This window comes from Gouania willdenowi, chromosome 14 (genome assembly GCF_900634775.1).
Source record: "Gouania willdenowi chromosome 14, fGouWil2.1, whole genome shotgun sequence".
Classification (NCBI taxonomy): domain Eukaryota; kingdom Metazoa; phylum Chordata; class Actinopteri; order Blenniiformes; family Gobiesocidae; genus Gouania; species Gouania willdenowi.
Genome location: NC_041057.1, coordinates 17,783,761 through 17,927,199, shown reverse-complemented (window position 1 = coordinate 17,927,199; position 143,439 = coordinate 17,783,761). Strand labels below are relative to the sequence as shown.

General features: G+C 38.5%; 9 protein-coding genes across 22 annotated transcripts in view; 6 read left to right on the top strand and 3 right to left on the bottom strand.

The window, feature by feature from the left end:
- The window catches only part of gria3a (glutamate receptor, ionotropic, AMPA 3a), a 100,810-nt gene extending 82,913 nt beyond the window's left edge, over window positions 1-17,897 (bottom strand). For 5 of the 7 annotated variants that reach the window (XR_003675516.1, XR_003675517.1, XM_028467133.1 and 2 more), the window contains exons 1-2: window positions 17,438-17,897; window positions 17,021-17,179 (exon numbers count right to left, since the gene is read on the bottom strand). Coding sequence is in view for 5 of the 7 variants with exons in the window: in XM_028467133.1 (XP_028322934.1) it covers window positions 17,021-17,179; window positions 17,438-17,525 (247 nt within the window). In the remaining 2 variants the exon portion in view is untranslated. The remainder of the gene's footprint in view (window positions 1-17,020; window positions 17,180-17,437) is intronic. The other 2 variants (XM_028467130.1, XM_028467129.1) reach the window with 2 other exon arrangements.
- A 19,369-nt stretch (window positions 17,898-37,266) lies between these two features.
- Window positions 37,267-48,659, bottom strand: cchcr1 (coiled-coil alpha-helical rod protein 1). Of its 4 annotated transcripts, none has more exons than XM_028466799.1 (20): window positions 48,289-48,659; window positions 45,699-45,811; window positions 45,541-45,629; window positions 45,274-45,441; window positions 44,230-44,347; window positions 43,874-44,056; window positions 43,582-43,745; window positions 43,362-43,476; window positions 43,050-43,160; window positions 42,759-42,905; window positions 42,555-42,665; window positions 41,724-41,830; window positions 41,531-41,643; window positions 41,364-41,448; window positions 41,039-41,151; window positions 40,757-40,945; window positions 38,856-38,957; window positions 38,569-38,714; window positions 38,372-38,495; window positions 37,267-37,598 (listed from the first exon to the last, which is right to left on the bottom strand). In XM_028466799.1, the coding sequence occupies exons 1-20, from the start codon at window positions 48,356-48,358 to the stop codon at window positions 37,462-37,464; spliced, it is 2,505 nt and encodes an 834-aa protein (XP_028322600.1). In that variant the 5' UTR covers window positions 48,359-48,659; the 3' UTR covers window positions 37,267-37,461. The 4 variants fall into 4 exon arrangements, with proteins under 4 accessions (XP_028322600.1, XP_028322598.1, XP_028322596.1 ...); XM_028466797.1 differs by having other exon boundaries at window positions 45,541-45,811; window positions 48,289-48,360; window positions 48,549-48,659; XM_028466795.1 differs by having other exon boundaries at window positions 45,541-45,811.
- Window positions 48,660-61,256: 12,597 nt separating this feature from the next.
- Window positions 61,257-81,934, top strand: LOC114475584 (neuroligin-3-like). Of its 2 annotated transcripts, XM_028466531.1 has the most exons (7): window positions 61,257-61,504; window positions 68,593-69,223; window positions 70,818-70,877; window positions 71,567-71,716; window positions 72,236-72,421; window positions 75,333-76,122; window positions 79,949-81,934. In XM_028466531.1, exons 2-7 carry the CDS (start codon window positions 68,743-68,745, stop codon window positions 80,745-80,747), a joined length of 2,466 nt encoding a protein of 821 aa, XP_028322332.1. In that variant the 5' UTR covers window positions 61,257-61,504; window positions 68,593-68,742; the 3' UTR covers window positions 80,748-81,934. The 2 variants fall into 2 exon arrangements, with proteins under 2 accessions (XP_028322332.1, XP_028322333.1); XM_028466532.1 differs by lacking the exon at window positions 70,818-70,877 and having other exon boundaries at window positions 79,949-80,747.
- A 3,211-nt stretch (window positions 81,935-85,145) lies between these two features.
- Window positions 85,146-90,419, top strand: plp1b (proteolipid protein 1b). 2 transcript variants are annotated; one of them, XM_028466519.1, is made up of 7 exons: window positions 85,146-85,269; window positions 87,448-87,634; window positions 87,722-87,878; window positions 88,091-88,268; window positions 88,541-88,614; window positions 88,845-88,910; window positions 89,635-90,419. In XM_028466519.1, exons 1-7 carry the CDS (start codon window positions 85,266-85,268, stop codon window positions 89,704-89,706), a joined length of 738 nt encoding a protein of 245 aa, XP_028322320.1. In that variant the 5' UTR covers window positions 85,146-85,265; the 3' UTR covers window positions 89,707-90,419. The 2 variants fall into 2 exon arrangements, with proteins under 2 accessions (XP_028322320.1, XP_028322318.1); XM_028466517.1 differs by lacking the exon at window positions 85,146-85,269 and adding an exon at window positions 86,452-87,102.
- Window positions 90,416-103,802, bottom strand: LOC114475578 (titin homolog). The gene is made up of 8 exons (XM_028466515.1): window positions 103,724-103,802; window positions 102,940-102,968; window positions 102,742-102,853; window positions 102,267-102,344; window positions 93,232-93,291; window positions 91,458-92,813; window positions 90,834-90,936; window positions 90,416-90,742 (listed from the first exon to the last, which is right to left on the bottom strand). The coding sequence occupies exons 2-8, from the start codon at window positions 102,947-102,949 to the stop codon at window positions 90,638-90,640; spliced, it is 1,824 nt and encodes a 607-aa protein (XP_028322316.1). The 5' UTR covers window positions 102,950-102,968; window positions 103,724-103,802; the 3' UTR covers window positions 90,416-90,637.
- Window positions 95,357-99,390, top strand: LOC114475579 (uncharacterized). The gene is made up of 2 exons (XM_028466516.1): window positions 95,357-95,593; window positions 97,641-99,390. The coding sequence occupies exon 2, from the start codon at window positions 97,652-97,654 to the stop codon at window positions 98,951-98,953; it is 1,302 nt and encodes a 433-aa protein (XP_028322317.1). The 5' UTR covers window positions 95,357-95,593; window positions 97,641-97,651; the 3' UTR covers window positions 98,954-99,390.
- Window positions 103,803-106,980: 3,178 nt separating the features above from the next.
- Window positions 106,981-110,736, top strand: cwc15 (CWC15 spliceosome associated protein homolog). 3 transcript variants are annotated; one of them, XM_028466840.1, is made up of 7 exons: window positions 106,981-107,096; window positions 107,538-107,679; window positions 107,789-107,901; window positions 109,843-109,943; window positions 110,026-110,136; window positions 110,248-110,384; window positions 110,504-110,736. In XM_028466840.1, exons 2-7 carry the CDS (start codon window positions 107,549-107,551, stop codon window positions 110,631-110,633), a joined length of 723 nt encoding a protein of 240 aa, XP_028322641.1. In that variant the 5' UTR covers window positions 106,981-107,096; window positions 107,538-107,548; the 3' UTR covers window positions 110,634-110,736. The 3 variants fall into 3 exon arrangements, with proteins under 3 accessions (XP_028322641.1, XP_028322642.1, XP_028322643.1); XM_028466841.1 differs by having other exon boundaries at window positions 107,015-107,096; window positions 107,535-107,679; XM_028466842.1 differs by lacking the exon at window positions 106,981-107,096 and adding an exon at window positions 107,130-107,153.
- A 2,304-nt stretch (window positions 110,737-113,040) lies between these two features.
- Window positions 113,041-124,084, top strand: mtmr2 (myotubularin related protein 2). The gene is made up of 16 exons (XM_028466386.1): window positions 113,041-113,268; window positions 115,503-115,602; window positions 115,695-115,718; window positions 115,838-115,904; window positions 115,988-116,082; window positions 116,156-116,254; window positions 117,863-117,967; window positions 118,048-118,131; window positions 118,215-118,364; window positions 119,649-119,837; window positions 119,911-120,096; window positions 121,235-121,441; window positions 121,531-121,623; window positions 121,715-121,828; window positions 122,525-122,701; window positions 122,805-124,084. The coding sequence occupies exons 1-16, from the start codon at window positions 113,189-113,191 to the stop codon at window positions 122,967-122,969; spliced, it is 1,935 nt and encodes a 644-aa protein (XP_028322187.1). The 5' UTR covers window positions 113,041-113,188; the 3' UTR covers window positions 122,970-124,084.
- An 8,201-nt stretch (window positions 124,085-132,285) lies between these two features.
- fam76b (family with sequence similarity 76 member B) lies at window positions 132,286-139,599 on the top strand. The gene is made up of 10 exons (XM_028467475.1): window positions 132,286-132,788; window positions 134,050-134,114; window positions 134,218-134,272; window positions 134,354-134,509; window positions 134,589-134,782; window positions 134,876-134,926; window positions 134,999-135,076; window positions 136,384-136,519; window positions 136,609-136,710; window positions 138,506-139,599. Exons 1-10 carry the CDS (start codon window positions 132,702-132,704, stop codon window positions 138,593-138,595), a joined length of 1,014 nt encoding a protein of 337 aa, XP_028323276.1. The 5' UTR covers window positions 132,286-132,701; the 3' UTR covers window positions 138,596-139,599.
- Window positions 139,600-143,439: the final 3,840 nt, after the last annotated feature.

Genomic DNA, 143,439 nt, shown 5'->3' with positions numbered 1-143,439 from the left:
TGTTTGCAGGCAGTAGACGGAGCCGACAAACTGCAATTTGAAGGTTTTATAGCTGGATAGAAAAGTAAACATGAAGCTTAACTGGTAAGATAATCATATTTTGAGCTATAAAAAGTGAAAAAGGAGCCTTTATATGTGAACATTAAGATTATTTGAATCTTTACTTACAAAAACCAATCATAACTATTTTAGAAGTTTCACAAATGGCATCAATTCATTACCTTTTGGAATGATGATTCCACCTTAAGCTAAAGCAATGTGTTTGCAGCAATGTTAGAGGACAAAAGGAGAGCAGGGCATCTGTTTAATTTCATATTGTAGCTTCATCCGTTTCCTCCTGGGAATACCTGTCCTGCTGTCTGCCAGGGTCAGAGAAGAAGGAAAGACACAGGCCAACATGCAGCTGCTGACACTCATAAAGGACACGACCAAACAAAAATTAAAGCAGATAAATTTAAAAAAAAATGAGTGAAGTTTGGTGTTTCATAAATTGTCAAAATTATGATATGTTTTCCTTGGGAACCAGTAGCGTCGGCCCTGATTCACTCAGAAGGCTGAGATATTTCACAATGAGGAGGGAATCTCTGACCTTCTGGTGGCAGAAAAGTCATGGGATCAACAAAGGCTGACAGCTCAGTCCTCAGGGAAATATGAACGTCTGCACACTTAACCACAGTGAGTGTTGTTGACAGACATTACCCAACTCTGAGCATTGCTCATAATGAGGACTCCTTTCTACAACCCACACAGTCCATTGGTGAGTTACAATGGTAGCAACCTAGTATTACTGCAGCAAGAAAGCATTGTGTAAAACTAACTACAAGTCACATTCTCTTGACGCTTCCATACTAGGTTACGAACACACTTAAAGGGCCAATGTTACACTAAATCAACTTTTCTGTGCTTTAAACATCATCAAAGTGCTATTAGGACTTCATACACAAGTGTTTTTTTCATTGATTCCCTCAATCTTTAGTTAGAGGGTGATTTGCTCCTTTCTTACTGCAGGGTGAGCCCAAACACCTCGCTCCAATTTGATGACGCGTTCCCACTTTGATGACAAATTTGACGCGGCACTGAGCTGGAGAAGCCGCGCCTCCAGGAAGCTCTGCCATGATTGACATGTAAACAGACACGCCCACAAAGGTGAGCATTTCAAGCGTCCTTCGCGCAGTGCTATGTATGTATTTTCTACAGTCTATGTATGTACCGGTGAACAGGGTCAGCATTACAAAACTCATTACACACACACTTTCACTCTATTTGTGGTTTGTGACTCGAAGGTGAATTGTTCGTGCCACTGTAGTCATGCCTACGTTTTCTGTGGGATTGCTTTAGTTTCGTCTTTTTCTCTTTAAAACAAAATGCGGGTGATGCCCAGACAGGCACTGATGTGGTTAAAGATTGGGTAGGGGATTTTTGAAAGCTAGCATGATTTTTGAATGTAGCTTTCCGGTTGGCTCCGCCTTCATCCTCCTTCCCCCTCCCCTCTGTGCTCCGTCCTTCACTCACGTGCACAAACAGGGCTGCTGCTGCGCATCTAAGCTCATCGTTTGTATTGTGTAATTTGTGTAAGAACTTTATCGTCTCATTTCTCATTCAGCAGTAAGTAAACACTAAACTTTCTCATTATATATGTTGTAAAACGTGACTAAAAACTCTGTTTTAAGTCCGTCACCAGTGACGCGCTTTGAGTGTGGGCTCGTGCACGGGAAGTGTTGAGAATGAGCAGGGAGACGGGGAGTCGTGACTGGTTTCAAAAAAAAAAAACCGGTTTGTTTTTTTTTCCATTGGTTGAAGTTAATACAAGTTTACAGCTGCTACAGATGATGGATTTTCCTCGTTCCTTTTTCAGAGCACATAAGATCTCATTTCCTATCAGGACATTAAGAAAATTTCAACTAAAAACTTAAAAAGTGTATCTGGACAAAATTGCCTACCCTAGCTTTAAGGTGCAGCCTTTGCCATTCAGCCAATCACACCCTCATTCCATCTACACAAAATCCTCCAACGGGTGCTGTCCACGCAGACACAGTAGTGATAGTTTTAGTTCATCCCCCATTCCTGACCCCTGTTGTATATCCACCCCATACTCATTCTCATTCCACTCACACATAGTCTAGCACCAGGGGCCTCATGTACAAAGCCTTGCGTGAAAAATGGCGTAAAAAAAAGCATACGTCTCAATCCAGAGACAGGCGTACGCTTGTAAAAATCCTGATGTTTAAATCTGTGCGTGGCACTAGATCCTTTGAACATCTGAATCACCATGGATGTGAGCGCACACATGTCACCTCTCTGTCTACGCCCACATTTACATACGTCAATCATATTAAAATTAGATCAGCACTAGGATTCCCCTCAGCGTCATCAGAAAAGGCTGCGGCTCTTACCACCAGTAACATAGAAAATAAATAATTTTTTAACACAATTAGACTGACAGCAACATGTATCGTGGAGCTGATTCAACAGCGAAGATACTGGAATTAATATAGACACAGTTCACTGAATGCTTGACTGTGGATGTGTTAAGAAGTGGGAAGTGGATTAAGGAAGAGACGTAAAATGCTACACTACTACTACTACTACTAATAATAATAATCGCAAAATGTGACATTCTGATCACGCACATCAGGCTTAATGTTTGTCTCGCTGTCCTTCATCTGAGCATCAAACAGGCTGTGAATGTGTAACAGCTAAATGTGACTCAGAGGCTTTAGTACCAAATTAATTTAGTGAAGTCTGTTTACCTATACGTGAATCACCAACCCCACCGGCCCCGCCCAATACGATCCATTTTTATCCCCATTAATAACGATACTGTAGGTCTAAATGTATGGACACTCCCATTTTTGGGGGAAAATTTGCAATGAAATTCGAACTCAGTGGGTTAACTGAGGAACTAACCTGACATCATATTTTAAAAGGTCAGTAATTTTTAAAATATTCTATTGGAAAAAGTGATCCAGGATCAGTATTCAGATACTGATTCAGATCTCCTCCAAAATGTAATGGAGTCTACCTTTGGTTAAAATGTTGTGAGAGTCCATTAAAGTCCGAGTAAAGCAGAAATAAATTTGAGTTTGTCACAGAAACTTGTGTCATTGACCATTGAGCCAAATTTAGTGCTTCTCAACTAAAATTAGGTTTCAAAATCATGGAAAAGCAAGCGCTTCTCTCTGCTCTGAAACACTGGGGGCGTGTCAGTTAGAAGCGCTGGAACCATGCCAACGAGCAGGAAGGGCGCCGTCTCCGTGTACTGTGTCTATGCGAGAGAGCAGTGTGAAAGCAGCTCTCCATAGTGCTTCTCACCTTGGTTTTGGACCAAACGTGTATATACAGTATATGTGCATCCCTCCTGGGTAGAGTCAGAACTGCGCCCACGAAACACACAATCGCAGTGCAAAAAAAGTGCTCACTTCATGGACAATGTGGCACCAGCGGACGCGTTATTCCGAATACGTGGTTTGTTTTTGGCTAGGGGCCAAATTGCACCCACTGGAGGCCGTGGAAGTTTGGTGTGCTTCAGCAGCAGGGTCGGGTTTATGCTAGTGATGGCTCCGTTACGTAACGCGGCTGTGATTTCTGACCCGCCCATTAAATCCTGAACAGAGAAATTTGAATCAGTTTGTGAAGCCTAGCTCCATAATTAAATTATAAATAGTTGGATGGCTTTTTACATGTTTTAAGGAATACATTTATGACCTACATAATGTGTTCAGAAGAAAATGGTTGAATTTGCTTTACACGAACTTTAACTACTTTTGACATAATCCTGCTCATAAACAAATGGATGCCTCATTGCCTCCTGAGAGTTGGAGATGTAAAATATGTGTTTGAGTGACGCTACGCCATTAATCCAGGCCACAGAGCACTTCCTTTATTCTATTTGGAATTAGGATTGTCTTTTGGAGAATCAAACTGATGGTACTAAATAGTGCACCATTTCAATGATTTCTATATTATGACAATTCACCGTTTTATCATTTTATCCACATTACAAACATGCGCTGCTGTGCAATACCTCACAGTTGACCAGCTTCACAGAGAGCACAGGGCGTATCAGGACTGAACGCTGAGCCTTTGTTTCTCCTCGGGCTGTGTGTTTGCATGTTGGCTACATTTTCCTTCACTGTACTGAGTATCAGTGCATGAGCCCATATACTCTTCCAGCAGATTACCCCCAGCAGAGGCTCATTATACACAAAGAGCCACGCAGCACTTGTTGGTTTAGCCCATATCTGAGAGACACGACACGAATTGGCCCACATGCAAAAAACCTGACATGAAGACATCTACAGCAGCAATACACTGACCTGGCCTGTGGCTACTGGAGTGTTAGACACAAGAATAGGCTTGAATACTTTGCTGTACCACAGTAAAAGTGCTGATAGCATTCCACCTACGCATTCTTTACATGCACTCCACTGCAACAGCATCATCCAAGGACCACTATTACAAGAGAGCGAGTGGTACAACACACTCAGTTTGGAAAGGTCAGTGAAAAGGCTGCACAGGACAGGAGAATTTTATGAGAAATAAATGTATTTTATATCCAAAGACAGTGATACACAGGACTTTATCTCCTCTAACCATCTGATCTGTGTAGTAAAACAGTGTTTCTCAAATGGGGGTATGTGGTAAATTACCAAATAAAGCTAGTGTCCCCAGGTGTGAGATGACCAGAAATGATAAAATATAGAGATAAACCTTTTCAGGAGCCACTAAACCAATGTTTTTCAACCTTGGGGTTGAGGCCCCATGTGGGGCCGCCTAAAATTTCTGAAAAATTTCAATAGGTTTTTGAATTGAATTAAAACAACACACAATCTTAAATAACTGTATTACTATACTTTCATTTTGTGAAATATACATCTGGGTCAACTAAAATGCAGTAAAAATAAATATCTGAGCTCGAACACTATCAAAAACTAATTCTAGTGTCGTTGGGTCAACAGAAATTCGTGATATTAAAGCGGTTGGGAGCCACTGCACTAAATGCTGATTCTTTCCACTTACAGTGGGGCAAAAAGTCAGCCACCAACTGTGCAAGTACTCCCACTTAAAAAGATGAGAAAGGCGTGTAATTTTCATCATAGGAATACCTCAACTATGAGAAAATGAGAAAAAAAATCCAGAAAATCACATTGTACACTGCAACATCACTGTAGCTTGTCAGTAGTGATCACATCACACTCACTACAGCACGTTCTGATGCGCAGGATGAAAAACCAACTGCTCTTCTTCAGTGTCCTGGCTCAAAATATCATGACCAGCCAGGGTCGAACAGCAGAGTGAGGAAAATAAAGAATGGATTTTGAGGTCTGTGAAGCGTTGGGTTATCACGTGCAGCTTTTGTTGTTTTGGTCTCACACTTCACATTTTGCAGCCAAAAAAAGCACTTTCTTTGTAGTTAGAGCCATTTTATTTAGCATTGCTACTCCCTTGTTCAAAGAATCCTAATGCATTTTTGCTGCGTGATGGCCTATGAGTAATGTCTTGGCCCAGAGCGATGAACCTTAAGAGCTCCTTTTAGAATAACAGTCAAATCATCTATTTATGTCAGTGAAAGTATTGCTTGTAAAACAGTTCATTGTGCGCCTGAAATGAATTCTCACGGAGAATAAATCATTTCACTGACTTTATAAAAGCTATTACAGATTTTTTCCGGCTTCCCAATAAAAACTGTGACAAATCTAGGGGATGAGTGCTTGTCAGTTTGGCACGGGTCATATGAACTGACAGGACTCCGGCTGTGGAAGCACCGACTCATATTTTTCTTCACTACAGGGTGATTGAAAGACACGGTTTTGGGTAATTGTGTTTCTCTTTTCAAGGGTTCCAAAATCTAAGAGCATCTATTTTAGCTATCTGACGTCGAGACAAAACATCCAAACACACAGTGTGCTGCTGAAAAAGCAATTGTTGTTCCAATTATTCCAAAGGGGGGAAGAAAAAAGAAGCTATTTTCCCTTGAAAGCCCCAATGAATAGTTTGTCCTCTGACTTCCTGTGACCTCAGAGAAAACGAGGCACAGCAATCATTTAATATAAGTGCAAGAAGCTATTACACTGGTCTGGAAGAGAGCTATGATTAAAAACCATCATAAACAATTTTATTGCTCAGGAAACAATTTGACGCCTCCGCTCATTTATCATTCATGAATTCCCGATTCAAGTGAGTTCTCAAAGTTGTTTTTGGTTCCCGCAGCGTGGCTGTTTTCCCACGTCACAAACTATCAACAACAAGCGGAAAACATAGATAGAAAAAAGCGTTCTCTGAAATTACCTTTTTTTTTTTTTTTTCTAAAACAGCATTTACAACGAAATTAAGGCTGACTATAATTGGTGTAATAAAAGTAGATTTTTAGGAGCATGAGTGTGATTGTAATCGCTCAGTTAACACAATAATCATTTTCATTTAAACTACACTGTGTTGCTTCTTGACACAGAGCAATCAGAATTTGAACAAGGCCCACAGACCACAGGGAGAACATGCAAACCCCACTGAGATTTCCACTCATTTCCAGTCATTTTTAAGCCTATTTCAGACACTGTACATGCTCATACAACATCTTTTCCACCCGTTGACAATAAACTGCATTCATGAAATAAACACTATTTTAGCCTTAATATCCTACTAAATTGTTACCAACGTGTTCTGCACATTACTAAAAATTGAGGTAAATATATTCTCTGCTATACAATCATTGTAATACACAAAATTGATATTTAGCGTGTGTTAAATGTACAGGTTGACATTTTCAAGCTATTAACGTGTAAATAAAACTAGAAAGGTTACTAGATTGGAGAGACGAAGGAGTTCCTCTAATCTGAAGAGAGGCCCCAGGGGGTACATGAGACAGAAAAGGTTGGGAGACACTGGTTTGGATGATAGATTAAAGATGCTCAGCGCGACCTCTCTACAGCTTATATTAACCTTTATTTAGCTCGGATCAATCAATTAGTATAAATAGCTCCAAATCCATAGTCGAGTATTTACTTAAATCTGATAGGAATATGGCAATATCACAGCAACAACAACAAAAAACAATATAGTACCACTAAATAGCTTATTATGTGTGGACAAAATAAAGAGAGACACAGTTCATGATCATAAATGTATTTCCAGCAGCAAAGCCAAAAGAACCCCAGCACAAAAACAGCTTCATGGAAGTGATATTTTACAGTTCTACAGTTTTATAAGTGGTATCAGCAAATTGGGGGGAAAAAACACACAAAATGATGCATTAGGAGTAGAATGCGGGACGCATGATCTGAGGCTGACATCGGCGAGACGTATGTGTGCTATCTGGGTAGAGACTGAGAAGCCAAATTTTACTCAACATAACAAATAATTATTGTTATTATACACATAACGATGGGAGAAGGGGTTTAAATACGATACGATGTAGTAGGGCTGGGCGAGAAAAATTCACAAATCTATATTCATCAATAACACAACGTTTAATCAGAAAGTATATTCTGGGTTAAATTTGCCGATGTAAAACGCCACACAGGCACACCTGCACAATATGTGCCACTTTTGGCTTTTTCTCCAATAAGGGACAGCACGTGTGAGTGAGTTCTGGAGTGTGGCTTGTTTAGGGGAAGCTCTGGGTTAGGATGCACTCAGAAATCTATCAAACTGTGCTTTTCATATTGTTCTGAGAAGTAGCAAAAGCAGCAGCTCCTGAAGCTAGTATTTTAATACAAAATAAGCTATAAAATAAAAATATCAATATAGGCAATATTGTAATTTTCTTTATTGCCATAATAGAAAACTCAAGATATCTTGACTATCAATATATTGCCCAGGCCTACAATATACATTAATAAATATATTTTGCTATAGATCTTGAGAATTCTAAAGCTTAAATTCAAAGAAAGGCCTCACTGTGATTATTTTTAAATCTTTATATAACATCCAACTTGTGCAAACAATGTTTCATACATTTAAGTAGCAAACCAACTGCAGGCTGTAGGTTTATACAGGGAAGTACACATCTGCTCACGCATCTGGTAGAGACATATGTATCATATCATTATACATTTATTATTTAATTAAGAAAAATGACACAAAGAAGTTCCAACTACGACAAAGCCTGAGGAGCCACAGCCAACTGTGAATAAAATGACTTTCACAGCAGCTGAAGGTGATCCTTTGTCTTACAAAACGGATCAGCTTTATAACTGAACTTTATTTATTTATTCAGTTCATTTCCGACATGGTCTTTACACACAGTAAGTAAAAATCTACCTTGAAAGTTCATTCTATTCTCCTTTGGTTGATTTTATTCTGCGTTTATTTTATTTATTTATTTTTATCGAATCAATGCAAAGAAATGAACGCTCTAGCACTGTCAGATTCTGATCATCTGTCAATATTTACCACGTTTACAATAAATAGAGAGAAGATGGAGTATGGAGGAGATCTGGCTACATGCGCGCACACACACACATCGGTCTGTGCTGCATTTTTAGGGCTGCTCGATGCCTCCACACACTGAACTTCTCTAACATTAGCCTCCGTCTGAGCAGCATCGCAGCAGTTGAGTCATAGCAGAGGGAGGATGGGTGGGTGTAATACATGTGAAAATGAAAGAAGATGTAATACTAACAATGTAAACAGCTCATCTTTAATTCATCTGCCACATTTTGGCCTTTAATGATTTGCTTTATCGTGATGTGATGTTTTTAGAAAAGATTTCATTCCATCATTCTTTATACCAACTAGGTTAATGGCCATATCTAAGAAGGGTCTTATATGGGGAGATACCACTCCCCACATTAAAACAAAACACAACTGTATTTTATATTTTCAAAGTATGATATGTAAGAAGTATGCCTGGGCAATGTATCAAGATTTTTATTTTGGAGATATAGTTAACTACAATATCGCCTATATTTTTTATTTTATAGCTTATTTTGTATTAAAGAACTGGTTTTACGAATTGCTGCTTTCACTACTTCTCAGAACAGCATGAAAAGCACAGTTATAGGGATTGCTGAGTGCGTCCTAACCCAGACCATACTCTAAACAAACCACACAACAGAACTCACTCACACGTGCTGTCCTTTATTGGGGAAAAAGACAAAATTGGCACATTTTGTGCAGCTGGTTGTTAATAAATGTGATTGTGTGGCATTTTACATCAGCAAAATTTACTGTAATGTAGAATTGTCTTTGTGGTAGGACTATTGAGTTACAAATATCTAGATTTATATCATATATCGCCACTTTGAGTTTTGGTCCGTATCACATAGACGGAATTGGGGTCGGGGGTGTTTTTGAGCTTATTTTAGTGATCTACCCTGTGGAAGATTTTCTAAATTTATCAAAAACACATAATTGTCAAATAAATTTACTTTAAAAAAATATTTGTTTGTCATATTTGTGTCAACAATGATGAGGCACATGTTCAACAACACAATTTGGGTCGCTTCTAAATCTAATTTGGCCATCAGATGATAAAAAGAAAAAAAAAACAGTCAAATATTTTGACTTTGGGAATAATTTTGTGCAAGATTGTCCGTAACATCATTAATATACACGGCAGAGTGAATACAGTTGTGTTTTCTATCATGGGGGTGGGGAGTTAATACTGATGTAGTGATCCTACATGTCTTACGTTTATCCAGCCGCATTTTTATCATTCACCGTCACTTTCTGCCCCTGACCTCAGACTTAATGACTGAAGCTTTCCCACTTCTGCACTGACACATAAAATACGTCTAGCCTGCAGCAAAGTGTCACATCAGCAGATCCTGGAGTTTCACTCGCTGGTCAGACACATAAAGCATCAGCACGCTGAGGATCTTTAGAGGAATAGCTGAGAAATGAGAGGCAACTTCAAAAATCTACTATGTTTTACTGACAGATTGCTTTCATTGAACACACAAAAAGACTTTGGACGGATAAAGTTTGGAGCGTTATTTGTAAGTTAGCAAAGAGGTGGAAGGACAGAGAGAAAAAAAGGCTTGATGTCATTGATTTTTCCATAGAGCAAAACAAACCGGAGCCACGCACACACTCCCTGCTGCTGGACTACAGCCGTCCACACATTGATCAACACTGCCAACAGCACAGCCATTTGCCCTCAGGCTCTTCTAACAATCATTATATAGTGACTGACCCAGTGGGAGGACAGCAGTGTTGTCCCGCTTTGTTCCAGTTACAATCTATAACAACCAACACAACAAATGAGCTCATAGTGAAAAGTAATTACTCTAATCTGCTTACATTTTGTCTTCTATTTTAGTTTCATTCAAAAAAGGAAGTTATCAGGACGATTTTGAAGATCCCCAGCACTAAGCAGATTTCAAATCTCATGTCATCATGACCCGCGCTAATAGCATCTTCAACTGATAATAACAGCTGTGGAAAACCAATGACTGAGCTGAGAATCTCACCACAGTAGAAATTAGTCAATTCATATTAATCACATGCATCCGTTGTGTCGACACCTGCCATGTCAACAAGACATTGTGCAATCCATGCTACTATAACAAGAATGATGTGGTTTGGGTTGGTAGTTGCATGCACATGCACACACACACACCTTCCTGGATTCTCTGCATGATGAGTGTTTTACTGGTCTTTATTAAAAGCCCCATGTTAACTTTTCTGTGCTTTAAACATCATAAAAGTGCTATGTGGGCTTCATAAACATGCCCAAAGTGTTTTTTTCATTGATTCCCTCAATCGTTAGTTAGAGGATGATTTGCTCCATTCTTACTGCAGGGTGAGCACAAACACCTCGCTCCAATTTGATGATGCGTTCCCACTTTGATGACGAATTTGACACGGCACTGAGCTGGAGAAGCCACGCCTCCAGGAAGCTCTCTGCCGTGATTGACATGTAAACAGACACGCCCACGAAGGTGAGCATTGCAGCGTCCTTCGCGCAGTGCTATGTATGTATTTTCTACAGTCTATGTACTGTATGTACCGGTGAACGCCCCGCCCCCACGCTCTCTCGGGTTTATAAAGCAACATGAGCTCAGCTACGGAGTGGGCGGGAGGAGGGCGGGCCGTCCTCTGGCCCTACGTCACCGTGCCGTGAGGAGGAGGAAGTCAGTGTCCCGTCTATAGACACGCCCACTCATGAATATGCATAAGAAGGCTGCAAATCAGCCTGTTTGTGTAGAGTTACTCAGAAAACAGGTGAGTTTGGGAAAATAAACCTCAAATACTATGTTTTTGTTGTTCTTAGAACTAATGGAGATGGGTGAAAAATAGCATAATATGGGACCTTTAAGGCCTAAACAGAAGGCTTAACGTGCATCAGATTATCAGACTGAAATTAATCTTGCTGATGATCCTGTTTCCTTTTATCCTTCACAGAATTCTTCAAGCTTCTTACCAAAACAATAGCTTTATTTATCCTCTTTTTTTTTTTTTTTTTTTTTTTTTTTTTTTTTTAGCTCTGATCCCAACAAAACAAGCATGTAACATACATCTCTTCTCCAGCTGCAGCAGCTGCTTTAGGGCCTTTGAGCTTTGCACTAACCCAACCAGCTGCATTGGTGTAATTACTCAACAGCCACAGTGAGAACGTGTGAAAACTCCCATCACCTAATTAGCATGTTTTCATCTGAACAAGGTATCCTGTTAGGATACCTCCTTTCTTTTTTTTAGCCCTAATCTCACTTCATCAGGTTACACAGACGTCTCCACAGCAGCTGATGGAGTTTGAAAAGCTGCAGCTGATCCTGAACCATAAAGTGCAGTTGGGAGAAAGAAAGATGACAAATTAATTCTCCAGACAGAACTCTATGTGCCCTATGTAGGTGGAAGAAAAGACTGGTAGACCAATTACCCATCAGCCACTGCTATTCAAATGTAACTATAGTGAGATTTTCATCAGTCAGAGGTACTGTATATACAACATACGCTAGCAAATCATGAGCAAAAACCAACGCGCCTGGTTTTTTCTTTCCTTCTTATTTTATTAAAAAATGTGCCTTAAAGTATAATCATTTCCAGAGACATTTTGCAGTCCATCATTCTAATTAATGTAATAATTGTATATTATTTTTATATATTTTTAGTAATAGTCTAAAGACACAGGAAGACGTACGTAATAAAAATGGAAGAATTTGAAACATCTGTTTACACAAAGCAGAACATTTATTCTGGTGTACAGAAACAATAGTTTGACTTTTATTGCATATGATCCAGTTTTCTTTTCAAATTTTACATTTTAAATTATAACATGACCAGCATAATGAATAGACGACAAGGATAGTTAATATAGTCGTGTGTTTAAAAGCAGGCAATATTTGCCCTTCATTCCATACATACTGCACCTGGAACGCACTAATAATGGTAAATGGTAAATGGACTTGATTTTATACAGCGCTTTATCACCACACTGAAGCAGTTTCAAAGCGCTTTACATATCAGCTCATTCACCCAATCACTCTCACATTCACATACCAGTGGGACAGGACTGCCATGCAAGGCGCTAGTCGACCACTGGGAGCAACTTAGGGTTCAGTGTCTTGCCCAAGGACACTTCGACACATAGTCAGGTACTGGGATCGAACCCCCAACCTTTCGAACAGAAGTCGACCCACTACCACCTGAGCTACGGTCGCCCTAATGGTCCTTGGATGTTTGTTGTCACCTCACCACTCAAATAAATAAATTTACACAAACTTTAATTTATTTTTGAAATAACTATTTATTTCTACAACCACAGCTCTGTTTTTTTTTATTAGAGGAAACAACATTCACAGAAGAAACGTCTGAGTGCAGCACATGAGCTTATGTTGAACACTGAAAACTGTGTTTACAAAATCCCTTTGAGTGGCCCCATCATCCAGCTGCTAATGTTTGGATCAATGACTTAGTGTTTTTATACCTTTAGGTTGGTGTGTTCTTCAGTCCTATCCACTTTAGCATAAGTGTGTTTTAGCAAACATGAGTTGGTCAGGGCAAATCAGCAGCAAAAATCATGTTCCATGATCAAAAGAAGTGTTTACTAGCTCAGAAATGTGGCATATTTGGGAGAAAAAAAGAATCAAACATATTCAAATATCATTGTGCAAAACAGCGTAACAGCAACATTGCTCACAGCAAGATGACAAAGATCTTATTCTGGGCAGATGTAATATTTCCTGCCTACGTTTTCCAGGGTTAAAAACATGTTATTCCTTCTACAGACTGTACATATCTGGTACAGTTCATCATTAGCGAAGCCCTACTTAAGTTCATTTCCTGTGTAAATGCACATAATGTGACTGTACACTGTTGGGTTTGTGTGTTTTAGAAATAAACACACAGGTTTAAAGGTGCAGTCTGCAACTCTTATAAAAGTAACTTTTTGTCATATTTACTAAAGCTGTCACTATGTAAGGACAGCTTTACATGAAACAAAAACAGACTCATTGAGTCCCTCCTGCTGCTCCTGCAGCCGTTGGCAGATTGCCAGAATGCACCGCGACCGAGCAATAAGAACCAATTAGAGCCAGGATTGTGTTTGATGGACTGTCTGACAGCTGTTGCTCACAGGCCCCGCCCCTTTCCCGGAGCTAGAGTGCCATCTTTTTTACAGTGTATGGTCTGGAGGAGTAGAAGATGGAATTGGTGACTTTTCTGCTTGAAAGGTAATTACTGCTGCTTGATTTACATTATGTTTGATTTGTAATTGTTACACTAGAACTCTGTAGTGCACGTGTTGTTCATGTGCACGCAGCAGCCTCCATGTGGCTGCTGTAAGTGACACTGTGTTGTTGCTGCTGCTGAGGTGTGTGCACATTGAGAGAGAGAAGCGCTGCAGTATTATATTTTTAACAGAGCATGTTATGTTACTGTGATGTTTCTGTCTGGCTAAGATTAGCTTGTTAGCTCCTCTGAGGGAGGGACTTTGGAAAGTTTGGAGGCAGGGCAAGAGAGCAGCGGGGAGGGAGGGGGAGAGAGGGATCTGAAAGTCGCAGACTGCACCTTTAACACGTGTTATAAAGGCTATTTTGCACAATAGGTGTGCCTTCAGATTTTTACTTGTTCTTTGGTGTCCTTTGGGCACAAAATGTTTGGGAACCACTGCTGTAGATAACAGGGTCTATTTTTATTTCTCCAGTAAAATTGATAGAATATTTCATTTAGGATTATTATTTTTCCACCATAACCAGTCTAGTTGTGTTGGTAAATAAACAGTTCAGTGTTCTGCATTTGCTTCATTCTAACACACGTTAAGTCCCAGGAATCGTTGCCACTGTCTGTGATCTTTTATGGGTTGAGTGCGCATGAAGCCCTTTAGCCTGATAATCCACTGACATTTCTCTGTTAGCCACTGCTCACTGTTTAGAGCAGTGGTTAAAGACAAAGATAATCATAAATCTATGCAGTAAATGTTCTTGCTTTTACATAAATTCAAGAGAAAAGGCAGAACAAAATAATCACATTTTGCTATGTTTACTTTTGGTTCTATTTTAAATGGTTAGCGAGATAATGTGGGTGGAAACAGCTGCATTTGGTCTACATGAACCTTGCTACGTGATAAATTAATGGCATGTTTAGAACAGGGTTTCTCAAACTTCTTGGATCCAGGGGAGAACAATTTTCAAGGCCTACCTCATAATCCTCACGTCAAATGAAATAAACACAAAATACTGCCATTTGTAGCCCTAAATGCCATAGGAATGATCCAATCTTTGAATGTTTTAATTTCAATATTTAAAATCTTTGTAGTATAAATTAAGTTCTGGGATACCTGTGTTAGTCTTGTATATAACATTAAAGGAGCATAGGGCAAGATTTGAGAAAAAAATAAACATTAATTTGAAGTTTTTTTTTTTTTTTGTTTAATGCTAATGGGTGATGAAGCGCTCTGAACCAAAGAGAATGAGTCCCCACATTTCTACCTATTGCCTTGAAAAGATTGTGTGATACATTTTGTACTGCATTTCGGAGTCTGATTTTCCCACCCAGTTCTGTGAACGTGGAGTCAAATGACGCTGATGGTGACGTCAAATGACCCTGGTGCGCGTTCACGACGGCTTGAAGAGCCGTCACAATAACTCAGAAATACATTAAAAAAAAATGCAAAAAAGACGACTTGGAGACAAGCACAGTGGACTAAACTACTGTTTGGTTCCACAGATGTACGCAGAGGCATGTGCAGGGGTCTTGCAGTAAACAGTCACATGAACTGAGAGTAAATAAATAACCGTGTCACAGTTGGAGTGCGGATCGGGCCGCATTTTCTCATCCGGGTCTGACCAAACAGTGAAAAACTAATTTTTTTTTTCAAAGAAATGACATATTAACATTTGTTTTAGTGGTAAGCACCAATTTTATTAACAAACAACTATTAATGTCAACATCAGACCAGCGCATAGGAAACAAGAGAAAATGAAACACAAACAAGAGACACGCAAGAGACCCATTGGATCTATTTACATAATCCATGTTATTGTGCAGTAAAAGGAATGTTTCAACGGTGTATTCCTTTATACAGTAATTGTCCTCCTCTGCTCCATTCTCCTTGCTTCGCGGATCAATACTCATCAGCTGTGGCTACTACTGCACTCACTTCAGACGTTATATGCAAACAACACTATGTAACCGAACCCGGCCACCAGTTCTTAATATCTGTTCAAACCCGACCCGTCCGGTGCCGTCAGGGTTCGGCAGGGTGTCCATCCTCTGTCCACAGCATCGGCTCCGTTGATAAACAAACATTAGATGCTCATTCCCGCGGTGGCTAGGCTAATGGCTGCAGTTACACCAAGCACTGTGGTGTCACTATGGAGTCTGATTTGTAAATCCTGCCCTATGCTTCTTTAAAAGTGATTAATGTATTACCAATAAACAAAAAATGCGTAATTTGCTATGAATAAAACAATTTGAGGTACTTGAGATGACATCACGTGTCATGTCCAGTATCATAGACTGTACATGTAAAATGTTTGTTTTATTAGTGCATTGGTTCCCATTTGTACTGATACACTTTTGTAATGATACAACATGAAAAATTGTTTTACAGACCCCCGAGCCACGGCTCGAGGGCCCCTGGGTGTCTTTGGACCCCAAATTGAGAACCAATAGTAGGCCTGGGCAACGTATTGAAATTCAAAATATCTTGAGATTTCTATTTTGGCGATATGGAAAATTACAATATCAATTATCACAATTTTTTTTTATTTTATAGCTTATTCTGTATTAAAATACTTGTTTTAGGAGTTTCTACCTCTCAGAACAGCATGAAAAGCACAGTTAGATGGATTTCTGAGGGTGTCCTAACCCAGACCTTTCCCTAAACAAGCCACACTACTGAACACACTCACATGTGCTGTCCCTTAGAGGAGAAAAAGTCAAAAGTGGAACATGTTCTGCTGTTTTATAAATGAGCCTCTGAAGCATTTTGCATCAGCAAATTTAAAGGTGATAAACCCGGAGACATAGTAAATTCTGCCTCGTCTTGCATGCACAGGCTGTAATATCACCAAGCTTATCATTGTACTAGTTGTTAGAGCTACTATCTTTACCATGGAGCAAATACGTATTCCTGGTTATTGTTTTCCAGAGTTTTATTGGGCTTTATTTACCGGTGATTAGTTCCTACTGCTCGGAAACACATGGAAACCAGTTGTATTTTTATTATCATAATTTTTAATTATTATTATTTAAAAGGTTACCTAATTCAGATGTAGCCTATGTACTGTATATGTTCATAACAGGAGCTATGCACAATAATTAAATAATATTTATAAACTTGTAACTATGCAGTAGGAACTACTCACCAATAAATAAAACCCAGGTATTAATATTTGCTCCTTGGTAAAAAAAAAAAAAATAGTTGCTCTAATAACCCAGAATTGTCTTTCTGGTAAGATTATATTGAGTTAAAAATATTGAGATTCATATCGTATATCGCCATTTTAAGAAAAAATAATTGAGATGTGAGTTGTGGTCCATATCGCCCAGGCCTAATCACTGGTTTAGAAAATATGGATGGATCAATGGATGGATGGATGGATGGATGAAGCACTGCCTTGAGTAGCCTACTTACAGGCATGTGTGACAGAGAAGCTGTTGGAGGACTCCAGGTTGTCCACGTTGTAGCTGAGATGAAAAGGTTTCTCAGTCACATTCTGGTTGGTGTTGTACAGCTGGACCGCGAACCTGAAGGCGCTGTGCTCCTGCACCGTGGAGCGCATGAACAGTCCACCTGCAGGACACACACATATATGTCACACCACAACACTCCGTACTGTTGCACCACTTTCAAACACCAAATCACCCATCATGATGCTGCAGATACTGGACTGGCTGTGGTGACATTGTGAATAACTGGATTTTTCAGCATCAACGCGCAAAATCCCACAGTTTGAAGTGAAGCTCATCATTAAAAAAAACCCTTGTTACTTGCGTCCTGCCTGGACTGTGTGAACAAAGACATGCTGACTGAGCATCCCGTTCAACTTACCGATGTTGATCTGGTTCGGAAACCCTGACAGCGAGTCCCTCCACAAAGTGCCCAGAACCAGGACTGTGGCTACTGCGCGGTGCCACATCTTCCTCCGAGGACTGAGAGAACCGCTCCAGGTGTGACAGTGGAGAGGTGGGGTGGAGGAGCATGTACGGGCTGGGACGCAAAGAAATCCACAAGATATCTCTCTCTCTCTCTCTCTCTCTCTCTCTATCTCTCTCTCTCTCTCTCTCTCTCTCTCTCTCTCTCTCTCTCTCTCTCTCTCTCTCTCTCTCTCTCTCTCTCTCTCTCTCTCTCTCTCTCTCTCTCTCTCTCTCTCTCTCTCTCTCTGTGCGTCCTGTGTGCCAGTCCAACTGCAGCACCGCCGCTGCTGCTGCTGGAGCCAATGTTTGATCTCAAAGATGGTGGTGAAGAAGCAGCTAAGAAGGCAGATCTCTTTAGTGTGAGGAAAAATATAAAAAACACTAAAATGGAGCAAAGACAGAACGAGTAAGGGGGGATGGGGGACATGAAACTTGGTCTGACTCTGAATTATAAGCAGCGCAGCCTCCCCGTCCTCCTCCTCCTCGTGTGTGTGTGTGTGCGTGTGCGTGTGTGTGTGTGTGGTGCGCAGACATATGTAGGACATGTAAGTGTACATGTAAACAGTGCATAATCCAAGGCTGTCCCCTGCAGGTGTTGGAGAGCAGGGCTTGTAGATGCACTAAAGCCCCTCATTTAGCCCAGTTCAGGGGCCAACGTTCCCCAAGTTTAAAATAAATCTCACTGCACCATAAATAGCACTGCAAAATTACCATTACCTGGAGGTAGAGTCTGCAATCCTGTTCAGAAATACTTTTCTGGGTGAAATGGTCCTGCCATCCTGAGAGTATCAATACATTACGGGCAGTGGCTATCCGTGCAGTTGCCGTATTAATATACTGACATTCTGTCTGTACACAGCGCCTATATTTGGCCAGTTTACATCACGTGATAGGTCAGTCATTGGCCAGTTTAGGTCATGTAACTTAGACTAAACCTAATCGTAAACCTAACCCTAAAAATTGTTGCGATATCGGGTTATAACCTAACCCTAATCTTAAAACGCTACTTACCTATACTTCGGTAACCGTACCAATAGCACCGGGGATTGTCTCTATGGCAGCCTTCCTACATTATGTATTCAGAAAAAGAAGCCAGAAGAATCAGACCTTAGTAGCAGCTGCAATTCTGTAAAAACTCTGACCAATCCCTGCCATTCGGTCCGAATGGAAAGAACCAATCAGATGCCTTCATGTCATATCTTGCCCAGGGCGGACGCCCTCTGTCCCTCCCTTCTCCTGCGTGCACACTTGTCACGTGACACCATTCTCGGGAATGGTTCCCATTAAAGTCAATGTGCCAATTTCCATCGCATGTGCGTAGCTGCGGTAGCATGCTGGAGCCCTATGCAACAGATTTGCAGCCCTTCTATTTTTCCCAAATGCCGAAGCTGTGCTACATAGATTTAGCAAAGATAAGCCTGTGTTGGACAAATAAAATACTAGACTGTGTTCAAGAAGGATCATTTTCCGACCCACTTGCTCCTTTTCAGGGTGGCCGGGGTCTGCTGGTGCCCATCTCCAACTTTCTTTATGAGCTAAGCAGGGGTACACCCTGGACAGGGCAGCAGTGGATTGTTTTTCACATGTAAATATTGACTTTATTTATGGTTGGATCACAATTCTTCAGGGCAGAACCAAGTCGATTCCTTCAGCTCCTCTCGAATGAACAAAGAACTGTTTGTATGGCTTTGTGGTTTTTAAGAGGGGTATGCTTTTGCTTGACAACCGCCATTGACCGTTGAGAACTTTTATCGTAGAATACCCATGTCCTGCGGAGTATTTGGCTGTCAAAACCACACCTGGCTGAATGAAAATATATCATTTTACAGAATACCAACAGAAAAAGGCCAGAAACAGAAATTATGGATTTAAGCACTGTGGCGAACGAACGACATGGAGCCCAAAATCAATGTGGTTGCATGTTTGCAGTAGACATTTTGTTTATGGTAGGTTGTGTATTTTGGGGATCTAATTTCTTCCTGACTGATTTAATGACACTGATTATGAATTAGCCTACATTTAAATTGTAATTTACTCATTAATGACTGAAATGTCCATGGCTAGTTAGCTAGCGAGGGCTAGGCCTAACTAGAGGGCTTTCATGCCGGGTTTACACCTAACTATGATGCTTTCCGAATATCATTTTTGCCTTCATTCTTGACATTCTTAACGTCACTTAAGGAATCGGAATAAAATTCTGAACAGAGAGTGTTGGTTGTTGGCATTTGCGTGAGTCGTGCCATTAATCTTAACGCATGGTAACAGGCAAAGGCGGACTGGCGTATGGGGATGGACTGGCGTATGGGGATGGACTGGCGTATGGGGATTTCCCCAGTGGGCCACTGGGTCGGGCCATGAGAAAGAAAAAAAAAAAAGGGGGAATAAACATACCTGTCAAGTATCCCGTTTTGGCTGAGAAACTCCCATTTTTTACCCTCTTTCAGAATCAGAAAGGCTTTTATTCGCTAGGTACAGTTTAAAACAAGTACAAGGAATTTAACCCGGTAGTTGGAGCGAAAGACACACATCAACACACCATGGCGCCATTTTCGGCACCCACATATTTAGATGAAAGGTGGGATTAAAACAGGAGGAAAGGTGATGGGGGAAAAAGGCAAGTTTGAAACTGAATTCCCTATTAGAGTAGACAGTTTTAAACTATAGGAAAAACCTCTGTCTGCTGAAACTTACTGGTGATAAGAATGAGACAACCTTGAAGCTGGCTATGGGAGCCAAAGAGGAGATGAGCAATGTGTTTTCGATACAGGCTATGTCCAATTTTGTGTCTCTCTGCATTAATCCAATAAAGTCGCCTTAACTTGTGAGCCGGGCACTCAACTTCTCCAAGTTGGTTTTGATTTCGTATAAACGATTCAAACGTCCCGCTTGGACATGCGGGTTCACCATTCCCCATTCTTTTTGTCGAAAAAATCTTGTCGATTGCATTGAGAGACTAACTGGAAGGATAAGGATGGAAGAAAGCGACCGCCTTCGTCGAGAAGCAGAAGAGAAGCCATCGTCCCGTATTGGTATTTTCCCATAAATATCCCGTATTTGAATGTAACAATAATTAAAAGATAAATAAATAGACGTTTTCCTCTACTACTAAACTGAATGCTGTCACTAGCCTCGCAAGAACTGACATCTGACATGGCTTGAGTGGCAGTTCTTGCGAGATTAGTGCCAACAGCAGGAACAAACCAGGAAACAATTCAGAAGAGAGATGGATGAATGTAAGAAGACGTTCTGGCAAAAAAAAACAAAATAATCTTGTAAACCAACCAGATGTAACTTTTCTTCATATCGGTGCTTGGCCTTTGGCTCTAATCTGCTGAAATCTTCATAAGACATTGAGTAAAACCTTTGTGTTGTCTGCAGTAAATAGTGTATATAGCGGTTGTCAAGCAAAAGGCGGGCGTTGTTAGGTCAAGTGTCCTGGATGCTGATGTCACCGCGAAAAGGTGTATTGACTACAACTCGCTATCCTATATCACGTGATTACGCGTGATTACGCGGGATCTCCTGAGTCCAATTGCTGCAACAGCTACGCGTCACAGACGGAGGCGGTGGGGATTGCCAGACTGCAGATTAAGCTGCAGTTGCGCAGTGGAGATGTTACAGAGTAGTTATGCATCCAGTGGAAATCCGGTGTAAGGCTAGCGCACTACATTTTTGAATACCTAAAATACAAATCATATAATCTTTATTAGCTGCACACACAGTGTCACATTAGCACACCCACACTAATGCTGCTCACTAAAAAACCCTAACTCCTTATTACATAATTCAAAATCCTGCTTAGTGTTATTATGGTATTATAGATTTTAAAAAATGTGTTTAATGAATTAAATTATCATTTTCCAAACTCAGTTAGTTGGTCATTATATTATTGATACCTCTTCTATCACAAAGGAAGTTATGCTCATAATCATAATAACAGTAACTCCTCCAAGTGGACAATTATTGTGACAAGCAAAAGTATTAATTATTGTCCTACTGATATTAACAAAGCAATTTTCCACTTTTGAAATTCATTCATTTTTAATGTTACTGTTAGTTTTTGTTCTTATAATTAAAAACATTTGAACTGCAGGCTGCAAACCTTGCGAGGAAGTGATTATTTATCCACTGAGACATAGTCAGTGTGATAACTTTTCAGGAAGGACTCATTTAATTAATATATCTATTAGAAGACATACAAGTTTAATTGCTTTATACGCTACAGAACTGCTTACTCATGGTGTGAGCCGAGGCTTTTGTTTCCTCTCAGAATAGCTATCTATAAATACATGACTGTGTGTACATGCGTTGTGTGTGTGTGTGTGTGTGTGTGTGTGCGTGTGCATGTCCACAATTGCGCTGAGCAAGAAGAAATCATTAGATTCCTCCTTAGACTACTGCACAACCAGCACAGCAAAGCAGGCAATGGAGCCCGTGCTTATTGATCTAAACATAATGTAATGCTTGGCATGCAGCTATAATGTTTCACAGGACATGCCAAGAACAGCTGCACTATAATTAAGTTCAATTTCATCAGCAAAACAGTCTGGATAACTTGACCTTTCTTGCATTTCTACAGCACAGTAAGCATGTCCTTTGCCGATATGTGTTCCCTGCCACTTGAATAATAATGCAATTAGTGAGAGTACACTTAATTCCCAGATGTGGTGGTATTTCAGTGAAATAAGAAGTATAGGGAAAAGTAGAGATGTTGGTTGCCACACACACAATGCATAATTATACCCTGAAATCCAGATAACAAGACAATAAAGGTTATTAGGAGCTGAGCAACCATCTGCCTATAGCTTCTTATGTAAAGAGACAGATTCATCTGCTTTGCTTTGCTGACATTTCAGATTCTGTGTCTTATTTGAACGTCTACAATGTGCTACCAAGTTATTTTTTTGTACAATGTCAGTTTTTTTCATACCGTCATTTAGTTTGCAATGTACCAGGAGAAATAACGGAGTTCATTTGAAAAAACAGATGACTCATTTTTATAAAAGTTAAACGCCAAATAGGAATGTATCATTTTGTTTTCAGATGAAGTCATCACCTAAAATAATCACCTGCAAAATCTTAATAGTTTAAGAGAAAAATACCAATGGTGACCCCTTTTGGCATTATTTCATAGTGTATGGCCTAATACAGTAAGTTAATGTTTACATTTGGTTTATATTATGAAAATCACCAACACACCCCAGTGATTGTGTGCGAGACAAAGTGGCAGAAGATGAAGAAATGAATGGATATTACAAGCTTCTGTCCAAAAAAGGCATTTTTCCATTCAACCAACAACCAGAACTGGACAAGACAACAAATTAATAGATTTAAAAGTATTTTCAGCAGCAAAAAAAAATCCTGTAAGCAATAAAACAGGATCCTCTTTTCTTTCAATACAACACCAACGTGTTAGCTTCTTGAAACTGGGGTTTAATGTTCCATTTACTTTGTACAAAATAACTGATTCATAAAACTGTACATTAAAATTGTCTAACACCATATAATGTTTTTTACAGTTCTCATACACACGTTCTACCAATCCTGGTTAGAAAAAGACTGTGAACAGAATGAGGCAGTCCAGTGTTGGAGAGAAACATACTGAAGTGTTGTAAACCATAGGGTCGGGACCCTATTTGGGGTCGTGAGGCACTGGGAGGGGGTCACCAGATGCCTTCAAGAAACAGAATATTTTCTGAACAATTTGAGCCAATTTTGGCTTATTTTTACCCTTTTTCTGCAATTACACCAAGTTTGTCATATTTTAACCTATTTTCATCACTTTTTCTTGCCATATTTTTGCTCTTTTTAATGCTTTTTTGCTACATTACTCCAATTTCTGCCACTTCTCCAGCAAATTTCAATGCCTTTTTTGCATATTTTCTCCACTTTCAAGACAATTTCAGCACTTACAAACCCTGTCCACCACTATTCCTACCTAATGGCACATATGTTGACCCATTATTGTCACCTTTAACCTCTTTTTACCACATTTCATGCTTATTTTTGCCAATTTACTTGTCATGCTCATTTTTATAAACTAAATGTTTCTCCTAATTGATCCATCATTGACACTTTGAAGCCTTTTTTTGTTTGTTTTTTTAACCCCTTTTTTTATGTTTTTGGCCACTCTAATATCCACCATTTTTGGTTACCTTTAAGCCAATTTATTTCTGATTAAAACAAGGATTTACATCTTTAAGATGACTATATACTATGGCCCAAATGATAATAAACTTCCTGGATAACAGTGGATACTATTCAGATAAACAAATAAATGTGGTTATCACAGATTCATAGAACAATGGACCATCATTTTTTGTGGACCTTATGGCTGGGCCCCAAAAAGCTCTTCCCTTTATTGCCCCTTATAGATGGCCCTGTCTCTACATGACTGTTCTATAATGTTCATGTTCGTGTTCAACCACCTTCAGCAACAGTTGGGGTCACCGGTCTCTGGCATCTTTTTTGGGGGGGTCGTGGGCTGAAAATGTTGAGAACCACTGCTGTAGACTAGGCTAGTGACGAGTGCTTTCCTTAGCCATTTGATGCCAATGAGCTACTTTGACACTACACTTTGTGTTGATCTGGTACGGAATTGTTTGCAAGTATAAGGATTTTCACACATTGCAGGGAATAAAGTTTTGTCTGAGTTCCCATGATGCTCCCCGGCAAAAAGCTGACAGCATTTAGAGAAGGGGAAGTATTCCAGCGAGCTTTCAGGTGGTCATCGCTGTGGCCTCCATGGAAACCGTTGGCCAGTCTTCACTTTCTTTCACTGCAAATGAGATGTTCTCAGGGAGTCTCTCCCTCTCTGTAGGATGCACAGCCTCATCAGAAAGTTTTAATTAAATGTAAATGTCAGCAGGCATCTATATAGCTGCACTTCTTCTGCAGTTTGTACAACAGCAGTGATAATAATCACCATTGGCAGTGAGAATGGATGGTGGACCTGAAGCTGCGTAACATGTTGACACTGGGGTTCACGTCTAACCAGATATCAAAGAACCAACATGTTTAATCACATCTCATTAATACATAATTAGTATGAAGTCCTTTTTTGTGACATTGGGTAGAAATTGCTTATTATGTGACATGTTTGTATAGCAGAGGTGAAAGTAATTGTGCTTTTTTGAGTAGATTTTACTTGTGCTTTGGTACGTTTTGAAAGAAGTAAAGTAATTCATTACATTTCTACACTCAACCGTTACTGAGTAAATTATAATCTTTTGCTTTATGATGCTCAACGGACATCGTGAAATGACAAATGACAACAATGACCAATCAGATTAAACGTATAATGCACGGCACCAAAACAGCGTTAAATGACGGTTATTTTCTCAGTTTTAAAGTTAATCAATTTAGCTATACTTAGAGCCTGAGAATAGTTTATTTTAAATTGAATTTATTGGTGTTGTTTTCTGGAAAAAAAATGAAAATAAAAAATTGTACATTTTGACAAACCTTTTATTTTATAGAGATGCTTTTATGGAAACTAAATTAAGTTTGAATTGTGCAAGATTTCGTCTCTTCCTTTTTAAGTGTATACAGAAACCGTGGCAAGATTTATTACCAAAAATAAAATTGGGGGGTGAAAGTAACTTTTACTTTGAGTACTATTTAATTGAGCTACTTTTTACTTTTAGTTGAGTATTTTATTTTTATGTATGACTTACTTGTGCTTGAGTACAATTTCAACCAAGTAACAGTACTTCTACTTGAGTAGGATAAATCAGTACTTTTTACACCTCTGTTTTAAGTGCTGAACAAGCAAATAATCCCTGAATGCAGCCACACTCAGCAAACAAGAATAGTCAATCAGACAGATGCAGTTATAACTTCCTAAACTTTTCACCCCGATGTGTAACTTTCCCACAAAGGTGCCTCTATGCAAAGCTAGAAAAATGCTTTGTGCATAGTTAAAATTCATAGGAGTTGACGCCTGACTTACAGCAGAAAGGCCCTTGGTGCTAGGCAACGAATGAATAAAAATCATCATTTAAGCCGCAGAACCGAGCACAATTCTTTCAATGATGTTAATTTAAACTTGACTTCAGTCTTTTCAGTTACTTATTTAGTCCTTGTGTTAATAAATGGCTTCAAGTCAGAGCTTGAAGCTCAAAGGCAAGGCAAATTTATTTGTATCGCGCATTTCATACTCAAGGCAATTCAATGTGCTTTACATGATCAAACATTCAACAGCTTAAAATCAATAAGAACATTTAAAATCATCAGTAAAATCAATTAAAATCATCAACAAACACATGACATCAACAACATGACCATAAATCTCCCTCTCAATCATAAAGCAGTAGAGAAACAAGTGTCTAACTTTGATTTAAAAATATTCACATTGGATGCTGACTTCAGCTCTGATGGCAGTTTGTTCCACTTCTTTGCAGCATAACAACTAAAAGCAGCATCACCATGTTTACTGTGAGCTCTGGTCTCCACTATCTGACCTGTGTCCATAGATCTGAGAGACCTGCTGGGTTCATACCTGACTAACATGTCACTGATGTATTCTGGACCAAACCCATTCACAGATTTATACACCAGCAGCAGAACTTTAAAGTACGTCTCTGCAGTCACATGTGCTGCTCTGACTCACATTTAGGATGGCATTAGGGTCAAGGCTTGCTCAGAGAACAGTGGGTGACAGAAGAGCGCTGATGTGCACACGGCGTAATTTTCCACGGTCAGATCACACAAATGAGAGCAGGCACTGGATGATTACATATGTGATCGATTGTTGGGAAATGCAGAATCAAATCCACTCCTATATTGTGTGTTTATTACTTTAATTTAGTAAAAAATAAAATCTAGCACTTTTGATCTAATATCAGGCTATTATTGGAGATGATGAGCATATATCATCTCTCCACAGAGAGAAAGCCTGCTGTGTGTTGCACAGTGGATGGTAAAATGATGGCTAATTTATCATGCTGTCTTTGATTGTAGAATAATCCAATATACCTAAATACAACCTACACAAAGAGTTGCACATTAATGTATTTGATCTAACAAGGTATGTCATTTTTGGAGATAATTATTAGTTTATCTGACTATATGAATTGGTAGTAATGAGCAGATAAACCACTTAGCATTAAATTGCAACGCCTTGAAATATATTTTCCACTGAAACTCTCACTTTAATTGACAGTAATTTAAGACAAAACATATAAGCACAAAAAAGGTAAATCTAGAAACAAAATCAGATTGTGATGCCAGCTCTTCATGCTTCCACTTTGAAATTAAACGTTGGTCATGTGTTTTGCCTGAGAAAACAAAGACATTACATCCTTGGCCAAATTAAGACTTAGGCCCTGTTTACACGAGAACGCTCACAGGTAAATATTTTCCCAGATGTCCGTATCGTTTAGACGGCGCGGGGGTTTTCATGAGGTAAAAACGCAAGAATCCCAGACCACCTTCCAAAGTGGGAAACCTGGTGACGTTCCGCTGTCTCGCCACCAAGTAAACAGTATAAACGGCAAACTGCGGTTCTCGTCGCAAACAGATGACGTCACAAGCACACGCCGGTGGAGGTAAACAAAAACACCAAAATGACTACCGAGCTCCAACTAGCCTTAGCTGCAGTAAATGCTGTACAAGAGTTGTGTCAGCAAGTGTCACGACACCTATTAGAGGGGGGAGAAAAACAGAGGAAAACACTCCTTCACATCCACAACATTTTTGATGGACCGGAGAAGCAGGAAGTAGAGAAGAAGAAAGGTTCTACGTTGCCACCCGGCGCCCACATTACATGAATAAATAAGGGAGTTTCACACACTTTAGCGTGGTCGTGTGCACGCGGAACACAAACTCGGAAACAACACTCCACCTTTGCGTTTTGGTTTGAGAGCGTCTCCATGTAAACGTGACCTCATACCACTAACCATGTAGTACTGATTACTGGTGCCTCACATTGATCCAGTTAATTATATCAGTTAGAAGTCCAAAAACATTATACATGCCTGAAAAGACATTTTGAAACATTGAAATCATTAGCAAAGGGCTATAAGAATAATTAATGGAGTTGCTCCAAGAGAGCATACCACAGGACTGTTTCTGAGGTCAGGACTACTCAAACTGATGGACTTGGTTGCTTTACAAACTTTATTAGTTGTTCATAAAGCAAAACACTGTCTGTTACCGCATGGACTTCAAACCCTTTTTTACTGTAAACAGTGAGACAAGCAGAAGAAATAATGACTTAAAACAACCTTTTGCAGGAAATACCCTCAAAGAAATGTGTGTCTCAGTATCTGGTGTGATACAATGGAACTCTCTAGAAAATGATCTAAAATGTAGTTCAAATATTCTTCAATTCAAATATAAGTATAAACAGCACATACTTAACTTGTATAAAGATGAATGTGAAAATTGTTAAATTTACAACAACTGTTGTTTTAGCAAAATCATTTATAATAATTGAGAAATAAAATAAAAAAAATAATAAAAAAAAGTGAAAATTGTTAAAATCGAAAGTTGATTACATCTGTTCTGGGCTATTGTTATCTTCTGGCATCGTTGAGGCCATCTAATTTGTAATGTTTTTGTTAAGAATGGGGGAGGAGTTTATAGGATTTTTTCTTCATCCTACACCTGTTCTTCTTTTCATGGAATGTATTATTGTTGTGTTTGCTGGATTGTTGTACCAATTTATGTTGCATTACCATGAAAAAAGAATAAATAAAATGAAATGAAATTTTTTTTTTTTAATAAACCATATGTTTATAGATTTGCTCTCACTGTTACATGGGGAACAAAACAGGAATTTAAAAAAAAAAAACCCAGGGTTCATTCATCCAAATAATTGGATGTCCTGTGTTATGCTCGTCAATATGGCAATAAATTGACCATACGTTTTTAATAACAGATAACCAGAGTATTATATAAACATGAGTTGAAAAAGTCATACCCAGTGGAAGTATGTAAACATGTCCAGAGTTAAAGACAAATTAAACTATTTTTCCAACAGCACCTTTTTTGTCTTTTAATATTCTTCACACATGGCAGAATATCTTCAGCCCATTTATCACTGCTGTTGTCTTCACCCACTGACACGAATCCACCTGATTATAAATTGAATGATTATTTTCCACTAAGGTGAAAAATTCACTTGTCGATCTTGATTTCTTTGTAATCCAGTGACAATCCCGACAAATGGTTGATAAGAAAATAACAGCTTGTGTGCAAATTAATGAATACATGGAAATGAAATGTAGAAAACAGGTAATTACACTCTTGTTGTTTTTTGTTTTTTACAGTGTGTCGGGAGCCAATGTGCAGCGTTACTGATAAATATTAATCAGAATACACATTCAGGTTTTCTCAAATACATTTCAGACTGAGCAAGAACAAATTAGCCAGTCAATTTTAATTATCAGTGCTTGGGTTTTTGTTGGTTTTGGTTTTTTTTTTAAATCGGCCTCTGTACTTTCTGTCAAATGAGGTCCTAACTGCGTGTTTTCTGGCCAGCCCAACATCTGATTTTCTCGGCATGTCTTTGTCATGGTTCACTTTATAAAATATAGAAGAAACTTTCACTGTGGAGTCAAATATTACATTTTATCTACAAAACGATAACCACGAGTTATCCTAACAGAAATGTATTTGTGACAAATGAGGAGCATTTAAAAGAAATTCACAAAAACAGGAGCCATTATAATAAACAAAAGAAGTTATTCAATTTAACTGTTCAAGGTCAGTTTTTTCTAATTGGATCATTTTAAATTTGACTGATATTTCACCTACAACAGCACAGTTTTCACTATGACCCTATGAAATGCTTTGAGCAGATAAATTATATTTTGTCATATGTACCTTAGTAAATGAAAAGGGCTTTTTTAAATGTGTGCCCATGTATATCCTCAGTCCTCATTGACATCTCCCTGCTGAGAACTGTATGTAAAAGAACTCCCCATGGAATGAACAGCAATCACAGCTTCACACAAAGAGCCTGATTGGATCAAATAGAGACCTATCAAATATGGAATCACAGGTGTGCCAAAATGAAAAGGAAATGCATGTGGAAATATAAAGAGAATCAATAATAAAAATGTGGAAATATAAAGAGAATCAATATTGAAAAAATATACAAATGTAGTCATTCTTTTTCCATTTTGTTTTTGCTTTTTCCATTTTGTCATTGCTTTTTCTGTTTTGTCTTTGTCTTTTCGACAGCAAGGGCTGTGGGCGGGTCTTTCTGTCCAGGCTGACTAGTCGATACCCGATCACACGTTTCCTGCTTGTAGTCGCTATGTAGTAGCAGGCTTGGGGAGTACGGATTACAAGTAACAACATTACGTAATCAGTATACAAAAAACATGTAGCTGTCATCCGTGACAGTATATTAAAAAACGTGTAATCATATTACAGGTTTTTTTTATATATATATAAAATGGGGATTATTTTAGTGGGATTACATTTGAAAAGCAAGCAGAATATGCATCAGTGCATCAACACAGTGCGCGCACACGCATTGAGACGCTTCATGGCAGTTCACCACAACAAAAGAACACGTAAAACGAGCTGTAACAATGTTGTGATGACGCGAACAGCGTGGTCACTGTTCGCTTATCTGGAAACGGACCAACGTGTCCGTGGACTCACAGAGCAGCTGGATTTAATACATCTGATCACTGAAGAGTTTTCTAAGCAGAGTTGACGGAGCCGTAAATGTGTTTTATGTTTCTGTCACGTCAACACTGTAGTGCCATGTATATTTGTCATTTTTGATTCTCTTTATATTTCCACATTTTTATTATTGATTCTCTTTATATTTAAAAAAAAAATTTGTATTATTGATTCTCTTTATATTTCTACATGCAGTTTGGCACTCCTGTGATTCCATAATCATACACCCAGTGGAAACTTCCTTGTCTGGGTTGCTATGAAAATAAAGTACACTGTTGTTCCCCACATTTTGTGCCCAATTGTGTAATACACAGCATGTGTAGTGAGGTGATGGGCATATTTTGTAGTGTCCTTGAATGGACCATTGCTGCACGTGCCAGTCCCTGCCCCTCTGTGGACCTTAATGAGTCAATCTAGACCATATGTGCAAACCTTTTGGTTTTGCCATGCCTGTCTGAACTGTTGGCTTGGTTTGGTGAAGCTGGGATGTAAGTAGCTCTTTTATTTAGTGATGGTCAGATGAAGCCTCATGAAGCATCATGACACTTAAAGCCAATAGGTTCGAGTAATGGTTCATTTCTTGATGCTTCATAAACTCATACAACCCCCTACTGGCCACATGTATAATTTCAATATAATAATAATTAATGTCGTTCTATACTTAAATATAATGCTCCCTCCATTACTCGACACACACTTCGTATCCTCGGCACATTTCAGACCATCACTACTTTTGTTGGAATGTCTGTTTTATTTTGACAATTAAAAGATCCGGGAAGGAGGTAGAGTAAACCTTACACCTTTAAGCATCTTGATTAGTTTTGTACAGTTTATTTTGATGTGTTTTTGGTTTGGTTTTGTAACCCCTTCATTATTGAGTAAGCCATTGTTTGTGATGTGGTTTTAAGAAACTATTAGAAATAATAATAAAGTCATTTCGGTCACACTTTATTTGAAGATTTATACACAAGGCTGACATTACGCTGTCATCAGCATGAATATGGTCATGAAGGCTGTCTTTAAGTGTCGTTAGCTAAATTATGACACCTTTGGAGCTATGTTGGCATTTTTTGGGTTAGGTGGGATCTAGTGGGGTTTGGGTAAAAGGTTAGGGTAACGAACGACACTTATGACAGCCTTCATGACACCTTATTCATGCTTTTGACAGAGTAATGTCAGCCTTTTATATAAAACTTCAAGTAAAGTCATTTTTTATTAAAGATTATGATTGTACAATACCATCTCTATGTTCATTGTGGTACTAAAGGCATTCATAACAGGGTACCCTCTGTTTAGTTAACCTTATTTTCCTTTTCCTCATTTTGAGGGGGCATAGGTACCTTAAGTTTCTTTTTGTTACAGACCAGGGGGTCTGCGGTTACACACGAATTTCTTCTGGAATGTTAATATAAACTGTGTGTAACAGACACATTAAGTGTCTACTTCATTTCTTAAAGTGCTGCTGTAGACGTAGCAGTTAGCGAGGAGCTAATACTACCTGTAGTTCTTTCTAAAACAACTCTCTGTGATTATGCTTAATTGCCTGAAACATCTGTTAATCCCAAGAGTGTAGGTTACCATCTCGACTTTAGCTTGTTGTTGTTGTTGTTGTAAAAGGCTGTAGTCTGTAGTCATCCGTTTGATTTTTAAAAGCCTCCTTATTCATTTGTACTGTATTTTCTCAATGGGATTATCATGGGTAAATGAAGGTTAAAAAATATTATTTTATTGATTTATCTGTTTATCGTACTGGGATTAGCACCCATAATAAGAAAGTAGCAGCCCCAGGAATAAGGAGGATTTAATGACAGGATCCACCCCTAAAAGCAGATTATAATGTTGATTATTATGGAACTAAAGACAACTCTGATGCACAAGGTGTATTGTGTTTGTTCATTTTACCACAGCCTGAATGCAACAGTATTATTAGTCCATCTTGTTTTCGTTCTGAGTTCAGAGGTCAGTTTACTGAGCCTGAGGGAAAGTAATACCACAACAAATGCAATCCTTCCTCACTGATAATCACCACATGAAAAATGCACAAGTGGTTGCAAAGAAATAAGTGGACAGTTGAGTCCACTGCATCCACCCCCACATGACCTGCGTCTATTAATCGTGTTAGCTTTGCTGCCTGCTCTGACGCTGCTTCTCTATGGCTGTTGTTCTACCCTGCAGCCTTGCCTAGCTCCTGCTAAAAGCAGCAAAACAGCTCTTCCTGTAGCTCTAATGCAGCTCTGCTGGTCTTACTGGATCACATCAAGCTCGAACACGGCCTCCGGTTCACTCTAACCTCCGGCCTGGTTTTGTGGGCTGAGAAAGAGCATGACCCAGTGTCCACCATGTTCATTAACTACAGTTTAAAACCAAACCTAGACTGTTCAGGACTCGGGAGCAGTGATGTGCTTTGTCATGGTTGTTGACTTTGTAAACTTTGGGGTCCTGAGAAAATTAACATTAGTAAAGATTGTTTTTGGGGTGTTGGTGGTTAATTCTTGTTTCTATCTTAAACAGTCATGAATGAGGGAAGTATAGACAGTACCGGAATTTCACGCAAACAACACTTAACAGTTAAAGTATATGGTTGTTTCAGTACATTTCAGTATGCTTTTATCATTCATAGTAGATTAGATTACATTAGATTAGATTGATTATACTACATTGAATTACATTAGATTAAATGACACTACAACAGATTAGATTATACAAAATTAGACCCACAATGGGGAATCCACTCGTTACAGCAGTTTATGATAAAAAGTAAAAGCAAGAATGTACTGTAAAAAGGACATTTAACAGGAATATGAATAAATAATATTGCCCATGGACACACTGCACCATTGGGCTATAAAACTATGTAAAAAAACAAGTTCTGATGAACTACGGCCGGGCCCTCGGAACATCTCCACGCCTAATAGCATGTACCATGTTTTTGAGAATTTAGTCAAATTAATCTTAATCTATGTTGAATTGCCTTTGAAACGAGTTATTACACGACTATGTTCCGATAAGTTTAGAAATTATCAGAAAAGGGGGTGGGCCCCCGGGCCCCTCATTAAATTATGCTCGGCCCATTTAAAATAAGAAAGGCATCATCTCATCATATTCATTCATAGTGTTCATATCAAACTGCATTCCAATCTAACGAGAACTAAAGGAGTAGTCATTTGAAAAATGGGGTCCCCCTGGCGCCCCCGTGACATGTACGAGGTAATGGGCCCGATCCCTTCGCGAATAACAGAGGAGTAGCGATTTTAACTAGTGCACACAACTACAAGCAGCAGCAGAACAAGAAGAAGAACAAAATGAGTGGCGTTTTGAGTCCGGTTGCCCGGCCTAATAATAATAATAATAACTTTACATAATTTGCAGATGTTTGCTTTATCCTAGTTTCCAATCACAAAAGTCACAACCAGTAATGCTAAAAGTTTTGTGATTTAAAGGAATCTTGACTACGGTCTCGTTCTTGGTTACAAATGAAAGGTGTTGTTATTCCTAAGTAAAAATAAACAATGCATCGTTTAGATTCAATATGAGAATTTTTAACAATTCATCAGTTAAAAACCATTGCAAAAAAACCTGCAACATGTGCACACTTGACAGACTATATGTGCAAAACATTAAACATGATGGAATTATGAATGGCTTCTGAAAGGGATTTTATTTTAATTCTGAAAAAAAAACAAAAAAACATTTAGAACAATAACACAATAAAACAGGGGAGGATCCATCTCATGACAAAACTATGAAAATGTAAATGAATAAAAAAAACATCTTTGCTCTTATGCCCCAATTCTTCATCAGATCTGAAATGATACTATACAGTATTATATAATCAATGTGTTTGCAGCTCATATTTAAGTTTTTGCTAAATCTGGTGACACCAGGTCATAAGGTTATTATTAATTATGTGGTACACAATATCTTTGGTATAAATAAGTCTGTTTATCATTTACTGAAAATAAATCTGCCCTGAATATGATCACAAAGAAAGTCTATCTGATCCAGGCCTGCAGGTTTCTGTTAGCCAGGGAGGAACTGGCACAGAAACTTGATGACAGGCAGGGCCAATGACAGCAGATGTTGTGATTTGACACAAAGTGCACTCTGACAGCACAGCATCAGGCCTGGAGCAGAGGAAGGACGCTCGTACACAAGCACTCAATATGACTTTACACAGCGTCCAAAGCAAAATGTCAAACCAACTAAAGCTCTGTTACACAAGCCAGGGTGCAGTCAATTCTATCAACAATATATACATATATAACACCTGAATCACAGAGTGATACATTTTATGCTATTGATATAAATGTTTGTTTAGAAGATAAAATTGAGTTCTCATCACAGCACTGAAACGGCTCTTATCAAAGTGATCAATGACATAAGGATTAAGGAAAAGTATCTGTTCTCATTCCTTTGGATCTAAGTGCTACATTTGACACTGTGGACCATACAATTTAAAATACAATTTTGTTGTACAGATTCCAAACATGGGTTGAACTAAATGGAAATGTAATGCAATGGTTTAAGTCATACTTGGAGGAGCAAAGTTATTTTGTAATAATGTCCTGTGGGGTTCCTCAGGGCTATGTTCTTGGACACCTTCTGTTTAGCCTTTATATGCTTCCTTTAGGATGAATTTTACAGAACTGTAAGGTTGATTATCAGACACAACTATATCTATCACTGAACCCAGATGACTATGGTCCCACTGAGGTGTTGTGTGACTGCTTAGAAAAAGTAAACTGCTGGATGAGTGATTGTCTTTGGTAACAAGGAAAAAAGGACCGCTGTCAGCAATTATCTTGAGTCTCAATCTTTAAAAGCTAAAGACCAAGTCAAAAACCTTGGTGTTCTGATTGACTCAGATCTTACATTCAGCAGTCAGATCAAATCTATCACAAAAACAGCCTTCTACCACCTAAAGAACATCTCCAGAGTGAAAGGTTTAATGACTCAGAAAGATCAGGAGAAACTGGTCCATGCTTTTATCTCCAGCAGACTGGACGATTGTACTGGTCTTCTGACAGGAATCCCCTAAAAGAGCATTACAACACATTACTCCAGTTTTAAAAACTTTACACTGGCTCCCAGTCAGCCTCAGAATAGACTTTAAAGTTCTGCTGCTGGTGTATAAATCTGTGAATGGGTTTGGTCCAGAATACATCAGTGACATGTTAGTCAGGTATGAACCCAGCAGGTCTCTCAGATCTATGGACACAGGTCAGATAGTGGAGCCCAGAGTTCACAGTAAACATGGTGATGCTGCTTTTAGTTGTTATGCTGCAAAGAAGTGGAACAAACTGCCATCAGAGCTGAAGTCAGCATCTAATGTGAATATTTTTAAATCAAAGTTAAAGGCACTTTTTTTCTCTACTGCGTATGATTGAGAGAGAGATTCATGGTCATGTCGTTGATGTCATGTGTTTATTGATCATTTTAATTGATTTTACTGATGATTTTAAATGTTCTTATTGATTTTAAACAATTGAATGTTTCATCATGTACAGCACATTGAGTTGCCTTGAGTAAGAAATGCGCTATACAAATAAATGTGTCTTGTCTTGCCTGAATGAAAAATATCTCTCCATTATTTTGCTGACTAAATAAGCTGAATAGTTTGGCCCACAAGCTGCAGGTTGCTCACTAATTCATTAAAACTAGTTTTTGAACAATAGGGAAAAAATTATCTTTGCTGCAGTTCCCTGAAAAGACCAAATATAGTGGTTTACATGTTTTAAACCTACTAAGAATAGTCATTTTTGCTTTAATACAGACTATTTTTCATGCTACCCCTGCTGTATCTTATCAGCAATGTAACAGTCCCTAACTCACAAGGTGCAAAACTAAGTGCTTCTGTGATTTCTAGGAATCCTGGTGAGTTGTAATAAAAATATTTTAACATTCCATCTAGATTTGAACAACAATAGAGACGAGGCCCATTCCTTCATTGGACAACGTCTCCCTCTGCTGGTGGCAACATGTATAACATATCACATCATCTGCTTTTGATTCTGAGCATTTGAAAGCTCAAGAACATTCAATGGATGGATTTAAAATCTCTATACAGATCCAACAATTAGTGCCAATGAAAATCTGGTCAGGAAAATTTACCAAATGAGTACAGTGCAATGCAGAGGTTCCCAATCCATTTAATTTTCTAGAATTCGTTTTTAATCATGTTTGTTCTAGTGCTACAAATACAGAGTAGCCAGGATTAGTGCACAGTGACAAGATGTGCCTCATCAGATATTTTTCATACTGCATTTAATTTGAACTATTTTGAGAAAATGTAAAGAACACAGTTGTTTTTGTGATTAAAAAAATATAATTTCAATCAGTAATTTTTGTGTTTTTTACCAACTATTACAGATTTCGGGCGGGCACATTTTAATTCCAGGTGACCCCAGATGGGGTACGACCCCAAGGTTGAAAAACACTGGTGTATGTGTGGAAACGTTCGTGTGTGCAAGATAGGTGCAGCTTTATAAGCATCTCCTCCTTCTGCGTGGTGTGCACACCCACAGACGTAAACTTTAAAGTAGTAAATATTAATTAACATACACAAGACGACTGAAGAATCAATTATGTCATTAACTGCAAAGACGCAGAGGTTTTTTTTCTTCAAATAAATAAATAATACAAATTCTAGAGTCTCTGGTGTGAGGAGGCTTACAAAACACAGTAGTTTGCATTCTTTTATTGAAGGGCAGTGCAGTGGGAACCTCTAGAGTCGTCATTGTCTGCCACCATTTCAATCACAGCCTTTGTTAGACTTTGAACAAAGCCTTAACCTCCAAATGCTGAGTGGCTGCCTACTGCTGCTCAGGAACCAATTTCTCAGAGAAAATTGTGTGCATGTAGACATTAAAATAAAAAATAAGTTATCGAATGAATACCAGACACACAGCACAGAACCATGAACAGATGAAAGTTGATTCTCGTCCCCTTACCAATTATTGCTCATAGGTTTAAAAACACAAGAATTCTTGTTCCTTATTTAAAAAAACCAAAAAAAAAAACAATACAAACTTGGAAAGCTTGTACAAAACGTTTATTTTAATTTATAGTTACAATATAAAACACCAGAGTGAGAGCCGGCCAACTAAATAATGTGACAGAATGTAAATTCAGAGATCAGTTTAGAGTTAACTAGATGTGTGAGAATAGAATCTGGATAGGGATGACTTTTAAGGTGTGAATGAGCCGATGTCTCCTGATTCTGTGGTGACGGCACAACACGTAGTTTGTAGAAATGAAAGGATTGTTTCAAAGGCTTCATAGACTCGTGCTCAGGGATCAGCTGCGTAGACTGGCTGTGGCTCCCACACTCCCACCATTTCCCTCCTCATCCTCTTCCTCCTCCTCCTCCTCCGAGGTGTTAACCACTGCAACGCTGAGTGCCTGAAGCTCTTCCAAAACACACAGCAACCTCTCTAACAGGGTGCAGAAAGATGGGGGTCAGAGGTCAATTTAATGTAAGAGAGCTAATCAAGGATGTTACAAAGAGGTGGGACGAGATCTCACAATATTAAAATGTCATGATAGGCATCGTTGGGGGGAGGGACAGTGGTATCGTGCAGGTAGGAACTTCTAGGTTCAGAATAGCATGAATTATCAGTCTGGCAGTGGCACTTTAGGTTTTTTTACTTTAATGTTTATTTTGTGTTTGAATATATATTTAGTTTAAAACTCAAAAAGCTCATACAGAATTTTTAATTTATTAATTTGATAATGACAATTGATTAAAAAAATAAAGTACTTTTTTTTTTTTGGGGAGTCTAGAGTATCGCGATAAATGCAAGCTAAAAACCTATTTATTCAGTCTGGCTTTTATGTAGTGCATTATAATTTTTAGGGTTTTTAATTTTTTATGTTTTGTGCTAGTTTTAATGTATTATATTTAAAAACGTGTTCCCTTCTCTGCTTTTTTTTTTATCCCTGACTCTTATTTTGTCATCTTTTTAATTCTTTTATTAAATTACTTCTGTGTGCATTGGTCTCTAAAGCTTTTTATCATTTTTAACTTTTGTCAATCATGTTAACACATTTTTGTGAAGCACTTTGATCTACAATTGAATTTGTAAGAAAGGTTGGATTGATTTTCCCCTTTCAAAATATCGCATTGATCTCGTGAACCCAACAACGCGTATCATGAACTATATATGAAACTGTATCGTGCCCCCCCCCAGACTGAAACATTAGTTACCATCAGCAGAGACGCTCCTGTCTGCAGGTTTGAGCTGATCTATCCTGGAAGGCCCAGATATTGGCTGAACTGTAGTTGAAGGTCTAGTCAAGTCTTTTATTCTGCTTCCATCAACATCCGTGACCTAGATCAGAGTTATCTTATTGAGAACAGGGAGAAAAATGATTGCAGCTGCATTGTAAATGAAAAGGTCTCACCAAAGTCAGGTTTGCGTCCCTCCCCGCCTCCTTGGGGAGTGTCTTCAGGTCTTTCTTCTTAAAACTCATCCTCTCTACAGATTGTAGTTCTGTCATTGCATCTCGTTTCCTGGCTGCCTCTCTTTCAAACTGCCTCAAAGTCACAACTAGGAGAAAAGAAACCCATTATCATCAATAACATCACATAAGCTTTTCTAATCACGCCGATCAGTTTGCATTATGAATGTGACTTTGTCTGCAATGTTAAGCTGCTGTAGGCTGAAGCAGTGTATCATTAATCCTTCTACCTGCTTTAGTGTGCCCCCTCCTGGCCATATCGACTTGAACCTCCATCTCTCTCAGCTTCTCAGCACATCGTTCTTCAATCTCAGATACTCTGTCCTGCAGGGCTGAAGGAAAACAAAAACTCACTAGTCCTCAAAGCAGCATTCCTGCTGTAGTGCATCTGATTGTAAATTCATGCACAGAATCCAACACAGCAAGGCAGGAATACTAATCATCACGTTTTTAAATTCAAGGTGATGCAAAAAGCTTCATCTTTAGTTTTGTTAACGATAATAGAACTAAAGCAGGGCAGGAAATTACAATGGGATTAAAATAATCCCAACAGAGAAGAGGTCTCATTTATAAAGCAATGCGTAGGATCAATACTGAAAGTGCGCTGCACCAAGAAATATTCCGATTTATAAAAGGAATTCTGATGGTGTGATTATTATTGTATATTATATTTTTGCTGCTCACATGTAATGCCATTACTATTAAATAAAAAGCAAGTTAGTGACCGCGGTGATGACTGTGGTAAATAGTGCGAGTGACGATGAAGAAAAAGTGTCTGATCTGATGGGGAGGGGCCAGCCAGTGAGAGGCATGGTACCGTACAGGTGATGGCCTGGTGGCCATATGTGGGTTGGTCTTTTATTCTTTTTTTACATTTTCAAAATAAAGAAATTTAATAAATCCCAAACTAAGCATGGAAAGTGTCATGCGCATCATTTAGGGTCAGTTTTGTGCATGTGCAACGTTTATAAATGAGGCCTCAGAAAAAGTATAGTAGTAGTTTTGGAGCTGGTTTCTTAATAAATCCAGCAAGTTCATTATGTCTTTTTTGAAATAATATATTATGGGTTCATTTATCCAGACAACTTTTTTCAGTAAAGTTATTGTGAAATTTACTTTGATCTCCTGACATGTTCATTAGTTCCCACACCCGGGACTCTCTTCTCCAGAGACCCGTGGGTGACGGGGGCGTGGCCAAATCTGAGCCACGCACAGAAATAACTCATAAGCGATCCATAGATGCCTCTGAGGAAGACTGACAAATTACAAAGTAAATTTCCTGAAAAAAGTTGTTTGAATAAATGAAACCCTAACATATCAGCTTGTTTCTTGTTTTCCACTTGTTTGTCCTTGGAAACATAACTTCTAACAGACACAGTGGCAGTAGCTCAGCTCCTTTGGATCCAGGTCCAAAGCGAATCCGGGTTCAACAGAAAGTGATTTCATCAATATCAGGGTGGGAAAAGTTCCCCATCATCCATTTACGTTTCCACAAAAGATGTCATCATTGCTGTGCAACTGCTGAATCAAAGGCCAATCCCTCTGCCAGTGACAAGCTACAAATTATAATCCAAAGGACAGGCTCATACTTGCCTCAGTCCTTTATGTCTGATTTATCCAGATTGGGGTCACAGGAGGCTGGCATCTATCCCAAATACAACAGGACATAAACAACGTGCACAGAGGACAGGGTGCCAATTCATCACAAGGGCCGGTTTCAGGATTTAAAAAAATGATTGAGTGCCTTTCCTTGACCTGTATTTTTGATTCTGTTATCATTCTGCTTGAGGCAGTAACGCCGTCAAATAAAAGCCCTTTCTAGAAGTCTTGATATGGCTGGAATCTACACACAAAAAGCGAGCACACCGTGTGTGTGCGTCTGAGAATCAGATTTATTTTTCCAACCTTTGATGCTGGTTAGAAGCTACAGCTCATCTCTGATCAAATTACATTTCCAAACAAACAGGAATAAGTTGCAGCGATGGTGTTAGTGATGGTGCATTTAATCTTCTGAAGGACTGCGCGGGAGAAGATTCATCACACAAGGACCACATTCAGCCCTGAATGTCAGCATATGAAGGTCATTTCTGGACAAAGCTATCGGTGCGTCCTAAGATATCTAAAGTCTCACCTTGCTCGCTGTGCTGTTGCTGGCTGAGCAGCTCGCAGCGAAGTTTCTCCAGGCTGACCTCGCTCTCCTCCAGCTGAGCACGGGTCTGCTGTAAGCTCTGCTCTGCTTCCTGTCTGACTGCTACTGCCTGTTGGAGCTTCATCCAGCTCTGCTCCAGCTCCTGCTGATGCAACTTGGCTTTGCTTTCATCTGAGGAACGTAAAAACACACACTGAGTAACATTTCCCATAATTCACCTAGAGAAGGTATAACAACACAAATGTGGCATTTGAAGCATCTCACATTGTAGTTTTAGATCTGTAAGGGCTTTTTCAATAAGCTCTGGGGTTCTTTTGAGCTCTTGGGTGAGTCTATCCCGCTCCTCACACACCAACTTGTGTTCTGTCTGGAGGTCACTGATGTTGCACACCAACAATGAGGGAAAAAAAAAGATGAACTGATAAATAACGAGTGAGAAGGGAAAGACATTACACTGATGCTGATTTAGGTCATATTTTATTGAAGAAGTCTATCCCTGTCAACAAATGCTATTGCAATACTAAAATCTCTAATAATATCCTGCATGATTTCCACACCAGCATTTTGTCAGAATTTTTTGTAAACACACCTTAAGCGGCTGGTGTCAGCTGCTTGTTCTGCCCGTTTGCAGACTCGCTCTACTTTCTGTAGTGCCGCCCTCCTCAGGAGCAACCCTGTAGCACAAACCTAATGTTATGATCTTTATTGTTTTTACTGCAGTGAGGAGAAAGTCTAAAGTCTCTAGTTCATCCATACCTTGAATAGTCTCCACTCGTCTTTGAGCAAAAGTTAACCGCTGGGTAAAAGTGTTGAGTCTTGCTTTAGCTGCGTCTAATTCTGCCACCTTGCTTTCAAATGAGTGGCTGAACCTGTGAGAAGGACACAGTGTGTGAGCAGCTAATTTATTTTATTTTCAATTGAAACCTAACAAAATGTCTTTTATTTTCACCTGTAAACCTGTTCAACTAATGTTTTAACTTCAGCCTCTGTGCTCCGACTCTGCAACTTCATCTGTACATTTTTCTCCTGAAACTTTGCAAGGTCTTCTTTTAAAGCCTGTGAAAGGAAATGTACATCTATAGGAGTCTGTTGAACTAGTTTGCTCAGTTGTCACGTTGTCTTTTCACTCTGTTTTTCATCAATTATTAATAGATTTTTGTTTAAAGGTGCAGTCTGCAACTCTTATAAAAGTGACTTTTTGTCATATTTGCTAAAGCTGTCACTATGTCAGGACAGCTTTACACAAAACTAGGAGTTTGTGTGAAAAAAACAGGCTCATTGAGTCCCCCCTGTAGCCTTTGTCAGATTGCCAGAATGCACTGAGACCGAGCAAAAAGAACCAATCAGAGCCAGGATTGTGTTTGATGGACTGTCTGACAGCTGTTGCTCACAGTCCCCGCCCCCTTCCCAGAGCTAGAGCAACATCTTTTGTACAGTGTATGGTCTGGAGGAGTAGAAGATGGAATTAGCAACTTTGCTGCTTGATTTACATTATGTTTGATTTGTAATTGTTACACTAGAACTCTGTAGTGCATGTGTTGTTCAAGTGTGTGCAGCAGCCTCCGTATGGGCTGCTGTAAGTGACAGGGGGAGAGGGATCTTAAAGTTGCGGACTGCACCTTTAACAGCCAAATCTTCTTCTTTCTTGGTTATTGGCGTGTTGCAACCAACTTGAAAGGTGCATATCACCAGTTACTGTACATGTTTTATTTCATTAGAATCCCTCCTTTGATGTGTCCACAACAACCAAATCAAACACATAAGAGGCTTTAATGCTAACCTCCTTTTCCACTCTCTCCAAGTCCAGCTCAGCAGTTTTGTCCTGCAGGCTGTGTTGTAGCACTGCTGCCCGTTGGTGCTCCTGTTCAAGCTGTTGCTCTTTGGATCTGACCTATACAAGCAATAAATACAGCGGGTCATTTCTGACAAAATGTCAGAAACTTAGTAATCGATGTGATAGAAGCCAAAAGGACTGTTATAGTACCGTGGAAAGAAGTTCTTCTTTTTCTCGTCTGAGCTCAATGTCCTTTGTTCGAAGCTGGACGCATAACTTGAACACTTTCTCTCTCCATAGCTGAAGCATGTGAACAGCTTCACATCCATTCTTATTTAGAAGATATGTGGAAGCCTGCTGAAGCACAGGAGAAAAATATAGAAACGAGTAAATATAGTTGATATTATGTTTCAGCAAGGTGCATCATGGTCACGCTCTGCTACATTCGATTGTTTATGATATTGTTTGGTTTAGTGTGTGTGTCGATTGATTAAATCTAACCTTCATATTCAGTTTCTCTTCTTGGAGGGCAAGGATCTCATTCACAGAGTTCAGCCTGACAGTCAATAGCTCTGCAGTCGTCTGAAGAGACACTTTCTCCTTCTTCAGCTTCTAAAAAGTGTAGAAAACAAAGCAATAGTTATTATTTGGATAACAGTCCCACTTTAGTTGGGCAAAAAAGAAAGCAGAATCCAAACCTATACATTTTTTACATTTATTACATTTTATCAAGTTGTTACAAAATAAGTTGATTTTACAGATTAGTCTGTAAAATCAAGAAATGTCTGTTACAATCAATGCATTTTAACTGACCTCAATAGCTTCATTCAATTGTTCCTTCTCTCCTTTCTCTGGGGTAAACTGGCCAATGTAATTCCTGAGGCTTTGCAGTGTTTCAGATTGTGTTTGAAAAGCTTGTCCCATTTGGCTACAAAAAAAACAACACACAAAATCAAACCTTAAAAACCTGTAATTGTGACCACAGAGTAAAAAGAGTGTTCGACTCTCTTGAGTTTTAGATTTAATGTGGCACCTCAAATGTTCTTTCAAGCCATCTTTCTCAGCAGAAGCCTCCATCATTGAGCTTCTTAGCTGCAGCACCTCTGAGGTCACCGACTGCAATCGGCTCTCTAGTTCTGCATTTGTTCTTCTTGCTGCATCCAATTCTGCACAATGGGACGCATTCAACTGTTGCAACTGAAACAACAGAGCAAAGTGATAAAAGCTGAATGCTCTTCCTTTAAAGGCCCATCCTCCTGAACCTTCAGTCATCAGTCAGTATTATTTTACTGGTTTATATTTAGGCTTGAACTTGACGCACACACCTCGACCTCCTGCTTCTTTTGCATGTCCTCCAGCTGTTGTGATAGTTTAAGTGCCTCTTGTTCAGCCTGAAATTTCTCCCTTTCAACCTTCAGAGTGATTTCCTGGGACTCCTTTTTGCTCCTCTCTATATCTCTCTTCAGCTTTGCAATTTCATCGTCCGAATCTGCTTTCAGTCTTTGAAGCTGCGAAGGAATGCAATTCAAACCGAAAGTTATTCTAAGCCGTTATCAGACGACACAGTAGCACTCAGAAATCCTATTAGACAGCCCACTGCCAGGAAGACGCCGGTAACTCTCAGGTGACTGATGTCGACTCGAGTGTAAAAATGAAATGTTTTGTCTGTAAACATCATTACCTGTGATCTTATTTCCTCTGTTAGTGCACTGCTGAGAGCCCGCTCCTCTCTGATCTGAGTGAGTTCAGTCTTAGTGTTCGATAGCTCATCACGCGCTGCTTTCAGCTCACACAGGTTTCTGTTTAATGAAGATGAAGCCACATTAACCTTGATTAAAGATGATTCATTAATAACCACTAAAATGTTTGGTTTGACTGCGAAAACAGTAACATCACAAATAACGGTGTCCTGATCTAACATCAGCAAAAAATTGAACGAGCATCTAATTATATCGCTTGATATATCATTTGTTTTTATTGGATTCATTGAGGTTTATTTTCCAGGGTCTTCTATTTTTTTTTTTTTTTTTTATTATTAATTCTATTCAGTTGTACAATATGCTTATGTTTAAATTAAACTAGGGGTTATTTTGCAGTTGGTTTTTATTTTATTTTATTTTTTTATTGGATTTCTTGAGGTTATTTCTTGGAGTCTTTTGATTAATTTTTTGTTTATTAAATTTTAGAATATTATTTAAGGTTAAAATATATGCAATGTAGCACAATCAAAAAAACACACGCATCCCTTTGAAAGCAGTGTGCTGGATCAAAAAGCCAAAGATGCAATGAAAAAAAAAGTCCGCACAACTGCGTAGTTAGCTCCCAATTTTAATTTAACTGACACCAAAAAACGTGACGTTCCAGCCCACAACGTCGCGTTTTTTTGGTGTAAGTTAAATTAAAATTGGGAGCTAACTATGCAGTTGTGCTGACTTTTTTTTCATTAAAATATATACAACCCATTAAATAACGGTAAGTTTTTCTCATAGCTGCTGTTGCTGACTATTGTTCTCTGTTTGAGTAATATCACTTAATTAAACATTTTCTAACATTCCCCACTATAAAATAAGTAATCAATGTAGGTATGAGTCGTGCTGATATCATTGTGGATCAATATCTGTATTGTGTAACTCTTAAGGCAGCAATATCGGTATTGTATTGAAAGTGAAAAGCTTGTATCGGGACACTCCTAATAATTTACAAGCATGTTCATATCCTACTTTACCTGTTCAGATTCATGTCTTTGTCTCCTACTTCCTTTCTGTAACTCTCTGCAGTTTCCTTCAGAGCTTCCACTTGTCCCTTCAGACGCTCAACTTCAGCTTTGGATTTTTCTGCTTCCAACCACTTCTCAGACTCCCACCGCGACCATTGCTCTGCCTTCTCAGTTGGTCTGCAGATGATAATCAAAAAATATTAGTTTGTCTACAATGCCACCAATGTTGTGAATAACTAAATTGCTGTGGTTTGTTTAGAACAATCATGGATCTACCTCATCCAAAGGTGTAATGGCTGTTCTCCTTTCTGCAGCCTGGTGAGCCTCTGATTTTCTTGCTTTAGCTCACAGATCTCCTTTTGTGCCTGAGAAATAGCATGCCGTGAATTGGAAGTAATATTTCCCGATGACACGGATGTTGCACCAGGGATTACCCAGGAAATAGATGATAGTGTTGCTGGGTAATGAACACTCTGTCTATTTTCTCCACAAGACTGGAGACTTGATGCAAAATGTGAGGGTGGAACAAGGTCCTCTTGGATACTCCCTAAGGAACAAAAAAAAATCTTAAGTCATGGACCTGCTTTAATGTTCAAAGAAAAACAGGAGAAAGTAATGACTGCACAACATAACCAAACCATCACTAAATAGAATATGATGACAAAACCAAATGCAACCAGACTGGATGAATAATGGTCCATCATTGGACAAATGACTGTTAAATGGCATATGTTTTATGTACTAACACTTTACAATCACACGTCTCGGTCTGTCTCTAAAGGTATCTTGGTCAGTATTGAACGCTTTGAAATAATTTTTAAAACTGCAGAAAAACACATTATTTAATCCTCTGCAAAAAAAGGGGGCAAATAGAGTTGAACAACTTTAAGGAAAATAGCGTGAAAAAAATAATGTTTTCAATTGCATAATGCATCTAATAGCCCTAATTTGAATGAGATTCAAACTTTGGAACTTTAGCACCCCATGCTACATGAAAATTAAGCAATGCCTATTAAACATGTTGGATAGAGAACACTCACATATACAGTATGTTTGGATTCCAGAATCTATCTATCTTATTGCTGGGGACTCAACTGTAAACATGAGCATCAGCATGCAGACAAACTGACCATGCGCATGGTTGTCAGATGCAGCTGATGTTTTCTTGTTGAAACATTGTTTAACACATTTTAACCCTCCAATCAGAACCTGATTAACATTATCAATGTAACAGACAAATTATTGTTTCCAAATAATTAACCCCAAAATGAAAAATCCATAAAACTGACCAATCAAGACACTACCCTGATGTGTCTGTAGAAGTGTGGGAGTATAGAATGAAGTAGAATCCGCTGGTGAATAATCACCAATAAAGAAATATTCTACAACAACTGATTTGAGAACTACTGTATATGGAGGACATCATACAAATAAAATTCATGTTGTAAAGCAGTGTTCTTAAAAAATAATGAAAATTATTGGCTGTATAAATTTGGAAACACATGCCGCTGAAGTAGAAAGCAGTGGGATCATGAAAGCTCAGAATAAGGAGAATGGAAGTGTCACTAAAAAAAATACAAACTACTAAATCAGGATGATGTCATATTATATAACAGCCAGACATACCAAAATAGAGTTTATTGCAAATGATCTAATCACACGGTGTTTAATATAGACAGCTTCTGAAGCTTCCCAAATCACACACACACAGTTCTTGAGTGGCTTTTGATTGGTTTTGGTTTTGTTTACTCAGTGTTCATTTTATTTTACAGCACCGTTTGTGTCTTTCGTTTAATTTTGTTGTTCATAACACCAAGGAGGTAATATTTTAACCAGCATTTGTATTTTTGTATGTTTTAACCAAAGTTAGACTTTACACAATTGAACATTCCATTCAATTTTAGAGGGGATCAGGATCACTATACAGATTCTGGATCAGTTCAAAAATTCACATTTTGGTTGATAATTGACAGATCTTTGTGACATTTGTTATGTTGGGTTGATTTCTCAGTTACCTTATCAAATTTCATTGCTATTTTTCCCCCAAATAATGGGGGTGCCCATGCATTAGACTTCCTGAATTGTTATGAATGGGGATAGAAATTTTATACAAGCCTTTAAAGTGTGAACGATCATGGTACCATGATCAGGTTCACTGATCCATATAACTGCCAATATCTGGCAAAAAAAAGTGCTCTTGTTTTGTTTCATTTGGACCTTTTTTGTGACCTATATTTTTTTTCCAATGGGGTGTTTAGATGTTCTCCCTGTGCTTGTATGTTGCCTTAGTCATTGACTTCAAATTGTTGCAACGAACTCAGTCATAGCAGCTCAGATCATTCAAACACTAATGAGCAATTTCATTTTTCAACATCATATAAACCACCTTCCACCTTTCTTCTACATCAGGGGTTCTCATCTGGTCTCACCACGGGACCCACATTTTTCCACGGTCATTAAATCACGACCCATTTTTTTTTTTTTTACAATTCAACCAATTAAATTTAGTTTTTCAAAAATAGCTGTTGAAAATATACACATATATAATGTTTTTTTTTTTTTTTAAACAAATCTATATATTTATCCTTGCAACATGCATTTTAGAGCATGTTTGTCAGAAGAAAAGGTTCTTTCAAAATAAAAGACAAGTCCAACATGAGAAGTATTTGTTAATTTTTGACCAGATGTCCACGACCCACCCAGTACAGTTCTGCGACCCACTTTTCGGTCCCGGCCCACCAGTTGGGAATAACTGTTCTACATGTTTGGTTAGTGTTATAATTTTTTTCTTTGTAATATAGACTATATTATTATATTATATATAAAATAAACCTCTAACCATGATGGAAGAAGGAAATTACATTAGCCCAAAAAAAAAAAAAATAGAATAAAACAGACCCTGCATTGGATGACAGTTCAATATGTAACATCATCATCATCATCATCATTTTAATGTGTGATGACGTAGGTGCGTGTGTTACACTTGAAGTTAGGATAAAACAAGTGACAAATACAGCAACTTACTTGTAATCGCAGGTGAAGTGAAATCCATTGGCGAGATCAGCTTTTCTTTTCTTAGATTAAGTCTCTCCATGTCTATAAACCAAACCAACAACAGTCGTTTTCTGTTATTAGAACTTAGTTTGAACCCCCCGATACACGTTTAACGCTGTTGCCTTAGTTACAAGTAAAGATGGCTAACACGGAAGTCTGATGTAGAGTTAGTTTGGTGGAAACCAGCCAAAATAAAGCCTTAAATTTCACGCAAAGCCACAAATACACACCCTGTCATCTGAAAAATCTGTTTAAAAAAGAAGGAAATCCATGAGCGTTGTTTGACAACAGCGCAGTGCATCACGGGAAACTGTCTAAAACACAAGTGCCGCATTTCTAATGCTGCTTCTTCTTCTATGGTGTTTTCTGGCTGCTTGCACCCTTATAGTCGCACTACCGCCCCCCTCTGGTATTCAGTGCTCAAATGCTCAGTTTTCATTTTGGTTGTCAGCCCAGTGATTGGTAAAAAAAAAAAAAAAATCAGAATCTTCTTTCTTCATCGCCTCTTGTTCTTCCTCTCTGTGCATAGTTTGTAATTAAATGTTCCACTATTTCTAGTTTATGGCAGTAATCACAGAGTCCATTTTCACTTTTCCAAATAATGTGTCCATTTTAGGTTACTTTGTCCAAATCAGCGTCTCCTGTTTCCTAAATCTTTCCCTTTCCTCCTACTGACTTCACCCTGCAGTGCATAAATGTCTCCGTTTCTCCTCCTGCTCCCAGTACTTTTGCCATTTACCATTGATTCTCTTTCTCACTATACTTTTTGACAACTTGATGGGTTTTTTTCTGTCAATGTTTCCTTTCTAGCTCATTTCTCTGCTATGTGATTGACTCCCTCATTACTTAAAATACCCCAATGTGCTGCACCCACACAAACCTGACTAGTATTCCTTGTCTTACTATTCTTAAATGTACAGTGTGTTCAATATTTCAAACACTATGTCATGTCGACTTGCTTTAAACTCTGCAAAGCGGATGCTGAATCACTGCTATCAAATGACTTAATTCTGTTTGCTGCACCCACTCTAATGCCATCACCATTGCAAACAACTTTCCCTGCATTCATGGCTGGGGGATTTTGCTGAACTTCTCTTAGGTTCATCTTAGGTGAACTCTTATCTGATCCCTATACAAAACTATAGGTCATTTACATAAACCTGGTTCTCTGAGTAATATGAGTGAGATGTCTCACTATGGGTTATACGCCTACGGGTCATCTGTCAGAAGCCCTATCTCATTACGCCAATCTGTATTGGCTGGTGAAATGTATTCATCCGCCGCAGGTAGTCCTGCCTACTATAAGTAGAGGGGGCGGAGAATACGGCATCATTCAAGTAAGCAAACCTCTTCTCACTCACCCAGCAAGAAGGGCTGTCTGGTGAGACATCGCACTCATATTACTCAGAGAACCAGAGTTATGTAAATAACCTATAGTTCTCTTTCATAACATTCATTTTGACGTCTCACTATGGGATATGGTAGCTCCCGTATTGCAGACAAGCTTAGCACGCGCCACACCAGCCCGCAGGGCAAGCACTGTTCTTGATCAGGACAGGAGAACCGTCCATGCCACACATGGAGCAAAGACATCCAGTCGGTAAAGCAGACAAAAGTGAGGGATGAGGACCAACTTGCTACAGCACAAATATCCTTAACAGACACTCCCCTGAACAAGGCCCAGGATATGGCTAAACCCAGAGTCGACTGTGCACGCAAGCCAACAGGCGGCTGCAGATCCCAATTTGTATAAGCCAAAGCAATTGCCTCCACCACCCAGTGTGACAGATGTTGCTTAGTAACCCACTTCCCTTCATGGGGCGGAGTCCCAGGAGACAAAGAGCTGATCGCTCCCCGTCATATCCACGTAAGCGCCCACAGCGCGCACTGGACACAACAAATGAGAACACTGCTCAACCTGTGAGGAAGAGAAGGCCGCGAGGTCAATAGGAGAACTAAAGCCCAACACCTTTGGTACAAATGCCAGGTTGGGCTCCAGCACCATCCTCACATCACTCGGGAAGAACAGATGGATGTCACTGACACGTTTAGCTGACGCCAAAGCCAGTAACAACACTGTCTTCAGGGACACAAACTTCAAGTTTGCAAGTCCCATTGGTTCAAAAGGAAGACATTCAAGTCCCTATAGAACCACAGCCAAATACCACAGCGGCACCAGTGGCCTGGACACAGGGAGAAGCCTGCATGCTCTTTTCAAAAAACAAGCAAGACTCACAGTTTTATCCCCAAAGCCCATGTGACAGGCAGCAATAGCTTTCAAACATTTTCACCGTGAAGAAGGCTCTCTATCAATCAGCTCCTGCAGAAATGACAAAATCACTCCCACAGAACACTGAATGGGGGCGTGTCCTGTCCGGTGACACAAGCCCTCAAAACCCTCCACTTACAGTCGCACAGAGATCTAGTAGTGGAAGCCCGAGCGCTCTGTATGGTGGAAATCACAAGCTGTGAGAGTCCCACGGCTGACAGATTGCACCACTCAGGGGCCAAGCCCAAAGCACCAAGCCCCTATCAAGGGGAAGGCATAAAGCAGCACATGCGGTCAATCGTGTGTCAGTGCGTCTAACCCGAGGGGAGCACCCGTGTTGTGAAGGGAATAAAACAGTGTGCACTGCGTGTTGTCTTCCGCGGCAAACAGATCCATTCTGGCCCATGCGTAACGGGCGCAGAACTGTTCCACAACCTCTGGATGCAGCATCTGCTCCCCATAAATTGGCGCCCCCCTAGACAACAGGTCTGCGCCTGCTTTCAGGTCCCCCGGGATGTGTGTCGCCCTCAGTGAGAGGAGGTGCCTACAGCTCCACAGGAACAATCTGTGCGAAAGCAGGTGCAACTGATGGGAGTGCAATCCACCTTGGCGGTATTGCCTGTCCTCACCAAGGCATGGTGGCCCGTGAGGAATGGAAGGAAAAGTCTCTGCGAGAGAAGGCAGCTGAAAGCCCCAATAATTGATGTGAGAGCGCTGGAGGCTCACATTCCAGTGACCCCTCACAGACCATCCCTCGTGCACTCTGCCTCAGCTTGTCCGGTTGGGGCCTGTGATAACTATTTTCCTGGACGGGATGGTGCCCATAGGCTGCCCTTGTGTCAGGAAATCGAGGCACGTCAGCGCCACAGAGCCCCGGCACACTCTGCGATCATTATTCCATGACGCAGACAAGAGAAAAAAAAATAATAATAATTATTCCATGACGCATGGGGTTCTCTGGTGTGACCATCTTCCTACGCTCATAATGACGCACAGAGTTTTCTGGTGTGATCACCATCCTCCATGCGTCATGACGCACAGGGTTCAACCCGCATGAGGTCATCTACAGCTGGAATTCTCCCCTGTGGAGGAGACCGGGCCCAATACAAGGACGGTAGAAGGAAGATAATATCCTGCTGGGGACAACATGCTCCCTTCCGCATTTATCACGAAACACACTGTCAGACAGGTGATGTAATAAAATACGCGTGTGCGCTCTGGGCACATGACCAGGCAGATGTCCCACCAACCCAGCGGGGCTGACATTGCTTATGCACATCGCACAGACACTTTTTTAACCATAACGTATCCACTGGGAAGCGCATACCTCTGGGGAGGATACATCGCGTGAAATACACGCCTTACAGACCGACAGACGTGAACCAAGCGCACTGTCGCACACGGCGTAGCAGGAAGGCATGCTCAAGCATCCTGAACCTGTATTTCCTGTGATATCTGTTCAGAGTACAACAAACCACGATAGGGTGGTGCCGGTGGAGCTGCAGCCAAGGCTGAAGGCTTCCTGGACCGTGTTAAGATGGCAGGGCGGGCCGGAGCACAGACAATTTATACATACTGTATATAAACCGAGAGTGCTGGGAAGCATCCTGCGCAAATGCTCTTCTGTCTTGACGCCACGTAGGTGAGGATGGAGCTGGGATTTTACGAGGGAGACAGAGACGGAGAGCCTTGTCGTCTGTCTTTTCGGCTCCCATCGCTCTCCATGTGGCCAGGGCCGTGCAGCATTGGACATGGCGACTCAGGTTGGGGACAACCCCTCATCTCCATCCCGAGAGGCAGTGATGTAACCGAGCCGCTAACTGGTGTGTTGCGTGCGGTGCTCAACAGTTGCAGTGTGGCGTCGAGTGAAGCAGTGAGCCAAGCCAAAAACAGGTGGTCAGCGGTCGGCCCTCGACAGCCGTGCAGGGCGTCGCAGCGGTGTTACACCGAGCCGTCCGTGTGTGTTTAATTCAGAATTAATTTTGCATTAGGAATTAAGTGTTTACATGGCCAGTTTAAAGAGGATTTAACTTTTTTTCTGAATTAAAGAGGAATTAAAGCTCCCATGTGAACCATCCATGAAAAAGCAACTTAACCTCCCACTTTTCTATTGCAAGACATAGTTCCTTCGGGCACTGCACTAATATTTTTAATAGAGATTTGGCAGCAGATCCATACACTACACTTCTATTGTTAATTCCTAGCCTGATTCTAATTAATGTCATATAGATATATGTAAAGGCTGCTACATTATTAAAAACTCAACTCCCTATTCCCGTTAAATGCAACTTTCTCAAAATTCTTCGTGTTATAACATACATGCTTTTGCAACATCAAAAATAACAGCCGCTACTGTTTCTTTTTTGATGAATGATTTCCATTTTTCATTCTGAAGACACAACCGTCTAATCTTCCATTATGTTTACGGATGTTACAAGGTAAAGATTTAGGTCTGTAACTGGTTGGTGTACTAAAATCTTTCCTTAGTTTTCTTATAGAAACAATGACTGCCTCCTTCCAACTCCCTGGTATTTTAACTTCCTCCCACACTTTGTTATATAACGTTTACAACTTTTCCCATTTAAGTATTTATCATTACATAGCATATCTGGTCCTTCCCTGGAGCAGTCATAACTACTTTATCCAATGCCCTTTTTACCTCTTGCATATGAAATGGTGCGTTCTGCTCATCTCAAGTATCTGTGTAAGATATCTAGATTTTCAATCTCTGTTTTCGCCCCAACCATCCTTCTATCTTCAGAATAATTACTTGAACTGTATAACCTCACAAACATCAGTTCTCTTCTGTTAGCACAGGATAGCTCCCATCCTCCCTCATCTTTCCCATACCTCCCACAGTGGGGTTATGTTTCCCATTGAATCCCAATATGTCCTCCAGTACATTCTGTTTATCCGTCTTATTGTCATCCTTACCACTGCCTGGGCTGTTATGTCTTCTGTAAAGTGTTGATAGTTATGGATCCTAAATTCTTTCTTTCTATATGCAACAGCTTATTTACATTTGTTAACCCATCCCTTTAATCCATCTTTACTCTTGTGAATTGATCTTGTTAGGATTTCACTTACATGTGGCTTTGGTCCGGTCCCGAAGGGTCTACACAGCAAACCAGAGGTGGAATCCCACCTGGTTCTTTAATGCTAGAGGAGGACTTACACTTATAATGAAACTGAAGTCAAGGAATATAGTTGAAGCTATTTATTACAAACGTTTTACAAGTGAGTACAAGACTATGCAGCACTGGCCCTGGGCTCCTTCACGGTGCGTTCCGGAAGCCGAAAGAGACCGACATCCATGTTGCATCCGGCTTTTCCTTCTTTGCCCCTACTGGTTCGTTGGGCCTCCCGCCCCTTGACCTAACCTGTGTCAGTGACCAATGTGATATGCAGCAGTGTATGAGACGTGGTGTTTCAAGAACATATGAGATGCTAAGTGTAAAAAGCATGTGTTTTTGAGTGTGCAAATAATATGCCTCAATTCCACCTACTTTAATACCATTACCTATTTCCTAATTAAAAGTCACTATGTTCATAGGATCATTAAAGGTGCAGTCTGCAATGTTGGAAATCTTACATAAAACTGGATAGTGATCGTTTCCAATTGTTCCTTTACTACACTTTCCAATCATACTTGGGAACAATATTGTTTGCTACCAGTGTACAGTCGAGACTCCATTCCTTTCCTGTGTTTACACCCATCCTTGTATTAGTACCATCATTAAAGCAGATTGGTTCTCTCTCCTTTAACAATTCCTCAATAACCACTCCAGGCCATTAATATCCATGTTTTACTCCCCCATAATGTGTTCTGTGCATTCAAGTCCCCACACTACACAATGCTTACACTGTTTTGTCCTTCTATTACTTCCAACTTATTCAGTTCTAATTTCTTGCTTGAATTAAAATAGTTCACCACCATTACTACCTTTCTTCCCATTTATACTTCCAATACTATGTATTCCAGCTCTTTTCCAATACACAATAAGGTCTACCTTGCATTATGAATGTACACACTGCCTCCCCTGTATCTTTCGTATCCCTTCTTACTGCTACATATCCATAAAAAACAAAATATAAGTTGGGTTTCAGATATGATTCCTGAACACATATAATATCTGGTTTCTCCTCCCTACTTCCAATAAATGGTTTAAAGTCTTGTCCATTAGCGATCAGATTCCTTGCATTCCACTTGATGCTTCTTTATTTGCTTTTCTTATGAGACTCTTTCACTTATTCCCAATTTAGCCCCTTCATCTCAAGCTGATGCACCGCTGCTTTTACAAGTACCATATTTGAATTCTTTCAGTTTTTTTATTTGACCTCCACTGTGGAATTTATCTCTCCTGCTAGAAATGTTATCATTCTTTTCTTTTCCTCCCACATCTTCCTTTATCCTCTTTGTCCATATTCCCTGTCGTTTTACTTTCACTTCATCCATACTCTATGCTCCCCTGTTAATTCTTGCAATTTATTGTTTTTGGGCATGCTTTTAGACCAACTCTGAAGATATTGTATTTTATTAGGCTAAAAGAAAACCATTAAAGCCCAACAAGACTAGTAAAAAAAAGTGTTCATTTATAATGAATATTATCTTTTGTGCAAATGCAGGACAAGAAAGGGGTAAGTTAACAAATCACTTTATTCAAATCTATGAGCAATAAAATGGAATTCTAAAATGTTATGGCTTTTCCAACTCTGTACAAATTTACAACTTAAAAGTTGTGATTATTCTTCTGTAAAGTAGTCAAAGGATTAAGGATCAAACCGTTCACCTTGTTATTTCCACAAACGCTATATAAAGTAAAACTAATGTATATGAAATCTTTTTTTCAAGATAAATAAAGGCATAGTATACATGTTTTGTTAGCATGTGACTACATTTCCCAGATGTGGGTTAATGAAAAGATCATTAAAACAAAAAAAAAAGAAACAGTATTAAAAAGCAGGTAATAATCTGTGTTTTTTAAGCAGATTTGAAAAATTGTGACTGGCAGATCGTTTTTCCGAAATCTGTAATCAAACCTAAATTCTGTAAACAAACAAAAACATAGGGTAACAGATAACGTCATTCATAATAATAAAAGTGAAAAAAAAAAAAAAAACGTATCTAACATGTTTGATTTTATTAAATCTGTCATAAATTGGAATAAGAGATTAGATAGGGATTATATATGCCTAATAAGGAGATAATTAGTCACTACATCACTTCTTCTTTCCTTAGGTCTCACTCACATTTCCCAGAGCTCTCTGATGATCAGATCAATTTTGTAGAAAAAATGCATCAAGAATGGACCCAAAAACACTGCTTAAACATAGTGTATATTTGTATTATTGTATATTCTCATCTGAGAAAGGTAGCCTCTTCTAATGCAGCGAGGCACACACCATGTAGGAGCTTTATGCATCCATCAAATGCAGGTTGTGAAAAGGTGAGTGCATGCATTAGTATCCACTCACCTACACAACATACTGTATATACCCTCCATTTTCTCTTTGTCCTTTTGTATTTTATTCTCCTAGAGTCTTCAACAACCATTTCTGTTTGCACTTGCTGGTTATATATCCTTTTTTCTATTGCTTTTGCTACCATGACCCACTTTCTCCCCGGGGTTCATTAAATTTCATTTAATCTAATCTATTTATGGTGAGGTCAAGGAACAAGGATATAGTTGAGTTGGACTAATTTGCATTAAGAATCATCAACAGGGTGTCAATACAATGAAAATAATTAATGGAGAATATCAGTGAAACAAAGTAGCCTATAGTACCTAGAAAAGAGAGAGCTGAAGAAGCTATTCCAGTAAACAAAGACCATGCCTTTTTCATCCATCTAGCACTGAACAATATAGTACTGTCTGTGCGTGCAAACTGACATGATTTTTAAAATGTGCACCTACTTTTTAAGTAATTACATTAACAATTTCTTGCTTGCTTGTATTGGACCACCCAGGCCATTGTTTGCCTCAAATAAACCAATGAGCCATCCATAGCTCGCCTGACTGGATCGAAATGTTGGTCCCTGGTTGTGCATTTTATTTTCAGAGGGGAACTTTTTGCACTTTAAGTAGAAAAAAATATAATAATTTTTATTAGTTGTTGTTTTATATATATATTCCTATTGAATTGAAAAGGTTACACCCAAAGTATTTGTAAGTATGTGCCTTGAGTTATAAGATTACAATTTCATTTATTAGACTCTTTTATCAAAAGCGACATTCAACGCAAGCAGTAAGGGTTAAGGGACTTGCTCAACATCCCACAGTAATAACCCAGGTTGAATTCGAACCACTGACCCTCCAATTAGTCAAAGAAAATCATGGTTATTTGTCAAACTGATTTTTTTGTATTTTTTCCCTTTCCAAAGATATTGTCTCGTATTGTTATCGTGAGCCGATGCATTTCATATCGTCTTGTGAACTTTACACATTGTCCCGCCCCTAATGTTTACCATTGTTTTGTCACTAGCTACCTTTAATGGATCCTGCTTGGTTTGTATAAACAGTACTTCCTCAAATCTTTACTCTAATGCTAACCCAACACATCAGCGTTGTGGTAAAAAAAAAATCTCCTTACCGATATGTACCGAAGATTATCCATTTAAAGCTCTCTCTCTCTGACCTCTGTCAGGCTATCAATATTATGTGCTCACAATCTTTTAGTCACTACATGTGTCTTCTTACAGTAAGGTGGGAAGATTTTCCCAAACAACCTTGAATGGTTGCCTAATACCAGAAAAAGCACTTCCAACTGTTTTCTCTTTTGGGCACTATACTTGACGCTATTGAAAAGGGAAAAAGATAAAAGCACTTATAGCCATTTCCCATTTGTGTCAGCAATCTTGTGCCAATCCCTTTCCTGGTGTTTGTGAGTAAGTGCAATGTCTTTTGCTTTCTTCTGTGGACTTTTTTTTTTTTAAACTCTAAACTGCACCGCCTTTCTTAAATCTCTCTACCTCTATACAACGAGACAGTGAACATAGCTTTTCAGATTCTCAATGAGGATTGCAAATACTCTCTTTGGCCTTTGTACATGCCACTGTTTGGATTTTTGAGGGATGGTGAAGTGGAGCTGTTTTTTTTTGTAAGCGGTAAAAAAAAAAAGACAACCTCGTCTATTATCTTCAAGACCTGTGGCAAAGAAAGTAGCTTTGTTTTTGTCCTCATTGAAGCTGACTCTACAACAACTCTTTGGAGTCCATGATTTAAAACTGCCAGTGACTGCAAAACTGTAAACCAGAAATGGGCAACTGATGGCCCGGGGGCCACATGCGAGCCCCCAAAGTAAACGTATAAAATGACAGAACAACATTGCAGATACATTAAATACAGTAAAAGACAAGAAAAAAATACTCAAACATACAAAACTACTACAAAAATGAACAAACTGAAAACAGTAATACACAAAATTAATCAAAATTACTCCAAATAACACAAAACGACGACAAAAATACACAAAATTACAGAAAATGACAAAAGTACACAAAAAGACAAGAAAAACACAAAAGAGGACTCCACACACCCACAGTACTAACAAACAAGCAAAACAACAAAAGACATATACAAAAATTACTCAGAAAAATGCAACATGACTACATAAATACACAATATGATTCCAAAAAACATACATTTTACAGGAAAAATACACAAAAGGACAACAGAAATGCACAAAATACAATCATAACAAACAAGACAACAACAAACATACAGAATGACAGAAAAACACACAAAATTACCATAAAAACTCTTTGTTCTTTCCTGTGTTAATGCTCGAATTGGTCATTATTCCAAATGCTGACATGAATGTTGATCATGTGGCCCCTCAATTTAACACATTTTTGTGGCCCCCACTGTGATAGAAGTTGCCCACATCTTTTAATCCTGTTTGTACAAGTGATTTAAGTCCCAAAAAATACAATCATTGCAAATTGAGCAACACAAGGTAGCATATCTTCCAGTAATCAATGTATTAATCAGCTATTAATATCTTCACTTTGCAAAGTGAGTTATACAGCATACCTCCTATACTGAAACTCTATTTGTTTTGCACATAAAGAGAGTGCTGCCCACATAAATGACAATAAATGTAATCTATGTTTTGTTTCAGTCCATAGCTGTCCTTGGTAACTCAGCATGAGGTCGATATTGCAAAGCGTCTTTCTTCCAACTGTGGATGCAATCTTTCAGTTTTGCATTACAGCTATGGCCACTGGGCATTATTAAAAAAAAAGGATATGTGAGGAAAATGCCTGCTATGTCAGCAACTAGATGCTTTTCTCCTCGTTCCTCATGCGGCGTGTTAGAAGTTTGGTGTTGGGGAAAGATTTTTGTTTGTCTTTCTTGTTTTTTCACTCCAAGTTCAACTCCAGAACAACTAAAGAGAGACATGGAAATAAGCTTAGATTGTGACGGTAAAATATCTTAAACAAACACGTCATAAAAAGATGGTCTAACAAATCTAATCAGTGCTTTTTAAATTTAATCCCAAATTCTCACCCTGGATTGTTTTTCTTCCACCTCTGTCATAGTTTATAGTTGTTTGCATTTATAAAGATTGAATTAGAATTTTTTTTAATTTTTTTTTTAAATTATTATCATCGCTCACTGCTCATGTTTTAGTTTTTTTTTTTTTTCTCAAGTTTTTATTTAAATGAATGCCTTGTTTAAAATGTACTTTAGTTATTAGACAAACAGGGTTTGAGTGATACATATATACATTTTACACTTGGATAAAATGAAATTTGAGTTTCTTACAATGTCAAAAAATGTGTCATTATTTTAAACAATTGAATCCATGTAGAAAAGTCATCCCCATGTTGACAATTGTATTAAAACAAGATCATACAAAGCAGATAGTCTCTGCAAAGGCTGTTGCACTAAAGCCAGGAATACAAGCATGATATGGAGGAAATTTCCACCTGTGAAATGAATAATTCTACAAGTTTTCCTCCATATTCTAGAATTTGTTATTAGTGATAGGTTGTGTAAAATCCCAGTGAACCCAGTGGATGTCGAAACATATACGTTGCACAAAAATCATTCATTTTAAATGAAGTCAGTCGATATACACCCAGAACTATTTAAGCTTTTGACCACAGGACCATAGTGCACGGGACATTCACTGCTTCAGCAATACCAAGACATTATAAATCAGTGGTTCCCAAACAGGGGTACACATACCTCTAGGGGTACAGGAGCACATTGCAGGGGGTACTCTGAAAGATTTAACAGATAATTTAAAACTAATAATGAAACACTCCTAGTTCCTTTTTAGGCTATTTTTTTTGGACAAATTTACCACAAACTAACAATACTATTATTCAATAAAATACTATATTTTCTTGTTGTTTATTAAAACAGGATTATTTTATGCTGTAGATTTTATCACACTTCTAAAATAGGAGACAATAACTAACTACATTTTACAAAGGAGACTGTCTTAACTTACTATTGAAATAATCACATAAAAGTTGCATTATTTGGTATTTTCCAAAAAAAAAACTTAAAAAATAAATTTTAAATTCCACTCATTGTTTTGAATTTGTAGATTAAGCCTTAAGGAACCAATGTTTGAGATGCAGTTAGGGGTTCAGGAAAGCCCACTGTTCCACCAATGAAAAAGCATATGAAATTATGGAGAGGGTCTTTTCAATATGCAGGGTGTACACATGATTTGACCAAAATGCAAAGATACATGGAACCAAAAAGATTGGGAACCACTGTTGTAGACCAGTGGTTCTCAAACGTTTTAGGCTCAAATACCCCTTTTCTCTTACTTTTAAATGTAAATACCCCCTTATGTCGGACAACTACATTTTGCTCAGACATCTGTTAAAAACAACCACACATCATAATGATGGAATTAATTAGGGTTAACACACATTTTAACAAATCTATTTTTTTTAATACGTGAAATGAAACCGTATTTAGTGCCTCCTGAATAGATTAATTTCTATTGTTTTTATCATTTCCGGTCATTTCCCTCCTGATGTAGTACCAAGACTTACTGTATCCTTGTATTTTCAGTTCTAGTGCGTGTGTGTGTGTGAGTGCGTGTGTGTGTGTGAGTGTTTTTTTGGTGTCATTTTGTGCATTTTGTTGTTGTTTGTCTGTTCTTTTTATTATTGAGTATATATTTCTTATTTGGTGTGTTTTTGTGAGATGCTGGTGATATTCTGTGATTGTCATTTTTAATGAAAAGTGTTTGTTAATTCTCCTCTCTCTCTCTCAAGTACCCCCTGTAGTGCCATCTCGTACCCCATGAGGAGCACGTGCCCCCATTTGAGAAACACTGTTATAGACAATTTCAGACTCCTACATTTGTAGGAACAATTAGAAGATGGCCTCTTCCTATCCAACATAACTGTCTGCATGTCAACAAAGTAAAAATAACTGTATCATTTGATAGAAAATTAAAAAAAAAAAGCCCAAAACATAAACATAGTCAACAATAAATACCACCTATTCTAAGTATATGTGAGTTGAATATTTAGACTCAAACTAAACATCTTTAAATAAGGGCTTATTTGTATGGATGTGCAGTCCAGCCTCTCCAGGTGAAGGTGGCTGGTTAATGGTTTCTAATCTGGGATGAATTCAGGCGCTTTTTTGGATGCTGGGTTTTAATGCACTGGCGTATCCCGGTGGTTGCCTAGTAACGCGCTGGCAGTGGGCGCCGTACAGAGATCTCTATGGTGGGCGCTCCATTAAAACCGTTGGCGCTCCTGACCTTGGCGTCGTGAATGCGCAAAGCACACAGACTGTGCGAGGCAGGAGATAAGAGTGGAGATCTGCTTGTCTGATAGTGAAATATTCCACACTGGAGCTCATTGTGTTATGAGCGTCACAGACACACGGACATGCGATGAAGAGATGGAGCGCGTTTCTGCTTCTGTGATATTAGGTGAGTTGTTTTAACGGTTATGGATTTTTGCATATACATATTATTATTATTCACACATGTACCTTTGTTAAGGTTGATCACTAAAATATCAGCCTCGCGCCTCATTTAAAGCCATTTCTCCGCATTATGTCGTTGCGTGTGCGTTTTTTTTTTTTTTTTAGCTCGACACGTAGTTTTTACCCATTTTATTCAATATTACACCGTATAGACCTGGATTAAACAAGCAGTGTCAATGTGAGGCTGCACACACACGCACGCACGCACACACACGCACACTACAGCAGCAGTTTGTCGATGCAATGTGGGCTGTGGCTTGGTTTTCTCTCTGTGATTCTGGATCCTTGCATTTATTCCTAAAGCTGTGATCATTAGGCTGAGTGGTGTAGCCTACATGTTGTGTGGAGGGTGTTTGCATCCCCCCCCCCCAACCCCAGTCCTGCATCAATCTGTGCTCTTCTTACTGCACTGCGAGATTAGATGGGATTTGGGCAAGCAGCGTTTGATCCACACCAGCCAAATTACAAGGGCATCAGGAGTGTAGTAGTGTCTGACATATGAGGGTCCTTCTCAAATGCTTTCATGTCAAACCTCCAGGCTATAACTAAACCCAATCAATGTGCTGGTGATTTTTATGAGTGATGAATGGGTGAAGGGGTTTGGTTTTGTCTGTCAGTGATGTAGACATTGTAATGATCACAAGCAATCTTTCTAATAGGTTTGCAACTGGGATCAAGTTGGTCTTACAGGTATTAAAGTGTTTTCTACCAAGGAAAGCCCTCAGAGACAAAAAAAAAAAAAAAAAAAAAAGCATGTCCTCCCTCCAAGCCTCTCTTTGTTACACAAACATGTGGTTGCTGCAACATAGTCCATTAGTCAGATATTAATATTATGCCTGGGAAACATTTTCATTTTGGACATGTCGTTCATTTAGTTACTGGGCTCTGGGCTTGCTGCCAGCACAAATGACCCAATCACATGCAGTATCAAACCAAACTGAGTGAAGGCTCATTTCTTACCATGGTTCATTTAGTGTTAGCTACAGTATAAAGCTCTTATCCACTTCTGTCCCATCACAGTTGGAGAAAGTCGAATCCATCTTATGACCATCTCTAGCCCTGTTCGTAAGACAAAACCAGTATTAGCTTTAGCATCTTTTGGTTTAGTTAGAAAAATGTACCAGTGGCTTTATTTTACAACAACATGATGATAAAGTGGTTTGCATGTTTTCCTAGATTTTCCCCAGATATTTTTATACATCCTCACCATCAGAGTAACAAACATTACTGTAATTCAGTTGCTTTTATGGGTATTTGTACTTTTCTAAATCAGTAATTTTATGTTTTAAAACAAGTAAAGTAATTATTACATTAATTATTTACTTGTACTTCAGTGTTTTTTGTATGACTTACTTGTGCTTAGGGCTGCACAATTAATCACATTTTAGTTGTGATCACAATTTTGGTGTCCATGATTAAATTAACCTGATCGTAGGCAATATTTACATTGAAAATGTGGGCTCTGCTTAATGTCAAATCAGGCACTTTCTCAACCATTAATATGAGTAATTTGGTGGATTTATGAGAGCTGTGAGCTGCAATTGTTTCCAATGAGTTTCGTGAAAGCACTCTAACAGTTTATTTATTCCGTTAACCCTTGGTACATTTACAACTATTGGGTTAGTTTCTTTTTTTACAATACAATTTCAATCCAGCAACAGTACTTCTACTTGAGTCGGATATATAAGTACTATATAAGGACTCTTTACACCTCTGTTCACTGTCAAACCATGAAAATGAGAAGGTATGGAGGTAGCAGCTACTGAAGGGGGAACGTTCGGTAAGACAATCACCACTCAGTTTCTTGTGCTAGTGTCTTGTGCGCAGCTATTGACGTGTGAGTGTGTGCGATATTTGGGCAAGGTTTCAAAAGGTGATACTGCTGTGCCACTGCTTAGTCATATGAGCTCAAGACGCTTTTCTCTTCCTTGTCGTTTAAATTAAACACTGGCTGCTGCATCATGTCAACCTCAGCCAATAATCTTAACTAAACTTTTTTTTTTAAAAAAAGTCAATAATAGATAGTTAGGTCCATGTCCATCCTGACTCTGACTCTCTGAAGCCTGACTTCATATCAAATTTCACACAAAATTCAAGCCAAAACATGAATCAGATCATTTTACATGTAAAAAAACAGCCACATTGTAACATCTGAAGTTGTGTGCACTCTCACCTCTACAGTAGAAAGACAAAGAATAAGGTCAATACCAAGAGCAAAAGCATGTTTCACATTTGCCCCATAAAGTAATATACAACAGTTGACTGAATGTCAGATTACACAATAAGATTGAGCGACTGATAGTATAACTATGGTTGTGTCATTCAATGTGGAACTAAAATGGATTTAACCCAATGTTAAAGAGTTATTCTACTAGTAGTGTCATTTTTTAACTAGAAACAACTGTCTAGTCAGACCAGTGGCGCTTTTCGCCTGTTCCTGTTAATTTCCTAATTGACAGTGATTTCACTACAAGCCGTTTGAATATAGAGGCTTTTTCCACCTTCAAAAGGATTCAAATGATTTATTATCTCTGTCACGTTCCAACAGAAACATGTTCCCTGAGCTACAGTAAAAAAAAAAAAAATCCAGTTCTCTTCTTTCCCATTTGAATGTCTCAGGAGCTGTATATCATTGTCATAGAACAGATAAGAGGGTAGGACAAGTACTGTCCTTTTTTTAGGCTAAGAGGAACATTTGTAACTGTTAAGACAGACAAAGCTACCCTGGAGGACAGATGTAGAACAGTCTCAAATTACCAGCCCGTGGGAGTGGAGAAGGAGAAATGATATGTTCAAGTTGAGCAAACTGTGATAATGTTCATGTTGGTTGTTGGGTTACTTGCTTGTGTAAATAATGCACCATTTAGGCAATTTGTTTCTCTTATCGATTCAAAAAATAGGTTTTGTCTCTCAATATCAAAGTAGTAAAAGGCTGCTGCTGTTCTTTTTTATTAAAACTTCAGTTATAGTCATTTTTTAGTCAACTAAACTACATTATTTTAGTAGACTATATCTGTAATGGATTTAGTCGACTAAAATATAAAGCATAATGGGTTTTTTCATGATTAAATTTCCATTTATCAACCTGATATTGGATGGTATTAATGTTTGTAAATATACACACAGACTGTTTTGATCAGATCAATGTGTCACAAATCATAGTTGACGAAAATATTAATACATTTTGATATAGTTTTTGTCACATGTATTTATTCAGTTAGTCATAGTGTAGTTATTGTCACTTGAAAAATGTAGTCAACGAACACTATGATAAAAAATATTTAGTGAACGAAAAAAATAGTATTTTATTGGCTTTACTTATTGAAAGTTTAATCTGTATACATAACAAATTAGGTGAAGATCGGAAATTGTATTCAAGTGATGTCTGATGGTTGGTGAGACGAGTCTTAATGTATGGCCAACATGACACATAGTGTGACGTGCCTCTCGTTATCCTAGGTGATTAGCTGTGATGACGTGTTTCAGATGTATTATACCAGTGTGACAGCTTCCTCCATGGGAGATGTTTACCCACACTGCACTCAGTATTCAAACATATGTATCTCTTATTCCCAAACAGCATAGTCGCACCTCATTTTACCATGAAGGACATTTTCCACATGCATGGCCTGGTTTTGCAAGTCTTCTAATGAAATCCAACCTAATTTTGAGAGACTAACGCTATGTTCGGACAGCTAGTTTTAATGCACAATCGAGTGTTCTCATTCATATTTCATATTAAATGCATCTTCCATCAGTTTAGAGTAGAAGCTGATTGTGGCTCGCATGCGCAAAAAAGAATACGTGATCACGCAGACACACTGTTCACAGAGGTAAATATGGAGGATTCTCAGTGTGTGTGGCACTGATAATATGTATAATATTTAAATATTTATTAATTCTAATGCTTCACTCTCCTTCCACTTTCCACTCTGTCCTCAGCCATGGTTGTTTCTATTCCCGCCACTTCTCCCAGGATGCAGAATTGTGACATTTATTACATTTCGATGATGTGGAATGTGGGATAAATGCAACCTGGCCGTTGAGACAGCAGTCACATTGCAAAATATCAGCTACATATTGGATTTAGGACCTCATATGAAAATGTCTTGTGTTGGATTGGAAAGAAAATCAGATTTCTGCTGTTCAATCAATCTTTAACAGATTGGACACAGGTTGCATATGGGCAAAAAATGGATTTGGGTTGGTTTTACCTGCAGTCTGAATGTAGCACAACACTTAAAGCAGGATAAGACTTGTTTTCAAAATAAATGTTAGTAAGACATACAGTATAAAGTATACTAATTCCAGAGCTTTTCCACGTTATTTTCCCGATTGAGCACACATAAGAAATACAGAGAGATGATCGCCGTCACTTTTTCACTTTTACACTAACTCCAGTTACCTTAAAGGTTCCATATCATGCAATTTTTCACCCTTCTCCATTTGTTCTAAGAACCCCAAAAACATAATATTTGAGATTTATTTTCCCAAACTCGCCTGTTTTCCAAAGTTTTAGCCTCTGAAAAGTCACTTTCTGAGCAACTCTACGTACACAAACAGGCTGATTTGTGGCCTACTTATGCATATTCATGAGTGGGCGTGTCTATAGGGGGGACACTGACTTCCTCCTCCCCACGCAGTGATGTAGGGCCAGAGGACGGCCCACCTTCCTCCCACCCACTCAGTAGTCAAGCTCATGCTGCTTGATAAAAACATGAGACAGAGCGTGGGGGCGGAGCGTTCGCTGGTACATACATAGACTGTAGAAAATACATACATAGTACTGCGCGAAGGACGCTGAAATGCTCACCTTTGTGGGCGTGTCTGTTTACATGTCAATCACGGCAAAGAGCTTCCTCGAGGCGCGGCTTCTCCAGCTCAGTGCCGCGTCAAATTCGTCATCAAAGCGGGAACGCATCATCAAATTGGAGCGAGATGTTTGGGCTCACCCTGCAGTAAGAAAGGAGCAAATCACCCTCTAACTAATTGAGGGAATTAATGAAAAACACACTTTGGGCATGTGTATGAAGTCCAAATAGCACTTTATCATGTTTAAAGCACAGAAAAGTTTATTTAGTGTAATATTTCTGCCTGTGGAAAAAACCCAATAGCTTGCAATAACCAACATTTACACAAGCAGAACACAGAACCACAGAAAAACAGGGCCACGCACACACACAACCTTTGAGCTATGAGGCAGCACTGGTGTTTTATCAGACAACTGTGATGTGGTGACTGTGAATAAGGTGAATGAAGCATCCACTTTGATGAACCACTAATTATCACTTGTGGCTTTGGTGAATGCATTTGAATGAGGGAACAGATCATGTGCATGTATATCTTTGCATTAAGCAGGTCAGGTGGTCTGGCCTCGCCTAATAAGGCAACCTTGGCAAGATTTTAAAAAGAAGCCCTCCTGTGCACCTTCATTTTTAAACACCTGACCATTACACTCACATTAGTATCAGCAGCATTGTGTCGCAGAATACCAGGGCCACGACTTTTTAGTTTTCTTACCCTTAGTTTTAAAAAATGTTAGAAAACCGATGACTCCTTTTAAAGCTCTTACTTAACTTTTTTGATGACTATAAAAAAATCTTCGGGCTAGAAATACTGAAAAGCGAAGCAAAAATAAACCTCGACAAATTAAATTCTCTCATAGAGGCATTAAAGAATGTCTTTTCTTCCGGTAAACCTTCCCTGAAGTCTATCCCTTGGCTTACAATTGCTGTGTGAAGAGGGTTTCTGTCATGGCAGTGTATCTTAATTTAATTTTTGTGACCAAAATGCTTTTACTTATAATCACAAAATACATGCTTCTGGAATAATAATTACTAAAACATAAGCGCAATCAACTTTGAAGACTCCTTCTTTAAATTCAGAGGATCTTTCGCAGATCACTGAGTGACTGTGACATAAGAAAAGGTGTGCCTAACACCTTTAATGAAGCAGCCTAACACAGACATCACAGCAGATGTACTTTTCACATGTGTTTTTACCTTGTTTTGCTGATATTTAAGGATCAGCACTTAGTGATGTGTCATGCATGTGTGAAATCACTCTTTGAAGACATTTTGTCCAAAAATGTTACCAACAAGGGATTATTTCAAAAGCCTAATCAAACCCTAGACTTCCATCTATATTCCATCAGCAGAGGTGACAAGTAATTAAGTACAAATACATTGTTACTGTACTTAATTAGTTTTTTCTGGTATCTGTACTTTACTTGAGTATTTATTTATTTTGGTGAATTTTTACTTTTACTCCTTACATTTAAAAGATGAGCTTGTAGTTATTACTTTTAAGACATTCGAAGATGACGTTACGACATAAAAAGATGCAAACCGTCAACCACAAAGCTGCTTGTGAAAGTCTTTTCAGCTCAGCAGGACTCATTTTCAGACCACAAAGGGCACGTCTCCATTCCAGAAACACGGAGAACATGATTCTCTTGAGGCTAAATGAAAAATATTGGTAGTTTGAGCTTTTTTTCTGTTAGGCAGATCCCTTAGTTTTATGGTTAATTTCATTTAATTTAATTTAATCTAATTGAGCATTTGCATTTTTTTTTTTCTTGAAACATTTTATTTGCAAATTTGATCTATAATGAGTGCAAAATTATCCAGGTGTTCATAAAAGGTAACATATTTAATTTATTTCCATGTACCAGTTTTCTACAAGTTCTTTAAAAACATAAAAGATATGGAATTTGACTTTTTAAAAACCCTGTCTTATTATTGAAGTGACATTTGTTATACTTTTAACTTTTTTACTGAAGTGCATTTAAGGTAGTAGCATGTACTTTTTTTTTTACTTTTACTCAAGTAAGGGAGCAACTTAATTTTTTCTAATTCAAGAATCTATGGTTTTACTCAAGTATTGAAGACTAGTACTTTTGTCACCTCTGTTCAACAGGGACAGACTCCAGGTGACGCCTGGATAGTAAACCCAAGATAAGAATGGACATATCATTTGTAGATCAGAGGAACAAGATGTTTTTGGTAAAGCTCCTGGCTCTTTCTCTTTCAGGTCTGTTTGCACTGCAATGATACGTTGATGTAAGGGGACTCCATAACTGGTCGATCTGAAGAAGCAGTAAGTGATGACTGTTTGAAAAGGGACCAAGTAGACTCTACATTGTGGATTTGTGTTGTGCCAGGGCACAGTCTTGCCCTCACCATGTGGCTGGCTACATTTAGAGACCATCTGTTGCCTGCACACTCAATTCATCAACGAGAACCCGCAACCATCACCCACTGTGCTCTTCTTTGGTGGATCCTGTGTTCCTGCTGGTCATTAACCAAGGCAACTAGCCAGAAGTTCTATCCAACTGTGACCACCCAGTTTGGGAAACTGCGAGGCCTCAGGGTCCCAGTGCCAAGCGAGGTTCTCAGGCCTGTTGACCAGTACCTTGGGGTCCCTTATGCTGCTCCACCTTTGGGTGAAAAGCGCTTCATGCCTCCCGATCAGCCCTCTTCTTGGTCAGGTGTCAAGAATGCTACACACTTCATGCCGGTGTGTCCTCAGAACATCCACAACACCGTGCCAGAGATCATGATGCCCGTGTGGTTCACCTACAACCTGGACACAGTGGCCACATATATTCAGGATCAGAGTGAGGACTGTTTATATCTGAACATCTACGCCCCCACAGAGGATGGTGAGTCGGTGCGCTAAAACAAATGACTGTGACTTTCCAGGTCCACGGACCGCTGTTAGTGTGACCCTGGTGTTGTTCTGTGATCATCATGAATCATGTTTCTGACCATTGCTCATGCCATTGCTGCCACCAAGGGCTGATATACCATCCAGCACAGCGCAGTCATCATCACTTTATGTATTGTTATTCCTTTGATAAGTAGGGAATTATTTGATACTTGTGGCAATGGATGATGTCCTTATGTCACAAAAGGGATATTTTGTACAAAAGCTTCCTGTCAATAGTCTTTTTTTTTTTTTTTTACAGTGAAAATAAAATGCCTCTGAGGTGCTGAGATAAAGTGCTACATTGTTCCAAAGAGGCAAAGCTTTCATTTAACACTCCTACAGTGAGAAACTTTGGACATTTTTTCCACCATCGCTGTGCATCAATGGTAGTCTTCAGGTTTATTTAAATTATCTAATTAAGCTAGCATGGGCAGACTTTCTTACAAAACAGAAAAGCCATCACAGAATTACTGCTTTGTTCAGACAGTATGTCTGTTGGGGGCCAATTAGTAAGGTACAGCAGTCAACTGTCTACGCTTACTGAATCTTTGCCTATTTTTGTAATGAAGACAACTGTGAAATGAACCAGAGCAGGGTTGTTTTGTTTATCTTTGGTAAATCTGTAGATTAGCAGAACAATGTACAATCACAGGAAAACTCTAAACACTCCAAAATCCGGTGTTGAATTCTCCAATTCACTTTGATCCAAAACACCAATTAAATATGGTTTATATGGATATATTGCCTCCTTTACAAGCATTTAACAAAATGCAAAATGGGATTCAAAGCATTCAAAGTTAAATCATGTTCAGCTGTGTTTGTATCATGCTGCTTGTCGGCTGGTTTCTCTCAGGTTGCTATGCAACCTGAGAGAAACAGCCTGCTGGAGAGGTAATGTGTCCAAAATGGTGCAGCGAACATCAGGCAAGAACTATTTCTGCAAGCCTCCTCACTGATGCACAAACTGGTTCATTAGAGTTCACATTTCCATATTTTTCTCAGAGGACAGTATGTTGCCCTTTGTCCAATTCCCTTTTTGGTCTAATCACTGAGAAAGAACTCAGATTCAACTCTTGCAACTTAGTTAAATCAAAAGCCTTTCTTCCTAGTGGATGTTGTTTTTTAAAAGTTAAGCTACAGATTTTAAATCAAGTTTTTGTGATATATTTTATTCTGTTTCGTGGCTTCAATTTCCATTTAAGTTTGAGCCTAATAGTAGTTTTTTTAATGTTTAGGATTTCAATTTTTTACTCAGAGAAATTACATGACAGTCTTGGAAAAACAACACGTGTAATTGTGTGTGCAAATGTGTAAAGTATTTCTTATCCAAAGCTCAAAACCAAACAACACTGTGTGGATCTGATCCAAAAAGGATGTGCAAATTGTCTATTGTGTTTCACATTGCAATCATTTTTTCACATCTCATCCTTTTCGTTAATAAACATCTTTGACATTTCCCTCCTGATTCTGCCAACTACTCGTGTTGCAGTAAGTAGGCATGCTATTTTGAATTCTCTACTTCTGTTTTTCCCTCCTGTGAACCCCAGGGAGCCAACACAAGAAAAAGGGGGCGGCTTTCTCACATGCTGAGACTCATATATCTGAAGGTATTTTTAAAGGCTCAAAGTTTGGATGCATGGACTCTTTTAATTTAAAGATGTTAAAAACTGAAGTGTCTGCTTTTCTAAAGCTGCAGGGGGTTTATTGTTTGTGTGTTATATTTTTATTAGAATCTCTTTTTATTAAACAATTTTGCTTTTTTTTTTTTTTTTTTTTTTTTTTTACCAAATCCCCTGTGTTAGATTCAAGACTGTTGCAGCCTTTTTAGTAAGTGCTACCTCTTTATTGGGCACATTGGTCCAGAGATTGCATTATCTCCGTACATTCACTGCTAAAGAGTCATTAGTCAATATAATAAATTGGCCTCTAAACCTAAGTGATAGATTTTCTATTTTGCCTGAAACTGAGTATTCTTTGTAGTCAAACAAATGTATTTCTTTTTGACCCAATTTACTCTATAACTAACAAATATCAGCTGTGATCGCTGGTAATTATCATTTTTTACTCCTTTCCAGAATGTTTTGCTTTGCATTTTTTGATTGTCCATAAAGTTTCCAAAGCTCAGGAATGTCTTCACAGCTTGCTTCAAAATGCATTTTCAAAGCAGTATTTTCCCATGCCTCATACCAAACAGCTGCAGTATAAACTACCACCAATAGTCTACCATCATTTTTACACTTTATTACAGCTTCCCCTGCAGTTATTTGCTCAGCCTGTGTCTGTGTTGATATTGCAGATATAAGGGACTCCGAGGCACGGCCCGTGATGGTCTACATTCACGGAGGCTCCTATATGGAGGGCACTGGAAACATGATGGATGGCAGCGTTTTGGCCAGTTATGGGAACGTTGTTGTCGTCACGCTCAACTACAGAATTGGAATATTAGGTGATGATGGCGACGCTGTACACTATTGCATTTGAAATGTGCTTTCATCTAAGTTGAACACAGAAGAACGAAGTGTCTAAAGGGTCATTCATTTTTAGTTGTGCTACAAGCTGTTTTTAATATACTTAGTATACTGTATGATGTGTGAGAATTGTTAGATTATGAGTTAAAAAGTAAACACTATCGTTTCTCCTATACACAAAGAGGAGCCTGTAACATTTTTAAAAGTAGGATGCAGCATTCTCTGTCTTACAAGGTTTTTGTTTTGTTTTTTTCCTTTCTTTTTTTCATTCTTAACCTTCAAAATTCAGCCGTTCACTCTTTGTTTATTGTTAATCCTTTTTTTGAGTAATAAATCCAGATTTATTGAACAGTGTTACAATTGCTTACAGAGGCACCACACTGCACAGAGAATGCAGCCAAACTGACAAAAAAATATTATTTATGTATTTTTATTATTTATTTATTAATAGTTGAGCATTTCTTCAGCATTGGCTCTGTTGGCTCTCTTTATATCAGGCTTTCTGAGCACTGGTGACCAGGCGGCTAAAGGAAACTATGGACTGCTGGACCAAATTCAAGCTCTCCGCTGGATAAGTAAAAACATTGGTTACTTTGGAGGAGATCCGGGTCGCATCACGGTTTTTGGATCTGGAATCGGTGCATCCTGCGTCAGTCTACTAACTCTATCCCACCATTCTGAGGGTAAGGGTCTGCTCGTCACCCCTTAAAGGTGCAGTCCGCGACTTTCAGATTCCTCTTTCCCCGCCACTCTCTTGCCCTGCCTCCAAATTTTCCAAAGTCTCTCCCTCAGAGGAGCTAACAAGCTAACGTTAGCCAGACAGTAACATCACAGTAATATAACATGCACGCTTCTATCTCTCTCTATGTGCACACACCTCAGCAACAGCAGCAACAACACAGTGTCACTGACAGCAGCTGCTGCGCACACATGAACAACACATGCACCACAGAATTCTAGTGTAACAATCACAAATCAAACATAATGTAAATCAAGCAGCAATAATTACTTTTGAAGCAGAAAAGTAGCTAATTCCATCTTCTACTTATCCAGACCATACACTGTCAAAAAGGGGCGGGGACTGTGAGCAACAGCTGTCAGATAGCCCATCAAACACAATCCTGGCTCTGATTGGTTCTTTTTGCTCGGTTGCGGTCAATTCTGGCAATCTGCCAAAGGCTGCAGGAGCAGCAGGGGGGACTCAATGAGCCTGTTTTTTTTTTTTACACAAACTACTAGTTTCATGTAAAGCTTTAGTGACAGCTTTAGCAAATATGAAAAAAAAAATCACTTTTATAGGAGTTGCAGACTGCACCTTTAAGAGTTAAAACAAATGTATATCTGCACGTATATATTCTGATATGCAAAATCATCAGCTCCTTAATTTGGCTCTTATGTTTTTGATCTTTTATGGGTGTCATAATTATAGCTCTCACTGGTCCTTAGCACATTTGCATATTTTACAACTTCTGCCAATGTCAAACGAACCCTGCATCAAAAACACATCTGATTATAGCTCATTGGTTGATCAGATTCTTGTTCTTCTTGTTTTAAATCACCATTACACCAAAACTTGTGATTAGTGGTTTCATTTTTTCGAGGCCAGCTTCAAACGGTCTGGTTTGAAGATGAAGTGTTGGGATATAAAAATAGGGTAAACAGGGTTGTTTTTTTAAGTAAGTGATTGCTTTTGTTCTATTCAACTCATTCTAATCAGACTAAAAGCTCTGCCTTTTAAAATGTAAAGCCTTTAAAGAAGTCTACCGGCATTATCACGTTTTCATGATGTTGTCAAGCTCACATGTGAACATTCCACATCACATTTTTTTTAACTTTTATTATCTGTCAAAATAAATGCTTGAGGGAAAACATTGTTTTCTGAAGACAAGATTGATGTGGAAATAAAACAATAAAAATATTATAATAAAAATGTTCCCTGATGAATGAGCACAGCTGTAATGGAAAGAGACATCTTGTTGTTTCGCTAACTTAATGTTGATTTAAAAATATTTGACGTTTAGTGGAAAAAAGAACAAACATTTTTTTACTAAAAAAAAAACTGTTATTCAATGGAGTATCCTGATCTCGTCACCCAATAATGATAATCTTGTTTGAACAAAGGATGCTGGACACATACGTGGAAATTGAATTTTTATTCACGGCAGGAAGATTGCTATAATCCTTTTCGCACTTTGTGAGGGTAGCGATAGGTTTCATGATTTCAAATACGTAAAGTTGTTTGATGTATACAAGCGATCCTCTGTCTTTGAACAACATTTTGACAACGCCGCGACAAGACAAAATAATTCCGTTCCTGCACTATTTGATTTGTAGCTCTTCTGCCTTAATGTTGACAGAAAATTCTCTGACTTGATTGATACAAATTCCCCTGAGATAGAGGTGATGCACTGCATATAAACATATCGACAAAGCAGTTTGTTTACTTTATCAACATTTAGGGATCAGGGTTACTGCCTATTCAGCGCTCTGCACACTGCACACTGCTGAACAGTTAGCATCAGCAATTTATATGTGTAGACTACGCAGCTTGTTAGACACACACACACACACACACACAGAGACACATATACACACAATTCTATAATTAATGTATGTCGGTGACTGGCTTATGTATGGCAAGGCCGTAAAGTAAAACTCTTTCTCCCAGAAACAATTCAGCAAATTGATCATTAGTTTAACATGCATTCACTGTCATCTGAAAAAGAACAATTTGCATGTGGTTTGGTGGTCAGTGTATATAGATAACAAAAGAGCTCTTATTCAAATTTTTCTGTGAGCAAGTAAATTGATTTGTACGCAGCTCAAGTATTTGTTCCTTATAGGTTTTTCCTTTGATACATTCAACAAAAATGTCCACAGTCAAATATCAAATAATGAATGATTGAATTGAAAAGGGTAACGTGTGTTAACATCTGCTACCCCTAATTATTATTTATCACCACCAGACATAAAAATAACTGTGTGCCTTATAGATCAATGATATATTTGCTCTAAAAATAAAGGAAAAAGTCGAAATTGTTGCTTGAAAGTTTGTTCACATTCCACAATTCAATGTGCAAAAATTTCAACATGATGCTGACATTACGCTGTCATTATTATGACATGACACCTGTCATTAGCATGAATAAGGTGTCATTAAGTGTCGTTCGTTAGCCTAACCCTAACCCTTCTATCCCTAACCCCTAACCTTAACCCTACCTAATCCCACTAGATCCCTCCACCTAATCGTAAAAATGCCAACATAGCTCCAAAGGTGTCATCATTTAGCAAACAACACTTAATGACAGACTTCATGACACCTTATTCATGCTAATGACTAATAATTACAATGTAATGTCAGCCTTATGTATACAACTGCAAGTAAAGTGTGGCTAAAAGGACTATCTTAGTATATTAGTAAATTATGTTTGATTAATTCATCCATAAGGCATACACTATGATCGTATCTAATACAAAAAATGATCATGGGTAGCAACTTTAAGGGTGATATTACTTAATACCTATAATTAAATCATTTAAAGGTCTTTTCTCTGAGACTTTGACCTGTATTTGTCTTCGGTGTTGTGTTCAAAGGTCTTTTCCACAGAGCTATCATCCAAAGTGGCTCTGCACTCTCCAGCTGGGCTGTCAACTACCAGCCAGTGAAGTACACTCGCATGCTTGCTGAGAGGGTTGGCTGTAATGTGTTGGACACAGTCGACATGGTTTCCTGCCTGCAGAAAAAGAGTGCTAAAGAGCTTGTGGAGCAAGATATCCAGGCTGCTCGATACCGTGTGGCTTTTGGGCCAGTCATCGATGGAGATGTCATCCCTGACGACCCTGAGATCCTAATGGAGCAGGGCGAGTTCCTCAACTATGATATAATGCTGGGCGTTAATCAGGGAGAAGGACTGCGCTTTGTGGAGAACGTGATGGATTTGGAAGATGGTGTGTCTGGTAGCGACTTCGACTTTGCCGTGTCAGACTTTGTGGACAGTTTGTATGGCTACCCAGAAGGAAAGGATACTCTGAGGGAGACTATTAAATTCATGTACACAGACTGGGCTGACAAAGACAATCCAGAGACCAGGAGGAAGACCCTAGTGGCGCTCTTCACTGACCACCAATGGGTTGAGCCAGCAGTTGTGACGGCTGACCTGCACGCCCGCTACGGCTCGCCCACTTACTTCTACGCCTTCTACCACCACTGCCAGAGCCTTATGAAGCCTGTGTGGTCCGACTCAGCACATGGAGATGAGGTGCCTTATGTCTTTGGCATCCCTATGGTGGGCCCAACAGAACTGTTCCCCTGTAACTTTTCCAAAAACGACATCATGCTGAGTGCTGTGGTTATGACCTACTGGACCAACTTTGCCAAGAGCGGGTGAGTAGTGCATTGTCTCACATTATCAAACAACTAAAAATACATAAATGCACCCTTTGAACAATTCATAACCCTCATTTATTCACACATATCTGGGTTTCTAATTAACCCGTTAACGTCCACCTTCCCGAATAGGGGTCAAAACAAAACGCATTTTCTCACTCATTCACCCACTTAAAGGCACACTGTGTAACTTTTGGCCACTAGGGGGCGCTATACCTGTAACTTTCACATCAAGCGCCACAGCACTGTTGCAAAAATCAACAAACAGTGAGTCGGGCCAGCCTCTCTTGTCTTTTGATTGTGTATGCAGACAGTAGTTGACCTTTTACTTCGGGATAAAGATTGGCTCTAAGGGCTGGGTTGGTTGGGTCGGACTGGGATGCGAAGTGGGGTTGGGGGCGAGCTGCGGCTGGTGGAGCAGCCGCCGCTGTCCTCTCCCCGCCTCCGGAGGCCTGGCGCTCGGCTCTCCTCGCCGCGTCGGTGGCACCCCCCCCCCACTCCCTGGCCTTGCCGCCGTTGTTTGCCCCCTTCGCCGGGGGTCGGCGTGGCGGCAAACGGGGGACGGGCTCGGGGCAAACGGGGGACGGGCGACCCGGTGTGTGCGGGGTGGTGTCTGGCGCAGGGCAGAAGGCGGGTTGGCGGAGGGGGGCAGGTCTTGGCGGCACCTTTTTGTCTTCCTCAGAAGCAGTTTTAAACTTTTTGCTTGCCTCGGCCATGACCAGGAATCAAACAGATGGAAAAATACTAGCAGAAGCCTTTTAGCCCAACGAGTATATCCGAGCCTGTGGTCACATGACTGCCGTAAAGTGAAACGTTCTCCAGGTATTCTCCAGGTCACATGACCTGGCCAAAGACGGTCCGTCTTTTCAAACTTACATGGGCAGTATTCCAAGAGGGAAGCCCCGCTTGGACCATTGATACTCTCAAGGGCTGTATATTGGCCTGAGGAATCATTTAAAATAACTCATATGGGTCAACTCTTCAGGTCAAAAAGTCTGTGGTGTGCCTTTAAGAGATTAAATGCTTCTCAAATACAGCAGCATATCACAAGTGTCATACACCGTTTGAAAGCTTAGAATCTTCATTCAACCATCACAGCAAACAGTCAATTATCTTGTCAGACGTGAGTAAAAAATGGTGACATAAACAAGCCAGCACTCCTCACCTTTAAAGCAGTGCCATGTCTTATTGAATCCATATATTCCATCAAAGGTGGTCTCAAAATCTTCCTAAAAATCCAATGAATCCCAGCATTCAGTCCAAAACACAGTAAAACTGCTGTAAAAATATATATTCTAGAGAAACTTCAGAATGTTATCTTTCAAAAGAGACCATACCTATGCATGTGCACTAAAGGGACGTTTTTTCGAAATCTGGGAAATCTGTGTGAAAAACTGTCAGGTTATGTTAAACTAATCCTTATTCATTATTAGAAGTTTGGCCTCTAACATCAACTACTACATTTTTTTAAAAAAAAAGCTTAGATTGTCTTTTTTACAATTAAAGCTACTTCTCGATTGTGGGTGCAACTTCCTATAAGCAAAACGTACATGAAACAGAACCAAAAAAATGCTTGTTAAGCGAAAAAATTCTCATATCTTTTAACGCTGTACACGGTCTAGTGCTGCATATACAGAAAACCTTTCACAATAAGAGATCTGAAGGGTGTGCACCCAAAAGCATCTTTATTCTAAACTGATATTTAGAATTTAATTACTGTTTAATGATTTACTTTTGTTTAATAGCTTGCATTTGTTTGACATTAACCTAAGCACTGAGTTAATTGTTTGAACAAGCTTTGTTATTAATAAATATTGTATCACTGCTAGCACTGGAAGTTCATGTTAAGATGTATTAGCCACAAAGAACAAGTTTTGCAATTAAATATATATGAACTTAAGTTTTCACTCTAGCAGTGCCAGTGAAAGTTACGCTAAATAAACTAAGTAGCTCCTCAATAAATACTAATAACAAATGCGTATATTCTATGCACACCAAGTCATACAAAGCTGCCTTTATAGCAAGTTAAACTTCATCTTTTCTTGACCTTTACGTCACGTAACAGCGATTTATTTTCAACAAAGCTGACTTCTAAAAGGAGGTTGGCCCAAGAATTTACAACCTAATTAACATGAGCCTTTAAAGATGTTACTCATTGTTTAACAGAAAGGTCACGATAAAGAGCAACCTGTAAAGGAAGTTAAGCTGTGTCAGTCAGTGTTGCTATCATGTTTCCTTTCTGATATAAGCGACACAGACGGACCTCATATCATACACACAAAACAAAAGGCATGTATTTGAAACTACTGTATGGACGTGAGATGAAATTTTTTTGCAATTTTTGTTTTAAATTTTAATGTAAAACATAAGAAACAAAAACAGCAGTCGTCATTTATGTATCTAACCAAATACCTTCTTTAAACCTATAGTGACTTTGTGACGGTGAATTTAAGTTGACAGAAAACTGTGCTTATCCTCCGAAAGTGAGTTTATTATTCAAGACAGACCACAGTTTGATGCTGACCTAAAATTACACTCAGACTTACTCAGCAGCTGAGAAGCCTGCTATTGAAAGCACAGCAGTGTGCAATTTGCTTGACAGCTTTTTTTTTTCCCACAATTTGTCACAAAAAGGCAAAGATTCGCTGGGTGCTTTTGACAAAGAGGCACCTAAACGAGTGGAGGTTTGTTCTTTGACTACATCGCTGATGCGTCGACCTGTTGGGTGTAAAAACTGCAATGTGTTTCTTAAATGATCATGATTCCTGGTGGCAGAGGGCACAGTGGGCTGCTCTTTCAGGACTGAAGGAATGCTGAGCTCTTGAGGAGAGCTAATGATATTACATTGTGACTGTGGTGACCTGTTTAACATTTCATAATGCAACAATAAATTCTTGTTTTTCATCAAGACAAACTTTTCAACTTCATCTAATGGAAAAAATATCTTGTAAATCTAAAGAAAAACAGCCATTGGTAAACCTACTGTAATCAGGTTTGTTCTGCTAAAGAAAAAGGATGTAACATCATATAGCCATCAATACTCACGTTACTGTAATTGTGTGTTGCTTTCATGGGTACTTGTACTTTTTTGAGTATATTTCTAAATCAGTATACTTACTTGTACTTAAGTATGTTTTAAAAGAAGCAAAATATTTACTTATATTTCTACGCCCAACCGTTACTGAGTCAATAATTACTTTTGTGGTTATTATTTTTTCACATTCTGATCAAAGCCCAGCCACTTTCCTGGGTTCAGGTTTAGGTTTCTACCTATTATGCTGTTACCCACATGGTACATTTGACATGGCACTGTTTTAGAATTCATATATTTAGATATACATGGAGTGTGAGATTTTTTATTTTAATTTGAAATTGAAATCATTTATTTTATTTAAAAAAAGAATTAGACATTTTTATAAACCTTTTATTTTATACAGATGCTTTTGTGGAAAAAAATCATTTCCAATTGTGCACGATTTAATCTCTTCCTTTTTAAGTTTATACATGAGATGTTTACTGTATGCAAGGGAACCGTGGGGGTGAAAGTAACTAGTAATGTTTACTTTAAGTACTATTTAATTGAGCGACTTTTTACTTGTACTTGTGTATTTTTATGTATGACTTACTTGTACTTGAGTATAACTTCAATCAAGTAACTGTGCTTCTTCTTGAGTAGGTTATAATATAGTACTTTTTACACCTCTGCATAAATATGCACAATTATTAAACTTTTAACTTAAATAACCTCTGCACAAACTCCTCTTTAATGCATTCAACAATCCTCCATCCATTGTGACCCAAGTATCCTGTGATGTGTTTGTAGGGATCCCAACAAGCCAGTGCCACAAGACACAAAGTTCATCCACACAAAGGCCAACCGCTTTGAGGAGGTCGCTTGGTCCAAGTATGACCCCTATGACCAGCTGTACCTACACATCGGTCTGAAACCTCGTATCCGCGACCACTACCGTGCCACTAAAGTGGCGTTCTGGAAGCATCTTGTGCCGCATCTCTACAACCTTCATGACATGTTTCACTATTCCTCCACCACCACTAAAGTCACCCCATTAGATCCCACCCAGTCCAATGGCAAGAGAGCTGGCAGCACTGGGCGACCTCCACTATCCACTGGTCACAATACAGGTGAAGGAGGGAGAGAGATGGGGCCTCTGATCATGCCAAACCCAAGAGATTACTCCACTGAGCTCAGCGTCACAATAGCTGTCGGTGCATCGTTGCTCTTTCTCAACGTCCTGGCCTTCGCTGCTCTGTACTACCGCAAGGACAAACGCAGTCGCCAGGACACGTCCCAGCAGGCCAGTCCTCAACGTGACAGCAAAGGCAACAACTCAAGCCACACCCCCACCGTGGACGAGAGCCTGTCACAGCAAAGAAACCAGTGTGAAGCCCTTCACAATCCTCTCCACGTTTCACCCAGTATGGACTACAACACTATAGGTCAGCGCCGCTCCCCAGACGACATCCCTCTGATGACTCCTAACAACATCACCATGATCCCCAACTCCCTCATGGGCCTCTCCAACATGAGTCCATACAGTACCTTCCCTGCTGGTTACAGCTCTGCAGGCCTGCCTAGCACGCACTCCACAACCCGGGTATAATTCATTACGCAACATACTTAAAACATGCTAATGTTAAGCTGTATTTAGAGTGTGTAGCTAAAATAAGATTTATAATATTTGTTCTGTCTCTTGCTAAGGTGTACGAGCACCAACATCCTGCCTTTGTTCACTCATAGAAAAATCTAACAGCAGTCATTTGATAATGATCATGTTCATCGGCAGTCAAAAAGATAAAGTGCATTTCATTTTTCACTTCAGCTTTTTTGAAAATCTACCTAGCAAGAACTTAGTATAATGTTTCTACAGTTGGATTTGTATGGGAAGCTTTTTCTTACTCTGTGATATCTATTTTGAGCTTGTGGGACGAAGTGAAATAACAACGTATGGTGAACAGAGAGAACAGGTCTGAAGGCTGAGAAGCTGTATTATGTTATTACTATTATCTAGCTGTTTTATACATATTTCTCATGGTGCATTGCTTATAATGAAAATGTATTTTTACTGTAATTGATTTTCAATGCTTTGTACATAGCTTACATTAGTAGTTAATGTTGAATCATAGCTACAGTTAATTAAAAATTGTACTTCAATATTGGTCACATGATTAAACAATAAAAGTGTCCAATATATTAAAAATGTTTTATTCTGCTAATGCAAAATATACGTCTGTGTGTGCCTGTGGGTGTGTGTGTGTGTGTGTGTGTGTGTGTGTGTGTGTGTGTGTGAGTGTACTGGGGGGATTGGTTTAGGAGAGTACTAAAGTGTAAATTAGGTACTGTTTAAAATGTCTCATTCAATTTTGCATTAGTCGTGTTGTGTATTTGCTGTTGTCTATCTTTACTTCAGTTTAGCGTGACCATGATTTTTTGGCCTGTTCATTGAAGGAGTATAACTTAATTGTTCTTTCCGACAAAATGTGATTAAGTCGTGATCCGACTCCCACCAATTCACGGTTCCTTTGCTTAGTTTGTTTGTACAGAATAAACTTTTTTCTTTTTTTTTTTATAGATAATACAAGATCTTTAAAAAGATGCCTGTCATTACATTGTAACTGTATGTATACCAACTTAAATATTCACATTCATGTACATACTAAGTTATATCCAGGGGTTGTGCTTCATTGAATGAATATGATGGGCAACAGGCTTTGTTTTCACTAAACTTATCTTAACATTGTTTAATCTAAATGAGCCAGCTATTAAAACATTTTTGAAACTAAATCTAAATGTTGTCAAGAAGTGTATTTGTTCGCACTTTATCAGACACATCAATTGAAACATTTTTACACTTACAATGACATTTAGTCGGCATGTGTTGAGTTTATTACGAGTCTGTGGGTCATTGATTCTAATCTGTTTCAACATACCCTGTCTGTCAATACGAGGGTGTGTAGACTCCTGTCTCCACTCAGGTGTGACTCACATTTTGATTACCAAACCTGCACTACGTCACTGTGCCGTGAGGAGGAAGTCAGTGTCCCGTCTAAAGACACGCCCATTCATGAATATGCATAAGAAGGCTGCAAATCAGCCTCTTTGTGTAGAGTTGCTCAGAAAGTGACTTTTCAGGGGCTAAAATATTGGAAAACAGGCGCGTTTGGAAAAATAAACCTCAAATAGTATGTTCTTGGGGTTCTTAGAACAAATGGAGATGAGTGAAAAATAGCATGACATGAGACCTTTAAGGTGTACTTGAACACTGAACACAAAGCCAGTGTATTATGTTCTGGGACGTCTACCACAGCCCTATTTTTAAGAAACACGGTTCTATCTTAGGGGCAGCATTACATTACTCATTACACACACACTTTCACTCTATTTGTGGTTTGTGACTCGAAGGTGAATTGTTCGTGCCACTGTAGTCATGCCTACGTTTTCTGTGGGATTGCACTAGTTTTGTCTGTTTCTCTTTAAAACAAAAAAAACAATTAAAATGTGCAGCATCATCACAAACACATTTCTTTGGTCCACATGCCTTGTGATCTTCATGCAGCTGTTTGTCCTTGGCTGTTTCATAGGTCATTCATTAAAGGACAGAAACAGAGTCAAAAACTGCAGATCTGGTAAGTTTCAAAGACAATGTAGTCCGAGATGATTAAAAATGAATATCATACACTCTACTTTGCATCCCAAAACTGCAAATATATTTTAAAGCTGTAGTGCAGGAGCCTCTATGAACCTATTTTTCCATCAAGAGCTTATTTGTTTGTTACATTACAATTTGTTAGTTTTATTTAAAGATAACTCAGCATGCATTACAATAACTGAGATACAAAATTGTACAAATATTTTTTTTGCAAGGTTGTCTCCCCTTTCTCTGTATAAACCTGCACGTTATCATGATCAGTGAGTAAATATTGACATGGGTATTCATCCAACGGTAAACAATAACGAAAACGAACTGAGCTACAACCAACAGTTGTGCTGTTCACACAACTCTGAACGTTGCATTGAAATAACACTGAACCAGTTCCATCGTTGTCTGTAGTGCTTTTTTTCACCAGATACAAGATTCATACGATTATGCAAAACAAACTGATATATGCAGACTAATTATGCCTGTGGAGTAATATGTTTAAATTGATTTCATGCATAACCTGCTGACTGTCAAGCAGTCTAATTAAGTACTAACCACCGATTTATCCTCTGACCTCTATCTGCATTGGCTTTTGTGGAATGATATACAGTATTTTCCGTTTCTTTTCGTGTCACCCAGGCCACACAGTCTTTACTGAATGTCCTCATATTTAATCCTGTCCTTTGGGTGTCCATAATATGGCTTATTTGCTTCTCTTCAGTAAAGCTTACTAATATACTGCATACTCCTATACATCTGAGAGGTTAATTAATGCTCTTTGTCGTGCACTGTAATGCAGCCTTTCTCTGAGGTTTAGTGTTGGCATAACAAAGACTGTGTCATGATTCATCTTTTCTACATGCTAATGAAATACTCTGTAATTGCTCTGGCTTTAGAGCTTTTAATGACAACAGAATCCAAACGTTACTCTATAACGGTGTTACAATTTGACAAGTGATCTGTCTGCCAAACTATCCTAAAGGATCTGATGAATTGATGAAACTACGTCCCATCTTTTTGGCGTCTCATTGCTTCGTGGCCATCGCTAATGTCACATTATCTGCATTGTGAGCAATCAATTGTATGCATTGATTGGATTTATTTTTTCAGTCTCTGAATAAGAAGACAGATGAGGGTGAGGAGAGGGCTTTCTCCCATAAAGATAGGATTGGGGTTTTCTCCACACAGACTCCTTTGTAGTGAGCTCAGCTTTGACATCAACTGGGTCAAACATGAGGGAGGTGGGGGAAGAGGCGGCAGCTGGACCCAACCATCAATATCACCCTTGTTTGTCAACTTCATCAATGTCCAATACTGAAGTTTGGAATGATTTCTCTCATTTCTCTGTGCGTATACGTCTTAGAACTACTACTGCTGACATGATGTAAGACATACATTGCAAACTGGTGGGAAATGGAAGGAGTAATGTTTGATAGTGGGGTTTTTTCTTCTTAATAATGTAGCAATTCTCAATAGAAAGATAAGACACTGGTAAACAATTTCAAATATGTCTGGTTTCTTCTTTAAAACTGGAAAAAAAATGTATATGTTTTTGTCTACTTTTAAATGTTGATAAAATGTAATTGAATTATTTTCTTGTGCCAATTTTTATATTTGTTTGCATATGTCTTCGTAGTGTCGGATGAAAAAGGTCTTTGACATAAAACTGTCAGCCCAAATAAATTGACATATATTCCTTCTCCACATAGGTTTTATTTAGGTATTGTATGTATTAAGTTAAATCAAGTAGGGAAGGCTTGATGTCATTGTAAAAGGTGGTAATAAAGCAATAGCACGATGAGCCCTAGATTAAATCCTGTCTTTTTAAGTGGATTTTTATACATTGGTGTCTCTATGAATCACAGTCACAGTCAAAAATGTCTCTGCTCATTTAGGTAGTGTCTAAAATAGCTGTAGGGAAAATAAATGTCTTAATCCTGGGATTTATCATGAGACAAGTCCAGGGATGGATGGATGTTAAAAAAAAAAAGAAAAATGTTGATTATTATATTATATTGTCAGGAGAAAAACACTATTGCCTCTTAAAATGTAACCTTTTTTCTTCACAGGGTCAGAAATAAATACATTTCTTTGGTCTGTCATGATTGCTATCTAGAGTAGAGTCATCCATCTAAAAATGACCATGCAGCTTCACTGAAGTGCCAAAATGTTTCAAAGTAATGAAAATAAGAAGTGAAGCCTTTGCCAGAACAGCTAAAAAAAGATGGTCCATATTATGATATGTTGTGCACAGCCTGTCCTTGGTGCTGAAAATGTGCCTCCATAAAAATGAGTGGCAGCTGAAATGGGACTTTGTGACTTTAAGATGTGACTCTGGAAGATGTGGTCTATTGTTGATGAGACAAAAGCACGAGTCAGATTCATATAGGGGTGCTGGGGAATAACTTCTCATATCCTCATATCACTGTCACAAAGTCGCCCTGCAGAGAAACTTCTATAGCCTTAACCTCCTGTCAGGACATGGGTGAGTTCACATCATTTTTAATAACTTTTTATCATTTCAGAATAATCTGCATTTATATTAGAATAATAATGTTGCCTTTAATATGTCTTTGGCCTTATATTGCCTCTATATAATAAAGGAGAGACTTTATTTAAAATCTTTTTAACAATTTGATTGAAATAAATGTTTACATGCAGCTGATTTATGAATTTATTACAGGTAGTTATTTAGCAGATACTACTAATTATTTTTTGTTATTGCAACTACATAATAAAATGATAGTAATTTGAAATATGCAAGTTATGCATGTTATGTGAGGAAGACTTTAGCATGAAAGTTTGACAGAAGCGATTATTTCCTCCTCTGAATTTTTTAGCGTGCGATCGGGGCTGAAATGAGGATGGCTTTAATGAGGCTGGGCAGCAGCTCTCATCATGCCAAGGCCAAGTCAGGTCACTCATGTGAAAGAGGTCAGATACTCCCATATGTACCGGCTTAGAAAGTAGACAACTTTGAAAAAAAATACCCAAAAACTCCTCTGTTTATTTTTGTCACTCACATTCAGTGTGTGATGCAGGTTTTACAGATTTTAATCCAAGATTTGGGTTTTGGGTTCATTTAAATAGATGTTAGCAGCCCTGAAGTAGGGGACAGTGGCTATGTGAGCGTCAACAGGAACTAGATGTTTTTTAGGATTAACAGCCTTTCTGCTGTTCTATTTATATTTTTGTAGCAATTTTTTAACTCACATGTGTCAAACTCAAAGACCGGGGGCCAAATCCAGTCCTTTTGAGCATTCATTTTGGCTTGCACAAGAATGTAAAATGTGTGTAAATTATCAACTAATTCAGATGTAGATGTCTCCCCATGCTTATATCACATGATGGTACTAATTTTGAATCTGAAATTGTTAAAAGAACTGCAATTTTTTTCAAATTATTCCACAAAATCCCCTCAAAATACATAGAAGTTGGTCACAAAATCTAAAAAATTTAAAGTGAAGATCCTGCAAGGACTGATATCTGTCACTTATTGCTTTGACATTATCAGTGCCGCACATATTTTATAATTTGTTTTTATACATGCAGACTATAAGTACAAACTAGAGCACAATAATGTTTAAATTCCTAATTAACTTGCTTAAAAATTGATAAACTGCTTTGTTTGACACCCCTGGTTTTACTCATCACATTTTTGCTTTCTTTCTAATATAATATACAGTAGATGTCAAACGCAAGAAATTCAGTGTGTAGTTTTACAGAGCAGTTGTTGTTGTTATTGTTGTGAGATTTGAAATCCCCTCCTACTGTTTATTTTGCTTCCATCCACTCTTTGAACACTTAGCTCAGTGCCATGGTACCAGTCTCAGCCAGTGGTGGATGCAAGATGGGCTGAGTAGTGGCGTTGCTGGTACTGTCCTGGTGAGCCCTCGGCCACCACGTGTTACATTCTGTGTGTAATGTAGCTATTGTTAGTTTCACATCACTGCCCTTTGTTTCTCCTAATTACACAATGGACATTGTATTTCCATTCACACAGAGAAACTCTTTCATTGGGCCACTGGAGCCAATGTTTCCCCCACCATCCCTTAGTCGCCTGGTGATGCCAGTGACTGCTGGACGAAGAGGGTTGGACCTGAGTAGGAAAGGGCCGTGCTGGGAAGTGTTGGTATAGGCACAGCAGTTATCATACACCAATGAATTCAGAGCTGAGAGACTTGCTTTACAGCATCAACACCTCTTAGACAGTGCTGTCCATCACTGGTCTGCTGTGGGATTTTTCTTGTTGTGGAGTTAAAGGATCAGAAGCAGCAAATGTTTCCGGTCAGGCAGCCTTGGCTTTGCAAAGCCTTAGGTGCTTTCCTCATTCCCATTTCTGGCAATGCTTTTATTAACACTGCGGATCTTTGCTACCTGCTTCAACAGCGTGCTGTAGACTGGAAGAGCTTGAGATTGTTGTGAAGTCTTTTTTTGGACGCTTCATTGGGGATCGCTGCTTTTCTGCTGCTACCTAATTTTTCTGTTGCTTTCTTGCCTCCTGGTGGGAGTTTGAGGTGTGGTTATGGATTTGAATGCAGAGCAAGGCCTTTTCTGTGGTTGCCCTGCAGGGTGAACAGGTCCCCCGCTGTGCCATAGATGTGCTGTGTGCTTATATGTGCGGTGTGTGCCGCTTGTGTGCTCATCTACTATGCCCCCTCAGGTTGTTATGATTCCTGTATCCGGTGCATTGGGGCAGTGCCCTACCCATCCCTACTGGCCACCCTGCTATGCTATACTGGCATGGCATTATTTTGTGGCTGTGGGCACGAAGCATTGGGCCAGACTGAGGTCCTCATCGAAACCTACTTCGCCTACAATGCACAGGACTATGCAGTCATGTCCTCTTTGTGAGTGATATTTTCATATTTGCATTTCCTAACTCAAGATTTGCCCAGTTGTGCTGTTTGACTGATCTTTTCCTGTGGTTTTCCCAGCATCAAGTACTTCCAGTTTGTGATCTATGGGCTGGCGTCGTTTTTCTTCATCTATGGTATACTGCTACTGTCTGAGGGATTCTACGCCACAAGCGCTGTCAAGCAAACTTTTGGTGAATTCAGAAGCACTCAGTTTGGTCGTTGTCTCAGCCTAACGGTGAGAACACGGGGTAAAAAGTACGGTAAATAGACATTGTTTAGATGCTAGTTTGTTTGGAATCCTTGATGCTCAGTAAAATGCTCTATTTTCTTTTTGGCACAAAATCATATACAGTGTTATGTAGGAAAACTGATTCAATGACAACATATTTATTATGCTAACCATATCTACTGAAATTCAATGACTTTACCCTCACTCTGCCTCAACAGTTTATCATCCTGACATACATCTTGGCCTTCATCTGGCTGGTGGTGTTTGCTTTTACCGCTGTTCCAGTCCTCTTCTTGTTCAACATGGAGCTGACCTGCCACACCATCAACCTCCTGGCTGAAACAAGCCCCATCATCAATCAACATGGCTGGATTTGCATGGATGCCAGACAGTTTGGTGTGTTGTTCCTGTAATGACTGACCGTGTGTATTCTTGATGAGAATATTAATGTGCCCTTGAAAGCAAAGGATTAATCACACAGGAGTGGATGTGATGCTAATAGATTAATTAGTTATGTAGCTATTATGAAGACAATACACCTTTATACCAATTTCTATGTAGCTTCCTCTGTTAAGCAGTGACTAAAAGATGACGTCAATGTAGAAAAACTTGTGTCATGATTCAGCAAAAGTAAGCAACAGCTCACTTGGTTCATTTCTTTGTTTAAGGCCTGATTCCTTGGAACGCAGTCCCCGGAAAGTCGTGTGGAACGACATTGGCAGCCATTTGCAAAACCAGTGAAGTGCGTAGATTAATCACAGATTCTCTTTCATGTTTTTGAACAATCATCATAAAATGTACTCTAAAATATTAATTGGTGTGTGTATGTATGTGTGCAAGTGTATGTATGAGAAAGAGAGAGAAAGAGAGAGAGAGCTTCCACGTGTATTAACAGATATTTCCAGATAACAGAATTACTTAATTGACTGTCTGATTATAGTGAAATCGAACTTCTGGCTGTTTCCATTACAGTTCCACGTCACATATGATCTGTACATCGCTACCTTTGCTGGTGCTGGGGTTACTCTGTTGGCACTGGTGAGCACCTGCTTACTTGTAATTTTGTTTAAAAATACTGTATACAATGGCTTAATATGTAAATTCAACAATATGATGACTACATGACGCTGCATTGAGACAGATTGGGGGTTTTATTTTATATCTGCTCCAGCTTTTGTGAATGCACCAGAGGTAAGTGGTTAGACTGTAGGAAAGCCTTTCATATAAATAAGTATTTAAATCCTCCTGAGTCTATCATACTTAGGCCTATTAGCTGGAAATTTCCTGTTTGCTCTCTATGTCTGGTTTTTTTTTTGAAACAAGAATATGTGTTTGACTCTTTTCACAAACAGGAATATACAGTATATCCTTACAGAAAGCTTTACCTGGCACAAAGAACCAAGTTAAACTTCATCTGCAACTGTGTTTATCTCTCCCACTCCCTCTATAGTCCATTTCCATGACTTCCTCCATATCAAAAGACTAAAGCCTGAAGGGCAGTTCCTTACCATGTCATTTTTATAATATTTGATGTTTTTAACATCATGGCATGATCTTATTTCACATGAATTGTCTCAGAAGATACAAGATCAAATGGTGATAGAAAAAAAGAGATGATTGCAAATGATGCAAATCAGCAGCAAATTGCCAACTCAACCTTTAGTTTGAGTTATTATTCCCTGTCAGCCCTGCAACATCATTAATCAGCTTACTCTAATGTGCATGTTTCATAATGCTGATCATTGAGTGCTTTCTCTTTTAGTTTCTGTATCTGGCTACCACTACCTATAACTACGCAGTGCTGCGGTTCTTGGGCCGGAAGGGGATTCGTTAAAGGCAGCAGTTCTTTCCCATGTTTCACCCAACATCAGCAGCACTTGGTTCACATTCATCCTTTGGGAAACCTTCCAAACCTGGATCGCCGGCTGTTTTTAAAACAATGTGTAATATAACAGAACATATTCCTCATCGGTGTTATGTATGAACAACAGAGGGATGAAGATTAGTCACAGTTCTCCTCAGATCCTCCTCTCAGATGATTTTCTCTGTTTGTTGTTCCTTCTCTGGATCCTATTTCATCTTTTTCTGTGACGCTTCATTGGTGCTGATTGTGGTGCATGACATTTCATAAATAATTAAGAGCAATGACAGCTTGCTTTGCAAGTCATAACTGCACGCATACTGTTCAGTGTTTACTGATGTGCATATTCAGCTCTGAATATGAATTTTTTTGGTTACTTGTATCATCTCCGTCTAATGTGCCAACATCTCATGTCTGAGCTAAACAAGTGAAGGTGATCGAACCACAATTTTGTTTTGCCGCTTTTAATTAGTACAAGTGTTATGCATTCTGCTTTTTGGTTAGAATTCACTGTGTAGAACTGAAAAAACTATTTGCTGAAAACTGTTTATTTTATATCAGGTTCATTCATTGTATTTAGTTTGTGTGTGTGCCTAATTCCAATTATTGGTAATGAAACGCCAAAACTTTTAATTGTGAATATGTTTAACCGAATGCATTATTTTGCAATAAAACATTCATGCTGATTGTGATGAATTTATTAAAGTAAATATCTTGAATTTACAGCAAAAAATTAAAAAAGAACATGCTGAAAAGCTTTTTCAGTACACTTTCCAACCACGGCAGCGTAATATGATCTGATTCTCAATAAGTTTTAAAAACGCTGGTGTAAAAATAGAGGATAGCACATTAATCACAGTTTGTTTTGATTTGTCTCTGATAACACGTTTGTCCCAGTTGGGCTTTAGATCCTGGGAGCTCTTGTAACGCAGCTGCCACACTGGATCACTTGGCCTTGCAAGAACATGGGGCTCAAGAAATCTCCAAGCACCCGAGCACAAACACCACACTGCAAAATAAAAAAAAGAGAAAATGCATTTCATCCATCATCCAATCAGGGCAACTTTAGTACATAATGAATTTAGGAGGACATCACAAACCTTCAGACAGTCAGGGTGACACGTCACTGCTGGATCACTTAGTGTGATCTTGATAGGTCCATCAAGTTTTTGGTGGCAGAATGAACAAAGGCCGTTGAAGTCCCTGAAAAAAGAAAAAACACTGTTGATTGAAAATATTGAGTGTTTATACATGCAGGCAACATCCAGAACTATTTAGTGTGCATTTCAGTAACAATATTGCAAAGGTTTGATTAAATAAGACATATTGGACACTGTTTGTATCCGTCAACAGTATAAAAAACCTGACCAGTTTTAACCGTTGTGATGCTATGAGCATCAATTGCTGCAGTAAATGTAATATAAAATGTTTAAAAATGGATAAAGTTTAAGTATCTTTCTTTGAAATGAATATGTTAAAATCATCAAAATATATTCAAATAACTACATGAATAATGCATAACACCAAATATTTTTCATTTTCAAAAAGAGAGTTTTAGTGTGCACATTGTTTTGGTTAGTATTCTACCCTTTTAAGGCAGTCCGCTGTATTTGAGGACCCCACCTCTAATAGGTTTTGTGAAATTTGTAACCAAAATTATGAAAGGTAGTCATCTATCTAATCAATAGACACTATAATAAAGACGTTGGTGAAGTTTTACTCACGTTTTGGCCTTCTGTTTGTTTTGTTTGGGCTCCTCAGTCTGAGGTGCTTCTGGATCTTTAACAGGTTCAGGGGCAGATATGATGGGGGGGGGCTCCACATCTAATGCGTCCGTCAGCTCAATAAGTAGGTTAACTTCTTTATTCTGAACAATTCCAGCATCAGAAACAGTTTCTGGCTGTGTGGAGTCTTCCATGTTAAGCTCAGCATCAGGGTCCTCAGTGATCTTAGGTTCTGGTTCAGCACGTTGGTCCTCTGGGATGCCACCACCTGACTGCTCTTCAGCTTCCTCATTTGTGGTATTCAAAACTGGCTCCACTTGTAGTATGGGCTCAATTTCAGTCTCCAGTTCAGCCACGGTAATAGTTTTTATTATAAGATGGTCCTGAGGTTCTGTCTGGGCTTCACACACAGTTCCCTCTTCCTTTGTGGTTTCAATGTTTGACAAAGGCTTTGATTCACAATCATCAAACTCTTTCGTTGGGGTTTTAACAAATGACTTTTCCTGGGGTGCAGATGAATCCTCACACTTTCCATGTGCTGCTATTTGGACTCTTTCTTCTTGAGATGTAGGAGAGTCTAGTTTACCCTCGACATCCTGCTCAGTTGTGGTGTTTAGCTCGTTCTGCGGTGCAGAGTCACCTTCACACACTAAAGCTAGTGCAGCAGTTGAACCAGCTGCTGAAGCAGGTATTTCTGACACAACATCGGGGACAGTTTGGACTCCATCATGTCCTGCATCCTCTTCCTTCTGTGTCACATTAGTCACAGCAAGTGTTGACTCTTCTATTACTGCTGATCCATCTTCAACTCTTTCATCTGTACGAGGCTCTTCAGGTCCATCTGTTATTATTTCATCAGCAAATTGAGGAGGGGGTTTGGTAACTGACTCCACTATGTCAGGGACTGACTCTACACTGACTTGGACATCTTCTTCAGGTGATGCATGAATCACATAATGTGATTCCTCGTTGACATCTACAGATTTGTCATCTTCTGGAGGGCCTTTTATACAACTGCCATCCACATCTGGAGATTTTACATTAGCTTCTGCTGAGACCTCTGTCTCACTGTTATCTGGGACTGGCGGGTCTTTGTTTACTGCATTCTGGCTGCTTAAAGCTTGTTCAGCAGGTTTCACTGGAGACACTGCTTCTGTTTCTTCCCCTTCTGCAGAATCTGCTTGGGCACATTCCTCTACAGGAATATCTAAAGTAGCGTCTGCTGCTAATGCTTCACTGAGCTCCACTACTGATATGACAGTTTGTGCTTCACCATTTTCTGGCATTTCTTCTGCCGCTGGTTTTTCTGGTTGTGCCCCGCCGTTGTGAATTTCTTCTACTGTGGACGCTTGAGGCCTGAAACAGATGATACAATGAGTTGATGACAATACAGAAAATCATGCTGAAAAGACAAGTACTTTGAATTTAAAGCCAAAAATGTGACATTGTCATTTTCTATGTTTGTATGTTCGAGGGTCTCCGCCACTTCTGATCCTTTGGACTCAACATCCTTTTGAACAGAAATAGTTTCACCATTTGTATGATCTTCAGATTCCCTAAAGCAAGAGTAAAAATTTTTTTTTTTTTGTTTTGGGGTTGTTTTTTTTTTGTTTTTTTTAAAGTGAATTGTCATTACTTGTCTTACGCCCAAAAATGGCTGTCATGTTGACGTTTCACAGTTTATTAATGTGAACTGCTCAGTGAGACGTAGATTTAAAAACACTGTGTGGCTCTCTAATCAAATTTAAATTAAAAATCAACAGAACAGACCTACCCTTCAGATGGAGTGACCTTTGTCGTTTGAGGATGAAGAATCACTGATGAATCTATTGCACTGCAGGAGAAAGAGAAACAACCATAAAAACAAATCTCTAGAGTTTATAAACTGATGGTAGTTTGCTGAATACATCCAAGTAGGAATAAAACACTTAAGTTTGATTAAAAAATACACATTTTTCACAAAATGTATTCACAAGATGTACATCTATTTATACAACTTGAGTTGTAATGATTAAGTTCTTTTCTACTGATTCTACTTCTTGTTTAGTCTTCGGTTTACTCCCTATCGGAGACGTCACGACAATTGTTGTGCCTCCATGTTTTGCATATTCAATGCAAACACCAACATCCTTCATCTCTCATTCACTCTGACAATCACCATAAACTGCTTCTTTTCCTCCTGCCACTCTCTCTTCTCCTGACATGCCCAAACCATGATATCCTTACCTCTCTGACCTTGTCTCCTAAGTGTACACTAAGCGGCTCCTCTGATTCCGTACATGTACAACCTGGACTCATCTGCCAGCCCCAGCTCCGTACCGACATACACTTTATATCTGGTGTCCTTTTTAAAGCATACATAAGCCTGTCCCTGACACTCACCTTTATTCACTCCACCCTGCACTGTCCTCATTATAGGCCTAAGTCTGCACAATAACAGGTCTAATGCTGCTTACAGCATTAAAAATTTAAAATCTTTTTTTATATGGTATTTTTGTCAACACGTGAAGAGCAGCAGAGAAAATGCACAATGCATTTTCACTGCACAGTGTACTGTGTATGATTGTGTATGTGACAAATAAAGTTGATTTGATTCAATTTCAAAATTAGATGGAGTGCTTACATTTATAATTTAACCATTATTACGTTTAGCATCATTACATTTTGCAAGTATTTTTGATATCTAAGTAAGTCATTTCGTACGGGGCCCATTATGAAGTTGAGCACACTAAAATAAACAGCAACTTTTCGCAACATTTAGCAACAAACCATGTTTAAAAAACCTATATGATTTTTTTAATGTAAATTTTTATCAGATTTACAGCTATATTTGTGAAATTTGTGTAATTTTTTTCTCATAAGATTATAATTTCAATGTTAAATCTAAATTTAAATGTTTAATCTAAATCGAAATGTTAAATCTCAATGGTACATTTAAATCTAAATGTTAAATCTAAATCTAAATGTTAAATCTAAATCTAAATGTTAAATCTAAATCGAGATGTTAAACCTAAATCTAAATGTTCTGAGTGCTAAATTTAAATGTTAAATCTAAATGTTCAATCTAAATGGTCAATCTAAATCTTGACATTATATTTTTACGAGAAAAAGATATCACAAATAATGCTGTAAATCTGGTCAAAAGTAATGTAAAACAAAAAAAGGAATAAATAAATCACATCGGCCTACGTTTTTAAACGTGGTTTGTTGCTAAATGTTGCAAAAAGTTGCTGTTTATTTTGGCATGTGCAACTTTACGCCCCATAATTGTGTAATTGTGTTCATTAGATATAATATATTTACATTTCTATTCTATCCTGTTCTTATCCTTTGAAAAGCTCCCTTCAGGACGCAGGTTACACTGTTCAGCATGTAAAACCATAGTAAAACCTAGAGAAGGAGGACATTTGTCCCCAAAGCTGTTGCCCTCCTGAACACTAAAGGGTTACTATAAACACTCTTTTTCCCACTACTCAGAGTATCTGACAGCTGATCTGCCACTGTCCTAAAAAATAAAAAATTATTTACACATGTATATGTACTTTATTTTTTATAAATTATCATAATTTTTTACTTAGAAGCATTTGGCACCTTATCATTCATTTGCACCTAATAATTCAGTTTATTATTATTATTAGTGCTGTTTTCATTTATTATTATTATTATTATTATTATTATTATTATTATTATTATTATTATTATTATTATTATTATTATTACTACTATTATTATTATTATTATTATTATTATTATTATTATTATTATTATTTCTTTAAATAATGTTGTTTTTTTTTTTTTCTCATTCTGATTCTGATTTAGTGTGCGTTTCCAATGTTGAGATCTTTTTTTGTCGGCACAGCTGTGAAGCTTTTATTTTGAAACCCCACCCAGCCCCTGCTTGTTCCGGTCTGTGTAGTAATGGAGCTGGCTGTCAGCACTGCTAGCTTCTCATAGTGTAGACCGGTGTGTCTTCACAGAGTCTCCGGTTCCCTGAATGTGTTTCTGACCGATTGTTTGGTAAACTTAACGGGAGATCAGTCACTGCAGAGCTACAGTTGGCTTTAATGGCCAAACCGAGCCTGATATTAGCCGCTAACTTAGCTCAGCATAAACACCACCAGGATTCTCCAATACACGTGAGTCACTTTGCTATAACACTTCCTATACCTTTAATAATGTAACGTTTGCTGTCATGTATTTGATATTTCATAGGCTAGTTAAAGGCTTTTTTTTTAACTACTACTACTACTAATAATAATAATAATAGTAGTAGTAGTATGTTTATTATTACTTCTTTAATATATTTAATATTGGGTTAATCTTAAACCATTTTTAGAATGAAAAATGTCATATTCCACCACTGATCCAAGTACCACAGCACACTTTCAGAGGTTAATGGAGTACAAACCTAGATAGGTTTTAGAATGAACTTTTTTATTTTTTTTATCTTATTTATAGCCCCCACCATTTGATTGCATTTTGTGTAGCTAAGATCGTGTAAATGCAATACTTTTTTCTAATATGTATTTGTTTTCACGTGTAATGTGTGTATCACTGTTGTCCAACATCAGCCTTTTAGCTTTGTTGTTTTTACACAAACAAAGTTAAGGTATAATAATCACCACCAGTCAGTTCTAACTATGTTTTGGTCCCACAGACCTACTGGTGTCATCACATCAACTGCTAAACACCTCCAACGTCATATATATATTCAAGTAGGGCTGCACGATTATGACAATCACAATTATTTGAATCAATTTTGTAATCACGATTTTTTTTCGTCCTGTTAAGAAAAACATCTGTATTCTTAGTTTTACTACTTTTTAACAAACAATATGTGAGTGCAACAGAAAAGCTTTAAACGAGAATAATAGAAGTATCTATTGATACGGAAATGTATCACTTTTGTCATATATATTTTGTCATTTTAACATATTTAGCATGGCAAATTCTACCTTTAAAAATACATGTATGAAAAAAAAAAAAAACATTTTAGGGTTCTTTCTGGGTTAGGGCTAAAGTAAAAGGGTTAGCGGGATAGCTAAAAAATAAATATGATCTAAAATAAAACTGACGGAACTTTAAGTCACGTGGTGCATCTATCACGTCACCTAAACTGGTCAATGAGGTGTGCAGCGTATGAACAGACTGGCAGTCTATTCATATGTTTCCTTATCAATAGCCACGGCCTAATTAATACTAAAATACAATTTTTAATTTACTATGGACTAACTATTAATACACTGTTACAGAGTGTAATCAAAAACAAGTACAACGTATAAAGAAAAGTTTTGTCTTGAGTGTTCACTGGATTGATTAAGTAATTAATTCATACTAACCAATTGGGTACAATATAAACTCATGGGGGCGTGTCGACACATGCAACATGAGCGCCCTCCCCACCCAAAAAAACCCATAAAACTCTTCAGTTTTCTCCACTCCGGTTCACTTCCACGTAACGTTAATGTAGTATTATCACGCCAACTTATTGCTGAGTCATACAAGTTCATCAGAGATTGCATTTTACATGTAGAAATCGCAGACAATCGGGTAAATTTAGTCCTGGCAGCCAAAATCGTAATCATGATTAAAATCAGATTAATTGTGCAGCGTCAGCCTTATATGCAAGCTTATTAATAGGGTGCTCGGTTACAGATGCACATCTGCATATGAATCCATTGATACATTATGCATTCAGAACAGAGTAGAGACTCATTTGAATTGAATTTAAATCTCCATTCTAGTAACAGAGCAGAACCATGCTCAGTTTGTGTAGGGATAAATGCTGGAGAACGATGGAGGTAGATTTGTGTCTTCATTATTCAATCAAAAAACATTTTCAATCAAAGAAAAAAAAAGAGTGTTCAAATGCAATTATTTGGTCTCAAATTTTTTTTTTGCATTTGAATCGATTTTTTCTTTGATTGAAATTTTTTTACTTTTTGATTGAAGTAAACATTTTTTTGGATTGAAAATGTTTTGTTTTTTTGTTTTTTTTATTCAAGTGATTTGTTTTTTGATTGAAAAGTTTTCCTTTTTATTGAATAATAAAGTCAGGAAAGCACATGCAGAGATGTTCACTCACAAAGTGTGCACTTTTCCTCTAGTATTTCTTCTAGGTGTGTAAAACATTCTCATTACACATTGATTGATGGAATACTCATGCTTGTATTTCCTGTGCAGTCATTTAAAACATGCCATCGAGAAATCATCTGGACAAAATTGGACGGAAGAAGAAGAAGAAATGGAGCGAGGAGGCCATGGAGCGAGCACTGATGGAGGTGAAATCAGGAAGGTGCACGGTCAGACAGGCTGCCAGAGAGTTTAGCGTCCCTAAATCTTCCCTAGGAGACAGAGTCAGTGGTCGGGTGACACCAGGGAGTCGCAGCGGGCCGGCTCAGCTCATAACGTCTGCTGATGAGAAGTTTCTGGTAGAATTCTCTTTATACATGTCCAAGCATGGTTTCCCGCTCACCAAGCAGCAGCTGATGTCATTTGCATCATCGATTTATAAGCGACAGCATCGCAGGGTGGCCTTTTCCAAACTGGGCCAGACCTGGTGGCTCAATTTCAGGAAACGACAAGAAAAGAATATTAGGATTCAGCCGGCGGACAATGTTGTTCGTGGGAGGACGGTGTGTGTGAGGAAGGAGGCGGTGGATCAGTTTTTCCACCTGCTGAGCAACATCGTGGACGCGCGCGGCCTCAGAAACAAGCCTCACCAAATTTTCAACTGCAGTGAGACAGGATTTCAGCTGGGCAGGAAGAGACTGATTCTTTCCAAACCTGCCAGTCTGGGCTACAAGCCAGCACCAGGCTCTCGGGACCACATCTCCGTCCTGGCTTGCTTTAGCGCAGCCGGAGAGGACATTCCCCCCTTTATTATCTATTCAAAGGCCTATCCAGGAGGTGTTTGTTACAAGACACAAGGACCGCCAAATGCATTCTACGGGTGGTCAGACTCAGGGTTTATCAACTCGGACCTTTTTAAGAAATGGTTCCTCAAACATTTTATCCCTCGTGCACCCAAAGAGCGCCCCCTGCTGCTCATCTTTGATGGGCACAAGTCGCCTGTAAACCTGGAGGTGGTGGAATCGGCGCGTAAGGAAGATATCATTCTCTTATGCTTTCCTCCTCATTGTTCCCACATCTTACAGCCACTTGATGCCGGACTTTTTTTGGTTCTTAAGCAGCGCTTGGCTTCAATGTTAGGCGACACCTGGACCTCTGACACACACTTTGCAGTCAGCAAAAAGGAGTTCTCATGTGTATTTAAAGGGACATACCAGGTGGTAAGAGAGGAGGAGGGTGTTCGAATTGTTCAGGATGGTTTTAGGAAATGTGGCCTTTACCCATTAGACCACTTCACCATCAGTGAGGGTCATTTAATGCCACAGAACAGCATCATCAGCGCATCAGCTGGATCCTCCCTGTGCACATCTGTGCATGAGACTCACTCTGTTGGAGACCTTACAGCTGCTGTATCCACTTCTTGACTCATCATGTGTCAGCATCTCTTAGTAACGGCTGATTGTCTGCATAATTTATCAGAACCCAAATGATCTCAGGCTGCTTCTGTTGGTCCAAACACTGTGTGCCTCTTTGTTGTTTAGATTACATGCACTGAGCTCCGTCTGTAACTTGTCACTTGAATTACTCATCACTATAGCACTCCAAATGAGTATTTCAGTCATAATGATCGAATGCTGCACATGAATTGCTTAAGATAGACTAAAAATAAATGAAAACAGGCAGATAGTTGTTTTTTGTATTGCACATTTTGTAAAGTCGTAAATAAAAAGATCAAATTGAGGATATTATTTTGTAGGGTCGGGTGCACGGTGGCTTAGTGGTTAGCACATCCACCTCACAGCAAGAAGGTAATGGGTTGGACACTTGGATCCTTTCTGTGTGGAGTTTGCATGTTCTCCCCGTGCTGCTTGGATTTCCTCCGGGTACTCCGGCTTCCTCCCACATGACTGATAGGTTGATTGGAGTCTCTAAATTGCCCATAAGAGTGAATGTGTGTGTGTAGGGCTGAACGATTTTGGAAAATAATCTAAATGCGATTTTTTTTCCTCAATATTGCGATTGCGAATTAATATGCAATTGTTTTTTCGAGGGCCTCTTGTCATGTATTTTTCAATGAATACAAGCAATAAATCAATCTTTCATAAAAAAAGAAATCATATTTATTTAAACTTTAAATAAATATAAGATATGCTTATTAAAGCACAGATTACAACAATAAAGCAAACAAATCTGTGTCCCGATCCGATATTGATATTGGATATCGGGACGATATTAGCTTGAAATGAATATCTGATTAAAATTTCCGGATTTCCGGATTTTTATTTTATTCATTTATTTTTTTTCAATTGCAGAATACTGTAGATATTTTTTAACAAATTAAATATATGATTCATGCTGATATCGAATCAATATTGGTATCGACCGATACGCAAGGCTGCAATATTGGTATTGTATCGGAAATGAAAAAGTTAATAAAATAAAGAGATATTAAAAAAAACAATGCTTACTAATATCCACTCAGTAACATCACACATACTACAGTGCAGGAAAAGTAAGGAGAACTAATATCTGCTTAGACCAACTGGTTGTTTTTTAGGTAAATCAAACTCCCAACGAACTTAAATTATTACAAAAAAAAAAGAAAAGTTGCATGCTTTGCGATTATAAAATAGTGTTTATGATATTGCGATAACGCAAATGCAATCGTTCAGCCTTAGTGTGTGCGTGGTTGTCTGTGTTGCCCTGCGATGAACTGGCACCCTGTACATGGTGTACCCCCACTTAGCTCCCAGTGTGAACAGGAGATGGGCACTGGCAGACCCCCGCAACTCTGAAAAACAGGAACATGCGGGTCTGAAAATGGATGGATTTTGAAGGATATTTATTTTTTGTTTTGGTTGAGTGCTGCTGTCCAACACGTTTTTGGAATGCAGTGGGTGGCTCGTTAGCAGGGCCTCTGCACAGGATTTAGAAGATTCAGCTGTGTCGGTGAAGGGAGATTTAAAAAAAAAAAAAAAAAAACAGAAACAAAACTGCTGTTTTTTTGCTCATTAGAATCAAACAAGCATGTGTTTAAAACCCAAGTTTTGTATAAATCAATCACTCCTTTAGCCAACTGCACCACATGCTTATTAGACGGCTGTATCTTGGTCATCTCATACTGAGTCCTGCAGGTTTTATGTCAAATTGCTTAACGTGCTGCCACCGAGCTCTGCACAAGGCTTTATAATAAGCCCTTCACCATATTTAGGTGTGTTAAAGCAGGAACATTCCAACACCTGCAGGAGAATGGCCAATTAGAGCTCAAGTTTGAATTTTCTGTTTATTACAGACTGATAGAAAAAAAAAATGTGGGTTTTTTGTAAATGCATATGTTGATTTTTGTCCTTACAGACTAAATATATCAGGTTGATCCTGCTCTTGTAGGATAGCTTTTCCTCATGTTTGACGTGTCTTTTTCACTAGCACTCAAAATAGGGTTTGTCACCCAGCCTTCAGCACAGCTGGATGAGAAGAAAAACCCTCAGATCTATGTTGGAACAACGAAACTTCTGGAAAAACTGGAAGAAATCAGCCCAATTAAAACTGAGTTAGACCTGCAGATGCAAAGTAGCGACATTGTATCTGTGACACAGCCATCTTTACTCTTTAAACACAAAATGTTACTGATGTAATATCAATGCTCGAACAGAATTTAGATAATTTGACTTATTCACTGTATGTTTGACTTTATTTCTTCTCTAATATTAATTGCTACTATTTGCCTTTAAAAGCTTCACTTTCTGTTTGCTCACTGCAGCAGTGAAATTAGTATTTAGCATAATGTCATCAAGAGCTCTGAAATTTTAATGACTGGTGAAATATTTACATGCAACCCAAGCCCTTCATAATTGATGAACTTCATTTCCATGCTTATGGCTAATGATTTAAGGGTGAATATGAAGGTGTTTCCCACTACCCTGAGGGCACATCCTCCACTATTCACTATTTAGATTAGAGCTCAATCAACCAGCTACAGTCCAGGTCAGAACTGGATGCTGTTAAGCTGCCTGGGGCCAAGGAATGTTTAAGTATGCTAATATGGAATACATTTCATTAATATTCACTTAAGCAATAAAATCAAAGCACTCTCTCAGTTTGACTTGCTGAATTGTTACAACCTTGTTATTGAGACCTTAACAAAACACAATTTTTTTTTTCCCCTTTCATACCAGTGAAGGAAGATACTGGATTACGTCAAGCCATGTGTTCTTTTCTTTGTGTTCTTGTTTTGTTTCTGACTCCTTTTGTGTATGCATTAAAATTCTTTCTCTTGGTGAAATGTAGTTGCAAAGCTCTAATCTACAGGAAGGATTTCTGATTTGATAGTAGCATCAAATGAAACCCATCCATAATCTGAAAGCTCCTTTCATTCCAGCCAGATAGTCTCTATCAATATTCTTACCACGGTCAACTCCTGTCATTTTTATGCCCTTGTGCCAGCAATAGCTTGAAGCTTAAAGATTTTTCACGTTAGTCTTTCATGAAAATATCTACGGAATGCCTTATTTTTCCTCACTGACAGATTAACAGTTTATGCTAGAAATGAAATGTTGGTCTGGTCTGATGTTTGTGCAGATGATCCCAAGGGCAAGTCTACACTAAAATATTGCATCTCGCTACTGGACTCAGACCTAGGAGATATGCATTGGATGTGGTTGCTGTTTGGTAAAGGTGCAATTACTAAATGGTGGGATATTAGGATTAATAATTGTTTTATGCAGCTGCAGCACTTACCCAAATCTTCTGGCCGTTTGGAGGACGTAGGATTTCTGTTTAGTCACAGCTGGGTTACCATCTGCAGACTGGCTAGGCCTGCAAGGCAGAAAGCATGCCAATGGCAGCAGAATTAGACCTTTTTAAACCTAAGAAGGCTGATATTTTTGCTGTAATATCTTTAAAACCACAAAAAGCAAATATTTTTTGCTGTTTGTGTACAGAAATATGATCTGTCCATAGTACAGTCAGGTTATTGCGTAACCTGTCAATGACATCAAATTCTATGGATTCATGAAAATTCACAACTTTTATTTTCTAAATATTTAGTGAACTAAATTTTGATCAATTCTATCCAGCTAAAAGCAAACTTTGATACATCAAATATAACAAACTGCATTGAATATTTACCCAGAATGAAAACCTTAACCAAATTTACAAGTATGGACAAAGAAGTCATTCCTCTTTTTGAATCTTAATTATGATGAAAATATACCCGACGTCCTTTTCTTCCTCTTTGTCGCCCTTTGGTTGGTGTATCCAACTTCCATCTTTCTTTAATGCATTCCGCACTCTGGTGGTTCGAAACACCTGTATTTTGTCCACCCCTAAATACACACCATCTATTACATCTCTCGCCAAAACACAAAAATAGTTCATGAGTAATGTTCAATATAACGATACAATCACTCACCTTTTGACATGTTTATCCAGATGCTCAACCTGAGAGGAATATTTAATCAAGATAGTATGTTCTTGCTTTAAACTTCATTACACAGCCTGTATGTTACAGGTCCAAGTATCATTCTGCCCTGCACGCTCCACATTCTCCTCTTTAAACTATGATGTACTGATCCTGTGTCATAACCTGTACTACTACATTCTGCACTGAAAAATAGCTGACTTTTGAAGTGTCTAATGTTTTGAGGAATTTAGAAAATCCCTTTACACCACACCTCCATGAAGTCTTTTTATGTTTTCAAGTGAGGATGCTCCGTTTGTTTAAAGTATAAATGTGAAGAGAAAGAAGCCAAAGTATAGAATTTGAGTTCTTTAGGAGTTGTGTTAATGTTTTAGATCTGAAACATGTAAAATTGCTACATAATTGGAGGTGGGATATATGTTGTTGGTTTGTTTTTTTTGCAAAATGATCCCTTTGACATCAATGTTCTGTTTATAATGAATGTTTTATGTAATCATGTTGTACCACTTACTGTATTTCACATCCTGTGTATTGTAATGTCATATCTCACTGTAATGTATTCTGTATAGGCTCCTGTTAACATCTTGACCTGCTCTTTATATCTTAAGCTCCCTTTCTGGAAATATTACAGCACCAATTGACCAGGTCAATTTTATTAGGCGTGTAAAATTAAAGTAATTTAGACTCTGTAATGATCCCTGAATTGTTCACAGTCCGTGCGCAGTAATATCAGAGCCAGTGTAAAGTGTATTTTGCTGCCAGGTTGTGCTCTCACCTGTTGGAGTCAGCTGTGTTGCAGGAGCAGTCGGAGCCGAGCAGTGTCGAGACACTTCTAAAGGCTCTTAAAGACAGGTCCAAACACTTAAACCTGCATAGATGGAGGGGGCGGCCCCCACAGAAGAGCCACACCTGGATGGTACGGTGTGTGCAAACAGAGAGGAAATAGACTTTGTTTTTATTCTGTTTGCAACTTCACGGGGTGCTATAATAAGAAGAGGGAAATCCATGCCTTTTGTTCTTCCTGTACACCAAACTAGACCACTTTATTTTATTTTTTTATCGTTTTACCTTAGCCCACGGGTGTCCAAACCTTGTCCTGAAGGACAGCAGACCCAGCAGATGGTCTTCTCCTTGTTACAACATAACCTGAATCTAATGAAGTATGTCTTCAAGCAGCTCTGCAGACATTCAGAGCTTCTCAACTGGTTCAAAGCAGGGTGACTTCTAAAACCTACTGGATTAGTGGTCCTCAAGGACTGGAGTTTTTAGTAAACATGGGCACCTGTACAGATTCAGAACTGTTGACATGGAAAGTGACAATGTTTTCAGCCTTTTGGCTCTGCACCTAATCAGAATAGATGTTGGAAATAAACTGGGAGGATGTGCTTTAAGTGAAGACCTTCAACTTTATTATCAGGTAAACAGTGTAATACACACACATATTTATGCACCATTACTAGTTAAAACAAAAATATAATTGATGATTGTTTCCTTTGCTTGAAGGCTTGAACTCATAGACAGAATTAGAAACTCTGCCAAGTCTCTCCCAGGCTTTCCTCACAGTCTTTATTCATTTAGTGGAATTCATGCTCAGATGATACAGATCAGCTGAATGTAAAGCATTCCCTTCAGCTCAGTCTGAAGCGTCTGGCTTACTATGAGAGGATTCTGTTGACTAAAACCCTTCAGAAATCATCCTCCTATACCTTTATCAGTGAATTTGAAGTTTTTTTTTAACCCCATGTTATGATATGGGGTTTTGAGGGGGGGTTAAGGCCAAAAAGGGTTGCCTCATAACAGTTGACTAATACAACTGATTGAAACACAGATATCCAAGAAGGGAATAACACAAATAGTTGGTTGTTAAGTAAAATTAACTTTCCCCACAAAAAATGAGAGGATACATACACTACTGGTCAAATGCCATAATTTTTCCAGTTATTTGTTGCAATTCAAGTCGTGCAAATCCAATGAATAGCTTGAAATTGTACAAAGGTAAGTACTGAACAAAGAAAAGGTTTGGTTACCCAAAACTGAAAAATAATGTACAATTCAGAATCCATATAGCATGCATACATCTAGTCAACATCGGCCTCAGATCGTGCGTCAGCATTCTGCTTCTAATGCGTAATTCTGTGTGTTTTTTCCCCCATAATCTGTGATACCTCTTGTAAAACTGTAGAACTGTAAAATGTCACTTCAATGAAGCTGTTTTTGTGCTCTTTTTGCTATGCTGCTGAAAATACATTTATGATCATGAACAGTATATTGTTATGTTTTGGGGTTTTTTATATTACCATATTCCTATCAGATTTAAGTAAATACTTGACGGATATAAAGATATTTATACTAATTAAATGATCCAATCTAAATAAAGGTTAATAAAAGCTGTTCTGCAGCAATGAAGGTTGAATCAGCCTTGAAAGCTTGTGCTACTAATGTGCTACAGGTGTTCCAACATTTCTTGATTACTTAGAATCCCCTCTGTCTGCATAAAAGCAGTGTTGGAACACACTGTACTTGGATGAGTCAACAGTTTAGAATACACTTTGGTCTATAAATTTGATTCCATGATTTCTTATTTGTTCTATGCTTTCATTTCAGAGTGACACAATAAACTGAATAAATTTCAGTAAAGAAAATGGAAAAAGTGTGGTGTTCTAAAACTTTTGACTGGTAGTGTATGTGTTCAGATTTAAATGTAAATGCTTTTGAATTAAGGCAAATTAAAGTATTTACTTTAATTGGGGGGGAAAAAATGTCCTTGTTGTAAATTCAAATTAATTATGTTGCTATAAAGAACCCAAATGCTGACTGCCATCTTAGGTTTTCTCAGAAGATTTTAACGAATGCATTTGTTTTTTGTTTTTTTTTTGGTTTTTGAAAACACAATTGTCTCACTCCTTAGCTTCAAGACGAGTATTGTACAAATAAGATGTTTTTTTTTTGTAACTTGACTGTACTATCTATTCATGGTACGATGTGTCAACAACAAAAATGAAAAAAAAAAAACACCCAATTTCAATGATTGGCTTCTGTAATAGACATCTCACAACTATGCCATCTATTTATTAGAGTTTTATCTTCCATCTTAAACATATCACACATGACAAATGTTTAAGAAACCAGTCTAATGTGTGGAATCCAGCAGAACTTCTGCTCTGCAGGTTAACCTCTTTAATCTTCAGCCAATGTGTTCAGTAGAAATCTTTGGTATTCCATCAGGACAGAAAAGATGATAAAGATCTCATGCTCTCTGTCAACAGTCAATGACAGGCGATGGCGAGTGATGTGTAGACAGAGGGTACATCCTGAACTCAAATGTGTTTATAGGACCATAAAATGTATGTCACAAACCTTAAAGATGTCAACGGAAACATGTACAGTATGTCTTTGTTTGAAAAGGTTGCATAGTACAAGAGAGCAAACCTCTAATTTTGACAAAAACAAAACAACAGGGGAAAGATATATAATTTATGATTCAGTTATAGGATTTTAGTCATTCAAAATAACAAGGCTTGAGTGATAGTGACAGTATATTTTCATTTCTCTTCTAAATCTAGAGCGTCGCTGTGCAGAAGCCTGTACGGCTACACTTCCACACTGTGAATAAAAACGAAAATGTTGGTACAATGTTACTAATAATATTTATATATTATTATTATTATTAGTAGTAGTAGTGTAATAATAATAATTTAGAAAAAGAAAGCTGCTCTTTCCTCCAGTAATGTGGACACAATGCTGTGCCTCAGAATGTTAAAGCATAATAGTTTAAACAGATTCCAAGTTTAAAATGTATTCGGCAATTCTCTCATATTGACTTTGGAATTTCCTAAACTTATAAGTTCTATACTTGTTTTGCACTTTTTTATGTGGGCTATATTGTTGCTTTCATGGGAAGTTGAAATGTGTATCTTGCTAGTCTCCTTGATTTGTCCCCATGTTCATTTGTAAATAATTGCTTTAGTGTATTTATAATTTTGACTTTGAAATTTTAATAAACTAAATGCTTTTAAACGACTAAAAAAAAACAAAACAGAGGTGTTGAAAATAATTTACGCCCTGGCTCATGATGGCGCTCTTCCGCTTTCAGTATTTCCGCCGGATATGACGTGTTCATTTTCTTTCCTTGCCTTTGTAGTGGTTCGGTAAGTGTTGATTATTTTGAATGTTATATATATAGTTACAGATTGCCAGCAACAAAAGTAAATATGCATTATATACAATTTCCTGCACTTTATGGTTGAGTGTTAAACGTTTGTGTTTCAAGTTTCTTCGATAGCGACCAGTTAGCCTGAGTAGCTAATGCGTTAGCTTGAAACATGAATGTTCTCATTTGAAAATTGTCTTTAAACAGACACTCTACCTATTTCGGACACTATACATTAACACTCATTCCTCTTATTTATGAACATATAATTATGTAACCTGGTCAAAAAGCTTTCAATAGAGCGCACATCTTTTTCAATACTGTACTCATCTCAACCATGTCGGAAGTGAAGATATTCACATAGAAACGTTAAGTAAGATTCTTCGCACCAGCCAGCTTTGATTTTGTATTTTTTTCTTCTCGTATTTACCCAAAGCAGGGCCATCAACGATGACTACAGCTGCAAGACCAACATTTGAGCCTGCAAGAGGAGGGAGGGGTAAAGGAGAAGGTGATTTAAGTGCCCTCTCTAAGCAGTACTCCAGCCGGGATCTTCCTGGTCACACAAAGATCAAGTACAGGTCTGAAGATACACACTTGTCTCTCACCAAATGTGGAATAGATACAAAAATATGTTTTCTTGCATATGTTGTTCTTACTCGTATGCTTTTTCACCCGTTCCGTGTTCAGACAGCCTACCCAGGATGCACCTGAGGAGGTTCGTGCCCGTGATTTCCGCAGAGAGCTCGAGGAGAAGGAGCGTGTAGCTGTTCGCGACAAGACCAGGGAGAGAGGACCGAGAGGTGTGTATTTCTGAACTGGTTTCAAAACGTAAGCCCCATTCGCATGGGATAAGTATTATCTGAGGGCCCCATGTAATAAATAAATGACCCCCCCAACGTCTGCTTTTTATGTGGCGCATTCGCACGGGATAACGGAAGCCTGAGATTTTGCTGAAATTTATGGACATCTCCCAGATGTGATGCTAAAACAACTTAGCAGGGTTTTGACCACAGTTCAGTGCTGTGTTACTGCTAGCGCTAGCCAGCTGTATTAAATAGAAAGCTACAAACAGGAAAAACAAAGATTCTCACCGCACAGTGCAAAGCACAACGTGATCCACAATTTGTTTCTGATATTGCTCCTTCTCTTTTTGTTGCCGTACGTTACCGGCCGATAAGGTTTTGCTGGCCCGACCCAAAAGGTTTTTTAAACACTCCAATGCAGCGTCCATTCTTCGCCAAAAGTAAACAAACATGCATCCTGGAAACAAAACAACGCGTATTCACGCATCAGATTCCGCCCATTTATGTCCAAATCACCGATGTGCCTATTCGCATTGGATTAGTATTATCACAGGACCTCTGAGTTCAGCAAAATATGGTCGGTAATTTGCAGGGTATTTTTACTTTACAAATTACTGACATGGCTGATTCACACGAGATTAACATCACAGACATTCTCCGCAATTATTACAAATCACATGTGGTTAGTTTGTTTGAGAAGCTTTTTAACAATTTATTTGATTATGTAAATGACACCTTAAAAACAGTTTAAAATGAAATAAATTAACATCAGGAAAACAACAACCAAACGGTATCTTGCATCTTCAAATTCATACGCATCTCAGTTTACATCAACGAAAAGTAGTAGAAAGAAGTATTAAGTTATTTAATCCCACCCCTCCAGATTTCCTAACTTAAACATTAACAAAGTCTCAATTCACTATTAATTTTAATACTATAATGTGAATAAACAACCAATGCAATATAATACTCATACAGAAACCACACAATATTTTTTTTTTTTTTTTTTTTTTTGTTTATTTATTTATTTTTTTAACCATACCTCATTTTCCAATAACGTACCATATCCTGCAACTTTTTTACTCCATATAACAAGCGAGCACCTTGTGCTAATTATTTATCAACGTACCTCTGAAGATTTGTGCTTAAGTGAGAATTTGGCTTTATACAAAACTCCAAATGTTTTGTGATTATTGTTAGTATTTGTTTTGTTTTTGTTTAAGTAATGAATTGTTAATTTTTGTCCGTTGATGATGGGAACAATGATGGCAATGTTGTTGTTACTGCTTTATTTTGAGGTTTTGGGTCGACTCTCCACATCTGCTGACAGTTCTTTTGGTTTTATGTGATTTTTTTTTTATTTTGTTTCACATTGTGTGTGTGTGTGCGTGTAAATATTTGTAATGAAAATGAATGAGACCCCAGCCAGAATAGCTCCTGCAAAAAGTCAAGAGCTAATGGGGCTTTCAATAAAATGAAATTAAATCATTACAGTACTTTAGGCTTCTTTGTAAACAGAATTAGGCTCAGAATTATTCTAATTCAGTACTCAGTGTGTTCCACACTTTAACTCCATAGATGGTAATACAGAAGCTTTTCATTAGTTGTACAAACACTGCAAACATTTAGATTTCATTTCCTTTTTAAGCTCTCTTACGTGAAACATTTCCTGAATATTTTTTGGTAACAAATAATTCCATGTTTTATCAAACACGTGCTGTTTAATGCTCCACCAAGTAAAAAAAAAATTCAGAATTTTGGATTTTAAAAACAATAATTTGCGTAAACCCCAAAATCAACATTCTGAACAATTCTGATTGCTCTTTTCTCCAGAATTAAAAGTGGTTGAAGTGAAGTTTTGTAGGTGTTTCCCCGCTTCTGTACAGTAATCTAAATAAACAATCACCATAAACTAATTACCTTTACTTTTTTTTCCAGAGCACACCACATCATCATCTTCATCATCCTCATCTTCCAAGCGGCCCAGGCTTGATCAGATCCCAGCAGCCAACCTTGATGCTGATGACCCTCTCACAGATGTACATACTTGAGCAGCACACGATAGTGATTAGCACTCATTAAAGTCCTCAGGCTAATAATGTATATTGTTTTTGTTCACAGGAAGACGAGGATGAGGACTCTGATGAAGACAGCGATGATGACGACACCGCAGCTCTCCTGGCAGAGCTCGAAAAGATCAAAAAGGAGCGCGCCGAAGAGCAAGAAAAAAAGGTTAGATTTGTACAATGATGTATTTGAAACTAAATACAAAGCTAAGTAATTAAGATATTGTTTATTTTAGTTGATAATCCCCGTTGTTTTTGTTTTTTTGTTGTGTTTTAGGAGCGAGAGCAGAAGGCAGAGGAGGAGAGAATTAGAATGGAGAACATCTTGAGTGGCAATCCACTGATTAATTTGGCAGGACAGCAGCAACAGCAGCAGATAACCCCAACTCCAACCACATTCAAGGTCAAGAGAAGGTATTGTGTTCAAAACCCAAAAACGTAATGTTAAGGCTGAGGGGTGTTTACATAATACAAGGGCTATTAATATTAGAAGGTCTCACAGAGGTAACCTCATTATTTGTTTAACTTTCCAGGTGGGATGATGATGTTGTGTTCAAGAACTGTGCTAAAGGAGTAGACGAAGCACGAAAGGAGAAACGATTCATCAACGACACGTTACGCTCTGAGTTTCACAAGAAGTTCATGGAGAAATATGTCAAGTAGCGCTGTGTGTTAGTTTTTGTTTCTCAAATAAATTTTTGCTTTTGTCCTCGACATTGTTGTATATAAGTGACTTCAACCCTTCTGAATAAAGCTTGTGACCAGGTGTTCTTCATTTCTTTGTGGGCTGATTTTAGTACAATAAAGATGACTCGGCCAATTCTGCCTAGAGGCGCCCAGTGTGCTACTTGTTCATTAAGATAATGACTTTAGCTTCATTAATAGAAACATTCCAATTTAAAGCACTTACAAAAAAGGCTATATCTGATGGACTATTCTTTAGTACATGAAAAAACAAAGGGTCATGAACTTTAATGTTTGGCTTTTTACTATGTTAAGGTTTATGGGGATTTGGCTGTCTGATGTTCTTCAATTTCATTATCTGACCTATGTGGGTTTAGTTAGAAAGTGGTCCCTTCCTGGTCAAATGACTAAAAATACACACCAAAAGGTGTATAAATAAGAGAGCAGTATATGGAGCAAACCCTGAGGTCACATCCACTATCAGAATCAGGAGTGCAGGTCCTTGAAGGAAGGCAGATGATACGTTGAGGTCTGTCCTATCTGTACCTGACTCCATGCTTCTGGAAGACTGACATTTGTTAAAAACATTGACCTAAAACTACAAGTTTCCATGGAGTAGTTAAAGCTTCATTGCTGGAAATAGTGGAATAGCTCATCTAAATGTATGCATTAGAAATTAAATGTCCATTTAATCATGGGTTTACCACCAGACACAATGAGTATGTACGTATGGTAGTTTGTTTTGTTATTTTTCTTTAAACGCATAAAACATTTCTTAGTTTATTGTGTTTTTATTATGTTTACCAAACCAGGATACACAAAAAGCTCTGTAAAGAATTGTGTAAATCAGTGGTTCTCAAATGGGGGTACTTGAGAGAGTGGAAAACTAACAAAGTGTCAGTCTTGGCCCCAGTCCAGGTGTGAGATCACTGTAAATTATAAAAATTAGAAATCAGGGGTTTTCAACTTTGGGGTCGGGACCCCATGTAGGGTGTTTTCTGAAATAAAAATAAAAAATGTAATCGATTTTTGAATATTTTATTTTATTAAAATATGATCTTAAACAATTGCATTTCTATAATTTCACTTTGTAAAATATAAATTTAGTTCAACTAAAATGACAATAAAAATAAGACATTTTCTATAATTGGTTTTTGATCATTATTGAGCTCAGATATACAGTATATATATATATTGTCATTGCACTCTGAAATGAAAGCATAGAACAAATAAGCAATTTATAGACCAAAATGTATTCTAAACCAGTGTCTCTCATTTTGGGTTGGACTTGTCTTTTATTTTGAAAGAAACTTTTCTTTTGACAAGTCTGTTGTGAAATTGCGTATGCAAATATATAGATTTATGTTTTTAAAAAAAGATTACATGGATTAATAAGATTAAATTTGGTTGGTTCAATTTGTAAAAAAAAAAAAAAAAAAAAAAAAAAAAAGGGTCACGATTCAATGACAGTGGCAAAATTGGGTCGCAGGGTGAGACCAGTTGAGAACCACTGTTCTAAACTTTTGACTCAGAAAAGTTGGAACACTGTAAAAATTAGTAGCACTTGCTTTCAAAGCTGATTCAACCTTCGTTGCTGCAGAACAGCTTTAAATTGTTAACACACTTTGTGTTCACTGAAAAAGGCCTATTTGTATAATTCTGAAATCTCGATCATTTTTCATTTTTGGTTAACTAAACCTTTTTTTTATTTACCTCTGGCTCTTCAGTACTTACCTTTCAGTCCAATCCACTTTATTTAAATAGAATATTTAAACAACAAAACGTTTCCAAAGTGCTGCACAATAAGACAATAAGACAACAATAAGACCAAAACAATGCAAATAAGTTCCACCACTAAATGAGTATAAAACAATTAAAACACATTTGAGAAAAACAATAAATAAAAATAAAACTGATTTAAATAAAATCATAGTTCAAGCTATTCATTGGATTTGCACGACTTTGAATTGCAATAAATAACTGGAAAAATCAGGGTGTTCTAAAACGTTTGACCAATAGTGTATCACATGATCAAAACTAATTCTAGAAAAAAAAAATATGTCTTGATATCAAAATATTGGGAACCACTGCACTAAATATTGTTTCTTTCCACTTATTTACAAAATGAGAATATTTAAAATGTGTGTTTTCACTCGTTCATTCCATCATTGTGCTCTATAGTTGTTTCAAGAGTTTTGTTTTTTTTTTAAGGTCAAATGTTGTCGTCGGACAAAGGGGGTATCTGGATTCAGTAAACGGGGGTACTTGATCCAGAAATAAGAAAACGGGGGTACTTGGGCCAGAATAGTTTGACAACCACTGATGTGAACATACAGAATTCCACCACCTGAGGGCGCTGTGACCAAACAACCAGTGCCGGGGATTAGGGAGGCTACTGGGAAAAGATGGCAGCTTCCTTTTGTTTGTAGGGATTAACTGCTGTAGTTCTGAGTGTGTTACGGCAGATATTCAGCTTTCTGTCCCACTGTGAGTCTTCATTTAACCGGTTGACTCAGCAGCGCAGTTCATATAAGATGGAGAAGAGCAGCAGTGTGGATAGTCTGGGCTCCAAGAGATCCTCGTCCCGTCAGCCTAGTGTCGATTCACTGTCCAGGTGTGTGTGTGTGTGTGTGTGTGTTATACATGGATAAACCAGCTACAGTCTAACGCAGGCTAATAATTAATATCATACTCAAATAGAAGTACTGATACTTGATTGAAATTGTACTCGAGTAGGGCTGCACGATTGTGGCCAAAATGATCATCACGATTATTTTTTATCAATATTGTAATCACGATTATAATCACAATTAGGGATGTCCTGATACAACTTTTTCATTTCCAATATGATATCGGTCTGATATCAGCCAGAAAATGAATATTGGATTTTATCGGACTGCATCTAAAAACTTCGATATTATATTATATTTATTCAATTGTAGAATACTGTAGATATTACGTAGAAGGTTAACATTTATGTAACCACTTGGTTAATAATAAATGGGTCAGTTTTTCTCATCCCTACTGTTGCTGATTGTTGTTCTCTGTTTGACTAACATTACTTGATCAAACCTTTTCTAATGCTCCACACTACAAAATAAGTAATAAAAGTATGCATGATTCGTGCTGATATCGTATCGGATTGGTATCGCTCTCAACCAATACTCAAGGCTGCAATATCAGTATCGTATCGGAAGTGAAAAAGTTGTATCAGGACATCCCTATCAATTATATGAACTGAGCATGTAAGTGCACTACACTACACAGTGTTAACCTATAACCGTATATACAGACATGGTTCAAATATAACATTTTTTAAACAATTGTCAAGAGAAATATCAATTTTCAATACGTCACAAAAATATTCGATATATCAGGAATCAATATTTTTTTTTTCCCACCCCTTATTTAATACCATTATTTCCATTCATGCTCGCTCAAACAAACCATTAATAAGAAGCTGCAAAGTAGGGGTGGGAACCTCACGATACGATATGATACGATACGCGATACAAAGCTCACAGTAACGATTATCTCACGATATGATGATACTGCAATTATCGATATATTGGTCAGAAATCAATCTACAATAATCTATGACATAACAATAAAAAAAAAAGATCAAGTAAAAAATACAATTTTTATTCTATATCTCTGAAAGACAATAAATTGAAAAAGTGTCCTATGAACAGTGACACTATTTTAGTGCAACATTTCTGTAAATAAGTGTCAACATACCAATGTAAATGAATAAGTATCTCCAGTAGTGCTTTCTGTAAACAAAACTTCGGGTCTTTCTTACCAGTGACACCATTATAATGAAATATTCCAGTAAACGATATATTGGTTCCTTCAACAAACAGTTACAAAATTTCTGTGAAGACCTACCTGCACATTTTAGTGAAAAAGCTGAAAAGATTTAAAAAAAAATAATAAAATAAATCGATTATTAGCAGGAGCATATCGATAATCGATCGTACGGGAAAATATCGTGATATATAGCCTTATCGAGATATCGTCACACTCCTACTGCAAAGTGCACCAGAATGCATGTTAGGGTTGTTTGAGCCAAAGCATGAGGCTCCTGACTGCTCGTCTATTTATATTCTAGTTACCAATGTTGTCACGCTGTTTGACGTTTTTTTTTCACGTACTCCCTTTGACTATTTGCGTACCCCACTTTGGGAACCTCGGCTTTAAAGGAAAAGAAGAGTACGTTTTTAAGCACTAGCTAATCAAAGTGTGTTTCTTCTAGGGATGTAACAATTCACTCAACTCCCAATACGATTCGATTCCCGATACTGGGTTCACGATACGATTCACGATTTATTTTACAAAATGGGAAAAATATTCCTTTATTTTTTTGGGTAAAAAAACTATACTGTTTTCCTTTTATTTTTCATTGTCAAAAGAATCCCTTTATAAACTATTCAAAACAATGCAATTTAACTAAAAATATATCTTGAATGAAATAAATAAAGGAATAATACAAATGAAAAAGAAGCCTATTCATTTAAATTCTGGTTCTATAGTAAACAATGCAAAACTGCATAATAGTTCCTTTTCTAGTTCCTTTTTTAAAAGTGTAGCTAAAAATGTATTTTGTGCCTTAAAAATTGGACTTAAAAAAAAAAAAAAAAGTAATTTCACTGTATTTAGGTCAGATATTTGTTTGGACCAGCAGAGGGCGCTGGTAACCCAGTGGTCGGTTGGCATGCAGAAATCTTGCAGTGAAGAAGAAATGTATCGATGTGAATCGTGACACCTATGAATCGATTTTTAACTGCCTTACGATTAAGCGTTACATCCCTAGTTTCTTCTCTATGAATCTGTGTTATCTTTTAACAGCACCTCCACCTCCCGCTCAGACCGCTCTGCACAGGCCAAACCATCAACCTTGTCCTCTGACTCTGTATCCACCTCTGCAGAGTTCTCTCCAGAGCTCAGGGTATGAAGCCAATTCTTAAACACTGCTTCCATTTCTGAAAACTGCTTTTTTGTTTTTTAAATCCTCATTTTTTCTTGTTTTTGCATCTTCAGGTTAAACCGAAAGCTGCTGCTAAGGTGTGTCTTATTGTAGTTTATACTGTACTTGTGTATTCTTCATTACTATGATCACCAGTGGGAGAAGGACTAAGACGTGTCCTTTCATTGAAGTGTTTTTGTACTTCTGATGCTTCCAGAAGGTTCTCAGAGACTCGGACAAAGAGGAACCACAATTACTTCCAAATGAAACTGTTCAAGACAACGGTACGGCATTCACACACATCATTATTTTCTATAGTTAATAGAGTTTGTCACGGTTAGCGCTAAGCTTTGGCTCCATTCCACAGCCCAGGATGTTACGTACTTCTGTCCATTCACCGGTGCTCTGAGAGGAACAGTGATCATCACCAACTACAGGCTCTTCTTCAAATGCACAGACAGTGTATGTATGGACGGAGCATCAGGGCAGGGTGGAGGAATGGCTTTGTTTACAGTTACTGGTCTTTGGCTTCCAGGAGTTTGTTTTGGACCTTCCTCTTGGCGTAGTGAGTCGAGTGGAAAAAATTGGAAGTGCTTCAAGTCGTGGGGACGTTTCCTATGGCCTTGTTTGCAAAGTGAGTATGATGGAGAGGGCAAAAATACTGTAAACAAACTGGTTCTTTTTGTTATTTATTGTGCTGCCCTGAAATGAACTAATGATATTTTGAGTTTGAGTTGACTGTTCAGTGCAGGGGTGTTCATACCATTACCTCCATCTGACAAAGGTGTCACCATTAAGGGTGACACATCGCGATATTTTACCGCACGATTATTGTATCAATTCAAAAAATGTCCAAATCGTTTTTTTTAATTTATTATTATTATGTTTTTTAAAGAAAAAATAACATTTAATAGCACTAACTAGAGGTCAACCAATTCATTTAAATATATATATATGTATTATTATTATATATTTTTTTTAAGAAAGATTGGCCAAAAAAATTTGATTATTATTATTTATTTTTATTTTATTTATTTATTTTTTACCATCACCAGCCCTAAGGAAGGGTAAGAAAGACATTATTATAGGGAGGATATAAAAAGAGAGGGCAGTGTTACACCTAAGTGAGGGGGAAGGGAACAGGGAGGAGAGACTCAAGGTAGGAAATAGAAAGGGTGGGGAAGAGTTGATTATTTTAAAGTGAGAGTGAAATGTGATGTTGTAGTTGTGCATATGGTGACACGTGTGAAGCTTAGGTATAATGGTAGTGGCTGTGAACAGAGGGAAGGAGTGAGTGGTTATACCTAAAACAGGTATTTAGTTTAAACCCACGACTTGCACATTGTACATTGTTGTCATGCTTTATTGCTACTGACCCGTTCTGTACTTTTCGTTTTACTTGGTTGTGTGCGGGAATATTGATATTAAGTTCAAATAAGGGTTAAGAGTTCTATTTGTGCATTTAATTAAATTTCTAATAAATACATTTCTATCACGAGTGTTTCAGTTGTCTTTCATAATCAATGTGCTTTAAAAAAAAAAAAAGTATATCGGCTTCTAAAATCGGCTGTAGATATCGGCCGTCGGCTGATTTATTTTATTTTATTTTTTTTGAAAATCCCATATCAGTTGACCTCCAGCGCTAACATATGCATGTCACTCGGTGTCAGTGAAGCACATCAGACCTCGTTAAACTACCTCACTCTTTAATGGAAGTTGATTGCGCTCTATTTCCATAAAACATACTGTATGTAGTTACTTTTTATTTCATTTTAAGAATTTAAGAACCTAGCCGAGTCAGAATCTGTTAAACTTTTTTGAAAAAAGGAATTTAACAGTTTGATGAACATGTCACTTGTTTTTGATATTTCTACGTGAATTACAGTTAGTTACCATTTACTTGTTATCGCAAGTTTCATACCATTTTGTACTTGTAAAGGAGAAATTTATTTAATGATTGATATTGCAATATTTTGCGACGTATATCATATTGTTTAGTATCGGGGTATATTGTGTCGTTACATGCAAATCGTGTATCATATCGTCAGATTCATAGCAATGCACACCCATTCAAGAGATTTAGCAATTATAATAGTAATAGTTATTTATTACACTATAATACCATTTACATGAGATGATTCCAAAGTGCTACAGTAGGTAATAATGTCCTGTTTTGGTGCTCCCTTAATTATTAGTAACCAGGATGTCCACACTAGGCTGACAGAGATCTGTCTCCCTGCAGGATATGCGTAATTTGCGATTCTCCCACAAACTGATGGAGGACACACTCAGGAAGTCCATTTTTGAAGTGCTGATGAAGTTTGCGTTTCCTGTTTCCAACGGGCTGGTGAGACCTCACACCGCTGACGGCGCAGCTTTAGGAGACTCTCAGTCCTCTGATAACTTTCTTTCCCTTTCCTGCCACAGCAAATCTTTGCCTTTGAATACGGCCAAGTCTTCCCTGAAAATGGGTGGAAGGTGTACGACGCAGTGTCGGAGTACAGGAGACAGGTAGTTTGAAATGTGAAGGTCCACTCTGCATATTACGAGTGCACAATAACTTTAATATGATGGCGTCTGCTTTGCATTTAAAGGGTATTCCCAATGAAAGCTGGAGGATAACTAAGGTCAATGATCACTATGAGATGTGTGACACCTACCCGTGCACGCTGGCAGTGCCCGTCAACATCCCAGATGAAGAGCTGAAGAGAGTGTCTGCCTTCAGAGCAAAGGGCAGGATACCAGTGAGTGGTTTAGTCTCAGCTGCCTCTACACTACAGATTATCAACCTTGGGGTTGCGAAACACTGGGAGGGGGTCGCCGAATATTTTTTGAACAATTTGAGCCCGTTTTTGCTCATTTTTACCCTTTTTCTGCAACCACACCAAACTGACCATATTCTAACCTATTTTCATAAATTTTTTTCTTGCCATATTTTTGCTCCTTTTAATGCGTTTTTGCTACATTTCTCCCATTTCTCCCACTTCTCCATCAAAGTTTAATGCCTTTTCTGCACATTCTTCACCTTTCAATTTATTTTTGACATTTATTTCCCACATAGTGTCACTTTTCTTTTCACCATATTTAATTCTTGTTTTTCACATTAATGATTTGTCGTGCCATTTAAACTAATTGTTCCTATTTATTTCTGCCATTTTTAAGCCAATATTAACACTTTGAACCCTTTTTACCACTTTTTCTGTCAGTTTATGGCCACTCTAAATTGCAACTTTTAACCAATTTCTGTGGTTTTTAAAATCCCATTTCACCGCCTTTTCCACCATTTTTGGTCACTTTCAACCCATATTTTTTTCTGATTAAAACAAGGATTTACATCTTTAATATGACTATACACTGTAGAAGAGCAAATAATAATAAACCTCCTGGATAAAGGTGGATATAATTCAAATAAATAAATATGGTTATCACATATTCACAGAACAATGGACCATCATTTTGCTGACTTTATGGATGGGCCCTAAAAAGCTCTCCCCTTTATTCCCCCTTATATTAATTATGTTCCTATCTGTGTTCAACCACCTTCAGGTATAGTAAATGGTAAATGGACATGATTTATATAGCGCTTTATAACCACACTGAAGCAGTCCCAAAGCGCTTTACATATCAGCTCATTCACCCAATCACTCTCACATTCACACACCAGTGGGACAGGACTGCCATGCAAGGCGCTAGTCGACCACTGGGAGCAACTTAGGGTTCAGTGTCTTGCCCAAGGACACTTCGACACATAGTCAGGTACTGGGATCGAACCCCCAACCTCTCGATCAGAAGTCGACCCTCAACCACCTGAGCCACGGTCGCCCGTGGGGGTCCCCAGTTACTGGCAACTTTATTTTGGGGGTCACGGGCTGAAAAGAGTGTCTTTCTCAGAAGGGAGTCCCAGATTTGTGTGTGTGTGTGTGTGTGTGTGTGTGTGTGTGTGTGTGTGTGTGTGTGTGCGCGTGTGTGCGCGCGTGCGTGTGTGTGTGTGTTTTAATGATGCGCTCCTTTTTAAAATGTGTGTGCAGGTGTTGTCGTGGATTCACCCAGAGAGCCAGGCAACAGTGACACGCTGCAGCCAGCCAATGGTGGGCGTGAACGGGAAACGCAGCAAAGAGGACGAGAAATACCTGCAGGCCATCATGGACGCCAACGCTCAGTCTCACAAACTCTTCATTTTCGACGCCAGGCCAAGTGTCAACGCTGCTGCCAACAAGGTGTTTACATCACATCTGAGTGTGAACATTATCCAGGTGAAACAACCGTCTCTGCTTCTGTTTTGTTTAATAGATGAAAGGTGGAGGATTTGAGAGTGAGGATGCATATCAAAACGCTGAGCTGGTGTTCTTAGACATTCACAACATCCACGTGATGAGGGAGTCGCTCCGCAAGCTGAAAGATGTGGTTTACCCCAACATCGAGGACTCTCGCTGGCTCTCCAACCTGGAGTCCACTCACTGGCTTGAACACATCAAGGTGGGAAATGACACTAGCTTTAGTTTTAAAGGTGCTCGCTTGTTATTTGGAGTAAAAAAGTTGAGGGACATGGTACATTATTTGAAAAGGACGTATGGTTAATGGGGAAAAAACTATTATTGCAGGGTTTCTGTGTGATTATTATATTGCATTGATTGTTTATTCACATTATAGTTTTGAAATTGTTTGTAAATTGAGACTTTGTTCATGTTTAAGTTTAGAAATCTGTAAAAAATTAAAGCGGTAGGATTAGATAAGTTTTTTTGTGATCATCTTTTTATTCATGTGTGGTTAGTGATTACATTCTAATTATGTGTGTATTTCATACACACATTTTCTCTCCCTTTTTATCCCACCAGTCTATTCCCCTTGCAATGGGTATATTGATACATATACACAAATGAGTTTAATACACATAGAAATCAATCCCTTGGACAATAGATAAACAAAAAATTGTAATAATAATTAAATTAAAAGAAATAAAAATGTTGTCCAGATTCCCAACAATGTGTAGAATTATGCAATAACAATATGTCGCACAGTGCAAAGGAGGTGCTGATTCGCTCCGTCAAAGATATCCACAGAAATAGCAATATATACATATTACTATAGCTATGTACAGTACAGAGTAGTTAGCAAGGTGCATATGGTTATGCAATCACTTAATAGCTATGGTTATACTTCTTCCTACTCCTTTTCCTTCATGTAAACTGAGATGCGTAAGATGCAATATACTATTATGTTGTTATTTCATGACGTTAGTTTATTTTATTTTAAATTGTATGTTGAAGTTGTCATTTACATGATTTAAATACATAAATAAATCAAATCAATTAAATCAGATTCACGTATGGAATGGTCAGCCCTATTCATTTATATTTCAAAATGTTTTATTTTAGTTTTTAATAATGTTTTAATCTCATATCTGAGTCTGATTAGTATAGTAAATTCATAATTTATTAATCATGTCTAAACTGTGATGTTTGGACTGTGTGAGAGACACTGAATTTTAAAGGCTTGAAATATTTCACTCTGTCATGAGCCTGTCATACATGGGTTTGACTTTCTCAAATGAGTGACAAACAATCTTAAACTTTTTCCATGATATTCTAATTTTTTGAGGTGTACCTGTCTACAGTTGATCCTGGCGGGAGCGCTGAGGATCGCAGACAAGGTGGAGTCTGGGAAGACGTCCGTGGTGGTGCACTGCAGTGACGGCTGGGACCGCACCGCTCAGCTCACCTCCCTGTCCATGCTCATGCTGGACAGTTATTACCGGACCATTCGCGGCTTTGAGGTTCTCCTTGAAAAGGAGTGGCTAAGTTTCGGACATCGGTTCCAGCTGGTAAATGAAATCACACGGTGTTTTGGAGAATCCTGCGTTAGATCAGGATGATGTCACGGATTTTTTTCTTTTGATTTTACATTTTACAGCGTATTGGCCATGGTGATAAAAACCACACAGATGCAGACCGTTCACCTGTTTTTATTCAGTTTATCGACTGTGTCTGGCAGCTGACTCGCCAGGTGAGCAATGAGAGTTATTGTAGTACTATCTATATATAACGTAGAGGTACAAAAAAAACAATAAATCTATGATGGATTTGTTTTGGTTCAGTTTCCTGCAGCTTTTGAATTCAACGAGTATTTCCTGGTCACCATTCTGGATCACCTGTACAGCTGCCTGTTTGGGACATTCCTGTGTAACAGCGAACAGCAGAGGTTGAAAGAAGTAAGGATGGTTTCACCATGATTCTTTATGAATGTGTGAATATTTAGTTTCCAGTCGTCAGCGATGAAGAACATTCAGTCACAGTTGGTGTCCTTGAGTGTAAACACTGCTAAAAATAGCCAGAGTTAAATAACTACGGTAGTTTTGTTGAGAACAAAGGCAAGGGGATGAGTGGCTGCTCAAAGTGTTTAAAGTTGAATAGTTTTGGAAAACGGGGAAGAAATGTGTCAAAAAATGAGTAAACCAGGCACTTGAAAATATCAAAATGATGAAAGAGATGCTAAAATTCTTTATTATTATGGCCAAATCATTATAAATCCAACATGTTTTAACCAAGCATGGTCTACATCAGGGCTTACAAACATGTGTGGTTGTTGTCACACACATATATAGGCATCAGCCAATTAAAAGTAGTCATTTGAAGCAGGCTCACTCACTGATATCATGTATTGGCCACTCCCACACCTTGTGATGGGAGCCAATCACAGACTCAGACAGAACAATGAACCTGGTTTTGTTTGTTGAAGTACACAATCTTTGTATATATATATATATATACATCTTTTATATTTATCATCATTATTATTGTGTCTGGCTTGTTTTTGGTTCCTTTTCAGTTTTTTGCAGCAACTACCAAGTTAAATTCTGATTGATTCTGATTCTGAATGAAGTTCTGGTAATTTGGGTATTTTACAGGATGTTCCAAAGAGAGCAGTGTCACTCTGGTCCTACATTAACAGCCAGCTGGAGGAATTCAGTAATCCATTATATGTGAACTACTCCAACCACGTGTTGTTCCCTGTTGTAAGCTTACGCCACCTGGAGCTTTGGGTGGGCTACTACATCCGCTGGAACCCCCGCATGAGGCCTCAGGTGGGTCACCATCCCACAGCCCATCTGATGTAGGATTTGATCTCATGGTTGACACTTTTCCCATTCTTCACTTTTTCTTTTTTCTTTTTTTTTTTTTTTACAGGAACCCATTCATCTGCGGTCCAAAGAACTGCTCGCCAAGCGCGCCGAACTCCAAAAACGCGTGGACGAGTTGCAGCGGGATGTGACCAATCGTTCAGCCTCATCTTCCTCAGATCGCGCAGGTTCCCCGACACGTTCCATCACTCCTGTGCAGACGTTTGTTTGATGCTGTGCAGCGTGACTCGTGGTACAAACACGGACCTGTGAGTCAAGCTGCTTCTTCAGTATAGGACAACACCTTCCTGTTTGATAGGACCAAACTTCTTAACAAAAATTACTCATCATCCTTTAGTAGTCATTCAGAGCAGTCTTAGACTACAGCCTTACTGTATTCCCTTTAGGGAGAACATCTAATCACAACTTTCTATTAGATCAACCTATGGGTGACCATAATAAATATTTATGCCTTATATACACTTCACATGTTCGCTTGTTACTAACAGTAAAGCATTACTGCTGAAGGAAATATGAGGATGGACCATGTTTTTAAAAAGTAGTTAAATCGACTACAACTGACTGTTATTTAAAAAGACTAATAAAAGGATGTATGATTCTAGCTTTTTCAGGTTTTATTCACGAGTAGTTAAAGGCTAAAACTTTATTCCAGTGATAACAGTGCATTATTAGCTATTCAAGTACCTTTTAGAATAGATAGTTGTGACCAAAAACCTTTCCAGAGTTATGCACCTTTTGTATTTTCTTTTTCTAATCTCTCAACTGTATTTATTTTGTTTGTGGAGTTTGTAACTTATGTCACAACTTCAGGTGAGGTCACTTTGATGCAGTGTTGATGAGCTGCAAAAAAAAAAACAAATATGCAAACACTAATCTGTCTCTGGGCTTGTTTTACTAGGATGTTTTGTAAACCTGATGTTCAATGTAAAAGCTCCAGAATGTGTGACACAACTAATAGTACACACCTTTAGTCAGGGAACATTTTTCATTCAGTATCAGTGCCTTCTTTTTTTTTTTTTTGAATGTGATTGTTATCATGATTTGTTGGAAAGGCAGGACCCTTGTTCACACTCTTAACTTCTCCGATGATAGCCATGACCCAGGGAGGCTGTTTTGTATTATCCAAAGGTGTAATCTTGCCATAAAACTAAAGCATATGGTGCCTTTTAATATAGAATGTAGGTGATACTGTACAAGTGTGGGAGAATGTAAAACCACAATTACTCTGTGACAATAGGACAGTCTTATGTCGGAATACAAGACTTCATGCATCTACACCTCAAATAATACTATTGTGTAGCATTAATAAAGATACGTAGTTGAAAGCAGGCTTTTGTGCCCTTTGTAACAACAGTTAACAATGTCAAATTGTACTAAAATGTTAAATAAATCTTATTACATCATGTAGTCGATCTGTTTGAAGTGTCGGAATTTTGTTTAAACTGTACAGGCCCTCCTCATATGAGTTGTTTGGATGTTTCTAGAGATTTAAACAAATGGCTCAGCAAAAAAAAAAACATAAAAGATGAGATTTAAGGAGAAAAAAATGGAGCAAGCCAAAATAGTGACACAAAGCATAACATTTACAGGAGTGAAACGGATTCAGAGCGCAGGAAACATGAAGTGATAACAGGATCAGCCCTGACATTCCAGTCCACATGTTAACCTTGTGCTGTGTATGAGGAACCACCAGATTCCACTTTAATGTATACACATATGGGTTGATTTTATCTTTGGGCCCAACTTGAAGACTATTCCAGTGCTTCTAAAGCTGGGGTCTGTGAGCCATAGGTTTGTGGGACAGGTAATAATGTAAATCATGGCATGTCATTAAAAAAATGCACAAATAAACCAAAAGTAGCTTCAGAAAATACCTGCTGTTGGCTGATATAAAACAGCAACATGATTATTCTACACATCAAAATAATCTTTAATAGATTTACTGGCTTAAATGATCAATTCTACTGTGTAAACTCTAGATGTTTCATGGACCAAAGTGTCATAGAACAGTAGAAGTAGACCATTTAGGTGTAAATGGTCAGTTTTCTCTCCTAGTTGAATGATCCCTGAGCTGCATTTACTTTTAAAGTGATGACCAAGCAGCTGTTTAGAAGGTTCTGTCTGAACATCTGTGGAACAGTGTGTTGCTCTGGCGCCCTCATCTGTACATCAGTCAGGTTTTTTTTACATTATGTAATCTCAGTTGCAAGTGCCAATTACTTTATATTCCTCATTATTATGTTGTAGTAAAAACAGCAAGCTAACAAAAATACAATCCAAAAATGACAAAGTGATGGATATGGAACATTACGTTGTAGGCATACTCATGTACAACCGCACAAAGCATTCCAAATTAAAATGTTTTCCTATCAATATTGTTTGTGATTTCCTCACAGTTCTATCAATGCTAGTACCGGTGATCTGTTTTTTCTAAATCCATGTTGGCTATCATTTAGTACATTATATTTATTAATACATTTGTCAAGTATATCTGTAAAGTTTTTCTAATATTTTAAAGAATTGAGGTATGAATGATATAGGTCTGTAATTAACAAATTGATCTTTTGTCCCACTTTTGTGGATGACAGTAACTTTGGCTACTTTCATCTGATCTGGAAACTTGCCCGTTTTAAAAGATAAATTGAAAATATGGGATAGTGGTTTCTCAATTACGTCAATGACTCATTTGATTATAATTATGTCCAGCTCATCGTTGTCTGTAATTTTTTTATTTGAACATTTAGTCGCCACGTTAATGATTTCTTTTTCCTTTGTTGCGTTGAGGAACATAGAATTTAAGTTTGTGGGAACACCATCTGATGCAGGTTCTGTGTAAGATTTGGTTATTGTTGAGGCTAATTGAGGGTCAATATTTATAAAATAAGTATTGAACTCATTCACAATCTCTTTTATGTCGTCATCGTTTTGGCCATGATAACTGCATTTATGTGTAACCAATGGGAAGGCAGGGGTTCGCTTTTTGGTGAAGTAAATCTCACCGCATTAGTCTGGCAAGAATATATAGCTCAGAACGAGTTGGCATTCTCTGTTAGCTCCAGAAGGGCAGGAAGGCGCTAATGGAAGGGTCCGACCTTTGGAGCCTTCTCAGGTCAACTGGACTGCTGGATGGAAGAGCGGTAATGGCGGACTGGGTGGCTGCCTGCTGCGGATGCTGGCAGACCTTCTCTGCAATTGAATCGGGAACCCGGGTGCCAGGTAGGTAGCATTCCAACTCGACCCCCTCGCAGCCAGTAGGATTACGTTGCCTGGAGAGGGCGTCCGCGTTCTGGTTAATCCGTCCTGGCCGATACCTCACGCTATAGTCGAATGCAGACAACTCGGCGACCCAGCGCTGCTCAGTTGCTCCAAGCTTGGCAGTGTCCAGGTGACTCAGCGGATTGTTGTCTGTCCATACGACACAGCGGTGGCCCCACAGGTAATCCTTGAATTTGTTGGCCATGGCCCACTTCATGGCTGCCATCTCCAGCTTCATGGAGCTATAGTTTCTCTCTGCAGGGTGCAGGCTGCGACTGCCATAGGCCACAGGTCTCACTTTTCCTCCTTGCTCCTGTGATAGCACAGCTCCCAATCCACAGTGGCTGGCATCTACTTCGAGGATAAATGGCAGAGAGAAGTCAGCAAAAGCTAAGTTGGGTGCACTTACAAGGCGGGACTTCAGCTCCTTGAAGCTCTCCTCACACTCCTCTGACCAGGCATCCCCCAGGTAAGTTCCTCTTCCCTTCCGGTTGTTGGGACCAGATAGTTCTGCAACTAGCCGGTGAAGGGGAGCGGCGAGCTTGGAAAATTCTTCCACAAACCTTCGGTAATAGCTGGCAAAGCCAATGAAGGACCGCAGCTCAGTGCCAGTTTTAGGACGGGGCCAGTTGGACACGGCAGAAATCTTCCCAGGATCAGTTGACACTCCCTCTTCTGAAATGCGATGTCCCAAGTACTGCACCTCCTGTTTGAAAAAATCACAGCTAAGCGCAACCTCCAGCCATTTTAAATGTTCATCAACAGTGGAAGAGAAAACGACTATATCATCTAAGTAGAGTAGCAGTGACTGGCTGTGCTGGGCGCCAAACATTCGCTCCATAAGTCTCTGGAAAGTCCCCGGCGCATTACATAATCCAAAGGGCATTTGGTTAAATTCAAATAACCCAAACGGGGAGCAGAAAGCAGTCTTTTGTTTGTCGCCCTCTGCCATTGGCACCTGATTATAGCCAGAGGCTAAGTCCATGATGGTAAACCACCGAGCTCCACACAATGAGTCCAGGGACTCCTCAATTCGGGGCAGCGGAAACGCGTCCTTTCTGGTTTCCTTATTGAGTTGTCGATAGTCCACACAGAGGCGCAGACTGCCATCCTTTTTGCGTATGATGCCAATGGGGGAGGAGTAGGGGCTACTGCTCTCCCGGATTACCTGGGCATCTAGCAGTTGGTTTATGTGGGCCTTAACCGACTCGTACTCTGATGGAGGAATACATCTATAATGCTGACGCACGGGTACATTGTCCAAAAGAGGGATATCATGAGAAATAAGTCCAGTACAACCTAGGTTACCTTCAAACGTGGAAAATACTGATACGTACTTAACTAGCAGTGCCCTGACTTTTAGCTGCTCAGCCTCAGTTAACATGGAAAGATTCAGCCCCAATATTTTATCCCGCACCGAACCCTCTTTTGCCGTGTGAAACCGGACGGTAGCAACCATGGATTCACGTTCACCAGGAACTTCATGTAATCCTGAGGGTAGGCTAACAACCTTGACGGAAGACACAAGACAGCGAGACTTTAAAGTTACAGTGGACATACCAACATTGGTCACAGGTACAAACACAGTCCCTCTAACAACACTAACCAAAGTGGGCGACACAAACAGCCCAGGTGGCAGACTAAACCCATACCCCAGGGGCTCAGCAAGGATAGCTCCAGTAGACCCAACAACGGCGGAGCAAGTGGCAGCAACAAATTTTGTGGTTCCTGCAGGGATAACAACGGGCCTCCGACCTTGAACTTTTGCCAAACCATTTCTAGTTGAGCAATCCTGCACCGCAACCTGTTGGCACAACTGAAGAGCAGGTAACCAGGGTGTGGGGACTCCTAACCCAGGGACAAGGCAACAATAAGTTATTGAGTACATTATTACTAAAAAGCTTGAAGACATTAGTACTCGCATTTAGCACCCGACGGTACAGCCTGGGAGCCCCGAACACACAGACGCTACGGCGTGCACACCTGCTTATAATCCTTCTAATCAGAGGGTGCGGTTAAGAAAGCGTCCAGTAGACAGGGATGATGCGTTCACGGGCTATATGAAGGTAGGAAACTACCACACTTTAACTGCCTGGTTACATATGGTACTCCACAGTCCTTGGATGTTGTCCTTATTTTTTGCAGTAATGTGCTATAGTTCTACTTTTTAACTTATTCTTGTATCTTTTATACTTATTTTCAGACTCTTTCATTTTGTCCTTCAGAAAACCTGCATAACAACAATTTATTTTTTTGCATGCATTTTCCAAACCTTTCTTAATCCATGGCAATGTAATCTTTTTCTTTTTACAATTTATTTTTATTTTTGAGCAGTACTGGTTGTAAAGAGTCTTGAATGTGTTTAAAAAGGCATTTTAAGCTGTATTTACTTTAGTTTCCTCCAAGAGGGATTTCCAGTTTTGGTTTGAAAGATTGCCTTTAAAAGCATTCAGTGTTTTGTCATTTATTTTCGCACACGTGTGTCCTCGGCAGAAATCAGGCAACATGAAAGCACTAGCTCCGCCCAAGCTGTATAACGCTCATTCGTTACCACAACAACAACCGTTAACATACCTAGCTGCACGTGTTTGCGTTTACGGTCAGAAAAAGCCAAAGGTTTTACCTGTGTCTTTCAGACAAACAACAACACACTGTCAAAGATAAACAACAACACACGGAGTGAACAACATCAGAGAGAAGAAAAGATGACAGCAGTGGAGAACGAGCAAGAGGTATGTGGATTTCTATCACCTGCACTGTTTGATACCACCACATTAAAGTTTCTTTAAATTGAAATTAACAGAGATAAATGTGTTCAGAGATCAAAGACACCTGAAGGCAGTCACTTAAAGTTTTTACTCAAATTTTTAAAAAAAACACACATTGTTTTTTAGTGTCTTTACTGACGTGTTGGATTCTCAAAACACTTTTAGTTGTTTCCATTTTTTTCTTAAAGTGTTATTTCCTGAATGTAATGTATTTATAAATGTTTTTGTATCAACAGAATTCTGAGCTGATGGAGGAAGTCCTTTCCTTAAGGAAGGCTCTTCAAAGCCAGCAGGAGGAGACCCAAAAAGTAACTCTTGAGCACCAGGATAAAGTCAATCAGCTCTCTGACCTTCATAGCAATGAGATGAAGATGGATTGGGGTGTTTTGACGGATCTGAAGGATAAGGACAATGAAGTCCTCACTTTAAAGAAGGCAACCCAAGCCCTCAGTCAGTAGAACTTTGAACTGGAGAAGGCCTTGACTGAGAAAGAGAAGGAGCACCATGAGAGCAAACTCTCATCAGAGAATGAGATTCTGAAATCTGCCCTGCACGACCAGCAGAAAGAAGCTGCTAAAGCTTCAAAACAGCTTCAAGACTGGGACAAGATGATTGAGCAGTTGAAAACATCTTCTCAGTTAAAGATGGCAGAATCGAATGGACACTGGAGCAGAAGGATGGAAGTTTTGAAGCAGCAGGTGGAGGCTTCAGAGAAGAATGATGTCTGTATGGACTCTCAGGCTCAGATCATCTACCTTCAGACACAAATCAGCTCCCTCCAAGATAGTCTGCAGAGCCAAGACAAGCATGTTGGTGTTTTACAGAGGCAGCTGCTGGACGAAAGACAGAATTTAGCCCAAACTGTTGAGTCCAACAAGAAGACCATCTATGACTCCCATGCACAATGGAATAAGAGGTGGTCCACTAGGGAGGAGGAGATGCTGGTTTCTATGTTCAACCTTCAGAGCCAGAATGAACAGAGGATGAATGGACTGATGCAAGAACAGCAGGAAGATGAAAAGTTAGTCACAGCAGAGAGGGAGGCTCTGACTAACAAGACTAACAGAGGAGAGGACCCCACAGCAAATGGAGGTCCTGATAACAAAAAGAACATTGAACTCCAGGAGCTGGCCTTGAAAACAGGTGAAGAAAATGTCACAGTGAGGAATGAGCAGAAAAAGAGAGAGAAGGAGGCCACCAAGAAGAGGCAAAGGGAGCTGAAAGAGAGAGAAACGCTAGAGAAAACCAAACTGAATTGTAAATATTTGTATATAAGCATGTAAATGCATGCAAATGTATTTGTTAGATTAGATTAGATATACTTTAATAATCCTTTGGGAATCCCTTGTTGTAAAATATAGTAAATAATTGTTGTAAAATATATTAAATAAACATGAACAAATATTAAACTTTTGATTATTTCTGAGATTTAGCTGAAAATCTGTTTACACACAATGTAACTCACTTGAACACATAAAGAACAATTATTGGAACAGCTTTCTCCTGTTTCCTACATCCCACTTGTTAAATGGCTCATACTGATTGTTTTGCTGAAGATTTAAACATTCAAACATCTTTCAGGTATCACATAATTCCAGTCACAGCAAGCTCAGCAGTTAAATCTAATATCAGAGATTTTCTGAACAATTAATAAGAAACAATGTGGTGCTTAAATCACAAAATTAACATTTAAAGGTAATATTTGTTATAAATGCTGTATCACTCATGGTTAAGTACTGCTTATGAAAGGTGTTGATATCTCTGCTGTTGACGTAAGAGACTTAGCTCTATCTCATCATTTCTGTCTTTTTTTATTTAAAGACTAACATCTGTTCTCCCTACTTCTGTGTGTTTTAAGAAAAGGTACATAAATGACAACACCTGCAGAGTTTATGGAAGCCATAGCGATAACACCAACCTTGAGTGCTGAGGGAGTTGATAATCTCTTGGATGAGTTTAATACAAAAGTCTGTAATGTCATAGATGTGGTGGCTCCAATCAAAACTAAAAGAATACCAAACTCAGAAAACACCTTGGAGGAGGACTGAGATAATGCAGAATTTAAAATATGATTGTAGAAGAGTTGCGCGTACATGGAGAGAAACAATACTTCAAATTAATCTAGAACTGTACAAAATAAGTCTGCGGAAAATCAATGATGGCTTGTTCAAAGCAAGCGGAAATTGCTAAAAATGTCAACAACTCTCCCACATTGTTTTCTGTATATGAAAAGCTCAACCCCCCCAGATCAGATAGACCCTGAATTACTGTCAACTGGAAAATGCAATGAAATTGCTGTATATTTCAATGAAAAAATACAATCAATAAGGTCAAACATCAGAACAAACCAGCAAAATAACAAAAAGCTTGAACAGCTTAAACCAGTGAGGGATGAGTCAACTATAATGTTAGTTTATTACAGTGAACCCAAAAACAATAGAGGAAACTGTTCAGCTGCTGAACACATCAACATGTTGCTTTGCTACAATACCTTCAAACTTCTTTAAAACTGTTGTAAAGTCAATTGCTACTGATTTATCTCCGATAATTAACTGCTGATTCCAGTCCGACACCGTACCATCATCACTGAAAGTAGCTGCTGTGAAACCTCTGTTAAAAAAAGAGAACACTGGATGCCTTTATACTGGCTAACTATAGACCAATCAGCAACCTTCCATTCATGGCCAAGATTATTGAGAAGGTGGTCTTCAACCAACTGAATCAGTTCTTAACCTTCAAAAAAATCTTTGATAAAATTCAGCCAGGCTTTTGTTCTCACCTGATTGTTTTGCAGAAGAATCAAACTTTCAAACAACTTTCAGCAATCACGTAATTCAGTCAGTCACAGCAAGCTCAGAGACTAAATCTGATATCAGAGATTTTCCAAACAATGATTAAGAAGCAACGTGTTGCTTAAATCACAAAATTAACATTTAAATGTATTTTTGATTTAATTGTTTAATTGCAATACCAAAATATGCGTTTCTGTCTTAAAAAGATTGCACTTCTTATAGTGTTGACCTTTTGACAGCATGTGCAGACAAAGAAAAATAAATAAATAAAAATTAATAATTTGATGGAAATGTGTGGATTTTCTAATTAATATTCTGTTGTGTTGTATATGTCGTTAACGTGGGTATGAAATGCTTCTTTACCGCTTTTATAAAGTGTTATAAAGCAGTGTGACCCGCCAAGGGACAGAGGCAAATAAACTCCAAATTAAATCTGGTACAATGTATAAAATGGAAATATAACCTCTATTTATAAAATAAAAAATAAAAAATAAATACACAACAAAAATAAAATCAAACAACATGGATCAATAAAGTGCCTTTTAATGTTTTCAAATAAAAGAGTAACAAAGAGGAGAGTCGGATCGAGCAAAGGTACGTACAGAGATATGCTGAGATTCTGAAATCTGATTGGTTCTTCAAAATTCAAACTGCTGGTCGCGCTGATCTTCGTCGTATCGCGATATGTTTCTTTCTTCTTCGGGATCGGTCGCCGCTTCCTGTTACATCACGGCAGACGGAGGAAGAAAACACAAGGAAAATACATTTCTTGGCAACAACAGCTGAAACTTACCTAAATAACACACTACCGTAAAGGAGGTGCTATCACACACCAGGGGTTACCGTGTTTCCTGGACTCTGTGTGTCCGGGTGGTGTGTAAGCAGTAAACGATCAGGGATATTTTTGAGTTTATTGTTCTTCGCCCGCTCCCCTCCAGCTAAGCTATCGCGCTGTTGTGCTGAGCTACTAGCCGAGCTAGCTAAGGTTAGCTACCGCTGGATGCCAGCACAGCGTGTCCTCACAGGACTCGGTAAGCAGGAAAAGGGACAGGACGCTCTTAATCCGTACAGTTTGCAGCTGGACTCTGTGGTCTTCTCCTCCTTGGTGACTGTGTAGACGGTACAAGAATGGCTACGTCTGCCCTTTACGCCTGTACCAAGTGTAACCAGCGCTATCCGTTCGAGGAGCTGTCACAGGGCCAGCAGCTGTGCAAGGTTTGTGTGGGAGCTTGAACAGGGATGTAAACAAGATGCCCAGGCCCTGCATTGGGCAGTGTATTATTTAGTAAACTGTTTTATTGTGATGTTGATCCAACACGCAGCAGGTTGAGAGCGCTCAGATTATGTAACGATTTAAAGAACGACTTTATCAGCGAAACCGGGGTTCGATCATTCCCCTACCAGCTTTGTTTACACCCCACAGTAGACCACAGTAGTCTGAAATCTACATGTTCATCCTGCAAAACCTAACATCTACTAAGAATCTTGATCACATTCAAGTGGTTTTTGTTTCTTGATTCCTTACTATATTTTTTCCCCCTAACCTAATCTGCACAGATTTACACTTTGTTTAAAACAATTTATTTATTTTATTTTTTTACTTTGCACATGCTGTCGAAGGTCAACACTATATTAAGTCCAATCTTTTTTACGACAGCAATGCTGGTTTTGTTATTGCAATTAACAAAATGCCCTCCCTAAGAAAAAGTAAGAAAAACTTAATTAAAGGAGGATTTAAAAAGAGGCCAGTGTTACACCTAGGTGAGGGGGAAGGGAACAGGGAAGAAGGAGTCAGGGTAGGAAAATGTAAGGGGCGGGGAAGAGTTGACTTTTAAAGTGAGAGTGCAATGTGATGTTATAGTTGTGCTTATTGTGTTGTGTGATCAGATTAAAACAATTTACAACTAGGGCCGAGCAATGTGGAGCAAAACTTATATCTCAATATTTTTTTCTCAAAATGGCGATATACAATATAAATTTTGATGATTTTATTTAGTATGGCCAAAAGACAATTATGGGTTAAATTTCCTGATTTAAAATGCCACACAGGCGCAATATTATCAAACCGTTGCACAATATGTGCCACTTTTGGCTTTTTCTCCTATAAGGGACAGCACGTGTGAGTGAGTTATTTAGTTTGGCTTGTTTAGAGGAAGGTCTGGGTTAGGACGCGCTCATCAATCCATCAAACTCAGCTTTTCATGCTGTTCTTAGAAGTAGCAAAAGAAGTGACTCTTAAAAAAAGTATTTTAATTTAATTTTAAAAAAAAAAGCTATAGAAATATATATATTTAAGAATATGGCGATATTGTAATTTTCAATATCTCCAAAATAGAAAACTTAAAATATTGTGAATCTTGATATATTGCCCAGACCAACTTACAACAGTTTGCAATACTATAAAATCAAGAAAATTAGATATTTCTGATTTGATGACTTCATTCATCTAATGTTTTGCTTTATTTTTGTACGACAGGAGTGCCGCATTGCACATCCAATTGTCAAATGCACATACTGCCGGTCTGAGTTTCAACAGGAAAGGTGAGAGATTTGATTGTGTTTTTTGATGTCGTGAAACTTTTATTGTACTTTTTGTAATTCCGATATTTTGCTTGTGTGTAAATGTATGATTGGGTTTTACCAGCAAAACCAACACAATCTGCAAGAAATGTGCCCAGAATGTCAAACAGTTTGGAACAGTAAGTTTACATCATCTTTTTGTATCTTTTGTTTTGCTTTTTTTGTTGTTGTTTACATGTTGTTCTTTGGTGTTTCTTTAGCCCAAGCCTTGTCAGTACTGTAACATCATTGCAGCCTTCATTGGGACGAAGTGTCAGCGTTGCACTAACTCAGAAAAGAAATATGGACCTCCACAAACCTGTGAACAGTGCAAACAACAATGTGCATTTGATCGTAAGGAGGAGGGCCGTAGGAAGGTAAAACTTTGTAACAAGGGTTTGCATTTCATTGATTACAGCGAGTCCTACAAGCTTTGGTTTCGTACCTGCCTAACAGGTGGATGGAAAACTGCTCTGTTGGCTGTGTACGCTGTCCTACCGCCGAGTCCTGCAGAAGACCAAGGAGCAGAGAAAGGGCTTTGGTTCCTCAAACTCCTCATCCCTGAATGAGAAGGACCATCACTCCAGATCACACCATCATCACCATCACCACCACCACCATCCACACAGACACAGCAGTTCTCACCACAAGTAAGTTGTGATGCTTTACTCAAACAAGACTGATACTTTAAGGTATAACAGTCTTAAAAAGTGTTTTTTACCGATTTTACCCTTTTGCCACAGATTAAGTGGGAGTTTAAGTCCTGAGCAGGAGCAGGGACTGTGGAAACAGAGGTACCACAAAATATATTATGGCAACTTCTTTTGTTAGAAAATGTAACCATGTAAATGTCTTTGCATTTACAGCCATAAGTCATCTTCCATTCAGAAAGAGACTCCAAAGAAAAAACCAAAACTGGAATTGAAGCCATCCAATGGGGACAGGTATGACAGACGTTTGAGTTAACTTTCATTTAAGACCCATATGTATACTGTGCAAGAAAGATGTTTTGGTTTTGTCGAGGGAGTGAGAACAAACACAATTTGCAATACTTGTAAGAAGGAAACTATAAAACAAAACTGACAATGGGAGAGAAGGCAATTTACTCTAAGTGTATGTACACAGCAGTCCGCTCCAAGTTTGTCAAAAGGCTCCTTATGGATCTCTGACCTGGACAAACAAAACTCTCTGGTATTTTGAAACCAATATTGTTCCTATTTTTTTTGGTCTATACTGCAAGCGTCATATCTGGAGAATAGGAGGAGGTACTGCTCATCACCTTTCACCTTGCTAACACCATCTGTGCAGGAAATGATAGACAAGTCTGCATCAGGGGTAAAATAGCAGCTGTGCAATATATATATAATAAGTCTGCACGATTATCGATATAAAATCGAAATCGGATAATTTATTGAGGGGAATTTTTAAAAAGTCAAAATCGGAAAAACCTATTTTCCCGTTTAATCATGTGTAATCATGGTAAAAGTCTCTCTCCCTTTACAAACTGTTGAAGATCAAGTTTCAAACACATGTTTAACGTGATGGACCCCCATTACAGCCTATTTATTTTTAAATGTGAATTTGGTGAGGGTTGTTATTTTACCAAACCCACAGGGGATTTCACATTCTTTGTTAAAGCTTTGCAGTTGCGCTTTATTCCCAATACGGACATTTGTTTTCACTTTTTCAATTTAAAGAAGATACTTGCAATCACTAAATCCAGTGTTTTTTTTTTTTTTGTATTTTTTTTTTTTTAAAGGGGGAGGAAAAAATCAGAATCGAAAATCGAGTTTTCAAAGTAAAAAAATCGGGATTTTGTTTTTAGGTAAAATTGTAGACAAACTTGTGGCTGTGAATGCTGCCAAAGTTGTTTCAATAAATATTAAACCAATTGTTATGTCGCTGTTATTTTTTAATGTTAGCATTTTCAATCAAATGTACTCAAATATATGAAACTCTGTATTTACCTTTTCAATAAGTGCTAATTTGTGTAGATTCATTTAAAAAAATGAAACTTAGGTCAAATCAGTTTTGAGATCACGCTGTAACAATTTAAATTGTAGAATAACTTTATGAGTCAGTACTTCCTGATGGCACTGTAGTCGCAAGGAATTCAAAATCAGGGCGAAGACGGTTTATTTTGTTCATGTCGCCTTTATAGGGGGAGTCAAGTTCCCTTTCAAACAATTTTTTTGGAAAACTGAATATTTAATTGCGCTTCACAATATGATTTCCCCGTTTCATCCATCAGTAGTTCCATTACCCAGTCTATGGATTCTGGAGGAACGGACAACTTCATCCTCATCAGCCAATTGAAAGAGGAAGTGATGTCACTGAAGAGAATGTTGCAGCAGAGAGATCAGACCATTCTGGAGAAGGACAGAAAGGTAGGCGACAAGCTAATATCATCAATACAGTTAGAATGTTCTTTAATTTGAGCTATTGACTGACTGGGGAAAAAACCCCACGTCTTCAGCTCACAGAGATTAAAGCTGACTTCCAGTACCAGGAATCCAACATGAGAGTGAAGATGAACCAAATGGAGAAGTCACACAAAGAAGCAATGGAACAACAGCAGGTATGAACACTTGTATCTTTTTTCACTGCTCGCTAAAACATTTCTTGTTGGTAAAAAAAGCAAAACAAAATTGTAAAGGTCTAGCATAGCGACACAACATATGGTATACTGTACAGTAACTATCACAGAGCTGAAACACAAGCCACACGTGTTGAAGAAAATTAAAGAGTTTTTACCAGATGCTGTGTTTGGACTATGCACTCGTCTGCTAATAGCTGGTGAGGATAAGGTTACTGGGAACAGTGGTGAACTCTAGCGATCCATAACATTGTCTGCTTTTTATCCACGGCTAACTGACGCATGGATTTTTCACATTTTGCATACATTTGATATCAGTTGTGGTTATAAAATGAATAACTACTCAATATTTACTATACCTCTCTATCGCAATTCTCTTTAACCAACCTACTGGCCACAGAGTTGACAGGTGCGCATTTTCACGGTAGAAATTGATTGAAATTGTACTCAAGTACAAGTGAAATGTAGCTCAATTAAATAGTACTCAAAGTAAAAGTTACTAGTTATTTTCATCCCCCATGTTTATTTTTGGTAAGAAATCTTGCCACGGTTCCCTAGCACACAGTAAACATCTTTTGTATAAACTTAAAAAGGAAGAGACATAATCTTGCACAATTAGAACCTAATTTATTATCCACAAAGGCATCTGTATGAAATAAAAGGTTTGTCAAAATATACAATTATTTAAAAAAATTAAAAATAACACCAATAATTTCAATTCAAATTTAAAAAGAATGATCAGGCTCTAAGTAAAATAACCGGCATTCAATGCTGTTTTGGTGGCGTTGTGCATTCTAAGTTTAATCTGGCTGGTCGACTACGATGTGATGCATTTGATTGTTGTCTGGTCATTTCATTTTTTGTAGTTACACAATGTCCGACGCCGTTAATCATTTTAAAACGAAAAACAATAATTTACTCAGTAACAGTTCAGTGTAGAAATGTAACAAATGACTGATTCTTCTTTTAAAACATACTTAGTACAAGTAAAATTACTGATTTAGAAACATACTCAAGTACCCCTAAAAGCAACTGATTTACAGTAACATAAGTACTGTAAATTAGACCGTGGCTCAGGTGGTAGAGGGTCGTCTTCTGATCGAGAGGTTGGTGGTTCGATCCCAGTACCTGACTATGTGTCGAAGTGTCCTTGGGCAAGACACTGAACCCTAAGTTGCTCCCAGTGGTCGACTAGCGCCTTGCATGGCAGTCCTGTCCCACTGGTATGTGAATGTGAGAGTGACTGGGTGAATGAGCTGATATGTAAAGCGCTTTGAGACTGCTTCAGTGTGGTGATAAAGTGCTATATAAATCAAGTCCATTTACCATTTTACCATTACTTGTAACCCATGAGTTTCACCTCTGAAAGCCACCTCCAAAACATGATTCGATTGCAATAGCCAGGTGCTGACCAATAGAGGGCAGTCACTCTTTATTTTTTACAACAAAATATACCAAATTATAATAATTTGACAAAATGTGAAGAGTTGGACTAGATTCAATCATTTGGTAAAGGAGGCTGTTATATTGCTTGCTTCTAGCAGTGTAGTCCAGTGTATTTGTGCTGCAAGCCAGCAACAAACTAGATTAATAGTTGACGAGCCACATTTATTATTGGGCTACCATATGACCGTTGATTGTAAAGCACATTGGTTCAATGAGGATGTTTGGTGTTTTTTTATATATATATATATATATGTGTGTGTGTGTGTGTGTGTGTGTGTGTGTGTGTGTAACTATGCTTCTAATATAGACAAATGCTGGTTTGTTTCCACAGACCAAGAACAGGGAGCTGATGAAACAAGTAGCCGCTCTCTCAAAGGGGAAAAAGTTTGACCGCTCAGGAAGCTCACTGCTGTTGCCCTAACAGTAGGTGAGCAGACGGGTAACAACACAGAGCGGCTTCAGTTTTGTAACACTGTGAAAGCCTCCCTCCTGTGTTACCTCATTGCCACTGACATCAGTTACTTTGTAACCGATAAAGTCTAAGACAAGGATCTACATGAGAACCATTTGGTAAATATTTTTTCTAAATGTCTGCATATTTTGAATATTTTACAGGAACTTTTTCACTGGATCAATAGGTCAAGACTTTGGATTATTATGGAGGATGGAGCTCTCACTTTTAACACTGCCAGGCCAAAACACAATGCAACTCGTCCATGTATTGATATAATTTTTTGCCCCTCTGTTTTTATTTATTCAACTGTTCATCTTAGCTTTGGTAGTTTCCTAACAACAGAGAACACCCTACATTTTCTAAGGGTTTCTTCAATAGCAATTAGTTATATTTTTCTAAGTGGACACGGTTATGAAAGAATAATTGTCCCTAACGGAGACCATTAACAACTTTACAATGTATGCAAACGTTAGAAGGGTGACCATTGTGCTTCGGCTCAATAGTACATAACGCTCAGTAACTATTCATGAACCATCTAATGGACTCTTTGATATGATGGACCCTCTACCCTCTTTCTCACTGTGTGACAGCTGTAGTGCTTTGCTGTTTCTCTTTAGTGGAACGATAGTAATACTGCATGGATTTACTGCCAAGTATGGGATGGCATTGTGGTCGAACCTCTTTACTTTTTCCTCCTCCCTTTTATTTTTTATTTTTTAAGAAACAATTTTAAATGTTTTTACTGGGAACAGGCATTGTATTTAAAATATTGCTTGTGTCTGTTTTAGTGAATAAAGTATGTGTATGGCGAGGCCAGATGAAATTCACATGTATGTAGAAGATGCTTTTAAACCCAACACACCTGTCACAACCACATTTTCGGACTGGTTTCTTACTGTGACATTCAGAATCACTTTTGTACTTTTTTCCAAATCAAATGTTTTGGCGCTATTAAAACTGGCTTTATTGTTTGTTTTCTTTTTATTGACTTCAAATGGTTTAGGAATTTCAACAACCTGCATTTTCATTTTATATTACCTTAAAACGGGTCACCAACCTTTCTGAAACTGTGAGCTACTTCATAAGTATGGTTTAGTCCTAAGGGCTACCAGTTTAAAAAGCTTTTTAAACTCTACATTTTCATGCTTTCACTTTAATTAGAGGCAAAGCTAGTAAGGTAAGCTAGCAGTAACCTAAAAAAGGCAGGAAATTTTGAGGTTTCAACATGAAAGACTATTTCTCCTAATTTATGCAATTGTTTCATTTTCATTAAATTTCATAGAAAACCATGTTTCCGTTTTACTAGCTACTAACAAACAACGTTTAACTAATTGTGAAACATGTAAAAATGAACAAACATGTCATGTTTTATGAAAATCTACCTTGTGTTTTTAAAAATGTTTCTTGTACATAACATACCACTGATGTACATATATATATATAACATACACCTAACATCATTTTTCACAATGTTTCAGTGAAAATAAGCATTTAAAGATGGTTCATTTAATACTAAAACTTAATTCATACAGCTGTATTTAACTCTAATAATTATTATCTACATCTCTCATCTGTATTTATCTTTAAGGGTTTAAATCCTGGAAAGTAAATCAGATTTTAGACAAAGCTCATTGGTGACTAGAGCTCCTGAGGGCACCTCATATGGTCCATGCGGGCTATCTGGGGCCCGTTGTGACTTCTGCCTTAACATGTAATGGCCGTTAATAGATTTGATTGTAAAAGGAAAAATGTACAATTCCATTTAGTACAATTGATATCTTCTATTTTTTTGTCATGAAAAAATAAAGGCAAGACAGAGTGCTATTGTTGGATGATTTCATTGGTCTTTTCAAACAGGCAGTGTAGTCCAGCCTATGTTACTATGATGCTTCATTTCCATTTCATTTGGTTGTCAGATACTTTTGTGGGTCGCAGGGGCCACTTCCACCAGCTCTTCCTACGGATCCCATGGCATTCTCAGACCAGCCAACATATACAGTATAAGGCTGAGCTCAGGCAACCTGCAGAGGAAACTAATTTCAGCTGCTTGTACTTGTGATCTTGTTCTTTTGGTCATTAAAACCCTCAGTTGAGGGTTGAAACATAGATTGACTAGTAAACAGAGATCTTTGCCTTCTCGCTTTTCTCTCTCTTTACAACAACAGACCAGTTAAGCTTCTGCCTAACTACAGAAGCTGCTCCAATCCGCTGTTTGATTTTCCGTGAAATTTGGTTGTAACTTGTGAAAGAGATCTTGGCATACTTGAACTCCTCCCCTTGAGACAAGACCTCTTCCTTGACCTGGAGTTGGCAGTCTACTTTTCAGACTGGCTTCAGAGTTGGGGTTGCTGATTCTCATCCCAGCCACTTCATACTCTGCAGCAAACCTTCCTGTTAAATGGGGCCAACAGGATAGAACATAATCTGCAAACGGCAGAGATGAAATCCTTTGGCCCTTGAACTCGACCCCCTCCACCACCTGGCTGCGGTCGTCTTGGTATTCTGTCCATAAAAGTTATGAACAGAATTGGTTACAGGGAATCATCCAGTCCAACCCTCCGGTTAATGTGCTGTCTACCCTACAGGGACTTTTACAGAAAATAACCTGATTAAACCTCTAGTATTACATATGGTTTTTTGAAAGAGCTTATAAACACAGGTACCCTTAAAAACCTTGTAAGAAAGCTTGAAAAGGATATAGATATCATATATCTATAGGAAAGACAATGAAAACCAGTGGACAGTAAAAGCTGTGCTTCGGGGAAAGCTAATGTCATATACTACTTTCCAAAAGAGAACCAGATTAAAGGAATTCCAAGAGAAAACTGGAGAGGTTAGAAGTTTAGAACAAGAAATAACATTCCAGAAAAGTTCAATAAATAAAAGGTAAAAGTAAAGTTGATGAACTTTTAGAAAAGGAAATAGAAAAGAAAATTACAGTTTAAGACAAACCTATTTTGATGGGGTATGAAAAGGAAAAAGCAACGACTTAGCACAATTCATAAAATCAGAGACCTAACAACTGAAAAATATTAAACATTTGAAGAATACTGTAGGAACCTATACTCACAACCTAAAAAAGGAGAGGAAAATATGACAACTTTTTTTATTTCATCGGATTTACCAGTCAGGTTATCTACAAAACACAATCATAAATTCAGATTACAGAAAACAACCTAGAGAGTGCTATTAAAAAACTGAAACAAGGCACAAGGAAGTGATGGCTTCCCACCTGAGTGGTAAAACACTTTGAAAAGATAACTGACCTCATTAAATCAAACGGTAAAATAAAGAAGAGTGCCCTCCTTCTTGAAAGAAACCATCGTTAAAAGTAATACCAAAGGAAAGTAAGGAATAGAATGATGCAAAAATTATAGGCCAATATCAATGCTGAACTACATAAACTTTGTGAGAATAACTCTACTATGAAAAATAAATGAAAGTAAATAATGGGTTTTAAACTAGAGAGGTCAACCAGACATTGATATTATCTCCAACACTCTTTGTGGTCTTTATTGAGCCTCCAGTTTAAACAATACAGCAAAATGACGCAATAAAAAGGATGGAAGTGAGAGGCACTAAAGATGAACTTGGTTATTTGTTAATGATGTGTTGATCAGTTTAGCAAAACCTGAATCCCGCCTCACTAAGCTGATGAACCAGTTGGAAAGTTATGGATACTTTTAAAGCTATAAAATGAACATAGAAAACACAAATCCTATCGGTGAATGACTCTCCATCCAAAGAAGCTCAACCAAAATATAACTTCAACCAGCCCAGGAAAATAACATCATATATGAACTGTCTCAGGTGGTTTGCTAGAATCTCTTTAGAGCTGATTGATAGTCTTCCGCCATGGTCTCAACAAACACCTCTCACGACTGAGCTTTTGCTTAGCACACCAGTACCTGTTAGCAGCTTCCAGAGACTCACAGACCAACCTTGCTCTGGGTGTCTCCTTCCACCTGATGGCTCACTTCACCTCTGGTGTCCAACAGTGGGTTACAGGATTTCCGCCATTACTGGCATCGGCAGCCTTGTGGCCACAGAAGCCGCCTCCACAAAATCTAGCTCAATATCCCACTCGACCCTTGGGAAGTGGTTAAAGTTCTGTTGGTGTGATGGTAGGGATTAAAGGTCAGCCTTACAGGTTCTTAGGCCAAGCGTTCCCACCAGACCCTCAGACCTCAATACATGTTTGGGCCTGCCCGAGCTTCGTGGTGTTATCCCCTGCCATCTGACCCAACGCACCACTGAGTGATGATCAGTTGACTGCTCTGCTCCTCTATTCATCCGTGTGTCCAGAAGACAAGGCTGTGGGTTGGGTGAAAAAACAACAAAGTCAGTCATTGACTTACAGCAGAGGCTGTCTTCATGCAAAGTGCACTGATGGACCGCCTAGTTCTCAATCATGGGGTATGTTATGACAAACTTCATCTAGTGCAGAAGTCCAATATTTGAACAATGCTCAGGTTTAGATTGTGCAGGCCCTTTCTCCCAATCACGCCCCTCCAGGTCACACTGTCATTTCCCACATAATTGTTGAAGTTCTCAAGAGAGACATTTGAGTCCCCAGATGGGGCACAATCCATGTACCCCTCCTTGGTACTTTAAATAGGATGGATAATCTGCACTGCCTTTTGGCGCGTATGCACAAACAACAGTGAGCGCACGTACCTTAACCTAAAGGTTTAAGGAAGCAACCCTCTCACCCAGCGGGGTAAACCCCAATGTACAGGCAGCCAGTCTGGGGGTCGCAATAAAAAACCACCCTGGCCCTTCACCTCTGCCCTAGAAAAACTTTAGGAAAA

Excerpts from the sequence above, each read along its gene's own strand:
- cchcr1 (XM_028466795.1), bottom strand. The coding sequence starts at position 48,358 with ATGGAGAGACTTAATCTAAGAAAAGAAAAGCTGATCTCGCCAATGGAT. Across the intron at positions 45,442-45,540 it reads CCATTACACCTTTGGATGAG|ACCAACTGAGAAGGCAGAGC; the intron begins GTAGATCCATGA and ends TATCATCTGCAG. Across the intron at positions 38,715-38,855 it reads GAGGGGGCACACTAAAGCAG|TTGTGACTTTGAGGCAGTTT; the intron begins GTAGAAGGATTA and ends CTTTTCTCCTAG.
- LOC114475578 (XM_028466515.1), bottom strand. Across the intron at positions 93,292-102,266 it reads CAAACGGCCAGAAGATTTGG|TGCAATAGATTCATCAGTGA; the intron begins GTAAGTGCTGCA and ends TTTCTCCTGCAG. Across the intron at positions 90,937-91,457 it reads AACAAACAGAAGGCCAAAAC|GGACTTCAACGGCCTTTGTT; the intron begins GTGAGTAAAACT and ends TTCTTTTTTCAG.
- plp1b (XM_028466517.1), top strand. The coding sequence starts at position 87,063 with ATGTTTCCGGTCAGGCAGCCTTGGCTTTGCAAAGCCTTAG. Across the intron at positions 87,103-87,447 it reads TTGGCTTTGCAAAGCCTTAG|GTTGTTATGATTCCTGTATC; the intron begins GTGCTTTCCTCA and ends ATGCCCCCTCAG. Across the intron at positions 88,269-88,540 it reads CATGGATGCCAGACAGTTTG|GCCTGATTCCTTGGAACGCA; the intron begins GTGTGTTGTTCC and ends TCTTTGTTTAAG.
- fam76b (XM_028467475.1), top strand. The coding sequence starts at position 132,702 with ATGGCTACGTCTGCCCTTTACGCCTGTACCAAGTGTAACCAGCGCTAT. Across the intron at positions 136,520-136,608 it reads TTCTGGAGAAGGACAGAAAG|CTCACAGAGATTAAAGCTGA; the intron begins GTAGGCGACAAG and ends CCACGTCTTCAG. Across the intron at positions 136,711-138,505 it reads AAGCAATGGAACAACAGCAG|ACCAAGAACAGGGAGCTGAT; the intron begins GTATGAACACTT and ends TTGTTTCCACAG.
- cwc15 (XM_028466840.1), top strand. The coding sequence starts at position 107,549 with ATGACTACAGCTGCAAGACCAACATTTGAGCCTGCAAGAGGAGGGAGG. Across the intron at positions 107,680-107,788 it reads CACACAAAGATCAAGTACAG|ACAGCCTACCCAGGATGCAC; the intron begins GTCTGAAGATAC and ends TTCCGTGTTCAG. Across the intron at positions 109,944-110,025 it reads CTGATGACCCTCTCACAGAT|GAAGACGAGGATGAGGACTC; the intron begins GTACATACTTGA and ends TTTTGTTCACAG.
- mtmr2 (XM_028466386.1), top strand. The coding sequence starts at position 113,189 with ATGGAGAAGAGCAGCAGTGTGGATAGTCTGGGCTCCAAGAGATCCTCG. Across the intron at positions 113,269-115,502 it reads AGTGTCGATTCACTGTCCAG|CACCTCCACCTCCCGCTCAG; the intron begins GTGTGTGTGTGT and ends ATCTTTTAACAG. Across the intron at positions 115,719-115,837 it reads AACCGAAAGCTGCTGCTAAG|AAGGTTCTCAGAGACTCGGA; the intron begins GTGTGTCTTATT and ends TGATGCTTCCAG.
- LOC114475579 (XM_028466516.1), top strand. The coding sequence starts at position 97,652 with ATGCCATCGAGAAATCATCTGGACAAAATTGGACGGAAGAAGAAGAAG.
- LOC114475584 (XM_028466531.1), top strand. The coding sequence starts at position 68,743 with ATGTGGCTGGCTACATTTAGAGACCATCTGTTGCCTGCACACTCAATT. Across the intron at positions 69,224-70,817 it reads CTACGCCCCCACAGAGGATG|GGAGCCAACACAAGAAAAAG; the intron begins GTGAGTCGGTGC and ends TGTGAACCCCAG. Across the intron at positions 76,123-79,948 it reads ACCAACTTTGCCAAGAGCGG|GGATCCCAACAAGCCAGTGC; the intron begins GTGAGTAGTGCA and ends ATGTGTTTGTAG.